At 41.1% G+C, this 144,179-nt stretch overlaps 3 protein-coding genes across 3 annotated transcripts; all 3 read left to right on the top strand.

Moving 5' to 3' along the window:
* Positions 1-8,372: 8,372 nt before the first annotated feature.
* On the top strand, positions 8,373-16,908 carry NDUFB3 (NADH:ubiquinone oxidoreductase subunit B3; the record flags this gene model as incomplete). The annotated part of the gene is made up of 3 exons (XM_084259449.1): positions 8,373-8,405; positions 14,112-14,259; positions 16,752-16,908. Exons 2-3 carry the CDS (start codon positions 14,114-14,116, stop codon positions 16,906-16,908), a joined length of 303 nt encoding a protein of 100 aa, XP_084115575.1. The 5' UTR covers positions 8,373-8,405; positions 14,112-14,113.
* Positions 16,909-40,544: 23,636 nt separating this feature from the next.
* Positions 40,545-73,122, top strand: CFLAR (CASP8 and FADD like apoptosis regulator; the record flags this gene model as incomplete). Its single annotated transcript, XM_084239077.1, has 9 exons — positions 40,545-40,906; positions 43,358-43,463; positions 45,509-45,644; positions 46,467-46,552; positions 55,897-55,948; positions 59,129-59,178; positions 59,839-59,920; positions 70,756-71,266; positions 72,984-73,122. 9 exons carry the CDS (start codon positions 40,545-40,547, stop codon positions 73,120-73,122), a joined length of 1,524 nt encoding a protein of 507 aa, XP_084095203.1.
* A 22,324-nt stretch (positions 73,123-95,446) lies between these two features.
* Positions 95,447-121,188, top strand: CASP10 (caspase 10; the record flags this gene model as incomplete). Its single annotated transcript, XM_084259458.1, has 8 exons — positions 95,447-95,850; positions 97,076-97,169; positions 108,571-108,706; positions 113,664-113,770; positions 118,467-118,575; positions 119,375-119,876; positions 120,606-120,718; positions 121,124-121,188. Exons 1-8 carry the CDS (start codon positions 95,522-95,524, stop codon positions 121,186-121,188), a joined length of 1,455 nt encoding a protein of 484 aa, XP_084115584.1. The 5' UTR covers positions 95,447-95,521.
* Between the last annotated feature and the right edge of the window lie 22,991 nt (positions 121,189-144,179).

Raw genomic sequence — 144,179 nt, forward strand, 5'->3', positions numbered from 1 at the left:
ATGTACCCTTATTTATTGCAATGGAAAAAAAAAATGTGGAGATCACATTCTAGATGCTAAAGAATGGGCATACTGTAATTAACAACTTATTCCAGGAACATATGCTAAATTTTAGAAAAAAAATTTCAAATATTGAATATGGATCTATGGTTTGGCTAGACAGGCTCAGTCCCCAGGACTTACTCAATATGCTCATTAATTTTTGCTCACGACCCTGTCAGCGAGAATGTCCTGGCTCAACACAAATTTCCCCTCACCAATGTTAATCTAATTCCATGATATACCAAGCTGTATTATACCTCCATGGATTTTCTTAAAATACTTTCCTCACTGGAATGTCTTTCAGCTACCCTATTCTTTCAAGATTGAGACCAATGGTCACTAACTCGCTCACAAGTTCTCAACCTAGAGTCCACAGATCCCCAAAGATCAATGAACAGAACTCATAAACTTTGATGCAAAGAAAATTATATCATTCTTTTTACTAATCTCTAACTAAAATTTATAATTGCATTTGATTAAAAACATAGGTAAGGGCCTCCCCGGTGGCACAGCGGGTTGAGCACAGTGCTGTGAAGCTATCCACAGCCTCTGCAGCACAGGTTCAATTCCCGGCCAGCCAGGGAGATACCCACATGGTGCAGCAGACCTCTCCTGTCTCACCCACTGCTCCCCTCAGCAGTGTCTTCAGTCCATTTGCCTGTTCTGCTCCCCATTTGGTCTCTGGTGAATCCTCTCACCGCCCCCATGCCTCTGGCCTGTACCCCAGTTCTTATATAAATAAAAATAAATCTTAAAAAAATTAAAATATAGGTAAAACAACAAAAACCTCACACTATTTTCTGTCACTTAATCACTAATAGAATCACAAGTATTTTCATATCAAACTCCAGTTGCCGCAGACAGCAAAATAGCCTTTATGCTCATCACTGCCTTCATGCCACTTCTCTAGTTAAAGGGCTTCTGTCCCCAAAATGCGGTTACTGCGATCATATCAGTTTTACAAATGCTTACTGGTCTGTTGTGTGTAACTCTATACAATTTTACAACATGTAGATTCACATAATTACAACTACAATCAAGATACAGAACTGTTGTATCACCAAAAGGTTCTTACCACTTTTATTCTGTTATTTCAAGAATGTCATATAAATGAAATCATAACCTCTTGAGAGCTTTTATTCCTTAAGATCTACCCAAATTGTTGCATGCATCGTAGCTCATTCTTTTTTCACTGCTACATAGCAGTGCATGGCATAAATGTGCCATAGTTTGTTTAACCATTTAACTGTTGATGAATATGTAGGATGTTTCCAGTTTGGTGCTATTAGGAATATGTATATACAAGTTTGGTGTGGTTATAAATTTCAACTTCTCTGGAATAAATGTCCAAGAGTGCAACTGTTGGGTTGTACAACTCTATTTTTTTAATATTTTATTTTATACAATTATTACATCAGTTTTCATTTTTGCACAATATATGCATTTTTATTTTGGTTATATTCCCCATACAATTGCAAACCCCCTCCCCTTATTTTGGCCCTAATCCTTCCTCTCCCTGCTCCCTCCCTCCACCCCAGTACAACTCTATTTTTAAAGAGGTTGTAAATCATGGGGTTGGGATTCTGATCTAGATAGTCTACCTCTAGGTCCTAATTCATCATACCATCTCAAGTGGTTGCAGAAATTGAGAGAAGTAAATGGAATTAAATAGTAAGAAAGTAGAGTTAACAGAACTTAGCATTACTCAGATGCAGGGTACATGAATAGAGTGTGATAACAGTTTGACATTAGATAATGATAAAAGATAAAGCAGCTTCAACACCTTAGATAGATGATAAAAGATAAAATACAGTCACTTTTAGACATACTGTATTTGAAGGATCTGCAGATCATCCTCATCTAGCAGGCAACTGGGTTTGCAGAATAGGAACTGTAGATCAAGAAAAAGTTCTGGAGGAGCCTCCCCGGTGGCTCAAGGGGCTAAGTTTCAGCACTATGAAGCTATCTGGAGCCACTACAGGTTGCTCCTGTCCAGGGAGCAACCCACATGGCACAGCAGACCTCTCCTGATTTGCCCGCTGCTCCCCTCAGCAGTATATTTCAGTCAATCCGCCTGTTCTGTTCCCCACTCTGTCTCTGGTGAATCCTTTCATATACTTCCCCTGACACTGCACCTCTGGCCTACATCTCAGCTCTTATATGCATAAATAAATAAAATAAATCTTAAAAAAAAAAAAAAAAGAAAACGCTGCTCCCCTCAGCACTGTATTTCAGTAGAGCTGCCTGTTCTGCTCCCCAACTCTGTCGCTGGTGAATCCTCTCACCTCTTTCACACCTCTGACCTACACCTCAGTTCTTGTATGCATAAATAAATAAATCTTTAAAAAATAGATGTAAATTGACTACACAAGATGAGAGAAACAGGGTATAGAATGAAAACAGATTCAACAACAGAACTCTGAAGAATAGAAACATGGAATTCCCCCACCCCCCACAAACAATAAAGCAGTAGGTACCGTGACAGACTGCAAATACATATTAAGTTTAGGTTTTACAAGTACTTCATGTGTACCGCAAGTTTTACAATCATAGCATGCAGACAGAACAATAGTATACTCTCCCCTCCCCCATTTTCTTTATTTTAAAAAGAACTACAAAAGAAATATATGCTGATTAAAAAGCCTCAATACGACTCTATGATACTATAAAATGGATACATGTGATCATACATTAGCCCAAATCCATATAAGAAACAGCAAGACTCAATACTAATCTCTGATTTAATTTATGGATTGAGTGATGACCTTGTATCAGTGTGGGTTCACTGACTATAATAAACCTATTTGTGATGGATATTGAAAATGGGGGAGGTTATCAATGTGTATGTAGGGGATGAAGGGGTACACGGGAAATCTACCTTCCACTCAATTTTGTTCTCTAAAAAGTAAAGTCTAGTTGAAAAAATTAAGCCTCAATACAAAAGAATATGTAAGGGTCTCTCCCTGGTGGCCTAGGGGTTAAGTCTCATGCTACCACAGGAAAGGCCCAGCATGACCCGAGTTCAGTTCAATCCCTTAGCAGGGAGCCAACCCACATGGCACAGCAAACCTCTCCTGTCTCACCCACTGCTCCCCTCAGCAGTGTGTTTCAGTGGATCCACCTGTTCTGCTCCCCACTCTGTCTCTGGTGAATCCTCTCACCCCCTGCATCTCTGGCCTACACCCCAGTTCTTGCATGCCTAATAAAAAAAAAATCTTAAAAATAAAAATATGTAAAAAGGATGTTTCACTCCCCACTCAGCATCCATCTCCCTACACCCATTTGATTTAATTTTTTTTTTAAATAGAGGCATGTTTTATTTATTTATTTAGTTTGTTTGTTTGTTTTGTTTATACAAGCACTGGGTACAGTCAGAAGCGTGGGAGGGTGAGAGAATTCACCAGAGCCAGAGCAGGGAGCACAGCAGGCAGAAGGACCAAAGTACACTGCTGGGGGGAGCAGCGGGTGGCAGGAGAGGTCTGCACGCCATGTGGGACCCTCCTCCGGTGGCCGGGGAGCAGCCGGGGATCGAACCGGCGCCTCAGAGGCCGTGGGCAGCTTCGCAACCCAGCGCTCAACCGCTGCGCCACCTGGGAGGCCCTCCCTACACCCATTTGAAAAAAATATATGGGGAAAGATACTTAAGGAAGTAAATTGACAAGCCTGTGTACCTAACAAAAGTCCACATTAAGAATTAAGCACTACTGGGCCTCCCGGGGCGCAGTGGTTGAGCGCTGGGTTGCGAAGCAGCCCTCAGCCTCTGCAGTGCTAGTTCAATCCCCGGCTCTCCCCAGACACTGGAGGAGGGTCCCACATGGCGTGCAGACCTCTCCTGCCACCCGCTGCTCCCCTCAGCAGTGTACTTAGGTCCTTCTGCCTGCTCTGCTCCACGCTCTGGCTCTGGTGAATTCTCTCACCCTCCCACACTTCTGACTATACCCAGTGCTTGTATAAATATACAAATAAATAAATATCTTTAAAAAAAAAAGAATTAAGCACTACCATGAGCAGGATCCATGATGACAACAGATAAATTTTATTCTAACATTTTTGGGATTTAGTGTTTACAGAATAAAATATTCTGTAACTTACATTTTGCTATTCAATAAATTGATGCCACTAACCATATGTTATGACTACTTTTTTGGTAGTGTTATTTCAAACCTAAAGAGAACTATACTTCTACAAATAATCAAAGTCATGCTTCTTAATATGTTACATAACTGAGTTTTTGCCCCTTTCTCCAAAATTCAAACCTCCTTATTTACTTTTTCTTTTACTTGGCTTCATAGCAGACAGACACCCAAACAGAAAGTCTAAAATTCACAAAGATGAACCACGAATTTCTAAATTCATGTCAAAATCAAAACATTTACTATTTCCAGGTTTAATACAGTTGCTCTTTGAACTCAGGAATTAGAAGTACCAACGCCATTACCATCTCCCCAAAACTGCTAATAACCTGCTATTGACTGGAAGTCTTACTGATAACATACACATTCAATTAACACATATTTTGTATTTTATATCTACTATTACATTCTTAATATAAACTAGAGAAAAGATAATATATTAAAATTATCATAAGGGAAAGAAATATATTTCTGTAATATTTATTTCCAGTACTGTACTGCATTAATACAGTAAGCTTATTTCATTAACCTACAAGAAAATCTGCATAAAAGCGGACCCAAGCAGCTCAAATCTGTGTTGTTTCAGGTTAACTATATTATTGTGTGAATGTTTACACAATAGATAAATGTATACTTTCATTACATCATAGCAATATAGCAAAAAAAAAAAGCTTTAATCAAGAAAACTTTCAACTTCTATCTTCCAATTTTAATTTACTTCTAAAATTAGACTACTTTCAAACATTAAAAGAACAAGATATGAATATCTGTGCAAATTAGCACAGGTCTGAACTGTGAAGGAAATCAGCCAGAGTTATGGAAAGCAGCTAAGTACCCAGTAAAAACTAATCCAAGCCAAACATTCAACACAATTTTTATTTCTGGCAACTTCAGCTCCTACCTAGAAAATCTATCCCAGCTATGACATTAAATGGGAAAATCTATTGAGCTATAAAAACACTGATAGATTTGACAGCCCTTCCCCTCAAGCTAAAACTACTGTTACTGATTCAACACCCCAAGTGTGTGAGCACCTTGAATTAGAGCAATAATTCTAAAGTGGAAGCCGGTGGTGAGTCATTACCATCTAAGAAATTTGTTTTTTTTTCAAAATATATTTCTCTCTTCATACTTGCCCTACACTAAGATTCTGAAAGGAAGTAAAAATGATATCATGGATATTTATATGTGCCTTTTTAAAACTCCTGTATTACTATGATATCTATGTACATACATATATCTATATATTTAAAAAAAAACTCTCCACTTGGCAGAATTCCTGAATTCCTGAATTAGGTCTGTTTTCTAACACTGTATCAACAGCAAAGGAGCAGAACTACAAAGTAACAAGAGTTCAGTAGAAGGCTCTGCCAGTAGGGTCTATACTGAGTTTTCTGTGCCAGCTCCCTCCAAATCCATTATATTACTTATTAGACAGTGACAAATGTTCAGGTCATCATCCTGGGAAAAGTACATAGTCTACTAGTCAGATAAAAATGTCAAAAGAAGTTATTTTGAATGTTAAAAAACTAAGATTCACAATGAAAAGACAAATAATCCTTTGTTCTAGCATTAAAAGAACAATAACAAAGTAATATTTTGTGTGGATAATAACTTGTTTGGAGACTTTCTGCCTATATATTATCATTTTAGCTGTTCCTTATGTAGCATTGGATTTTCTATTAAAAAGCTCAATCAAGCTGAAAATTTTAATCATTCAAGGACTTAATTAACTAATATTACACGCCAAAACCGTGTATTAAAAACAAATAAACCTAAATCTATATTGCACATAAGACAGTTGAATTGGATTAAAAAACTTTCAAGAGCCATTTTAAGCACAACCACATTTCTCTCTAGCCACTGTTTCAAATTCCCATTAGCACTTCCAGTACTGAAATGTGTCAGAAAAGAGGACTTCTAATGGCATGCATATAATCAGTCAATTATTATAGTCTAATTTAGAATAGTGTTTCTCAAATCACTTGGTAATTTCTTACTCTGTTCAACTTTATTGCATTCTACAATGACACCTACTGGCCATTCAAAATCAGCCATTAGTTTGCTAAGACAGCTTTAGCAGGATGGTTACATAATAATAAGAATACACACACACACACACACACACACACACACGTTACCACATAAAAGCATAGATTTGTTCATAGGTATTCACACCACAGTACTGTGTACCTAAAATAGAAGCATTCTTTGTGACTAAGATAGTAGTATTCTTGAAAAAAGATAAAAAGACAAAAAATGAAGTGCCAAATCAAAATTTGTATATGAAGCAGTGATTAAAATATCCCAGTATTCTAAATATTTCTGAACAACAAACTAACAATACAACTCTCTTTACCAAATGTTATTTAGAGGAGAAAGAAATACAAATTTTTAATTTGGGCTCTGGGACATACTAAACATAAATTGTTAACAGAAAAAAAATCACATCTTAAAGCTTTTCTGACAAGCAGTATTAAAACAAGCACAGGAAAATTATACACTTGCTAATACTACCATTATTATTTATCTTCTAAGCTAAAGGCAACATTTCAAGCAGCCTACATTTTAGTAATTTTATGTTTCTTTTAAAATTGTTTCCAGTGAGCTATAAAATTCAATTTCGTACGTAGTTTGTCCTTCCACAACACATATTAAATGAAATGGCTATTTTATTTCTACATTTCATTATACAAACAAAGGAGTCTAAAAACTTAGAAAAAAACATGATTTAAATTATGGCTGTAAATAAATTTTACCTCAGATGGAGACGCTCAAAGAAATACTTTAATATTTAAGAAATATATAACCAAAACTAGCTTCTCAGACTTACGAGAAAATTACTTTTAAAAAATGACATTTCCCCCAAATCAGACCACCACCTTATTTGTACAGCCCTTAACACTCACAATATCTAGGAGGGGAAATAGCTACCAACTCATTTTCTAGTCACTTTCCAAGGTGAACTTACCTCTTACTACAGATTTCTTAGGCTCTCCACTCACCTGAAGGTTAAAAAAAAATATTTATCAGCTTTGACCTTCAAAACAAATTCATGAAGTACAAAACATGAACCTGGTCACATTCATCTCAAACTAGCACATCCCTCAAGCCCATATTTGGGATAAACTCTTCGTGACTCCTCTATCCTTCTAGCTTCTTCGCCTGCAGAGCCTGCTGGGGTGGAAGCACTCAAGCCAAGGAAAAAACTATTCTGATACATCAATAGGTGACAAGACCTCCTCTTCCAGGAGGGACAACCTAGTTGTTTGGATAAATAACAGCCAAGGATTACATAATGTATATACAGCTATAAAGAGCTTCAAGGATCTGACCGCCAGTAAATCTTCTCCTCGGTTCCCTGCTCCCACCGGGAGAAACGGCCCTAAGAAGCATGCCCTGGGATTTCTTTCAGGTGCCTGCAATGCCGCGTCCTTTTTCTCTCCCCGAGCTCCCGGTGCAAGGAAATCCCTCCAGTCCTCACAACACCGTCTAGTTGCCGCCTCTCTCCTTCCTCTGCCCGCGCCACCGCAGGCCCCCACGCCCTAGGCCCCCACGTCGCCCCGCCGGGCTCACCCTTCACACGCCGCCTCGCTGCCTTCTCAAGACCCTCTCCAGCAGCTACCTGGTCTGAGGGTCTGGAACCACCAACACTCGGGCTACAGCCTTGCCAGACTCCCCTCGCCAGCTCCCCTCTATAGTTCTTGCAGGCGGAGAAGAAAAAAATCCCTCCAGATCTAGCACTCTGCGTTCCCCAAAGACAGCACCGCCGCCTACCTGTCACCCTGCTGCCTCCGGCTTCTTACCGCCACCGCCTCCCGCAGCAGCTGCCAACTGCAGCGCAACAACCGGCCCTCCCATTGGGTGATTCCAAGCTCCCAACAACAGCTCCACTCATTGGCTGCAGGATGTCTGCGACCCGCCCCTCGGTGCAGCGTTTATATATTCCGGTCTCCAGGAAAAGAAACCATCGCCTCTCCCGATCCCCCTAGTCTCCACAATTTCTCTTTCCTCAGACTACCGATGCACAGGTGCGGGGGAGGGAAATGTCGGCTTCCATCCTCTTTCATGTCATTCCCACTTGATCCAAGAATCTGTGACCCACCCCCGGAACGGTAAGTGGCAGCTCTGCCTCCTTGCCGGAAAGTACTCAGGGACAACTTCCGTTTCCTGTTGGCTCCGGCTGGAGGGGTGAATATTGAATGTCCTGAGAGGTCAGATTGCCGTCAGGTAAAAGACAGTTGTTGGGAGACCTCGGCTTTGGGAATAAGAATGAGACTCTATTCTGGGAGTTGTAGACAAGGAGAGGCTAGGTGGAGAAGGGTGGTAAGAGGTGTGCCTCAGGGAGCAAGGAGATCGAAGAGGGAACAGTGGAGAACTATGAAGTCATGGGACAGTCAGGGGTGGTTGTAGAAGGATGTGATGAGAATTACTGTTGTTTTAAGTCCAGAAGCTTCCCCCCCCCGCCTGTTTTTTGTTTGTTTGTTTGTTTACCTTTGACTTGAATAAAAGCAGAAGAGCCCCAAAATCGAAAATTTGCAAAATAAGAATTGTAATGCCTGCTATAGTTTTAAGTAAGATTTTTCGAGTATCACTGTTTATGATATGATTAAAAATAAAATAAGGCAGGATACAAAGTCACGTCTAGCTTTTTAGAGTGCTTATTTTCAAATTGCATATACATAGGTGCAGGGACTGAAAGGAGCACTGAAAGTTCATTTGTCTTTTATTTTCTAATGTTCTTGGAGTATATTAACAGTTTTTAAAATATGGGGAAATTGGAATGTATACTTGAAAGTCCTTGATAAAATTACTTGTAATGTAAATGGCATTTTGTCTTATTTCCTTATTAGGGAAAGTGTGCCAGCCTCCTTTAATCCACCAAACTTATAGGTTCACTCCAGCCATAGGTAGCCTCTTTAAATTTCATAATTACGTATCCTCTCTTTGTTGACTGAATTTCCTTGCAATTCTTGTTTGAACAGCTCTGAAACTGAAATAATCACTGGTTGTTGGGTCCTGACATAATTTAGGTCACATTATCAAATTTCAGTTTTATTATGAAGTACGCATAAAAGGAGGATGTATAAAACATAAGTACACTAGAAGGGATTAAAATTAAGCAAATGCTTGTATAACTATTCCTCAGGTTAGAAAAGAAAGCATTGCCAGTAACTTAGAACTTGCGTTCTCAATAGTTGATCGCTCTTCAAGGAGGTGCAAACTGGTTCTTGGGGGTCCCTGCAGAGAGCCATAGAATGTGAACATATATACAGAATATCTAATATTAAGATCTTATGGGAGGAGAGGTCATGCGAACAGGATAAGGAAAAAAAAAGTCCCCACCCACCCAAAACCTGGTACAATAATTTAAAATCGGTTGAAAAATACTGCCTTAGAAGCTGTATAAATTACTCTGAGCCCATCTCCTTCACCAACAGGTAATCACTGTCCTGACTTGTGATAAGTATTCATTGATTTTACTTTAATTTTCCACCTCTGATACATCCCTAAAAAATGAATTATTAGATTTTGCTGGTTATAGAAATGGGATCAAAGTATATGTATATACTTCTGACTCATCCCTTGCTCAGATGTGTGAGGTTCATTCATGCAGTCACATGTAGTTTTTCATTGTGTCATAGTCTTTTTTTAAAAAAAGATTTATTAAAAATAAATAAATAAATAAAGATTTATTTATGCATGCAAGAACCGGGGTATAGGCCAGAAGTGTGGGGGGGGGGGGCTGAGAAGATTCACCACAGATAGAGTGAGGAACAGAACAGGCAGATAGACTGAAATACACTGCTGAGGGGAGCAGAGGGCGAGTCAGGAGAGGCACATGTAGGCACATGTAGTCAGGCTGTGCCATGTAGGTTGCTCCCTGGCCTGGGATCAAACTCGTGCTGCAGTGGCTGCAGACAGCTTCATAGGTTGCATCTTAACCCCTGCGCCACCAGTGAGGCCCATAGTCTTTTTTTTTTTTTATTAATATTTATTTATTTATGCATACAAGGACTGGGGTGCAGACTGGGCATAGGGGGTAGGGGGTGAGAGGAATCACCAGGAGACAGCATGGGGAGCAGAACAGGCAGATTGACTGAAATACACTGCTTAGAGGAGCAGTGGGTGAGGCAGGAGAGGTCTGCTGCACCATGTGGGTCATCTCCCTGCCAGGGATTAAACCCATGGTGCAGTGGCTGCGGATAGCTTCATGGTCTGAGACTTAACCCCTTGGACCACCAGGGAGGCCCTCATTGTGTCATATTCTATAGTGTGACTGTTAACATAAATAATCCATTCTATTGCTGGATGTTTGTATTGTTTACAGTTTGGGGCTAACATAAACAATGTAGCTAAAGGGGCCTCCTCTGGTGGCTGCGGCCTCTGTGGCACCAGTTTGATCCCCGGCCTCTGGTGGGGGTCCCACATGGCGTGGCAGATTTCTCCTGCCACGCCCGCTGCTCCTCTCAGCAGTGTGTTTCATCGGTGTGCCTGTTCTGTTCCCCACTCTGGCTCTGGTGGGTTCTCTCGCCCTCCCGCGCTTCTGACTGTACCCAATGCTCGTATACATAAATGAATAAATCTTTAAAAAAAAAATGTAGCTAAAAAGATTCGTATAAAGAATAGCTGTTGTTACACTTAGGCAAGAATTTGGCTAGAGCAGTGCTGTAGAGTAGAAATGTAATATACACCACGTATGTAATTAAGTTTTTTCAAGTAGCCATATTAAAAAGTAAAAAGAAATGTAAAATTAAGATATTTTATCTAATCCAGTAATTCAAAAATATTATTTTAAGATATCAGCACTAAATACTATTAATGAAGTTTACATTTTCTCTATAGTCTTCTACATCAATGTTTTGTACTTACAGAATGTATGCTGTTTTCATAAATGAAAATATTTAATGTGTTTATAGTTCCCAAAAGTTACAGTTGAATAACAGTTCTGTATACCCAAATTCACCCAAATACACATGAAAATTTTTAATGAGACTGATTTCAGAATCTATTTGAAATTTAATTCTCATTACGCAATTGTACTACCCACATTTCAAGTGCCCATAGTTACTATAATGGACAGTGCAGATCTAGAATAAATATACCTGGGTGTGCAATTGCTAGGCCATAAGGCATTCAAATGTTCAACTTTTCTAGGTCGTGCCAAACAGTTTTTCAGAATGGTTGTGCTAAGTCACATTCTCACCTGGGTGTAAAAGTGGGAGGCACATCACATTGTGTTTTCCTCAGTTCTCACAATCTTGCAAGGTAGGTTTTATCTTGATGTTATATGAGCAAACTGAGTTTCAGAGAGATTAAGTAATTTGCCCAGGATATTACAGCTGTTAATTGTGTATCCAGGATGTGTATTGAATCTCAAGTCAGTGTGAAACCTGAAATCATATTTTTTTACTTTTTATTATTGAATTCACTAACTAATGAAACAGTGGATTAAATGCTTCATTTGAAGTTCTGAATTTTGTAGTTTTAACTTGCATTTGGTAGGTATTTTTATTCTCTTTTAAATGTAAAAATTATCAAAATAATGCTTTGTAATATCTTCACATCCCTCTAAATATAAATACTGAATTTTGGTTAATTTGTGAGAATTACTATGTACACTACCCTAACCCCCATATTTTAGAAACCATGATTTAATGAAATGAGCATTTCATATAATGTCTTTAGCAGTATACACTAATAATTACCTCTGTCTTCTAAAATGCACTGTAAGAATCCTGTCTTAGGGCCTCCCCGGTGGCGCAGCGGTTGAGCGCTGGGTTGCGAAGCAGCCCGCAGCCTCTGCAGCGCCAGTTCTATCCCCGGCTGCTCCCCTGCCACCGGAGGAGGGTCCCACATGGCGCGCAGACTGCTGCTCCCCTCAGCAGTGTACTTCTGCCTGCTCTGCTCCCTGCTCTGGCTCTGGTGAATTCTCTCACCCTCCCCCGCTTCTGACTATACCCAATGCTTGTATAAAATAAATAAATAAATCTTTAAAAAAAAAATCCTGTCTTATTAGTGGATCTGTTCATAGTTATAAATGAGATATAGTGGTAATAATTATTTGGTTTGATTTTATTCCTGTAGAGCAGTAATTATAGAGTTGCTACTGCTAACATTATACAAATTATAGTATGGCATCATTAATCCATGCCCCCTTAATTTGAAATTCATAGCAATTTAACTTGGGGCTGAACTGAAGTTTATTTTAAAATTATCTATAAAAATTATGCTAGTGAAACTGAAGTCTTTATATCATCATTCAGGACATATTTTATTTAAGGAAGCAAACAAAAAGGGATTCTAAGATCCCTATTAGTCTGGTACAGAAGAAAACAAACTACATCCGGCTGGATAATCCACCATTGCCTGTGTTTGTGGATCACATGAGCTAAAAATGGTGTTTACAAAAGAACATTTGCATTTTGATACTAAGGTATACTAAACTTGGAAAACTACGATAAAGCAAATGTTATCAAAGGGCCTCCTTGGTGGCGCAAGGGTTAAGACACAACTCATGAAGCTATCTGCAGCCACTGCAGCACGAATTCGATCCCCAGCCAGGGAGCTAACCCATATGGCACAGCAGACCTCTTCTGACTCACCCGCTGCTCCCCTCAGCAGTGTATTTCAGTCATTCTGCCTGTTCTGCTCCCCACTCTATCTCTGGTGAATCCTCTCACACCCTGCAACTCTGGCCTATATCCCAGTTCTTATATGCAAAATAAGTAAATCAATCTTTTAAAAAAAAAGTTATCAAAAATGGGGAATTTTCTGTCATTAGACCTGTATTACAAAAAATTATAACCAGCTTTTATTATATTTTTAATTTTATCAGTAAAATGTTTGTGGAGGTTTTAATTTCTGTTATGTAAGTACCTATATAATATCCTTGATTTTACTTTTTGGCCTACAAACCCTAAAATATTTATTACCTGACTCCAGAGAAAAAGTTCATGTGATCGTGTGTATTTAAAAACAATAATACTACATTTAAAAGAATCATTTAAAGAAAACCAGTAACAAAACAGTATTTACAGCATTTGTTGTGTATATTTATATATTATAAAAGGACTAAAAAGAACACAATATGAGAGTTCTGAAACCAGACTTAAACATTCAAAACCCAGTTGTATTATTTACTGTTTTTTGTTACTTTCTGAAAGTTTCCTTCCTTTCTGTGCCCTCGTTGTCATCATCTGTAAAGTGGGGTTAATAATCGCTATTTAAGTTCAGAGTTGTTTCAGAACAACAGTTATTACTGTCATCCCTCAGGGATATTGTGAGTTCAGTTCCAAACCACCACAATAAAGTGAATATTGCATTAAAACTCAAAAAACTTTTTTAATTTCCTAGTACATTTGAAAGTTCTTTTACACCATACTGCACCATATTGCAGTCTATTATGTGTGCAGTAACATAATGTCTAAAAAACAATGTATTTACCTTAATTTTAAAACACTTTATGGCTAAAAAATGCTAACCATTCTCCGAACTTTCAGCATGATAATCTTTTTTGCTGGTGGAGCTTCCTATAAACAACACACTCTACAAAGTGCAATAAAATAAAACATAATAAAGCATGTTATGCTTATATATGTAAACAGCTTAAGTGCAGTGCACCTGGCACATTGGACACAATGTTTACTGTTATAATGAAGAAAAGAACCAAATTGTGAATGGTTATTTCTTTGTGGTGGAATTACTGCTTATGCTTTTTTATATTTTGTGTATGTGTATTTCCTAACCGTGAACATACATTTGTTACATAATAAGATGCTTCTATAAAATCTCTTATCTCAGAATCTTCAAATTTTATATCGGCTTTCTTTTTTAAACATCTTTAAATGTTTTTACCATAAACATGAATAGCAAAGCTTGCTATTTGTTATCTACAACCTATGTTTTCTCCCTTATGTTAATTTTTTCCTGTAGACATGGCCCATGGACATGAACATGGACATGGCCATGGCCATGGTAAAATGGAACTTCCAGACTATAAACAATGGAAGATAGAAGGAACACCTTTAGAAATTGTCCAGGAGAAGCTGGCTGCACAAGGACTAAGGGATCCATGGGGCCGGTAAGTATAAATAATTTAGATAGAATGTATACTAGAGAATTGTATATAGCTTATTGAAGTACCATTTATATATATAGTAAGTATGTAGTATACTTATATAATATTTGTATGTGTATTTTATATGAAGTTATCTAACTATCACCATAGACATGATATAAATATTTCTATCATCCCAAAAAGTTCCCTATGTCCCTTTGTACACAATACTATTTCACTCCAGACTCCTAGCAACCATTGATCTGCTTTCTGTCTCTGTAGTTTTACCCTTCCTAGAATTTTATGTAATTGGAATTATGTACATTGTAAATTTAGATCCCTAGTTCCTTTTTTATTGCTGAGTAATAGTCCATTGTATGAATATACTTCTATATTTACCAGCTGATGGTCATTTGGGTTGTTTCCAGTTTTTGGCTATTTGCATAAAATTGCTATAACCATTCAAGTACAGGTCTGAGTATATGAATGTATTCATTTCTCTTGGGTAAATACTTAAGAGTGGGATTTCTGGATCATATGATAAAATATATGGTTATTTTTATTAAAAATGCTAAATGTTTTTCAAAAGTGAGCGTACCATTTTGCATTCCCACCAGCAATGTATGATAATTTCAGTTGTTTAATGTCCTCATTACGTTTGGTATTATCAGTCTTTTAATTTTTGTCATTCTAGTCAATATCGAGGGATTACTATCCCTCTTTGTGGTTGAATTTGCTTTTGCATGCAGACCGATGAGGCTTTTTTCATATTTTTATTTGTATGTTTTCTTAGGTTCAATGTCTACTTTAATCTTTTGCCCATTTTACTTATCAGAGTGTTTGTCTTCTTGTATTGAATTATAAGAGTTCTCTATTTTTTATAAAAGTTCTTAATCAGATATAAGGTTTTTTCCAGATGTTTTTTCCCAGTGTGGCTTATCTTTTCCTTTTCTTTCAAAAGTTCTACTTTTAATGAAATCCCAATTTAGCTTTTTTTTCCTTTTATGGTTTTTGTTTTTTGGATCTTATTTAATATTTCCTCCTAGATACTTTTATAGTTTTCTTTCTTAAACTTAGGTATAAAATTTGAGATAATTTTTGTATCACGTGACATAAACATGAATGATAATATTTTTGCAGATGAGCATCCAGTTGTTCCAGGGCCATTTATTATAAGACTCTTTTTTTTTTTTTAAGATTTTTTTATTTATTTATGCAAGAGCTGGGGTACAGGCCAGAGGAGTGGGAGGGTGAGAGGATTCACCAGTGATAGAGCAGGGAACAGAACAGGCAGATTAACTGAAATACACTGCTGAGGGAAGCAGCGGGCGAGACAGGAGAGGTCTGCCGAGCCATGTGGGTTTCTCCCTGGCCGGCCGGGAATCTAACCCGCACTGCAGAGGCTGCGGATGGCTTCACAGCGCTGCACTCTACCTGCTGGACCATCTGGGAGGCCCCTAGTATAAGACTTTTCCCCTACCTCACTGATTCACCTTGATACTTTTGTTAGAAATCACTTGACTAATTTGTGTTGTCCGTTTCTGCTTTCTGTTCTGTTACCCTGATCACTAAACATACCCTTACACCAATACCACACTCTCTTCAAATCAGATACTATAAGGTCATCAACATTTTTTTTTTTCATTGTTTTAGGTATTCTAACTTCTTTGCACTTACATTGAAATTTTAGAATGAGCTTTTCAGTTTCTACAAAAGCTGGCTTGGATTTTAATTGGTATCACATTAAATCTATAGCTAAATTGAAAATAATTGATACCTTAAAAATATTGAGTTTTCCAGTATGTAGACAATTTAGATCTTCTAATTTTCTCATCAGTGTTTTATTACTTTACATACACATTTTATACATAGTTTATTGAACTAACCCTGAATTTTTTTGTATTTTTATGTTATTATGAATGATATTTTAAAACTTGAATTTCCAACTGTTTGTTGCTAACTTATAATAAATACACTTGGTTTTAATATATTTTGTATCTTATCACCTTGTTAAGATCACTTTTTAGTTCCGCAGATCTTTTTATGGATTACCAGTTAGTAATCATCATTGACTAGAAGAGGAAGCAGGTCCTGACAAGTTAAGCAGCTTGCCCATCCTAAAATATTATGAATCTAGTATAGCGGCATAACAAAGATTAATACCCAAGTCTCTAACTTTCTCTCTCCATGAGGCTGTAGTGACAAGTAAATACATATATACATACCTGGGATGTATAGATCAAAATGAGTCTTGCTTTTGAGAACACTGTAAAATCCTGAGTACTTTGACTAGGGAATGTAAAATGATCCGTTGTTTTTCTTCTAGTTGTTTCTTTTTTTTATGGAAATGGGCTTGTAGACCTTGTTTCCTGTGCCACAGAAAGATTCCTATTGTAATCCACTTAGATTATTTTATGTAAATTTGCATTTAAGTTTGTTAGATGAGAATTAAGTATATTTTACTCAGTGAATGTAAATAAGTCATATATGATTACAATTTTCTTTTTTTCCTTTAGCAATGAAGCTTGGAGATTCATGGGTGGCTTTGCAAACAATGTTTCCTTTGTTGGTGCATTATTAAAAGGATTCAAATGGGGATTTGCTGCATTTGTGGTAGCTGTGGGAGCTGAATATTACCTGGAGTCCCAGAATAAAGAAAATCACCACAAATAAAACAGAAGTAACTTAGTGGCTTCTTAATGCATAAAAGCAAGATTTCTTAACTGTAGCCTACTGATGTGTGTTAGTCCCTTAAAGAATACTAGTAAGATTTAATAAAGTAAGAAAAGGAGCCAGTTGGTTTTTGTCTTTCTTTTCTTAAAAAAAAAAAAAAGTGTCTCAAACCTTACCAGATTTGGAATGGAATACATCAGGGCCTGGGTATCTAACAGCAGTGCATTCTGCATACCTACATGTGAAAAAGTGGATATATTCTTTTTTTTTTAAATTTATTTATTTATTGATTGATTGATAGATACATACATACATACAAGCACTGGGTACAGTCAGAAGCGCGGGAGGGTGAGAGAATTCACCAGAGCCAGAGCGGGGAGCAGAGCAGGCAGAAGGACCGAAGTACACTGCTGAGGGGAGCAGCAGGCGGCAGGAGAGGTCTGCGCACCTTGTGGGACCCTCCTCTGGTGGCCGGGGAGCAGCCGGGGATCGAACCGGCGCTGCAGAGGCCACGGGCAGCCTCGCAACCCAGCGCTCAACCGCTGCGCCACCGGGGAGGCCCCAAAAGTGGATATATTCTAACAGTTTGTAGAGTTTTTTCAATTTTTTTTTTAAAGATTTATTTATACAAGAGCTGGGGTACAGGCCAGATGCACGGGAGGGTGAGAGGATTCACCAGAGACAGAGCGGAGAACAGAACAGGCAGACTAACGAAATACACTGCTGAGGGGAGCAGCGGGCAAGACAGGAGAGGTCTGACGTACCATGTGGGACCCTCACCAGCCGGCCGGTCTCGAACTGGTGCTGCGGTGGCTGCGGACAGCTTCACAGTGCGGTGCTTTACTGCCTGTGCCACCAGGGGAGGCCCCTTTTTCAATTTTTTTATTGGATAAAGTTTACCATTTTAACATTATTTCAGCGTACAGTTTAGTGGTATCAAGCACATTCATAATGTGCAGTCATCACTTCCATATAACTTGTTTCTATAACTCTTTTCATCTTTTAAAACTGAAAGTCGGGCCTCCCCGGTGGCACAGGCTCAGCTCTGGGCTGCAAAGCTGCCTGCAGCCTCTGCAGCGCTGGTTTGATCCCCAGCCACCAGTGAAGGTCCCACATGGTGCGCAGACCTCTCCTGCTGCGCCCACTGCTCCCCTCAGCAGTGTACTTCGGTCTTTCTGCCTGTTCTGCTCCCTGCTCTGGCTCTGGTGAATTCTCTCACCCTCCTGCGCTTCTGACTGTACCCAGTGCTTGTATAAATAAATAAATAAATCTTTAAAAAAAAAAACTTAAAGTCACTACCCTTAAACAATGGTGCCCTAGTCCCTCTACCTCCAGCCCCTGACAGTCACCTTTTTACATTCTCTATGAATGTGAAAAACTACCTCATATAAATGGAATCCTACATTATTTGACTTTTTCTAACTGCCTTATATGTTCACCCAGTTCATCCATGTTTTAGGTATGTCAGAATTTCTTTTTAAAGCTGATTTATATTCCTGTGTATGTGTATGTATGTAATGGATACTATGTTTATCCATTCTCCATCGAGGCTTTGGCTGTGTTCATGTTTTAGCTGCTCTAAGTAATGCTGCTATGGACATAGGTGTGCTTTAACAAGGTTTTAAATGGGAATTGCGTTGGTACTTTTACCATCCTCTGCAGATAGTTTTTTTTCCCAAAGATTTATTTATGCATAGAAAACTGGGGTACAGGCCAGAGGTGTGGGTGGTGAGAGGATTCACCAGAGACAGAGTGGGGGACAGAACAGGCAGACTGACCGAAATACACTGCTGAGGGGAGCAGTGGGCCAGACAGGAGAGGTCTGCCGCGCCTCGTGGGTTGCTCACTGGCCAGCCAGGGATCGAACAAAGCCGGGGATCGAACTCATGCTGCAGAGGTTGCGGATTGCTTGAAAGTGCTGTGTTTGAAAGCCCTTGCGCCAGCAGGGAGGCCCCTCTGCAGATAGTTTAGAGAGACCTAAACTACACTGTGAAATACTTGCTGCCCAATTGTGGCCCATTGTTGAATGAACATGTATCATATTAATTTTTCTTTACTATGATTATTTTCTACTTTTACCTTAGACTTCACTGTGGCCATTTTGTGGAAAGTGACATTTTTCTCCTGTATTGCTAACAATAAACATTCTCCCTATATCATTGAATTTTCAAATAGTAACTCTAAAATTGAGTCTTAAAACTCGGATTGTGGGAGGGCCTACCTGGTGGCACAAAGGGTTGAGCACAGGACTGTGAAGCTGTCTGCAGCCTCTGCAGCCCGAGTTTGATCCCTGGTGGCCAGGGAGCGGCCCACATGGTGCAGCAGACCCCTCCTGTATTACCTGCTGCTCCCCTCAGCAGTGTATTTCTGTCAGTCTGCCTGTTCTGTTCCCCGCTCTGTCTCTGGTGGATCCTCTTAACCCCACACCTCTGACCTGTACCCCAGTTCTTGTACGCATAAATAAATAAATTTTTTTTTTAAGTTTTTTTAAATGTCAGATATCAGGGGGAAGAGACCCAGTTGACTGTGGTGGAGCCCTGTGGTTGCTTTGGTGGGGTATGGCAGCACGTCTAAAAAGGTGTGAACCTGTACTTGTAAATCAAATACAGCGTTGTAAACCAATGTTACCTCATTAAAGACTAATACAAAAGATAAATAATTGCCATATATTGTATTAGATTGAATTACTATTTGTAGTATAAACAATTTAAAACATGGCTTTAGCAGATCAAAAAAAATCCTTTTCTCTCAGCACTCTGCCTTCCTGTGTCTATGCAGGCATCTCTCTTTCCTTAATAAACTTGCAAAGTGCTGAAGAAAAAAGTCATCCTTTTATCAAGGTTTGCATATTTTTCTGTTCAATCTCTTATGCAAAAAACATGAAGCAACTCTTTAGAAATAGGGCCTCAAATTGCAAAACTCACCGAAAGGAATTTTGGTTGTTGCTAAAGACTTTTGTTTCTGGGAATCCATTACAAAATAAGAGCACTATGTACACTTCTGATATAATTCAGATGACTTTGTACCATTAGGAAAAGTCATATGGTTTCATTTTGTATTTAAAAACTCAAAATAGGGCCTCCCTAATGTCGCAAGGGGTTAAGCACTGCACCGTGAAGCAATCCACAGCCTCTGCAACATGAGTTTGATCCCCAGCCGGCCAGGGAGAAACCAACATGACGAGGCAGACTTCTGTCTAGCCCGCTGCTCCCCTCAGCAGTGTATTTCTGTCAGTTTGCCTGTTCTGGTCCCCGCTCTATCTCTGGTGGATCCTCTCACCCCTCGCGTCTCTGGCCTGTACCCCAGCTCTTGTATGCATAAACAGATAAATCTTAAAAAATAAATAAAAATAAAAACTCAAGAAGATTTTTTAAAGATTTATTTATACATACAAGAACTGGGGTACAGGCCAGAGGTGTGGGGGGAGAGAGGATTCACCAGAGACAGAGTGGGGAACAGAACAGGCAGACTGACAAACACACCACTGAAGGGAGCAGCAGGCGAGACAGGAGAGGTCTGCCGTGCCATGTGGGTAGCTCCCTACCTGGGGATTGAACTCATGCTGCAGAGGCTGAGGATAGCTTCATAAGTTGCATCTTAACCCCTTGCACCACCAGGGAGGCCCTGAAAAAAAAATTCTTAATATCCTAAACAATACTTTTCAAAGGAAATTATGGTTAAAAAGAAACATTGTGCTTTTAGATTTTTACCAACTATATTCTTTGTAAATTACTAATTAAATCTCATTACAAATAAAGCATTTAGTACCTTCTGCAAATGTTTTACCTCCTCTAATCTTAATTATTTAATTCCAGATTGAATTTGGAGACCATAACAACATTTAACTCATACTTTCCTGTTAATTTGGTAATTAATTAAACACCTTTCTAAATTTTCTTAATTTAAATACATTGGTCATATTTTCACCTTATAGAATAGCAAAGATATTATATTTAATGTTTGCATTATAGATTTAAATGAATTACACAATTAAGTGAATGTTTTGTGATTATAGATCTTCTTGAGCTATATGTATAATATATTTGACTTCATTTATTTTCCTGTTACAAAATTCCCATGGAAAATACCATATAGCAACATAGTACAAAAGGCCAACTCTGTGGCTCATAGTAACTACAGCAATAACTGTCCTAAAAATAAAGAATTCCTGTGTCGGCACAGATGGGATCATCTTACTGAGGGAGAATCAGGTTCAGAGGTACTGGTATCACCTAGATCTGGGAACCTCACGTGATAGTAACATAATACAACAGCATGAGAGTTTAGGCCTCCCTGGTGGTGTAGGGGTTGAGTCTTAGTGCTATCATGGCCATGGCCTGAGTTCTATCTCAGTCAGGGAGCTTACCCACACATGGCATAGCAGACCTCTCCTGTCTCGCTTGCTGCTCCCCTTAACAGTGTATTCCAGAAAATCTGCCTGTTGTGCTCCCCACTCTGTCTCTCTGAATCATTTCACACACACCCACACCCTGCACCTCTGGTCTACACCCCAGTTATATGAGATAAATAAATCTTTAAAAAATATTAAATCTTAAATTCATGCTAGACTTGCTTGTGAAGCATAATTTAAAATAAAACTATAGAGCCTCCCTGGTGGCACAAGGGTTAAGTCTCAGCACTATGAAGCTATTGCACCCACTGCAGCATGAGTTTGATCCCCAGGCAGGGGCCTAACCCACATGGCGCAGCAGACCTCTCCTGACTCGCCCGCTGCTCCCCTCAGCAGTGGATTTCAGTGGATCTGCCTGTCCTGCCCCCACTCTGTCTCTGGTGAATCCTCTCAGCACCCCCGACCCCACACCTCTGGTCTATACCCTAGCTCTTGTATGCATAGATAAATAAAATAAACCTTTTTTTAAAAAAAGTAACCCTTGAAAATTGATTATAGAACTGAGGAAACCAGAGGGTCCAAGGAGGGAGGGAAGGGAGCAGACTGGACTAAGGTGGTGAACTGCGGGTGCCCTATGGTAATAACACTTGAAGGGGGAGTTCTATTTTCCCAAGGTAGAAACAACAATGTAAACCAGCTTTACTTCAATAGAAGTCTGTGCCTCCAATCTAAAAAGGCTACATGCTGGATGGTTCCAACTATGTGTCATTCTAAAACAGGCAAAACTATGGAGATGGAAAAAAAAAAAAAGATGAGTGATAGCAGTATTTCCATAGAAGGGGGGAGTAAGCCACATCTCCATACCAACATGGTTAAGAGCAGGCAATGGACTTTGTTATGTATGGGTTCCAGAGTTTGATGGCTGGCTTTTAAACCCAAGTTCTGCAAATTATTAACAGTACGACTTTAAAATCTGGTTACTTAATTCTTCAACTTATCTGAGTCTCCATTTTCCCATTAGTCAAAAGGGGATTATGGTCCCTACCAGAGAATTATTTGAGTTGGTATGTATAAAGAGCATGTTATGCCCAGGATAAAATAATAGCTGCCACTTACTGCTTGTAAGTGGGTCCTCTTGTCAACAACTAGCTGTACAGGCCCCAGTAAGGGATATGTGACAACAGATTCTCCCCTGAAGTCTGTGCCTGAGCCATGAGGAATAGTCTTATTTCTAATTTCAGTATTAGGCACTGACATAGTATTTGCTCTTTGGTGTTTGACCTCTTACACAGTGTTTTCTTTCCCAACATTTTATTATAAAATATTCAATTTAAGAGGGGAAAACCTCGGGCCTCCCTAGAGGTGCAAGGGGTTAAGACAGAACCTATGAAGCAATCCACAGCCACTGTAGCACGAGTTCAATCCCTGGCCAGGGAGCTACCCACATAGCACAGCAGACCTCTCCTGACTAACCCACTGCTCCCCTCAGCAATATATTTCAGTCAGTCCTCCAGTTACCCACTCTGTCTCTAGTGAATCCTCTCACCTCCCCCCCCCCACACCTCTGGCCTGTACCCCAGTTCTTGTATGCATAAATAAATCTTTAAAAAAAATAAAGAGGGGAAAACCAGAGGGCCTGAGCCTTTATTGTGTGTTGGGAAAGAACTCCACAGTGAGGCAAGTCATCACAATAAAGAAGAGCAGCAGTGTGGCACAGAAAAACCACATCTGTGCCTAGGCTGACCTCTGTCTATACTGACATCTCCCTTTCAGACCTGGGATATTGCTGAATTAACTAGTGACCTTTGAGTTCAGATTATTTGTCCATCCCCTGAACTTGACTCTCTCTGTCACTCTATATTCAACATATTCCTTTAGCATCTCAGGGAGGCAAACAAAAGGTAGAACCCCAACAGACTATAGGAGAAATCACATGGACATAGAAACTAGAGAAACATAGCAGAGGAATGGATATATGGGCACCAAAAACAAAAAGTAATTTAATTCTGATTGGCAAGAATAAACGTTATGGGCAGAATCAATAGTTAAGGGGCAAAGAAAAGGAGGTCTATAAAGAAACTAAGAATGAATGGTTGTAGAGGTGGGAAGTAAATCTGGAGTTGTGTCGCAGAACATAAGGAAATAAAGGTTTCAGTAAGGGTGATTGAGAGATCCTATTCAAGGGTCCAATTAATACGAGGTATGCCTATTCGTTTAGGAAACCTCATCAACTTTTCCCACTGAGCTCCTTATATATTGTGGACACAAGTTGCTTATGAGACACAGGTATTGTAATTTTTTTTTCTTGCACTCTCCACATTGTTCTTTCATTTTCTTGCCTGTGTCCTTTGAAGAAGAAAAGGTTTTAATACTGAGGAAGTCAATTAACCTATTTTTTCTTTATTTGCTCATGTTTTGGATGAGTTTCCTGCCAAATCCAAGATCATTAAGTTTCACCCTTTTTTTGCTTCTAAGAATTTTATAGCAGTAACTTTTTTATTCACCTCAAATTGACCTTATATATGCTTTGAGATATGATTCAACTTCATTCATTTGCACATGGAAATCCAGTTGTACCAGTACCATTGGTTATAAAGACTACTTTTCCCCCATTGAATAATCTCACCATTCTTAGTGAAGGGCAGTTGACCATACAGATATTAATTTATTTCTGGACTCTTAATTTTTTAAATTTATTTGTATGTCTTTCCTTGTTCTAGTATCACACCCCTTTATGCTTTTTTTTGGTGAAATTTAAAGTGTTTTATTCTTTTTAATACTATGGTAAATGGAATTGTTCGCTTAAATTAATTTTCAGATTGTTCATTGCAAGTGGATAGAAATAAAATTGAGTTTCGTATATGGATCTTACATCCTGTAACCTTGCTGAACTTGCTTATTAGAGTTCTAATAGATTTTTTAAAAAATATATTCTAGGGCCTCCCCTGGTGGCGCAGCGGTTGAGCGCTGGGCTGCGAGGCTGCCCGCAGCCTCTGCAGCGCCGGTTTATTCCCCAGCCGCCATCAGCGAGGGTCCCACAAAAAAAAAAAGAATATATATATATTCTATATGCAAGATCATGTGATCTGCAAATAAGAGATACTTGTATTTCTTCTTTTCCAACATGGATGCCTTTTGTTTCTTTGCTGTGGCTGGCATCTCCAATATAGTGTGGAATAGCAGTGGGAACAGCAGACATCTTTATCTCATTTCTAACTTTATGGGGAAAGCATTCAATTTTACACTATTTAATTTTTTTAAAAAGGTTTATTTTTATTTATTTATGCATACAAGAACTGGGGTATAGGCCAGAGGTGCAGGGGGTGGTGAGAGGATTCACCAGAGACAAAGTGGGGAGCAGAACAGGCAGATCCACTGAAATACACTGCTGAGGGGAGCAGTGGGCAAGACTGGAGAGGTCTGCTGTGCCATGTGGGTCAGCTTCTGGCGGGGATGGAACTCAAGCTGCAGTGGCTGGCGATAGCTTGATAGCGCTGAGACTTTAACCTCTGTGCCACCAAGGAGGCCCAATTTTACACTATTTAACATGCGGTTAGCTATTGTTTTTTGTGGATGCCTTTTACAAAGTTGAGGAATTCTGTCTATTCCTAGTTTGTTGAGGATTTTTTTTTTTATCATTAAAGAATGCTGGTTTTGGGGCCTCCCTGGTGGCTCAGCAGGTTGAGCCAAGAGCTGTGAAGCTGTCCCCAGCCTCTGCAGCGTAGGCGTGAGTCCTGGCCAGCCAGGGAAATTCCCACATGGCGCCGCAGACCTCTCCTGTCTCGCCTGCTGCTCCCCTTAGCAGTGTATTTCATTCAGTAGATCTGCCTGCTCTGCTCCTCACTCTGTCTCTGGTGAACCCTCTCACCCTCCCGCACCTCTGGTCTTTACCCCAGCTCTTGTATGCATAAATAAATAAATCTTTAAAAAATAATAAAATAATTTTCATCAGTTTTTCTACTGAGTGGGTTAGCCGAGGTCCTCATTTCAATTTCAAGGCCTGACTTGTTGGCTTTCGAAATTCATCTAAGCGACGAGAGTTGTCAGTTTCAGTTTTGTCCTGCAGCTTTCCTGTAAGGTTAAATTTAAGAAAAGTCAGTAGATTAAAAAACATCACAAAAAAGTAGTCATCCGGTATTGACAGAACATAAAACACAAAGAGCTTTCACAATTGCTACTTCTCATTCCCCTGCCTCAATAACAAACACCAGCAAGACTGGCCAAACACGCATAAAACCTTGTTGAAGCACAGCCCCACAGCAACCAATCCTGCAGACTATACACAGGAAGCAGAGGACGGTCTCGGACTAGGCGGTCGGTGAGCGGGTCTCTGGATCTCAACCAGCAAATGTGAGTTCACTAAGCTTAGGAAAGGAGAAGGCCGGGGTGATCGAGGCGACCCCAGGCGGGCGTGACAGGAAAGCAGCACGCCAGTTTTCAGCTTTCGGTTTCTTGGCCTCCATTGTTGCCAGCGTTTTTCAGGTGCGCAGGGCAGTGACGCCTGATCAGGTCGCCGCAGACGGAGCCTCGCGGCGGGCTGGACGGTACGTGCCCCCGCGCCGCCCCGACCCTCCCGGGACGGCGTGTCAGTGACCCCGCGGCCGCGCGCGCGGCCTGCCCGCCCCCAGGCTGCGGTACCCCGTTTCCCAGAACCGGCCGGGGGCGGGGGGTGCCGGGCAGAGGCGGGGAGTGGGCCTTCCGGCGGGTGACTCAGGCGGGTGACACCTCCGTTGGGGTTTGCCCCGCGGGCGGTCCGGGGGCACTTCGCCCCCGCCCTCTCACCTCGCTCGCCCCCTCCTGTCCCGCCTCCGCTCTGTGTTCTCCCGCCCAGGATCGGCGCCCCGCTGCGGGCTGCGGGCGTCCCGGGTACTCGGCGAGGCCCGATCCACCCTCCCTGAGGACCTGGTCCGCCGTGGTATCCCCTGAGACTCAGAGCAGGCCGCGAACTTGGGTTGGCAGGTCCCCAGCGACCTGGAAACTTTGCTTAAAATAAGAATTTCCAGTTTCTGGCAAGAGCCTGGCCAACTAGGTCAGGGTTGTTTCTCAACGCAATGTAATGTATATTTTGGCCAAGTTGCAAGGAATGCTCGCCTTGGGGAAGTTCGCAACTACTGGTTCTTGAATTGGTAGGATTTGTGAAAAGGTTTAAAGTCAGCACGTCCTCCGCCCTTTCCAGTCTGTCAAAAGGTCTGAGGAACTGGAAAAGATTTCAAGATGCCCCTCCTGGGGGTGTCGGATTTGGTTAGAAGGGCATGTTCTTTTAAGCGTTAAGATCGAGGAGTGACTTTCAGCCTGGTTGCGGGGAGCAGGAAGTAAGTGGGGAGTAGGAAGTAAGTTCAAGCCCTGACTTGTTGACTTTTGAAATGCATCTACGCAACGAGTTGGCGGCAGGGAGGTGGTTTTTCGCTCAGTATCTAGACGCGATTAGACCCTGCGGGGGCGTGCTGGCTCTGCTCTACAGAAGAGATGCACATCTCTTCCCCTAATAATAATCTTACAAGAATGTTCCATTGGGAGGAGCAAAAAACTTGGCTCAGCTTCAGAGTCAAAACAACAAAGACTCGGTTGTAGAGGGAGCGTCTGCCATGCAGACTTTTTCGTTTTTTCTGTTAACGTTTGCTTAACTTTTAGTTTCCGACTGGGTGTCCTGCTTTAAACGGCCTTTTCTAACTACATGTCTGCCTCTGTTTGTAACTGACATTTGCTTTTCCTTTAACTCGATTACAATCTTAATCCTGTTTAGAAGGTGGATCCACCCAATGGTCTGGAAGGGCTGGGGCCTCTTGCAATCTCCCTCCCGGGAGTCTTGCGTTTGAGGCGGTTGTTGGGAAGGTGGTCGCAGGCCTCCTCCTGCTGCTGAGAGCTGCGAATTGGAAACGGAAGTAGGTTTGGTGCCTGGGGCTCCCCCGGGTCACCGCCTCCTCTTTCGGTGGCCCTGTATCAGCTTCCCCCGTGCAGCCCCAGCCTAGTATGTGTAATTTCCTGGAGCATCACGAGGACCCTTTGCCCACACAAGGGACAGTTTACCGTCTAGAGAGGCCTACGTGTGCTCTCCTGGAGTTTTGGGGGTCTTTAATCTTAGGGCAAGGGGGGACTTTGAACCAGAAGACTTGATTGTAGTGCATCCACGGCCGACTGCCTGGAGAAGGTGGCCCAAAGCCTGTTTCCTGTTTTCTTCCTCTTCCTAGTTGGGTCAGGAGTATTTCGGACTAAAATTTTCCAGGGCGTGAGTTCAGGTCATGTTCAGCGGGAGTGGGTGCCGATCCGACCGAGATCCTGCGGAGGAACCGACTGCTGGCACCGGCGTGAGTAGACCAAGAACCTTGTACTCGGCGCCTCTGGCCGGACCTTCCTCCTGTGCGGGAGTCGCGCTTTCTCCGGGGGCGTCTGGGCGCCACCTCGCGACCTTAGTGGGAAAGGATTTGAGTCTTTTGCTTTCAGCTCTCCGGCCCGTCGTTGAGCCTCTTGGTTACCCACTGCCTTCCAAGTAGTCCGGCGGGTCGCGTTTTTAATCTCAGGAGTGGACTCAGTTTGGTTGTTTCTTCCTGGTAGAATCCCAGAGACTAATTAAAATTGTATTTATAGACTGACATGCCTCCTTTCCTTTTTAATTCAGGGTAACCTTACCAACATTCAGTGATCCTTTGGGCTAGGCCGAGTTCTGGGTACTGGGGGCACACAGATGGAGCAGATCTCGTTGCCTTTTCCCAGAAGCTCATAGTGTGGTTGGGGGAGAAGGGGTAGAGATTTTCTGCACTGGTTTCTTTGGAGCCCAGACCGTCTAGACAAGGGTCACCGACAGCCTGAAATAGAAGGAAGCAGGTTGGACTAGGGTGGGGAGCTAATGACACGTTTTCTAATGACCACTTCTCTTGTTTTTGAGAATGTGTGTATGCATAATTTACATTTCATTCATCTGCTTATTCAGAGGCCCTAAATGTTTTTTCAAATCCTTCCTCATTTCTGGATTTAGAGAAATAATTTCTTTTTGATGATATGCACCATATATGAATGATATGTGTGTGGGTATGTGTATGTATATATACATATATTATTTTTTTCCTAAATCTTTTCTTTCCAGCTGTCAATAGAATTGCTTCCCTTTTCACTCTTAGTACCTTGCTATGTCCTTGTTCTCTGATGATCTCCCCTTTTAGCTGCTTTTGTCTTTATTTGACCATTTAGTGTTTGTACAAAATAGAAAACAGTTTTGTTATTTTTCTCTTATCCAAGATATTAGGTTGTCAACTTTGATAATTCATTACTTATAAAGGAATTGCCAGCTCCCAGGAAGTCTTAGTCATTCTGTTATAATCGCACTATAAGCCACCCTTTCACCACAGCATTGTTATTTCAAGTAGTTGCAAAGGCTTCATTTCACAAGCTCTGCCTCCTGGAACAACCAGATTCCAAGTATGATCTCTTATTCCACCTCCAGCTCCATCTTGCTTCTTTATAGGTTATGAAGCATGAGCAGGCATCACTCACAGGCCTGCTGAAGTGTCTAATGATGACCATTCAGCACAAAATTTAGTAGGGCTGACCTTGGCAGACCTGGCCAGGCCCCCCCCCCCCCCCACAGCCTAAGGAAGATGAGTAAGGGCCTACCTATCCTCAAAAACCTCCTCATAGTTGACAGGTATCTGCCTAGAAAAAGATAAATGGTAGAAGTGAATAAAAACATTGCTGTGAAACAGGAGGAGATAACTTGATCTGGGCATCAGGACCAGCTTCTGGAAGAGATGCTTTGAAAGATGGGACACAATTTCAATAGGCAGAGACTGAGAAGAGGAAGGGGGTTTCCATCCTGAGGCTAATGTTTGAGCAAAGATGTTGGGACAGAAAAGTATTGTCCAGAGAACACTGAGATACTTCTCTTGAGTTAGATTCTGGCTTGGGCAGAGCTGGAGAGATACTCTAAGGTAATTGGGTATGAGAAGTTTGCCCTCATGAAAATTTACCTTTTTAAGGAGGAACCAGTCTCTATATTAAATGGATTTAGCCCTGTTGTTCCTGGTGATTCTTTTTGTTCTGTATTCAGTTATGTGACTCAACGTCCTTTTGATCTAGATCCTTCCTCATTCTGTGGGGCTTTTTCTACTAAGCAAATATTATCAATATTTTCTACTAAGCAAATATTAAGCCACTAAGCAAATATTATCAACTATAATATGACATAATATGAGTGATAATATTTGTATTTGGAGATAAAATTGAGTTGCAATTTATGGGAGCTTCCCTGAGAGTATTGGGGCTGAGCATTACCACAGAGCGTTATCAAAAAACATGCCTTCTGATTAATTTCATGTTGTTTTATAATTGGGATCATCTATTGTTTGTGGGCAATTTGCTATAATTGAAATTTACTACTTGTGCAGCCAAATAATTTTTAATGCATAATTTTAGCCACTGATACATAACAATGGTCAATAATACCCCAAGCTAGAATGTGTTTATGCTTCAGCTTCAGCATGGTCTGCTAGATTGTGTTGATCATGTATCGCAGCATTCCAGAAATCAGGAACCACATGATGATCTGTTATTACACCTCGTACTTAAAATATTGGGGGATGAGGATGAAAACAAGGTGGGGGACAGAGCACAACAGACAATGGTGGAGGACTATGAGTGCTTTGGTGATGGGAGAGCTATGACTACCTGAGGGAAGAAGTCCTATATTGTCATATTAACAAGGATGTAAAACATCCTTGTTACTTCATTAATAAAAAATAAATACAATATATAATTAAATAAGAGGCTTAAGGGATATGACACTAAAAAAGATATGAAAATATTTATTTTAGAGTTACTTTACATTCCCATTGTGCCTTAATTAAGTAAATTATTCTTCAAACAAAAATATTTGGGGGAGACACAAAATGACAATTCATGCTCTATCTTTTATTAAATATTTTTCCAGTTGTAATGAGAAATAATTGATATATACCACTGTATAAGTTTAAGGTGTACAATGTGATGATTTGATTTACACATATATATGATAGGGTTGGTTAACATCCATCATCTCACATAAATTCCATAAAAAGAGGGCCTCCCTGGTGGTGCAGCAGGTTGAGGGCAGTACTGTGAAGCTGTCCGCAGCCTCTGCAGCGCGGGTTCTATTCCCGGCTGGCCAGGGAGATACCCACATGGCGCGGCAGAACTCTCCTATTTTCGCCCGCTGCTCCCCTCAGCAGTGTTCTTGGTCCATCTGCCTGTTCTGCTCCCCACTCTGTCTCTGGTGAATCCTCTCCCCCTCCACGCCTCTGCCCTGTAACCTAGCTATTGTCCGCTGCAGAGGCTGTGGACAGCTTCCCAGCACTGCGCTCAACCTGCTAAGCCACTGGGGCTGTCCCCCAACTCTTGTATAAATAAATAAATCTTTAAAAAAAAAAATTTACCATGTCCTTGATTAGGTTACCAGATGATGGGAACCAGTCATGCTGGCTGCTAGCTGCTGATTACAGAGAACATTGTGTGCTTTGGATGCCACATGGATTGGAGGTCAAGTTGACATTCTGTGAGAAAGTCTGTCAAAGGTTAACCACATTTTCACTAAATGGGGCTAATGCTGGGTGCCAGGGAGCTATGTACTTAGTACAGTGATGGTACTGAGGAGTTATTGACTAGGTCTGTGTAGACTCTTCCCAGAAAAGCTACTTCAGCTGCCCGGAAAGCTGCAAAGGGATTTGCTGAGCAGGTAAATAGAAGAGGGTAATCTAGGCAAAGGCACAGAGGTGCGGGAAATAACTTGTTGAAGTTTGACTAAAACTGAATGTGCAAGGTGTGTGTTAATGAGAGATGAGCACAGGTGCTGGACCATAAAGAGTCTTGAATGCAAAGGAAATTGAATCTGCAATGGGAGATGAAGAATCACTGGAAGAATTAAATTAAGAAGGTGATGTGGTTCAGGCAGTTCGGTCCATTCTCATCGGTTTGGAGAGAGTGAGTATATAGGCAGGGGGCCAGAGGGCCAGAGAGAGAGTGGGTGAGAGATGGATTCTAGGGGACACTTGCATTTAAGGAGCAGGTACAGAAAGTCAGAGATGGTTAGAAAAGGACTGCACAGAATATGGTGGTGTGAAGTAGATGGGGCAGAGTGTTCTGATAACAGAGGATTTCCAAGTGACTTGGATGTGACCACTAGGGAGTAACTAAGGTCTCTACAAAGCCTCTGCACTGTCAATAGGACGGGGACGCCAGGGTGAGGAGAATGAGGCACTCAACTTGACGTAACATTTAAAGGGGTGCTCAGAAACTCAGTAATCAAGATAAATAATTTTTTTAATAAATTTTATTGTTATATTCCCCATACAATTGCAGCCCCCCCATTCTGACCCCAATCCCTCCCCTCCCGCCCCCGCCCCCCTAAAAGTGTCTCTGGTTCATAGTTTTTTGTTGATTTTGATTTTCACTTTCTTATAGTTATTCATTTTCCTGGTCCCTTATTTAAGTTTTCTAGATATTTTTGAGAGCATAAGCGTCATTTATTAGATAAATAATATTTTAAGGCAGTATTTTGGAAAAAATGACTTTGATGCAAAAAATCCACAATGAGCAAAGTATCCAAAGTTTAGAGACAACATCAGTATTCCTGACTCCTTTGCCTCAGATTTCAGTACGACTTGGCAGGCAGTGTCATTTGCGTAAAAGATGTGGGAGGTTAGGGGGATGCAGGTGGAGGCACGTGAAGAAAACGCCAAATACAGAGTCTACCTTCCTGAAGTCCCAACTTCTTATGAAAGGAAATGAAGTGAAAGGATGGTCCGACTAGAGGATCTCAGGCTTAAGTTTTTTTTTTGTTTTATTTATTGTAAAAGATGGAAGAGACTTGAACTCGCTTACAAGCAGATGGGAGGTATCCCTGTAGGTAGAGAGGTTAATGGAAGAGTAGGTATAGGGCCTCATGATGGTGGGAGGGGAGGGAGGGGATTGGTCCTGCAAGCTGGGGAACACGGCCAGTCCTGGCAGTAGGAGGGTAGAAGGTTGCACGAGCTCACGAGCTCACTCTACATAAAGAGCAAGGTCATCGATGAGAAATGGCACCAGTGGGTGATGTCAGGTGGAAGAAAGCTGAGAAGGTTGGAGCTGAGGGTGTGGGAAAGGAGCTAAAGTTTCTGTAAAAGCAATTGCCAACCAGCAGTAGGTTGAAAACAAGGGTGTGGGTGATCTACCTCCCCATCCCACTTCAGCAGGACTTACTACTCAGGATGTCTGAGTGGGGCATGTTCTCCATTCGAGGACTGGGTGCTGGGGTGACCAACCGTCCTGGTTTGCCTGAGACTGAGGGGGTTTTCTGGGACATAGAACTTTCAGTGCTAAAACTGGAAAATCCTGGCAAATGAGGGCCAGTTGGTTACCCAAAGTGTTGCAGAATGGTTGGCAGGTAGCAAAAGGACAAGAGACTTGAGAATGCTGGCCAGAGATTTGTAGCAGATATTCTAGGTCCAGTATGGAGAGAAGAGAAAGTAAGACCATTACCTTGTAGTAACTTGTGAGACTTCATTCATTCATTTTATCAGTACTAATTGAGTGTCTGTTACAGTCAAGAAACTGAGGTGATGCAGAGAATTTTTTTTTTAAAGATTTATTTATTTATGCATACAAGAACCGGGGTACAAGCCAGAGGTGTGTGGTGGGGGTGTGTGTGTGAGAGGATTTGTAACAGGGTGGTCCCCAGGAAAGGGGGAGGTTCCCTGCCCCACCCAAGGGAGGGTGGAGCTGAGCAGGAAGAGGAGAAGCTGCAGAAGAGACTGAGGAAGGAAGCAGGATGGAGCCAGAAGGAGACCTGGAGGAGGCGCATGGAGCCTAGAGACACGTGAAGAAACTGTGCTTGTCTTTTGGTCGTGGACTGGGTGACACAGATGTGGGTGAGACCCGTGGGGAGGTGACAATGGCAGCTTTTATCTTGATGTTGATTTTGCTCTTTTCCTTCTGGGCTTGTCTGATTGTTTCTGACCCTTTGCTGTGGGTCCCCACTGGAAGGTGCTTTAGACTCATGGCAGGCTTTGGGGCCTTGTTCTGGGCCAATCCCATTTGGATGGACTTTTACCCACGAGGGGACGGGTAACTTTGGGTGCTTCATTTAGAAACTAGACTCTGCCTTACCTGTATTGTTTCCTAGTTTTATTAAAGTTCCTTCCCCTTAAAGTCTCCTATGTTTTGTGTTGATGCGGCGGATGGCAGAACCCATTTAGAATAGGCAGGTTTGCGGGGTTTGGGCTGCCCGTCTCCCTGTCCTATAACAGATTCACCAGAGACAGAGTGGGGAGCAGAACAGGCAGACTGACTGAAATACACTGCTGAGGGGAGCAGCGGGTGAGTCAGGAGAGGTCTGCTGCGCCATTTGGGTAGCTCCCTGGCTGGGGATGGAACTCGTGCTGCAGTGGCTGTGGATAACTTCATAGGTTGGGTCTTGACCCCTTGCACCACCAGGGAGGCCCAATATGCAGAGGATTTAATCACAAAGAAGATACAGTTGCTCTCAGTGTATTTCTGGGGTGGCTATGGTCAGTTGGTGCTCAGGATCCATTCTTAGCTCTGGAAAATTACACTGCATTTCCCAGAGGCCTTTACAACTTGGGGATGAATTTAGTTCTGCAATTAGGTACATAAACAGAAGTGAGATAGAGATTTTCTGCTTTTCTTAGTTTCTGCTGAGAAGCGTGACATGGGAATTGGGCAGAACAGTGCCCTGTGTCACCAGCTTTGGAGGTGTGGGGAGGCAGGTGTGTTGGTGGTCAGGCTGCTTTTTGAATTCTGGCTCCCTGGCATGCAGTTTTTGTTCAGCTCAGTGCCCCCCCCCCCCCCCCCGTGGCGTTTCCTAGCTCCCTACTGTCCTAAGACCAGGTCTCTCTGGGCTCCCTGTGTCCCAAAAGCCCAGTCAAGAGCCTCTTCCTTCAGCCCTTGCAGTGGTTTTGTAAGTGCCCCTGTTAAATGCATCTCCACTGAAAAGACCTGGAGTGGTTTCTGTTGTTTCTGAGAGGTTTCTGTTCCTTTGAGAGTGGAATCCGACACGCCTTCTATCATGGAAATTAATCTGGTGACTGACATTGGCTCTGCTTCGCTTTTTAAATAATTTGCAATTGTCTAAACTTCCTGTCAAGAAGTGAAACTGGAAATGTTTTAGATTCTAGTTGCTCCTGATTATGAAAAGTGGGAACTTTTTGTAGTGATAAGGAAATCTTATGTGGATGTGGAAAGGAGGGGGATATATAATCATTAAATTAAAAAAAATCCTGACGGTAAAGGGGATTTCTTAAAATGCTGGAAAACACACACAGATGCCAGTTTTGTCTGACTAGGGAAGTTGCCTGGCTTTAAACAGTGGAGTAAAATGAAACTAACACATATTGATCAATCTGGAGGACTGGATATTTGAATGCAAGACAAAATACTGTGCTTGGATGGCCCCTTTGTTCTTCGCCTGAGTGAAGTGACACAAGTATCTTCAGAGGAAGTGATTGGAGTGAGGGGGACCTTGGCGGTTCAGGTAGAATGGGGTTGGTAATTGGGGGGCACTGTCCTTTTATGGAGCTCTAAAGACCTGATTCTACCTGCCACTCTCATCCCTACCCTCCCCACCCATCTTTTAAACCATGTTAAATAAAATTTGATCTGTTCCTTTTAGGATAACTTTGGAATGCTACTAAGCTTTCTTGTTCTAAGGTTTTGTCTATATATACACCAAAGAAGCTCTAAAAGTATTATGAATTATGTAAGGTTATTTCTATGTGGCATGCTCTATTTTTTTCCCTTGTACTTGTGCTAGCTGTGTTCTCCAGTATAATGTTGAAGGATTAAAAGGAATAATCATATACATTTTTGTCTTAAGCCTAATTTTTTTTGCATTAGAGTCTTTACTTTTAAATAATTCTCAGTATACCAAGTAATAACATGTAATAAATTCTATCATCTAGTAATTTTTTGATTAAAAGAAACTAAAAGTATCCAAACAATTGTTCTAGTATTCATTGTTCTAACCCTAAGCAGAAAGGACTGTTTTAAAGCTGGTTGCTGTTTTATACGAGTTATAAATAACTATTTACTGCTTTTTCTTTTTTCCCTTCTCTATTCTTTGTCATTTTATTCAGTAGTAGTTTTTCCCTCCTTATTTTCAGTTCCATATGTGGCAAAGAGTGATTATAGCCAATTATTATTAAAACACTTATATCTATCTCCTTTCCCACTTACCCCAAGGGGACTCGTTTTGTGTGCTTTCTTTTTTTAATATACCACCACTAAGACTGGGTCGAGAGAGGGCGGGGTAAGAGAGATGAAGGGGAAGAATCTAGGAGGCCAGAAGAGGAGGACTTGCACAAGCTGTAGTAAGAATGAGCTGTATTTCATTTTTAAAAGGGGGGCTGCTGTACCCCACAAATGAGACAGTAATGAGGATACACAATTAAATCCCATGAGCATTACTGAAGGCTTTCACTGTGTTTGATATCACAAAGAAAGGCATTAAGAATTTAGTAAATCAAAGCTGATACATTTCCATCTAGTCCATAAGGCAAGATGGTGCAAGAAGTCATTTAAATTATAGGCCTCCTCGTTGGCGCAGCCGTTGAGCGCTGGGTTGCGAAGCTGCCTGCAGCCTCTGCAGTGCCAGTTCGATCCCCGGCCACCAGGTGAGAGTCAGGTGAGAGTCCCACATGGCGCAGACCTCTCCTGCTGCCCGCTGCTCCCCTCAGCGGTGTACTTCGTCAGTTGCCTGCTCTGCTCTCCTCTCTGACTCTGGTGAATTCTCTCGCTCTCCTGTGCTTCTGACTGTACCCAGTGCTTGTATAAATAAATAAATCTTAAAAAAAAAAAAAAAAGAAGTCATTTAAATTAAAGGTGCCCTATCCTACTGAAATAGCTAGCAGATATGGAAAACACCACAGTGATGAATCCACAGAGCTTTCTTCATGTAGTTATCAAATATGAGTGGCACATTGTCAAACGTTGGAAGGGGATGCCACATGGGCCACTCTTTTTTTTTTAGGGGCAAATGCTAGGTTCAGCTATCTTAATTAAGTAGGAAGAGTGCTCTTCTGCTGTGAATGCCAACCCTAACTCACTTTGTCTTGAAATATATATGGGTTGTCTGTAGTAGCTACAGTGATGATGATTTTCTCGGGATGTTAGGCGGTATGCCAGACTTCCTTGCAGTTCAGGCTGTCATCACTTATTATTGCATCATTCTTTTGCTTGCCACCTGCTCAGACTTTGGGCAGCTTCAGAATCATGCGAGGTTTATCGTTTTCTGGAGATGCTTCTAGGTTATGTTTCACTTTGGGTATTTTTCAAACATGCTTAATTAATTATTGTATGGGGCCTCCCTGGTGGCACAAGGGGTTGAGCACAGCACTGTGAAGCTATACACAGCTCTGCAGCACGAGTTCGGCCAGGGAGCTACCCACATGGCACAGCAGACTTTTCCTGACTCACCCGCTGCTCCTCTCAGCAGTTTATTTCAGTAGATCCTCCTGTTCTGCTCTCCCTTTGTCTCTGGTGAATCCTCTCACCCCCACACCTCTGGCCTGTACCCTAGTTCTTGCATGCATAAATAAATCTTTAAAAAAAAGAAATTATTGCATGATCCAATCATGACAACACTATCAGGTCTATTCCAACAATGTTTAAATTTGGCAAATATGCAGAACCTCATCCCTGTTCCTCTGGAAGTAGATCTGGAAGGTGGTCTCCTGGGTCCCTCTACTTGGAGGCTGACTTTTTAAGGGAATGCTTCTAACACTCACCGTAAGGGATAATATTTGCTATAGACTTTTTTCCTAGTAATTACTATTTAACTGTTTATATGCTATGCATCTGATATGTGTTTTTGAATTGCTATTTTGCAAGATAAACTCCCTTGCTTTTAATCCAGGGATCAGTTTTTTAGCAGACTCACACCTTTATTACATTGAATCACACTATTCATGAATAAGATAAAGCTTTCCATTTACCAAGGTCATTATTATTTCCAATAATATATTTAGTTTGTTTATTTCTGTTAATGTCTGGCATATCATTTGTTAGAATTATTTCTCTATGTTATCTATTTTGATGTAATTACATATTGCAAGTCTTCTTTCTTTTTTTTTTTTTTGTGGCTGTTTCTTCTCTTAGGCTTGCTACTTTCTCACAGGCTCTGCTATGTATTTGAGCAAATGTTTATGTTTCATTGAGCATCTCAGTGTGTGTTACAGCCAGAGTTTCTTTCGAGATAATCCAGTATAGGGCTTCTCAATTTTGGCACTGTTGGTGTTTTGAGCTGGATAATTCTTTGTTGTGGGGAACATGTATTCTGGGGTGTTTAGAAGCACCCCTTGCTTCTCTCTGCCAGATGCCAATGGCAACACGTTGTTAGACAGACAAAAGTATCTCCACATACTGTCGAATGTCCCATGGGAGGCAAAATCACCCCTGATTATAAACCATTAATTTGACATATCACATTGCAGAGACTTCCCTTATCTTCTAGAATGTTTTAAAATACTTATTTTAAACTTTCAGATGTAGGTTCCTCGGTTGTGAGCTTTATTATTTTGCCTATCACTGTCATGGTTACTTTTATTTTCATGTGTGGTTAATTTTAAACATGAGTCATCTCCTACATAAAAAGCACATCTGTGCCCTGGGTGTGAAATGACCTTATGGGGTAGTTTTGAGTTTCCTTCTAAAGAACCTTATGGGCTTCCTTAGTCTGAGCAATTTTTTTATTTCTTGGTTTGTGCTTAAAAGAAACAAAGTAGTGATTATTTGGTTCCTAACCCTACTACTTCCTTCCATGCTCCCCTTTCTCTCATGCTCTCCCCTTTATAGCACCTCTAGCCACAGTTCACTGCCCCCCAAAACCCCTATCATACACACAATGGTATTTTGGCTGGCCTGGCTCAGCATGGGATCTGTAGTTTTCCTTTTGGTATTTTCTCTGAACATGCCAGATGCTACCACTGAGTAATGTGGATTTTGCTGCCAAACTCTACCTCCATTAGTACAGAGGGAAGAGAGCGAGCCAGTTCTCTTGCTGAGTGCTTGTGACTGGCAGAAAGCAGGCTTGGGTGTAATAGTTGGTAGATGGTTTTTAAAAATCATTACATAATTTTGTTAATTTTTGGTGACATTGTTATATCATTGACGCTTATGAATTATAAAGCTAGATTACTGTTTTTAAAAATAGGGAACTAAACATTTCATGGCGTGACTAGAAAAAGAACTGCGGTGCAGGCACCCCCCTGCTCCCTTGCAGGGTATTTCAATAAATCCTCTTTTTCTGTTCCAAAAAACTCCAAACAAATGAAAAAAGAAAAAGAACCAGACACTATTGGTTAGGTTAAAGTACTGTATGTTTATAAAGGCAACATAGAATTAGGCTTTCCAGAACACATAAAATAAGTATTCAGTTTTCAGATTAAAAAAAAAAAGAAACTCGTCTCTGAGGCAGTTTTTCTACTTTTACTGAGCAATCATTTAGTTAGTTTCATTGAGAAGACTTGATGCGAAAGGTATAGCTTACTAGTCTACTTTAAAATATTTTAAATTGAAAAAATTAAAAGTAAATGTAATTTTGTTACCTTCAGTCACTAAAGTACTCATTAAGATTTTCACTGATGGGATCTAGGAAAAAAATCTTCCTTTAAGAAATAGAGGAACGAGGGGCCTCCCTGGTGGTGCAAGTTTAAGCACTGCACTATGAAGCAGTCTGCAGCTTCTGCAGCACGAGTTCAATCCCTGGCCAGCCAGGGAGCAACCCACATGGCGCAGCAGACCTCTCCTGTCTCGCCCACTGCTCCCTTCAGCAGTGTATTTCAGTCAGTCTGCCTGTTCTGCTCCCCACTCTGTCTCTGGTGAATCCTCTCACCCTCCGCATCTCTGTCCTATACCCCAGCTCTTGTATGCATAAATAAATAAATCTTAAAAAAAAAAAAAAAGAAATAGAGGAACGAATTCTCGTTGACAGCAAGAACTATTTAATATCCCAAATATCCCTTTTTGCTTTTACTGACAGGAAGCTCGGGAGCAAATTCGCAGTTCAGGCCTTTCTGGCCTGCATATTTGTATTGTAGTCTCTAACCCTCTGTCTTGTTTTGATTGTCTAACCTAATTTACCCCCCTTGTTCTCATATAAAATTTTTCTACTGTGTGTTTATCATATGTAAGATGTTTAAAATCTTTTGTGTGCTGAGGTTGTATATTAATAAATGAAATAGATTCAGTGTTCCTTTCACTATGTATAGCTGGATAGATATAAATACACTTGTACACAAATAAATAGGTAGCAACAGTTAGCAACTTACAGGTGGGTCATGTTTCTAATTATTTCTTGCTAAGATTAGCTTTTAACCTGAAATGTTCTCTGACATAAACAGACAAGGTACTCTTCCAGAACACGAGATTTTTAACATAAAGCATAGCTATGAAACTTTCAAGTAGATGGTGACTGTCATTTGCAACTTAAATTTTGAAAGAAAATGTTCGAGTTCCAATGGAAGAAGTTATCCACAGCACCTCCCCACCACTCCTATCTGGGTTCCGTCACAGGGACCCAGATTTCCTGATCTGCCTCTTTCCTTCCACTGACACCATCGGGAACTCCTGTGATGATTGTTGCCCTCAGACTGCCTCCTGAGAGGCAGGGACCTCTGGACTCAGGGTCTGATTTGGAGATCACCACTCAACAAGGCCTTTGTTTCACTCTGGTGGCCAGTCCTATGAGCATGCCTGACAAAGCTGTGAAAAGGTCCCTGGACTTTGGGAGAGGAAGGGACAGAAACCTCCTGTCATTTCTGATACCTCGCACAAGGTCCCTTTGCTAAGATCTGCATTTCTTCAAGGCTACCAGGGGAAAGGCCCTGAGTGGGAGTTAACCCCTCTGACATCTTTCTCTATCTAGTCAGCTGTTTAGTCATTTGGACATTTTCCTCCCCCGAGTTCACTCATTTACCACTTGATCTACCTAGTTATGATTTTCCCCTTACCATACTTTACATTTTGACCAATTCTGATAAAGCATGTGGGATTTTTTGGAGATAATTTGTATTTGGTTTCATTTCCTTTAAAATGTAGGTATTCTTTGTCTTGGTTGGTGAATTAGTTGCTTTGTCTGCTGATTCTCTCTGTCTGTAGATTTAATAGTAGGAACTTAACCTACTAATTTGGATATGAGACGAGTCTATCGTTTGGATTTTAGGCATTAGTTACTCTGATAAGAGGATTTTAAAAAGTACCCTTTTAACCACAGAACTGACACATTCTACTTTGGAAAGAATTCTAAAAGAAATGAAGACAGCCAGCAGCAATGAAATTGGTAGCCTCATCACCTTCTGTTGACTGGACTGGAGTTTTATTCCTGCAATTCCTGGGAATGACACTGCCCAGGATGTCTGCGGAGGTCATCCATCAGGTTGAGGAGGCACTTGATGAAGATGAGAAGGAGATGCTACTTTTTTTGTGCCGTGATGTTGCTACAGACGCAGCGCCACCGAATGTCAGGGACCTTCTGGATATTTTAAGTGAGAGGGGCAAACTATCTGTGGTGGGCTTGGCCGAGCTTCTCTACAGAGTGAGACGTTTTGACTTGCTTAAGCGGATCTTGAAGATGGACAAAAAGGCAGTGGAGGCCCACCTGCTCAGACACCCCCATCTCATTTCGGACTACAGGTAATTCTGGTTTTAGTAATTCACAGGTAATTCCTGAGGCTAGACCAGTGGGAAGGAGTGAGATGGTCCAGACTTCTGAACAATGGAAATGAGCATAGGAAAGAAAAGCAGCACTTTTGCCTTCTCTATCCCCTGATCCACCTCCAATGTGATGTTACTTCCTTCCTTTGAACTCTGGATTCCAACTTCGTGCTTGCTTAAAATAACTGGATAGATCATAATAAAAGTAGAAGGATGGATGGTGTGTGCATGTGCAATGAACAGAAAAAGAGAGGGGTGACTAAGAGCTAGTAATTTTTGCCAGCCTTTGTGAGATCTGCAGTGGTCTTTGCTGTTCTGTGATGTCAAGCCCTGCAAATTTCGGTACTGAGAAAGGAAATAACAAGTCTGATAGTGATCTTCCTGAGGTCTTTGTAGAATTCTGTGATCCCTTCTGCATCCTTGTATGTCTTTCCCCTCTGAGGAAATAAATGGGGTAGACGCCCTCTCTTTGAGTTTTTTGTGCCCCTCACCCTGCTTGCCGGGATCCCAGACTGAACATCTATTAACGACTTTTAGGTTCCCTTTAGTTGAGAGAGAAATGGCTGCTGGAGTCCCCTTTAGTTCAGATAACAGAATAACACAGTCTTCTTCCTCCAGTATTCTCCTGGAGTACAAGCCACCCTGAAGGGCAGTCTTACTGAGGAAAGAAGAGAATTTGGAACCTTAAATTAGAGGTTCTTTTTCTCTACACCACAGCCTTTAGTTATATTGATAATGTCTATTTGGAGATGATGTGTATTGTTAAGAACTATATTAAAGACAGTTAAAAGCAGTGTTGACCTAGGTAAGGGTTTGAAACTTGGGGTCTGTAGGCCTCAGAACCACCAGTTACAGGCCTCATACGTGACTGAACTGATTACTAAACTTTGGTTGGGTCTTCATTATCCTGCTTGTAAAGCTAAGAGTAATAGTAACTGATTTCACAAGTTTGTTTGTTGAGGATCCATTGTGAAAATTTAATATGCAAAATATTTTTGAAAACTGAAGCACTCTACAAATACAAGGGGATATTATTATTCTTGATCATCATCCACCTCTCTAACCAACCATCATATAAAGTCAGTCATCTTAAAACTTCTGGCAAGGCACTGACTGGATTTCAGGACTACGTTAGGGCACTCTGTCCATTTCCAGTCTCCTTGTGATGGTGAGTAGAGGCAGTTCCTCAGGGTCTCAGGGAAGAGGCTGGGCAGTGGGAATGGGGTTCTAGATTCACCTGTTCAGTGGGCTTTGTGGTGGGTTGACATAGGCCGTGTGTTTGATAAACAGTGGAGCAAAATGAATAAAAAATCTTCCATCCTCCAGAATCTGAGAGTCTAATTGGGAAATCAGCCTGCTGAACAGTGATAAAATGTTGAGAGTAATGCGAACCATGACTGGAGTCCCTGGAGTGCCTGATAAAGCATGATGGTAGCTCCAACTGGGACAGAGGTGACTGAATCAGTAGGGGCTTTGTACCCAAAGATATTCACAGTCACAAACCGCAGGATGCCCTTTATCCTTTGAGTTAGAGAGGGGCCAGGATACCCCAGGTGTTACTGTGCTTTAGAATCTTCTGAATCAAAGTAGGGTCCTTGAACCAGCAGCATCAACATCTCCTGGGAACTTGCTAAACAGAGAAGATAAGATTACTTTGCATTCTATTTCTGATCTTTTTAGTCATTTAGGTTCTTCATTTCTTTCATTATAACTTCAGGGGAAGCTAGGGGATTCTTTAGGGATGTTTTCATTGTCTGAGTTGTTTTCGGAGCAGTTAATTGGAAAGAAAGGTAATGTCTCCTGTTGAAAATTGGGGAAAGGATGAGTTTCCTTAAGATCTCTTCCTGGGGCCTCCCCTGGTGGCGCAGTGGTTGAGCACTGGGTTGCGAGGCTGCCCACAGCCTCTGCAGCGCCAGATCCCCGGCCACCGGCGAGGGCCCCACAAAAAGAGAAAGAAAGAAAGAAAGGATTAAATAAAAAAAAAAAAAAAAAGAAAGAAAAAAGATCTCTTCCTGTGGGTCCTCCCTGGTGGCCTAGCGGTTAAGTCTCAGCGCTCTCACCACCACAGCGTACGTTTGATCTGCGGGGGAGCTAGCCCACATAGGGTGCAACATATCTCTCCTGTCTCTCCTGCTGCTCCCCTCAGCAGTGTATTTCAGTAAGTCTGCCCGTTCTGCTTCCCACTCTGTCTCTGGTGGGTCCTCTCACCCCCCTATATCTCTGGCCTACACCCCAGTTCTTCTATGCAATAAATGAATCAATAAATCTCTTTAAAAAATATTTTTGTTCTTTCTGTCTTATGATGGGGGGGACATATTCAAATGGGGCAAGAACTAGTCTTTTCACTAATTATTAGCAGAGAGGAGGGCTCTTGGTGTTCTCACTAGGCCTGCTATCTGAAATTCCTGAAGAAACTTGTCTTGTTTACAGGGTGCTGATGACAGAAATTGGTGATAATTTGGATAAATCTGATGTGTCCTCATTAATTTTCCTCATGAGGGATTATATGGGCCGGGGCAAGACAGCCAAGGATAAGGTGAGTTTTTTTTTTTTTTTTTTCTTTCTTGGTTCATGTTTCCAAAAGTCTATCAGAAGTTGGGGGATGCTTCCTACTATATGGAGGGAGGGGAGCCTTTGAGCAAGGAGGTCCAACCTGGGGATCAAGGCAGGAAGTGAGAAGAGTACAGGTTTTTTCGTGTCATTGATGGGAAAAGAATTGGTTTATGAACTGAGAAGAAATAGGGTGATGTCTTCTGGTGTGGCCTTGGGTGTGTCTTTCCTCCTCATATTTATCCTTCATTTGTGTAAAATTCATAGACGTGGCTTATATTAATATCCCTTCCTGGTTTGACAGATCCTCTGGGCAGGTTAGGAAGTCCCTTCTGCTGGTGCTGAGTGGAAAAAGTGCTAGTCCACTCTCACCTTGCTCTCCTGCTACTACCTCTTTGTCCTTAGCTAATTCAAGGTCATGTGGAGCCATTAGGCTGCCCATGGGAAAGATTCTTATGACCTATCTATCTGAGGGGTGGCAAAAGCAGAGACTTGGGGTTGAAAATTAGGTAGGGGGGAGGATCTGAGGTATGCTATGATTGCTGGAAAAGGACCTAAATTCCAGCTGATTCTATACAACTGCAAAATGAGAAAGAAGGACCTCCCCAGTGGCGCAGCGGTTGAGCCCTGGCTTGCGAAGCTGCCTGCAGCCTCTGCGGTACCGGTTTGATCCCTGGCCACAGGGCAAGGGTCCCACATGGCGCGCAGACCTCTCCTGCTGCCCGCTGCTCCCCTCAGCAGTGTACTTCGTCTCTCTGCCTGTTCTACTTTCCGCTCTGGCTCTGGTGAATTCTATCACCCTCCGGTGCTTCTGACTGTACCCAGTGCTTGTATAAATAAATAAATAAATAAATAAATAAATAAATAAATAAATAAATAAATCTTTAAAAAAAAAGAGAGAGAAGGAAAATGAAATAGCAACTTTTTTTTTGGTATCTTCTAATCAGCTATCTCCTGATTACTTATATAGATTTAATTATGATTCTTATTTAAGAAAATAAAGATAGCACTTCAGTAACCAACTGTTACACAGAGGGGAAAATAAAAGCAAAGCCAAGCCGGCATCTGAACACAGTTCTTTCACATCCCTGGTGTAGGATCAGGAATGACACAGGGCAGGTTTTCTAGGATCCCATGCAGACCAGGTAAAGGAGGAGTCAGAGTCCTCAGTGGCTTTTGCAGGTTTTTTATTGGGATTACCAGGTACTCGGTAATCAGGGGCACTGAGGGGACCAGGAGGCTGGCAGGCCACCCAGCCCCCAGCAAATCCTCACTCTATCTGGGCTCTCCGGTGATCTCGGCTTCTCTTTTGGCTTCTCTTCGGCTTTTGCTGGTGTCCCCATGACGCCGCCCTTAAAAAGCCCAGTCTCAGCCCAGGTGAGTCCCATCTACCTATGCCCACACCCTACTCCAGGTGCCCGCTATCAGGCATGCATTCAGGACCACAAGGATCCATCATTTATCCTGATGGCGGGAGGGCAGAAAAACCTGGCATTTTTCCTTACCCTACACCTGGGCTCCAGGGTGAGTGAGTAGTTGAGTTGCCACCCAACCCCCTCAGTCAGGATGAGTTAGAATGTCCAGCATGAAAACTATTTTAGGAATTTCAAAACCACCATTGGGATTTTTTTTAGTAGAAACTACCCCCCAGCCATTTTCTCTCTTCCTTTTTTTAGGAAAGTCCTGAGAGTTTTTCAGTGTAACACCAATCTGGCTTTTTTGAAAGAGAATGAGTGCAGGATGATTTTATTTTTAGGCCTGCTCTCTCACAGCACCCCTGATGACACAAAAGAGTTCACATGCTCTTCCCAACCTAGGCTCAGCTTGTCCACCAAAACTCATCACTGCCTCTTTTCTGAGTAAAATCCCAGAGTGTAATTTGCTGTTGGCCTTGGAGGAACTGTGACACAGTTTCAGTCACTAACTCCTTGTCATATTTTCTTACTGATATAAATCACATGGTCAGCGGTTCGCACTTGTGGCTTAGTAGTCAGCCTGCTAACATTTGTTTCTTTTTGGTGGGTCTCTTAGAGTTTCTTGGATCTTGTGATTGAATTGGAGAAACTGAACCTACTTGCTCCAGATCAATTGGACTTACTGGAAAAATGTTTAAAGAACATCCACAGAATAGACCTCAAGACAAAGATCCAGAATTACAAACAGTCTGGTAAGAAGAATATTGACCTCTCAGTGGCCTAAGAAAAGTACTCTGTGTATAGTAAGTCTGCTAGGTAAAGATTCATTTGTTGAATGGCTGGATGGAAGCCCCCCACTAGCCTATGCTAAGGGATTGTACCCTTATGCCCCAGATCTACTGACTTTATCATCCCACCCCCATGATGGTCATCTTAGCCCTTTGCAAAATTGCACCAAGGTGATCTTAAAATTCTGTCTTCGAGAAAGAGTCTGCACCCCCACTTTCTGCACAGGGCACACAGTAGACATTCAGGGTTTTTGCATCTATGCCGAACTCTGCTGGCTTGTTCCAGTGTTTGGCCTTCCTGCCACCCAACTCTGAGTTGGAGCTTTTACGGGGGTCCCATTACTGCCATGCATGTGTCCTGAGTGTCACAAAACCTCATGGAAAAGACCTTCTTTCCAGCTGATACCCCTTCCAAAGTGGATAGACTCCATATTGGCCTTTCTCAGGCCACACACCCCTTTGTCTTCTAGACCTGGCTCTATTAGCAGTCCACTGCCACCAGAGAGTCACCGCTGAAGGGCTTGGCTGTGATCCAGTGATCTAAAGACACCTCTCCCTACCCTCTTGAGTGACTAATGAAAGATCAAGAATAGGAGTAGCATTTTTAGCCCATTAATCATGTTGATGGAAGAGTCAGCTGATTTGATAATATTTAATTTAGTAAGCTGGCTGGGAAGTTTTAGGATATTTTGAAAGATAGTGATTGACCTTGAACTGAGACATTGTTGAAGATTCGTTTGATGTTAATTTGTAAATCTTAACTCAGTACCTCGCTTCTGCTTCTAGCTCAAAGAACGGAAAACAGTTATATAAATGCTCTCCAGGCACCTGTCCCAAGCTTGAATCTTAAGGATCCTTCATATAACTTAAGGGTGAGTCTGGAGCAAATATCTGGAATCCCAGCATGAAACAGTCTCAGAACTTTGATAAAAAGATATGTATTATTACAGCAGCATGTACTTTATTATCTGGAAAACAATGTGATAGAAATGTACATTTGTTCAAAAATATGTATAAATTATGATTATAAAGCAAATTATGATTATAAAGCAAATACATCTAAAAAATACTGTAAAATATTTAAAAATAAATATCCTCAGATTTACCTTTCTGTGCACTTGCTTTTTTTTTTTTTTAAAGAGGCATGTATTTTTATTTATTTATTTGTTTGTTTGTTTGTTTTATACATGCACTGGGTACAGTCAGAAGCGTGGGAGGGTGAGAGAATTCACCAGAGCCAGAGTGGGTTGCAGAGCAGGCAGAAGGACCGAAGTACACTGCTGAGGGGAGCAGTGGGCGGCAGGAGAGGTCTGCGCGCCATGTGGGACCCTCCTCCGGGGCCGGGGAGCAGCCGGGGATCAAACCGGCGCCGCAGAGGCCGCGGGCAGCTTCGCAACCCAGCACTCAACCGCTGCGCCACCGGGGAGGCCCTGCACTTGCTTTTTATTGAGTTAATTTTAATGATTTTAGTACAAATGTCTTTGTTACTGATTGATTTGTCTGCATAAATGTAACAGTCACTTTGGTTGTTGTATGGATGGTACAAGGTATCATCAAATTGTTCCTGGGTTAATTTTTATGTTGAGAAATTATACTATCTTTTATCTTCTTGTGATCTCAACCTCTGCCCCATAAAAAGGTATGTGGAATTGGTAGTGAGGACTTAGACCACAATGCAATTTCAGGGTTAAATTATAAATGCTTTCATAAAAGCATGTGATGATAACATTAACTACCCCTGTAACAGAGAATAATTTCATGGAGATTATGAGCCATAAAAGATGCCACTGAGGGGCCTCCCTGGTGGCACAAGGGGTTAAGATGCAGACTCTGCAGCATGAGTTCAATCCCCAGCCAGGGAGCTACCCACATGGCGCAGCAGACCTCTCCTGACTTGCCCGCTGCTCCCCTCAGCAGTGTATTTCAGTCATTCTGCCTGTTCTGTTCCTCACTCTGTCTCTGGTGAATCCTCTCACCCCCCACACCTCTGGCCTGTACCCATATATGTATGCATAAATAAATAAATCTTTAGGAAAAAAAAGATGCCACTGAGAACAGAATTTCAGACCTACAATGAATGGTAATGATTATACTATCTTACCCACGCTGAACAAATGAGGAAACATTAAATATTGTCCACCTCAACTACCCCCAGAACTGGGCCCCGTCCCTGCTCCTTTTTCTAACCAGGGTATATTTAATAAACTGCATTTGAGTCCTGCCATACTTGGATAGTGCTGTCATTTTTCCAAGAATCAAATATGCTTTCTATATTACCAAATTATGAGACAAAATTGATTAGGATTTAGATCCAGATTTTCTGAGCTTTCTGTGATATTATCGTCTAATATAAGCTTTATTGTTCCTTTTAGTAAAAGCCTGTCATAATTTTACTATTTATTGCTTTACATTTTGTTAATGTAAGTAATTGTATTCAATGTCAGTGTAGCCTGTTAGGAAACCCATATGATCTGTACATAAATTTCTCCTTATATTCTCTATATTACTCTGTGACTCTGGTCATTCATTCATTTAGTAAGCAGGCATTGTAGCATATGAATTCAGTGAATTTCTCATAAGATTTAGAAGCCGAACACCTGAATGTTCGCTCATACAAGGCCGCAAAAGCAAAATTACAGTGGCAAATGACAGATGACACCAACATATTATAGAATAAATTGTATGACATTGCAATATAGTACTTTTAAAATATAACTTTGATTTGATGTTCTATCTCTTTAATAGTATGTAAATATCAATGCACATCCCTTTGGGGTTCAAATTTAATATCGGCTGATTCATAGGTGATTAGTGATTAAAGCAACGTACGTGTTTTTTCTTGAATTGAAACACACAGACTTATCTACAGACACAGTTTAATGAATAGTGTACTTCTCTTTTTTGGCTAGGATAGCCTCAGAGGAGAGCTGTCATTTGAGAGCTGAGCATATCAGATGGTTGACAGTATGTGGTGTGTGTAACCTTACACAAGACCTGTCATCTGAGAAGCGAAAGGGTTAGTTCAGTCTTTCATTCTTTGATTAATCCCACTCTAGGCCTCAGAAGCGGTAGCTGATTACTAAGAATCCAACCCACATGTGGCTGTATTAGCCAGGCAATTACAGAAAACAATAACTGACATTTTTTAAGCACTTCTATGTGCTAGGCACTGACCTGAGTACTTTATGTACATTTAATCATGGAAAATTTATAAGATAGTTACAATTATTATCCTTGTTGTAAAAATAAAGCAGCAGACATATCGAGGTTACATAATTTGTTCAAGGTTATATTACTAGTAAGTGGCAGAATCAGGATTCATAGCCCAGGTTATCTGGACTAGAACTTCCATTCTTGACCTTACCATATGTTACCTCTGTGTTAAAGATCAGGTTGAATGTGGATTGCTTATTCCAATAGCTTGTCTTGCTTGGAGTTTTTTTTTTTTTTTTTTTTTTTTTTTTTTTTTTTATAAATTTTATTGTTATATTCCCCATACAATTGCAGCCCCCCATTCTGACCCCAATCCCTCCCCTCCCGCCCCCGCCCCCCTAAAAGTGTCTCTGGTTCATAGTTTTTTGTTGATTTTGATTTTCACTTTCTTATAGTTATTCATTTTCCTGGTCCCTTATTTAAGTTTTCTAGATTCCTGCTATGAGTGAGACCATCCGGTATTTTTCTTTTTCTTTTTGGCTTATTTCACTGAGCATGATCCCTTCCAGCGCCATCCATGTTGCAGCAAATTGCATGTGTTTATCTTTTTTGAATGCTGAGTAATATTCCATGGTATATATGTACCACATCTTCTTGATCCAGTCATCTATTTTTGGGCATTTGGGTTGTTTCCAAAGCTTAGCTATTGTAAACAGTGCTGCTATAAACATAGGGGTGCAGGTGCTCTTTGGAATTGATGTTTCTGTGTCCTTTGGGTAAATACCTAGGAGTGGAATTGCTGGGTCATATGGAAGCTCTATGTTTAGTAGGTCCAGAAATCTCCACACAGCTTTCCACAGTGGTTGGACCAGTTTGCACTCCCACCAACAGTGCAGAAGAGTTCCTTTTTCTCCACACCCTCGCCAACATTTGTTATTGCTAGTTTTTTTAATATGTGCCATTCTCACTGGTGTAAGATGGTATCTCATGGTAGTTTTGATTTGCATTTCCCTGATGACAAGTGATGTTGAACATTTTTTCATATGCCTGTTGGCCATTTGCATTTCCTCTTCAGAGAAGTTTCTTTTAAGCTCTTCTGCCCATTTTTTGACTGGATTATTTTCTTTGTTGTTGTTGAGACTCATCAGCTCTTTGCAGATTTTTGTGATCAGTCCTTTATCATTAGTGTTGGGTGCAAAAATGTTCTCCCAGTTGGTGGGGTTTCTCTTTGTTTTTGTTATTGTCTCTTTTGCTGTGCAAAAGCTCTTTAATTTGATATAGTCCCAGCTGTTTATCTTTGCCTTCACTATCACTGCTTTGGGTGATGTGTCTGTAAAGATGTCTTTGATGTGCAAATCACGTAGTGTTTCGCCTATATTTCCTTCTATATATTTTATGGTTTCAGGTCTTATGTCTAGTTCTTTAATCCATTTTGAGTTGATTTTTGTGTATGGTGTGAGGTGGTGGTCAAGCTTCATTCTTTTGCATGTAGCGACCCAGTTTTCCCAGCACCATTTATTGAACAAACTTTCTTTGCTCCAATGCATAGTCTTTGCTCCTTTGTCAAAGATTAGTTGACCATAAACCTGTGGGTTTATTTCTGGATTTTCTATTCGATTCCATTGGTCTGTATGTCTGTTCTTGTTCCAATACCATGCGGTTTTGATGATTATGGCTTTGTAGTATAGTTTGAAGTCTGGGAGTCTGATGCCTCCATTCCCTTCTTTTTTTTTCAGGAGAGCTTTGGCTATTCGGGGTTTTTTGTGATTCCATATGAATTTCATCAATAATTGTTCTATTTCTTTGAAGAATGACATTGAAATTTTGATTGGAATAGCATTGAATCTGTATATTGCTTTTGGAAGGATGGCCATTTTAATAATGTTTATTCTTCCAATCCATGAGCAGGGGATGTCTCTCCATTTCTTTGTGTCTTCTTCTATTTCTTTTAACAGTGTTTTATAGTTTTCTTTGTATAGGTCCTTTACCTCTTTTGTTAGATTTATTCCCAAATATTTGATTTTTTTTGTTTCAATAACAAAAGGGATGGTCTTTTTGATTTCTTCTTCTTCAGATTTATTGTTTGTGTATAGGAAGGCTACTGACTTTTGCGTGTTGATTTTGTATCCTGCCACTTTACTGAACTGATTGATGAGTTGAATTAGCTTTTCTGTGGAGTTTTTGGGGTTCTCTATGTATAATATCATATCGTCTGCAAATAGTGATAGTTTGACTTCTTCTTTTCCTATTTGGATTCCTTGGATGTCTTTCTCTTGTCTTATTGCCCTGGCTAGGACTTCCAGTATTATATTGAAAAGCAATGGTGAGAGTGGACATCCTTGTCTTGTTCCAGATCTTAATGGAATTGCTTTCAGCTTTTCACCATTGAGAATGATACTGGCTGTTGGCTTGTCATAGATGGCCTTTATGATGTTGAGGTATGTTCCTTGTATCCCAAGAATTTCAAGGGCTTTTATCATGAATGGGTGTTGCACTTTGTCGAAAGCTTTCTCAGCATCTATTGATATTATCATATGGTTTTTATATTTCTTTTTGTTGATGTGTTGGATAACGTTGATTGATTTTCGGATGTTAAACCATCCTTGTGCCCCTGGAATGAATCCAACTTGGTCGTGGTGAATTATCTTATGGATACATTGTTGGATTCTGATAGCTAAAATTTTATTGAGGATTTTTGCATCAGTGTTCATTAGGGAGATTGGCCTGTAGTTTTCCTTTTTTGTGTTGTCCTTGTTTGGTTTTGGTATTAGTGTAATGTTGGCTTCATAGAACGTGTTTGGTATTGTCCCTTCCTTCTCAATTTTTTGGAAGAGTTTGTGAAGGATAGGCACTAATTCGTCTCTGAATGTTTGGTAGAATTCATTTGTAAATCCATCAGGTCCTGGGCTTTTGTTTTTGGGGAGGTTTTTGATTACCATTTCAATTTCGCTAATTGTAATTGGTCTGTTTAGGTGTTCTATTTCTTCTTTATCTAGCTTTGGGTGATGGTAGAGTTGTAGGAATTTGTCCATCTCCTCTAGATTGTTAAACTTGTTTCCATATAACTGTTCATAGTAGTTACTGATTATTCTTTTGATTTCTGCTGTGTCCGTTGTGATTTCTCCTCTTTCATTGATGATCCTGTTTATTTGTGCTTTCTCCCTTTTTTCCTTTGTGAGCCTGGCTAGGGGTTTGTCTATTTTATTGATTTTTTCAAAGAACCAGCTCTTGGTTTCATTGATCTTTTGGATTGTTTTTTTAGTTTCAATTTCATTTATTTCTGCTTTGGTTTTTATTATTTCTTTTCTTCTACTGGTTTTGGGGTTTTTTTGTTGTTCTTTTTCTAGATCTTTGAGCTTCGAGATTAGGTTGTTTCTTTGCGTTCTTTCTTGTTTCTTGATGTGAGCTTCTATTGCTATATATTTTCCTCTTATTACTGCTTTTGCTGCATCCCATACATTTAGGATATTGGTGTCCTCCTTGTCGTTCAATTCAAAAAATTTTTTAATTTCTTCTTTGATCTCCTCATTAGTCCAATGGTCTTCCAGTAGTGTGGTTTTTAATCTCCATGAGGTAGGAAAGTTCCTTGCCTTCTTTTTATGGTTTATTTCTAGTTTGATGCCTTCATGGTCAGAAAAGATGGTTGATATGATTTCAATCTTGGTGTATCTGTTGATGTTTGTCTTGTGCCCCAGTATGTGATCGATCCTGGAGAATGATCCGTGTGCGCTTGAGAAAAATGTGTACTCCATTTTTTTGGGGTTTAGTGTTCTATAGATGTCTGTTAAGCCCAATTGCTCTAGGTCTTTATTTAGAGCTTTGGTTTCTTTACTTATTTTTTGTCTTGTTGATCTATCCATTGTTGATAGTGGTGTGTTGAAGTCTCCCACTACGTATGTGTTTTCTCTGATGTCTGTTTTCAGAGAGGACAACAGTTGTCTGATATATTTTGGTGCTCCTTCGTTTGGTGAGTATATGTTAATGAGTGTTATTTCTTCTTGAAGTATTGTCCCCTTGATCATAATGTAGTGACCATTGGGGTCTCTTTTTATCTTTTTGAGTTTGAAATCTGTTTTATCTGATATAAGTATAGCTGTTCCTGCTTTCTTTTTTGGTCCATTTGCTTGTAGGATTGTTTTCCATCCTTTAACTTTGAGACTATTTTTATCTTTTGTAGCTAAATGTGTTTCCTGGAGACAGCAAAAGGTTGGGTTTTGTTTCTTAATCCAGGCTGCAACTCTGTGTCTTTTTATTGAAGAGTTTAGTCCATTTACATTTAGAGTTAATATTGATATGTTAGCATCTGTATTTGCCATTGTGTTTGTCTTTCCTTTGATTTTATTTATTCTTTTAATAACTTTTTTTTTTTGGCCTTCTTTAATTGTTATTCGTCCCTCTGAGGTTCTGGCTTTAGGACTCCTTGTAGTATTTTTTGGAGTGGGGGTTTAGTTGCAATGAAATTCCGGAGTTTCTGTTTGTCTGGGAAGGTCCATATTCTTTCTTCAAAGAGGAAGGAGAGCTTTGCGGGATAGAGTATTCTTGGTTGGCATCTGTTTTCTTGGAGTCTGTTGACTATGTCCCTCCACTCTCTCCTTGCCCGTAGTGTTTCTTCGGAGAAGTCTGATGTCAGCCTGATTGGTTTTCCTTTGAATGTTATCTGTTTCTTCCCTCTTGCCAGCTTCATTATTTTTTCCTTGTCCTGGATTCTTGGGAGCTTTACTATTATGTGTCTTGCTGTATTTTTCCTTTCGTCGTGGAAGTTTGGTGTTCTTCTTGCTTCTTGTATATCAATTTTCAGCTCCTTCTTCACATTTGGGAAGTTCTCTTCAATTATCTCTTTGAATATTTTCTCTGTTCCTACATCTCTCTCCTCTCCTTCTGGTATTCCTATAACTCTTATATTTCCTTTCCTCATGGAGTCAGATAGTTCCCGAAGTCTTTCTTCGTTCTTTTTCCTTCGTACTTCTCTTTCCTTTTCTGTTTTGGTTCTTTTTATTTCTGTGTCTTCAAGATTACTTATTCGTTCTTCCATTTCATCTATTCTGCTTTCATTGCTTTTCCCAGAATTCTTTAGTTCTTCCATTAATTCTTTGATCTCCTGCATTTCTTTTACTTCCCTCTTTAGGGACTCAATTTCTTTCTTCTGACCATTGTTTTCCCTCTCTAGGGACTCAATTGCATTCTTCTGATCGTTGATTATTTTTCCCTTATCATTGTTTTCCTTTATGACTTCTGTCAGTTTTTTAATCACGGCAATTTTAAATTCTCTTTCTGGAAGGCTCAGAAATTCTTCCAAGTTATTGTCGTTGCAATCTGGGGGCTGGCTTTCTTTTTGTGGTGTGCTTTTTCTCTGGAGAGTTGCTAGGTTGCGTGTGGTTCTTCTCCTCCCTACTGTCTGTTTTCTAATTTGCCGTATGCGTTGGGACACTGTGTTGTTGGGACTTGCCGGCATCTTGGGTGGGCTTCTCTGTTCCCCTCTGGTTCTTCCAGGAGTCATCTGTCAGTTTCAAGCAGCCTTTACTGGAGAAAGGTCCCTGTTCTAAAATGCCGATGTGGGGACACACTCCCCTGTGCGCCTGGTCTGCCCCGGCGGTGGGTTCCTGCTCCCCTCTGGGCTTGGACTGCAGGCCAGATGGGGTCTGGCGTGGGCGAACTTCCCCCGCTCACCTCTGGCTCCTGAGGAAGCCTTCTGCAGGTAGTCTTTACTGAAGAAATGTCCCTGTTCTAAAATGGTGATGTGGGACACACTCCCTGCGCTTCTGGTCTCAGGCACACTCTTCTGCGCGCCTGGTCTGCCCCGGCTGTGGGTGCTCACTCTCCCTGTGGGCTCAGACTACTTGTTCAGAAGGGGCCCGTTGTGGGCTAACTCCCCAGCTGGCCACTAGCTCCTTCAGTAGCCTGTGCTGGGGTCAAGTCGCTAGGTGGCACCAGAGATCTCTCCTAGAGCCCTTGGGGAGCTGATTTTCCACCCCGTGGGACAGGGAGCAGAGCGGGGATGGTAGGGTACACCTCAATGGCTTTGGGGTGCTGTGTCTGCCTTGTGCCCCACCGTTGTGGGGAACCCACGCCCCTAATTTCGTGCCCCGGGTCTCAGTTCCAAAGCCCTCAGTTCCAGGACGCGGGCTGTAGCCCAGATCAGTGGCGCGGGAATGACGCCTTTTGAATCCCGCTCCCCTGCCTGGGCGCCTTGTTCCTGCTCACTCAGGGAGGGCCTCCGCCCGGGTCTCAGTTCCAAAGCCCTCAGTTCCAGGATGCGGGCTGTAGCCCAGATCAGTGGCGCGGGAATGGCGCCTTTTGAATCCCGCTCCCCTGCCTGGGCACCTTTTCCTGCTCACTCAGGGAGGGCCTCTGCCGTCTCCCCGCAAGCCTAGGTCGCAGGCGCAGGGCCCTGGGCAGCTGCAATCCGAGCGCAGCTTTCGCGCAAGCTTACCGGGCGGCCGGGGCTGTGTGCTGGTGCTGGTCTCCTCCTGGTGGGCGGGGCTCTCTTTAATGGCGCCTGGAGCTCACCTCCGCGGCGGATCCTGCAGGGTTCGCCTCAGCTCCCGTTCACGGGGTGTGGTGGCTGAAATAGTTCCTTTCCACTCACAGTCCCGCTTGCTGCATCCGTTTTTCTGGTTGGGCGTTTTGGTTTGTTGTTTCCCTTGTCTCTGCCGGTGGGAGAGTGCCGCCTCTGTGGGCGGGGGAGGGGAGCAGGGTTCTGCGCTTCCCTCCCTTCTCGCCCTCTTTTATGGCAACTTTCTTCTTCCTTGCTTGGAGTTTTTATAGCAACTCTGCTATACCACAACATCTGATTTTACCAAGCTGCTTGAAACATTCAAATATACTAGTTCAACATGTTTATCTGTTCATGTATTTTCACTTTGAAAGAGTCACCTTGTTTTTTGACAATGGAATGTGGGATTTATGGACTTAGTGGCTTCTGCTGTTCTTATTTATATCATTTAACTATGAATGTGATATTTTTATTTTTTCCTCAATCTCATTGAGATATTTACAGAGGTGTAATATAATGTGCCTCTGAAAAAACTAACAGAGAGTGTGGCCCTGTTTTTTATATTTGAAGCTCCAGAATGGGAGAAGTAGAGAACAAAGACTCATTGTGGAACAACTTCAAAGTAAGACTACTTTTCTTTGTGTTCATTCTTTATAAATTCGATAGTTCAGGTACAAAATACTGCAGTTTTAGAGCTGACCATTTCCTTTATCTACACATTCTAATTCAGTTCTCAAAAGAAAAACCAATTAAAAGTGAAAAAACATATTCACTGGCATTTTTAGTTATCTGTGGAATTAGCTTATTTGAATTTAAATGCCTCTTACTCCATCAACTTCATCATCTTGGCTATGTTTTTAAGAGATGTGACATTTATACCTGAAATGAAATTATATTAATCTAGGCATGCCAATGAGCCATGTTAAACTAGCAGGAATAAGTAAGGCTAATAAAATCTTGTTTTATAGCCCATTTAATGAATCTGAATACTCTATAGATGATATCCTCTCATCCCCTAAGATGAAAAAAAGTACAACAAAAAACTAGTCATTTCAACACATATGATCTCTTCACTTAAAAATCAGCATTTGATCCCCTAACAGTTTTTTTCTAAGAGCGTTTCTTTTGCTTCTCTTGAGTCCTTGAAGTGAGGGTTGAGACTTGGTCTCGCACTGCAGCGTAGGTGATTGTGAACTCCAGAAGGCAAGGCTTGGTATGTAAGTAAGGAGGGCTCCTTCTTACCTGATAGGGTTGGAATTTGTCCTGTGTGCAGTGAGGACGGTGAACACTGTAAGCAGGACAGTGGCCTAACGAAGCCTTCTTTGTGCAGCAGACCCCTTGCCAAAATGTCATGACTTGGCCTACGTGCTGTCCATGTCTCAGTCCTGAAAACTGAGAGACATTTTTCCCAAATTAAGCAGATGGTGCAGCTCGCAGCTGCCATCCTCCTTAACATTTAGTTCTCCAGACAAAGCCAGTGATCAGGGAGTTAATTCCTAAAGTGACAGCATGTATCTTAAAACCCTGGTGAGGTGGTCAAGATTAGCATTCTGAAAGTGACTTAAGAGGAACATGGGGGAAGGGGGGAAGAGGAACATAGGAGACCTGGTAGAAATGGGAAGGAGCTAGAAACAATCTGTGTTCTTTCCATTGCTCTCTCTGATGGCAGGTTTATCCTGAATCTTAGTTACACAAGTAAGATAAGTGAGGCTTAGAGGTTAAAAAATCCCCCTGACTTTTGGAAGGAACATGCCTAAGATCACAGAGCTTGTCAGTGATAGTGTTAGGTTTTAACCAACATTTTATGTCTTGGATACTGTTGGTTTTCCTTAGAAAACTGTTGGTGATCCTTAGAGCTACTTACTGGCTTTTGCTTAAAGTTGGTTTACTTACTAATAACAGAAAGATGCATTCTGATAACTTGGCCTAAGTCCAAGAAGTTTTAAACAGTCAAACCAAGTATTCATATAAGTTTGGACTTGCAAATAAATTTCAACTGAATGAGGATGATGACAACCACAACTTACTAAGCCCTTACAAAATACCTTGTAGAAATAGGCATATCACATAGATTACTTTGTGTTTTTCTTATTCTGTTACCCCATGATTGCTAAAATACAAGTAAATAGTCTCTTAATTCCAAATGTCAGAGATAGCCACTATTTTATATACCTCAGCCCTTATTTTTAAGCATATACATGTGTAAGTATATGCTTCTAGCTTCTTTCTATTTTGGGGATGTTACAAGCATTCAGTAGATATCCTTGATGTTTTTGCTCACTTGCTCTATTATCTCCTTAGATAAACTTCTAGAAGCAGAATGTTGATTTAAAGCATAATGCCAGTTTTAAGGCAGTTTCAAGTTATACAACATTAGAATTTGAAAGTTCTCATTTTCTCCAAACCTTACCAATACCAGCATTATTTTTCAGTTGCCCACTGGGTTCTACTGGGCTGGCAAATAGACAAACATCAGACAGAATAAGAGAAAAGCCACCTAGAAGTTAATAAGAACATCTATACCTCCTGTACATGTGGGAGAGACCCAGCATGATTGAGTAACTCACCCATTAGGCTGTAGACACGATTTTACATTGGAAAGATGGGGGGTTGGGAGATGGGGTCATCAGGGTGCTTACTGGGGGAAAAACAAAGGTATTTGCTTCTGATTTCTCCAATGAAAAGAGATACTGAAAAGAGATACCCACAACACTACCAATAGCTTTGCGGCAACTGGATAATGCCTTAGACACAGAGAAGAGAATGTTTACATGAATTTTCCCCTTCAGGAACAGATGGCCATGTTTTCTTAGTCGAGTGATATTGGGAGATCATAAAATAAAATGTCAAGAGCAAGATGGGTAGTACAGTGAGTCTTGCAAATACAGATAAGCCTAAAGACAATTTTGTGAGATAAAAATGAGTTTGCCAACCCAGGGAGGTGGAAAAACCAACAGTTTGTTAGCCATAAAATTGTTGGTTAAAACCTAGCACTAGCACTAATGAGCTCTGTGGTCTTGGGCAAGTTCCTTCCACAAGTATCAAGGGGATTTTTTTAATCTCAAAGATGAATATACCAATATCTACCATAGGGGTGCAAAAATTTGCTACCCCAAAATATGTGTCTTTTTGGCAGAAGTTTGATTTTAGGGAGGATCGCTGAAGGCTGAGTGGAGATTGCTTTTGAAGTCAATATTGAAACATCTCTCTAAGTATCCATTTCAAGAAGCCCTCTTTTGAAAACTACCAAACAAGCACCCTGATGACCCCATCTCCCAACCCCCCATCTTTCCAATGTAAAATCGTGTCTACAGCCTAATGGGTGAGTTACTCAATCATGCTGGGTCTCTCCCACATGTACAGGAGGTATAGATGTTCTTATTAACTTCTAGGTGGCTTTTCTCTTATTCTGTCTGATGTTTGGTAGTGTTGTGGGTGAAGTGGGAGGACTCTCCCTATCAGGCTAAAATCTTACCAGCCACGTGGTCCTCATCTGGAGTTCTGAGGGGCAAAGGAGAGTCTTCTTTCAGTTGCAATAAATTTCAACTGAATGAGGATGATGATAACCACAACTTACTAAGTAGTTTTTCTATATAACCCCATTTAGCATGAGAACTAGTGTTTTATTATCAGTTAGATTCTTTTAGTATGAGATGGGAAACTTGGGAGCTGAGTAAAATAAGAGAAAGTTGAAGGAAACAGCAGAAGTGAACATTGTGATATAAAGAAACTCGGCCAGCATGAGTGAACTTAGTTCTTCAGCTTTGTAAATGATTTATCTGTCCTCTCCTCTCCCCTCCAGGAGAACCAGTGAAGAAATCTATTCAGGAATCAGGAGCATTTCTGTCTCAGGTGCCTCAGGTATAGAATAATTGATCTGATTTGCATTGTATTTTATTTATGTATGGAGAACACTGATGTTTAAAAATGCCTGTCCATTAAGAATCCTCTGTGACAAGAGCGTACTGAGCAGGCTTTTCCCCTGAGAGCTCTTCAACAGCCTTGGACATAGCAGAGAGGATTGCAGTAGTGAACTTTGGAGTGCGTGGGAATTCCAGAGTGGCATTCTTAGTGAGTGATTGCTGACCACACAAATGGGCAGTGACAATGAACCTTGCCTTTTTTTGGATTGCTGCCCCTCTTTTCTGTAAAGAGAGGCAATAGACAGTCTCCTTCTGAACTGGGGTAGAAAGCTATGGCTTGTGCCACCTCAGGTTACTGTGGTAACCATTTTTTTCTCCCTGTTTCAAATTATCATTCTGTAAAACTAAGGCATGTGTAGGAGACTAAAATTTTAATTTAAATGAATAGAAACTGAAAAAGCTTATTTGTCTTAAGCACATCACCATAATGGAGGAAAAATGTTTTACTAAAGGGAAGTCAGCCTTGATGTTATCAGGTTGTGTCTATTGAATGACTCACTTCTCAAAGAGATGTTTCAGAAAATCTAAAAGAACAGATGACATTTGGGTGGGAGCTTGCCGAAATAACAATCCCTGCTTTTCTTTCTAGAATATACCAGAGGAGAGATACAGGATGCAGAGCAATCCCCTAGGCATCTGCCTTATCATCGACTGCATTGGCAATGACACAGGTTGGTGTGAATGACCCCACAGTGAGATCCTGGCACAAGCAAGCTCTTCATGAGTGATCTACATAGCTGCTGTAACAAACCACTGCAGGAATGTGTGGTTTATCACAATCAGGAAATAGTTTCTTGCTCATATCACAGTCTAGTGTGGATTTTTGTCCCATGTCGTCACTCGGTGACTTCATTGTCTGAGGCCTTGGAATATTCTACAGGATCCTCTGTGTCAGACTAGTGGGTGAGAGAAATGCATGGAGAAAAGCACACAAGAGATTTTAGGGACCTGCCCTAAAAGTGCAGTTCTTCTCTACCCATCTTTCAATAGTCAGAACTCACTACTGTAGTCCCACCTGCTGCAGTGGACCAGCAACTTAGTCTGGCTGTGTCTGTCCTGCCTGTGCCGACATTGTTGGGATCTGAATCTGTTTTTCCTGTCTATTGTTGGATGTCTGACTCAAACTGAATTAATCACTGGTGGTGCATCAAAAGAGAATGAGAAGAACCTAAGTCAGTGGAATGACATTATGTTTAATTATTTATCTCTCTATTTTTTTAAAAAAGGATTTTTTAAAAGGTTATTTCCCCAGCTTTCCAACTCAACATTCTCTTAGAATGAGTCAGAAGTATCTTTTAGACTCATTTGAAATGTTACCATGGTGGTTTATGGGAAGAGAATTTAAGAGGAGGTCAAATTAGCAAATATTAGACTGAATTTCCTAGGATTTCAGATATGACCTCACTTTCTCATGTCCTATTTTTGGTTAGATGTGAGAAATGTCTCCTCAGCTATAGATAAGTGTTCCTTCTTTTTTAGTCAGGAGTATACTGTTTTGTGTTGGTCTCAGCCTATTTATATATCAAGACTGGCCCTTAGACTTCTTATTATGATTGCAAAATACCCTTCAGCAAAAAACATCAGGAGAGACACTAGGACCTGTCCCTTCAGTTAGGCACAAGGAGGGAGCAAACAATCAGGGTACTTTGAAAAAATAGAGGTTTATCACTTAGGTTATGGTGACAGGCTGAGGGGCACCCAGGGTCCCTGAGCCTATCTGCTTTAAATGGGTTCTGCTATCCTCAATATAAAGACAGACATACTCTTAATGTGTAAGACTTTCAGTAGAAAAGAAGTTTAATACAATTAGTGTGCAATAGAGACAAGAGAAAGAATATAGTTAAAACAGTTTTCCCATGAGACACCCAAAGTTACCCATTCCCTTGTGGGTAAATGCCCAACCAAACAGGGTTGGCCCAAAGCAGGGCCATTGAGGCCCAAAAGCTTGGCAATAGTCTAAGGCACTTTTTGGTGGGGACCCATAGGAAAGAGGCAGAAAGGGCCAGGCAAGTCTGGAAGAAAAGGAGCAAAATCAAAATACAAGTCAAGATAAAGGCTGCCATTGTCAGTCTCTCTTACGGTCTCTCACCTACATCTCTTCAAGGGTCTCCTTCTGTGTCCCCCAATTTCAAGGCTGAGCAGCAAGCGTGACTTTTTCACATGTTTCTGCTCCACCTCCCTCCTCCAAGTCTAGTCTTCTTGCTGTTCAGTTCCACCCTTCCTTGGGAGGAGCCTCCCCTTTTTAAGGATATCACACTGTTAAAATGACAAGACCTGGAAATTGCACAGCACACATGTGCAATAGTGGGTCATAGTGAGGTTGTAGGGAGAGAGAGAGAAATGAATGGAGACAAGAGGGAGGGAGAAAGAAAAAGGGAGAGGGAGGGGTGCTCTGGGGTTCTATTTTTATTGGGACTGAGGGTGGGGGTGAGTCTTAGGGTTTCATGGGATCATTCTTTATTGGTGAATAAAAAATCATAAGAACTGAAATTTAAAGTGCAAGAAGAGAGACAAAGAAGGAAAAAGAAACAAAACAAGTCAGTCTCAGTTGACCAGTTCCCCAAAACAATCAATATGTATAAAACAAGCCCCACTGGGCAGAGGCAGGCTGATCTTGGTTTTGAGTTGGCTCTGTGAAGCAGATGCCCCTTTGATATGGCAGTCTGGAGCAATCAAAGCTTAAATTAGGCACTTGGCTTTACTTTCAACTCTGTGAACTTACACGTGCCTATATAAAAATGAAAAAAATTTTTTCAATGGGTAACTTCCTGCTTTAAAAGAGGTTGTGTAATTACTCTCTATTTCCGGTTATAATCAATTCTGTTTCATTCATCACTATAAGGTTTCAACTGCAGGTGGTGCAGGATGTAATCTGTTGTAAAACGAGAAGCATGAGCATAATCCCATGACCTGTGAACTTGTGCCTGAAATGCAGTGTCTGCTTGCTTCCCTTGCTGACTTGTGTGCCTCTTACAGGCAGGGATGCAACATATATTGGTATTTTTCTGCCTTGTAGGAGCGTGGTCAGAGTTGGACTCTAGACCATGACTGTATGGGTGTGAATCACGGCTCTGCCACGTCCTCGATTATGGCTTGGGGTAGTTTCCTAGCCTCTCTCTGTGACTCAGCTTCTCTTCTATAAAATGGGTTATTATGAAAATGGGGACCTCTTTCATAGGATAATTGGAAGGAGTGATTCCATACTTGTAAAGGACTTAGAACAGTGCCTGGCACACTGTAAAGCACATACTAAATGCCAACTAGTATTATTATTATTTTTTACATTTTCTTTCATTTCATTTTTGTTTTTCATTTCATTTTATTTGCAACCCCCTAAGCAAGGACTCACCAGGGCTTGATACATGGGGGTCTGATCCCAGACAAGTGAGGGGCCAGAGAACAGGGCACCTGAGACCTATGCTGGGTGCAAGGGTGATGGGCAGCCTGTGTCTAACTGGAATAAAGGGGATAACCTGAGACATGTAACTACTGGGGAGATACCCAGGTGGAAAAATGGGTGGGCCACACCCACCAGCCCTCAGTCTGAATGTGCTTGACAGAGAAGGAAACGCAATACAAAAGTCGGGGTGAGGAAGGACAGGTGAGGCAAAACCTGCTAGGAGAGGATGATGGGGAGGGTAGGACTGGAGGTGAACCGGACCTTCAGCCATGAACAGGTATAGGGCTTGGTGCATTGGTACACCTACCTCCTTGGCTCAGGTGTTTCCTGCTTCTAGAAACAAAACAAATAACTGGGCTTGTGGTCACTTATACATTTCCCTGGCTCAGGTGACTGATTGACAGGTAAGAAATGAGACAGAGCCCTTTTACTCTCATTGTGTGGTGGATTCATGGGCAGAGGGTCCTGAATTCACTCTTACATCAGACTGAGACTGAGCAGCAGAACAATGTTAATCACTTTGAAGTGGAAGACATCATCTGGTCATCTCATACCCTCCCTCCAGGCCTTCTTTATTTTCCAACTCCCCTCTTGGTAGTTTTCAGCAGGAATCCTGCTTTGCTGGATCACAGTCTATTTTTTTTTTTAAGATTTATTTTTTATTTATTTATGTATAATAGAACTGGGGTGTAGGCCAGAGTTGTGGGGGCTGGTGGTGGTGAGAGGATTCACCAGAGACAGAGTGGGGAGCAGAACAGGCAGATCTACTGGAATACACTGCTGAGGGGAGCAGCGGAGACAGGAGAGATCTGCTGTGCCATGTGGGTCAGCTCCCTGGCTGGGGCTCGAACTGCTGCAGCAGCTGCGGATAGCTTCATAGTGCTGAAACTTAACCTCTGCGCCATTAGGGAGGTCCCAGATGATGCCCTTAATTATGTGTACACTTCATTTCTTCATTTCATCTGAGCAGCGTGAGGCATCTTATGAATACTTACGTGGGGTAAGGCATCTTATGCTTACGTGGGGTTTCCTCTAGACAGAGGAAGTTAACTGCCTAGTTAATTTTGTCATTTGGTTATGTTGAACATTTGGGTGGAGTGGGATGATAAATATTATTGCTGACTGAAACAAGGGCTGTGAAAGAAACTAACAGTAATATAAGACTAACTTACGCTTTGTAAAATTTATTAAAAATCCACTGTATATATAGCAGGTTCTTTCATAAATCCTTTACATGAATTCTCACTTAATCTTCATAAATAATTATGTACATAAATAGTTGCACACTACTATCCCCGTTTTTTTTAATTTATCCCCATTTTAAAAAAAGATTTATTTATTTATGCATACAAGAACTGGGGTACAGTCCAGACAGAAGTGTGTGTGTGAGAGGATTCACCAGAGACAGAGTAGGGAACACAAAAAGCAGATCTACTGAAATACACTGCTGAGGGGAGCAGCGGGCGAGTCAGGAGAGGTCTGCTGCGCCATGTGGGTATCTCCCTGGCTGGGGATCGAACTTGTGCTGCAGTGGCTGGGGATAGCTGCATCTTAACCTCTGCGCCACCACAGAGGCCCTACTATCCCCATTTTCAAGGTGAATAAGCAGAACCCAGTGAACTTCCAGTAACGGTTTTCTAGTTCCTGATAGAGCTGGGATTTTTAAGCTTGACTCCAAAGCCTCTGTCTTGAGCTATTTTGCTGTATTGGAAGTTCTGTGAGGGCAGGAAACTTGCCCATCTCTTTTAATATATGCCTGGCATATGGGCCTATCAGAACAGTGCCTGGCATATCAAAGCTCAATAAATATTTGTTGGGTGAATGAATGAAGGACTAAGCTCTGCTGGTCTCAGTGTGTTTCTGAAACTGTTCCTTTGTATCTGTACAATCTGGCAGACTCTCATACCTACCTTCACCTGTCCTTAAAAAAATCAGACTTTTGTCCAAAGAGTGTGCAAGTCCCCCAAACATTTCTAGAGTTCTTTCTTTATCCAGTAAATGTTTTCTGAGCACCTGCTATATAAGTTAGGTGTGCTTGGCCCTGTGTGAAGCACATGTGGTTGCAGCAAGGGGAGTCTGGGCTCAGAGCCCTGCTGTGAACAAGATAAAGGTGGATTTTTGTTTTTGAAAGAATCCTTACAGAGCTCAGTAACCTATTCTGGAACAGGCATAGAGGCTTAAGAATTTGGGGTTAAATAATGTCAGCTCGGTAGAATTAAGAAGTCAGTCATTAGGGTTGTGCTGTTTGTCAGTAACCTAACAATGCCTTTGTCAGCCCATGTTCTCAGGACCTGGCAAAGCACTGGACCTTTGATCTTGTTAGGGATGGAAAAGGAAATGTCTCACATCCCAGACAGATGGACCCGGAGACTTAACCTAAAGCACTGCATAATTTTAGGCTCCTCAATAAAAAATATATTTGCCCATTTCTTGCTTGCTTTTGTGGAAAAGTTTGAAAAAATTTCCATACTTTTTAACCATACTAAGGCTTAAATTTTTCTAGCAGAAACTGCAAATTTTCTGGAACAGAATAGTTAATACAAAAGGAATTACTAGTAATCATTTATGGTTTCAAAAATGGTTTATCATCTCAAGTGTATATTAAACCCTCTTGATGGGTCTGTCTCAACAAATGAAAAGTCAGATTTATAGCAGATTGTCCCCCCAGCCCACGTCCTCACTCATGCATTCTTAATTCTTCACCTCTTTCTCCTATCTGGTGACCTTTCTTTTGTCCTGTTTTGGGGACCCCAGCTTAAATTATACCTTTCCCAAAGTCTCATCTCCAGGTGTCTGGGAACACACCCACCTGCCCTTCTCCTACCACCTGTCTTGCCTCTGGTTCGCTGTACTGGGCGACATGTCTATCACTGTTTTATGCACATTTACAAACTTTGCTTCCCCAACAAGATAATAAGCTCCTTGAAGGACAGGAATATATACTGCATCTGTATTCCCTTGTTACAGTGTTTCTATAACACAGGAAGGGGAACATTGCAAAACATGGATTTTAGGGTCAAATAAATTCTAGAAATGCTGAATAATTTGTTCCTTTTTCAGACAGTTGCACTGCATGTTGGTCTTAAGTCTCTGAGGAAATCTATTTTTGTCTTGTCCACTTTACATTTCCTATTCATGTTTGACCTCAGAAATCCCCTTTCCTAAGAATATCCTGTCAGACTGCTGTTCCACTTGTGTGCGCTCTGGGAACTAGAGCTGGGCTTATCAAAGGCCTTCAGTGGTGACTGTAAATGGGCTGATGAAGCCTCCCTTCTGTCATATGTATTCCACATATTTACTCCCCTTCCCCCTTTCATAGGCAGTGATAAATGTGCACTAGCAACGGGGAGCACTGACTCTAGTTCTTCATGAATTTTCTTGTGCTGACTGCTAGCCCAGAAGAACACCCCTCTCATTTGGGGATGTTGATTTTTAAAAGAACAGCTGATGTTTACAGAGCTCGGTCTGGGATGGGAGTGGGGTTTCCAAGGTAGGTAAAGGAGAAGTACAGTTCATTGCAGGCTTATTTTCTTAACTCAGCACCCAAGTTTTTCTTTCCCAGTTTGCGGGAAAGGACAAGACAATGACTGATACACATGACACGGAAATGTCATGTGTATGCCTTCTTTGAGCCCATTTTAGTTACTGAGATAGAATCCTCCTTCTGGGTTCTAAGGAGATGGATGCCATGAGAGAGGCACACTGCAGGCTCGGTGATGTGAGGCTCAAAGTGGCCGCCATTGTTTTCTTTAAAATTCTCATCTTATATTTGAAGAAGTGCTCATCGTTTGCAAAGCATCTTTACAATCTCACTAGATCCTGTCAGAACTTCAGAAATAGCAGAAGCAAAAATAATGTCATTGAAGTAGTAGTAATAAGTTAAAGCTTGTTGTGCACATACTTAAACAGTTCTTGAACCCAGAGCATTTAAACCAAGTGTTACTGGGCAGAGGTGAGGGTCACCTCAGAACCCCCAAATCTGCATGCTCTAAATAGGTTTTGCCGTCTGCTGCATCAAGACAAAACATCACTCTGGTATGTTAAGACTTTAATGGAAAGGAACTTTAATACAATTAGTGTATTAAATATTATACTAATTGGCTTAATAAATAAAGAGAAGAGAAAGAAGAAAGTTTTTAAATCAGGCACCCAAAGTTACCCATGCCCTCATGAGTAGCTGCCCAGCCAAACAGGGTAGGCCCAAAGCAGGGTCACTGAGGCCCGAAAACTTGCCACAAGCCTAAGGTACCTTCTGATGGGGGCCCACAGGAAAGAGGCAGAAGTGCCCAGGACATCTGGAATGAAAGGAGCAACATCAATATCAAGATAAAGGCTGCCATTGTTAAACTCCCCATAGGTATCTCACTCATGCCTGTTTCAAGTATTTCATTACATGTCCCCCAAGTCCCTGGTACAAGTCCAAGGCCAAGAAGCAAGCACAGCTTCTTCACATGTCTCTCTGCTCCATGTGCCTCCTCCAGGTCTCCTGGCTCTCCATCCTGGTTCCTTCTCCCATTGTCCTGTCCTGTCCAGCTTCTCCTCTTCCCTGCTCAGCTCCACCCTTCCCTGGGTGGAGCAGGGAACCCGGAATCTCCTCTTTGCTTGGGGACCACCCAGATATGCAAGCATGGAATGAGGCTTAGACATGCATTGTTATCAAGCAATTTATAGAGTGAGGAGCCAGAGACTGTCTCTGAAACTCTTATTGAATAAATGATAGGGAATTGGTCAGTGGTTACCACCTGTTAATTATAGGGAACAGTTTCAAGCTTTGCTTATGATTTTCAGAGGCATAAGCAAGAAGCCAGCCAGTCAACTTAGTCTCATTTTTCTTGCAAAATAAGCTAAATTAAGCTTGGCTTGTATGACCAAACTGTGTCCAAGGTATTTTATTTTATTTTATTTTATTCTATTCTATTTTAACATTTTTTTTATTTTTATATTCCCCATACAATTGCAACCCCCTTATTTTGACCCCAGTCATGTCCAAGGTATTTTAAATCTGGCCACCATTTGTGTTTTATTTTAACAATCCTCACAGTCACTTTTGCAACACATGGTGTAGTCATTAGTATTAAACCCATTTTGTAGATGAATAAACCAGGGCTGGTAACTTGTTCAAATTGTACTATCACTATACCTTGATCCTAGAAATTAGACTGAGCTACAACTGTGTTCTTGCTGGCCCAAGAAAGTAAGTTGCAGATGCCAGTCAGTGTCGATACCCATTTCACTGCACTGTCTGACTGAGCAAAGATGGGATGTTAATGGGAAATATCAGCGCAATGATGTGTCTTGAGTGACTGGGTTACCAGAGGGCTATGTATGGGGCTGAGGCCCATCCAGATGTGGTCTTATTTTTGGCACCGCCAAATGGTTTTTGATTTTATCTCCAGCTTCAGTTTTTTTTTCCCCTCCTGTCCTGTTAAGTAAGGACTTGCTGCCCCAGACCTTGGGTTCCCATTCTTAGCCCCTCTGCCGCCATAAATTAGTCCTTCTTCAGTGCTAGGCAAGGTTCCGACCCAGCGAGTAGGCAGAGAAGCCAGGAAGACATGGACAGCATTTGTTCTGTCCCCTGACCCTTGCATGAAGAAGGACACTGTGCCTCTTTCAAGGACTTTGACAGGGAGATATCTATGACTTAGGGAGCCTTTGGAGGAAGTGAACCAGTCTGAGATAACAAGTAAATAAAAGAACTTTGAGACCAGTGTATCCCTGTCCGCTTCTGCCCCCTAGAGGAGAGAATGCTCCATGACTAGAGACTTGTGACACAAAAGGAAGAGTTTGGAATAAAACAGTATTGATGGAACTGGGGTCCTCAGCCAGGTTCTCTCATTGTACTGACCTGTGTTTCAACCCAAGAGTCGACAGGGGCACAGAAACCTTGCCTCCACCCTCAGAGGCCATGCCTGGGGGCATTGCTTTTGGGTCTTTTCTGCCACATTGATCTGAGAAGACAGGTGAGTTACCATGTTTAGTAGGTTAGCGGCAACCTGTGACATGCCCCTCATTTCCCTGATATTACTTACTTATCACTGGATTTTAAGGAGATTGAGACCTTATTCATATTTCTAAATTATTATGTGATTCATAATTAAAAAATTTCTTAACCCTTACCTGTGGGCCAGGATAAAGCAAGGAAGAGTCTCTCAGGAAGTTGTATTAGATGTCAGCGAGGGTCTTCTGACTGGAGGATCTTCTTGGGTAGCCTGGAAGTTGGAGTGAGACCTCACTGCTTCATGTTGGACTACACATCCCATTCATTAGAAACGCTTTTACCAAATGCAGTTAGCAAGTGACGTCCACATTGAAGAGGAGGAGAATCATACTCTTATTTTAAGGGAAGAGGTGTCACAGTCTCTTGGGCTAGTCTTTTGGGCCTCCCTGGTGGAGCAAGGGGTTAAGCACAGCACTGTGAAGCTATCTGTAGTCTCTGCAGCACAAGTTCAGTCCCCCAGGGAGCCACCCATATGGCATAGCAGACCTCTCCTGTCTCGCCTGCTGCTCCCTCCAGCAGTGTATTTCAGTCAGACTGCCTGTTCTGTTCCCCACTCTGTCTCTGGTGAATCCTCTCACCCCCTGCACCTCTGGCCTGTATACCAGTTCTTGTATGCATAAATAAATAAATCTTTAAACAAAGAAATAAGCCCAGTCTCCTGAGGGGACCATTCTGCTAGACCCCAGTGAGGGTGTACAGATAATTGCTCACAGGCTGAATGAATTAACTTCAACCCAGTTTTTGTTTATCTAGTGACTGGTTAGTTCAGTCTTTTGTTGACCCAAGGCAGTGTCTCTTTTCCTAATTCATATTTTTCCTATTTCCTGCTGAGAAGACAGAGAATTTACAAATGCTTACCTTCACTTTCGTAATTTGTAGTTGACAAGTTTGCAGGGTAAGAGGTTGAAACTATTGGTTGAAGCCATGAGTCTTTGAAGTATCTGTGACTAGCTAGACTTTATATTGATCCCACTTAGGGTAGAGAATTGAGAACTCAATTCTCAATTGAGAACTCAATTGAGAACTCAATGATTATGACATAGCCCTAGTTATTTATGTTTCCTCCATCCTTTTCTATGATGCCTCAACTAGTATGACATGGGGCCCCTTATTCCTTGGTGGAAGTTGTTCTAATTAGTATGCGTTGTTTGGTTTGGGGTAAATGAAGTGGTAACTTTCTGGAAGACCCACCAAGGGGAGGAAGACAGGTAACTAATAGTTTGGGTGACAACCTGAATTGGGCGATGCTTGGTTAGCCTCTGGGTTTAGGACAGAACCATTTTTCTGCATGGGGGATGTATTAAGAACTGGGGGTATCCCTCAGACACGGAACAGAAACTTAATGGGTGGCTTAAAAGGCAATGGAATTTTTGAATGAAGAAGAGAAAGAACGTTCTTTGTTCATAACAGGAGGCTGTGTTTATTTCTCCAACAAAGGAAACAGATGAGAAACAAGGGGGCTGGGTATGATATCGAGGGCTCCAAAGTCAAGACACTTCTGAAAATAGACAAAAAGATGTGTAAAAAAGGGCCTAGGAACTAATTGTTTTTGAACACCAGGAGCTTTATTTGTATTATTTATCCTTGTAGCATTCTCATAGGGTGGGTATCATCACTTCCATTTGAAACTGAGAGACCCACTTCCTCAAGGTCATGCAGCCCGTAGGCATGGTAAAGTCAGTGATAGAAGACAGGCTCTTGTGGCATAATGTTTGCTTTTTCCACTACTTCAGACTGTTTCTGGAGGCAAAGTCATCCAGGATTCTTGGAAGCCAGGAGAAAATTTGGGATAGGGAGTACCATAGGGAATCTGTCAAGGACTCTCCCTTCTTGGGGAGAGGTTACAAGGGAAAGTCATGAGAGGAACGAGGGAGTCTTGAAATTGTCACAATTTAGGTTGGTCTAGAAGGGGCTTCAGCCTGTGCCTGTGGCCAGAGGTGGTGACCTCAGGCAGGGAAGAGAGTGTGGCAGGGACAGACCATTACTGCGCCTTAACTATGGCACAAAAGCAGAAACAGACAGAATAGATTAGAGTGGGCTTCATAGCGCTCCCGGCTGTCTCTTGAGCTTTTCTCACTCTGTCGTTTTCTGTGTTTGTTTTTTTCCAGAGGTTCTTCGGGACACCTTCGCTTCCCTGGGCTATCAAGTCCAGTATTTCCTCTATCAAAGTGTGAGAAACATAATCCAAATCCTCCACAAAGTTGCCCGTATGCCCCAACACCAGTACTACGACAGCTTCGTGTGTGTGCTGGTGAGCCGAGGGTGCTCCCAGAGCGTGTTTGGAGTGGATGACGCTCACTCGGGGTTCTCTTTGGAGCAGATCAGGAGGATGTTCATGGGAGACGCATGTCCTTCCCTCTTAGGGAAGCCAAAACTCTTTTTTATTCAGAACTACGTGGTTTCAGAGAGGCAGCAGGAGGACAACAGCCTCCTGGAAGTGGACAGCCCAGCAGTGAATAATGCAGAAGCCACGGACAGGCAGCCCGGGCCGTGCACAGTTCACCGGGAAGCTGACTTCTTCTGGAGCCTGTGCAGAGCGGACGTGTTCCTGCTGGAGCGGGCCTCCACCGCGCCCTCGGTGTACCTGCAGTACCTCTCCCAGAAACTGGGGCAAGAAAGGTGAGCCACTGAGGCCATGGCTGATCCCTGGGTCACAGGTTTCCTGCTTCCCAGATAGCATTTAATCACTGTGCCGTTCTTCAGGGAGGAAAGGGGATCTTCCATTCCTTGTGGGGGTTCCCTTAGGGTGTGATCTAGACTTGCAAGTTTATGAACACTTTTTCCTCAGGAGGTCACATATTAGCTTGTAGTTTAGGTATTTTTCTTTAAAATTATGAAATTTTTGTGTTTTTTTTTTTCCTTATTACAAAAACAATACATAGCCCTTGTTGGGAAAAGCCACGAAATACAGAAGCTGAAAGCAGAACATAACAAGCAGTTAGAATCTTATTCATTAGAATCCACCACTGTTAATCAAATGGTGTTTTGCTTTCCAGAACATTTTTGGATATACCGCTACATACATACATACATTTATAAAATACTTACAGTGCACATAAGTACATAACCATATGTAAATGTATTTTATGTCAAAATGGAATCATCTATTATTATCACCTGTTTTAGCCATTGGACAGTTTATTGCTTTCACAAATAAAAGGCATTCACCATTTTTTTAGCTTAGTATTTGTGTTTGTTTTCTTGAAAACTATTCTCAGAGGTGGAATCACGATATCAAATGACATGCATTTTAAAAATCCTTGATGCATCTTCTCAGATTGTTCTCTAGGACACTTGCAACAGTTTTGTGTGACAGTGCCTGGGTCCCCAGATTCTCACCCACATTGTCTACTTTTTTATCTCCCCAAGTCTTAACAGATTGATAAGTGAAACACGTTATCTGACTGTTCAGGACTATAAATCTTTGTTATGTAGACATTTTGATGTTTATTGGGAAGGATATTTTTCTTTTTTTTTTTTTAATAGAGGCATGTTTTATTTATTTGTTTGTTTGTTTGTTTATACATGCACTGGGTACAGTCAGAAGTGCGGGAGGGTGAGAGAATTCACCAGAGCCAGAGCGGGGAGCAGAACAGGCAGAAGGACCGAAGTACACTGCTGAGGGGAGCAGCAGGTGGCAGGAGAGGTCTGCGCGCCATGTGGGACCCTCCTCTGGTGGCCGGGGAGCAGCCGGGGATCGAACTGGCGCCGCAGAGGCTGCGGGCAGCTTTGCAACCCAGCGCTCAACCGCTGCGCCACCGGGGAGGCCCGGGAAGGATATTTTTCAAAGGACAACATTTGTGACTGGGTCCACTTAAGCAGAATGAAGCCACAATGTACCTCCAATGTAAGGTTAGCAGTCCTTTTTCAGTTGCTCCTTAATTGCAATTGAGAATGAGATTTCTGAGCCACCTGGCAAATGTATTCTATTGTAGCTGTGAGGACCCTGGGAATTAATCTCATGGTCCCAGACCCCCAGTGGTTACTGAGGCAGGAGGGAGGGCTGGAGCAGCAGAGATTCAGCCTTCCTAGGTACATGCTTTGTGGACGAGTGGTATTATCGACCTTTTACATCCATCCTGCATTTGCTTGAGTGATCCAGGTGGGTCAATGACTGGTGTGTTCCCAGAGTAAAACCAATTACCGGTTAGGGGAGGCGACTGTGATGACTGTACCACAGTGATCCAATTCAAATCATTAAGCAGCCTGAAGAGTATTTAGAAAAGAACAATCTTAAAACTCTTTCAAGTCTGTTGATGCATATCACCCTAATGACTATCTATTTTCTCTTTGATATTTGCATGGCATTAATTTATGCCTTCCTTGTTCCCGCCAGCAAACGCCCTCTCCTGGATCTCCATCTTGAACTGAATGACCGCGTGTATGATTGGAACAGCAGAGTGTCTGCTAAGGAGAAGTACTGTGTTTGGCTGCAACACACTCTGAGAAAGAAACTCATTCTTTCTTACAAATGAAACACTGAAAGCTCTCTTAAGCCCTGCTCTGCCCCTCAGTGTCCATCACTTGTCAGAGTAGCCTGCAAGCAAGTGTGCATAAGTGATGAATGTGAGGCGAGGTCCTGGTCCATGCTGAAAGACCCTTGGGGAAGAATGCTTGGCGGGAAAGGTGTCTGAGCTTCGAAGATGAGGTATTGATCTCTATTGTGAAACAATGTTTGCATGAAACAGCTCACTAGGTCAATGAGGGAAAGAAAAAGGCTTGGAAACTTTAAAAACCCAGCACTGGTTGAATTGAGCATCTCAGGAACATGTTGCCTTCCATGGTAAAGGTCAAGCAAACAGCTACAGAAAGGCTCATTCAGAGTGCCTGCAATCTCAAAGTAACCTGTGGGAATCCATACTCCATACAGAAGAGAAAAACCAAAATACAAAGCAATGAAATTAGAATTTAACAAACCCCCATAATATCTATCAGAGGCAGCCACAGTTACCCAAAACTTTGGTGTATTGCTTCCCGAAAGTTTTCTTTCAGTTTTCACATTTGTATTGGGTGCCATAGGAGAGAAACCCTCCTCCCTGTTGGTGGAGGTGCTCACACTGTTTCTTTGGTCATGTCAAGCTTGGGCCCTGGGGCTCGGGGAGTATCTGGCAACATTGTACATGTCCCTGGCATCTCCGTGGGACACGGGGTATGCTTTGCTTGCTTTTGGTGGTGTGCTTTGTGTAGGGATTGAGAGGAGGCAGAATTATAGGCACCTACTCCCTCATTGGTGAGGGACTAAACCAGCCCCAGCTCATTGGTCCAGTCATTCTTGAGGAAGGCAGTGAGTCTGGCTGCCATTTTGGTCTCAGGAGCCTGCAATTTTTTTTTTCCATACACAAGATCTAGATGTAAGACAGCATGACTGTCTTAGTTTAGGCTGCTAATAACAAATTGTCACGGAGTGTATGGCTGAAACATTTATTTCTCACTGTTCTAGAGACTGAATTCCAAGATAAAGATGTTGGCAAATATGGTGTCTGGTGAGACCCTGCTTCTAAGTTTGCAGACAATCACCTTCTGCTTCCGTCCTCGCAGCGAGCAGAGAGAAAAAGGAAGCAAGTTCTTTTCTGTCTCTTTCTCTAAGGCCACTAATCCACGTTCATGAGGGCTGCACTCTCATGACCTAATTACCTCCCAAAGGCCCCACTTCCTTGGTGATTAGGATTTCAACCTTTGCATTTAGAATGGACACAAAGCATTTGATCCAGAATGCTGGCAAAGCCCCTCTGTCAGAATGGGACTCTAGGTAGTGTGCTGTGGATTCTGCCTAAAACTCAGATTTAACTTTTAATTTTTTAAAAGATCTCAAGTTGTTCAGTGTTCTTCAGTGCACAGCAACCTTGAAAGTGCCCTCTGTCATTGCTCTTCACTTTGTATTTCCTTTTACTCTTCAACCCTGTTGCTTGTAGCCTCTTTTCCCCAGCATTTGTTATAGGCTAGCACTATAGAATATTTGATGTAGCTCCTCAAATAGGCATACATTCAACCTTATAAATGAGTTTTGTAAACTTGTGTTTTTCACTTATGTAAATAACATGCTATGAAAACAAAATACCAGTCCTTAACACTGGTAGCTTGTCCATTCATCTTGGGACTTAATGGTATTTTATTGTTAGTCAGGTACACTGCACACATGTTTCTTTCTTGGATGGGATGAACGTCCTAAAAAGAAAATGCTGTTTTAAAAATCTCACTTGAAGGCTTTTTAAAATTTATTTATTTTTATATTTTTAAGTTGGTTGTAAGTGGTATGTGTCTCTGTGTTGTTTGTTTTGACATGGTTACTAAACAAAGGTTGAAAAACTTAGAAAGCAGAGTTTTCAGACTATAAGTAGTTATTTCTACTTTACTGGATGCCTGATGATCTTTGAAGTACATATGCTGAGGGATGCCTGCAGGAATAATGTATGTACTTGGTCTTCTGAGCCAGAACCCCGCGCTCATTATTAGAGAGGGAAACTGTTGGAGAGGGATCTTAATGACCTGGCAGTTTTGGTGTCCTTCTCTGTCCCATCCAGCCAGGGGAGAGCATTTTTCCACTTATTCTATTTTTTTATTATATATCAAAATAGCACATTAATATAACTTTTTGGGTGGGATCATTGCTACTTTTACAAGTATCTTTCCTCAAAATGCTTCTTTGTCTCACAAATGTACAATGAAGAATGCACAAATGAAAAGTATTTATTTATATTACTTAATAATTTTAAATAGTTTTCTATATTACTAAGAAAACAAGGGGGATTGAGAGGGATCACAGCCCCTGTGTTCTTACACAGGGGACTATGGTGATGGTGCATGGGTGAATACCTGAGAAAAGAAAGCAAGCATTGTAGAAAAATGAGCAATGATGTAAAATATATATAAATAAATATTTTTTTTTAAAAAAGAGGGACCTCCCTGGGATTAATTCAGTCTCACAGCTATCAAGTTATCACCAGCCACTGCAGCATGAGTTGGATTCCCCAGCAGGCCAGGGAGCTGACCCAAATGGCGCAGCAGACCTCTCCTTTCTCTCCTGCTGCTCCCCTCAGCAGTTTATTTCAGTAGATCCTCCTGTTCTCCCCAGTCTATCTCTGGTGAATCCTCTCACCCCTTGCACCTCTGGCCTGTACCCCTGTTCTTGTATGTATAAATAACTAAATAAAATAAGTCTTAAAAAATCAGAATATAAAAAAATGAACCTACCATATGTCCCAGCAATTCTATTCCTAGGCATCTACCCAAAGAATACAAAAACACTACTTGAAGGGATATGTATTCCCATGTTCATTGCAGCCATATTTACAGTAACTAAGTTATAGAAACAGCCTAAGTGTCTAAGGAAGTAGATCAGAAAAATGTGGTATACACACACACACAGTGGAATGCTACTCAGCTGTAACAAAGATGAACTGCCATTTGAGGTAACCTGAATGGAACTGTATAGGATAATGTTAAGTAAAATAAGTCAGAAGGAAAAAGAAGCACAGGCTAGGGTCTCACTTATATATGGAATATAGAGAAACATAACAAATGTCAGTAAAAACAAATCAATAATAAGCTTTTAACATCTGGCTGTAAAACTGAGGCAACCAGAGGAGGAGGGTAGTAGATAGGGACTAGGACCCAAAGGAATATGATGGAAGATTGTTAGGACACTGGTGGTAGACAGGGTGTGAAAGAATACATTCATAGAGGTTTGAACCTATAATCCCCAGAGTAGATACAAAGATGTAAAACTAGGGCCTCCCAGGTGGCGCAGCGGTTGAGCGCTGGGTTGCGAAGCTGCCCGCGGCTGCGGCGCCGGTTCAATCCCCGGCTGCTCCCCGGCCACCAGAGGAGGGTCCCACATGGCGCGCAGACCTCTCCTGCCGCCCGCTGCTCCCCTCAGCAGTGTACTTCGGTCCTTCTGCCTGCTCTGCTCCCCGCTCTGGCTCTGGTGAATTCTCTCACCCTCCCGCGCTTCTGACTGTACCCAGTGCATGTATAAACAAAACAAACAAACTAAATAAATAAGAAGAGAAAACATGCCTCTGTTGGAAAAAAAAAAAAAAAAAAAAAAACCTTGTTAAAAAAAAAAACAAAAAACAAAAAACAAAAAAACAAAGATGTAAAACTACCTCAACAAACACAATTCTGGAAAGAAAAAAAAAAAACCACAATAAAAACTCAAAACACAAAAGCTGAACTTCTATTAATAAGGAAAAAGTAGGATATGGAGCTTCACTCTGGGGTAGTGAACATTAGCTATATCAAAAGAATGAGAACAATCATTTTATGATTGAAGAAACTGAGGCACACAGTTTTTAAGTGACTTGGTCACAAATATCAGAGAATAAGACATTGGTAGTGCCAGGTCTGGAATATTATCGACCCATCTTAGGATCTTTAGACATTAGAACAGTAGAAATATGTAACACATTCCTGGGAGGCGTCATCTCTCTGCTCCTTGTGAGTCATTATTCTACCTTCCCAGCTCCTGTCCTCTCCCTGCAGAAATAAAAGCAGGACCATAGATCTCACCTTATCCTATCTGCCTATCATGGTGAAAATATAAAACTTGGGCCTTCCTGGTGGTGCAAGGATACTATGAAGGTATCCTCAGCCACTTCAGCACAAGTTTGATCCCTGGCCAGGGAGCAAACCCACAGGGCACAACAAACCTCTCCTGTCTCGCCCACTGCTCCCCTCAGCAGTGTATTTCAGTCAATCCGCCTGTCTGCTCCCCACTCTTTCTCTGGTGAATCACTCCCCACACCTCTGTCCTATACCCCAGTTCTTGTATGCATAAATAAATAAATCTTAGAAAAGAAAAAAAAATATAAAACTTGGCAAATCAGCATTTATTTTCCTCTTAAAAAACCAATCATTTATATTGTACCTGTGTTTATTTACTTTGGTATGTTTCTTTTTTGTCTTTGAATTGCATTATTTTTATTAAGATCAACTATCAGTCAATCCTCAGGTCCCCAAGAGAGGAATGCTAAGTGTGTATTTTGCTCACTGGCAAGGGTTATGAGGTAAAGAGGAATTGTAAGTCCAGATCAATGCTGACAAAATGGGGGAAAGCCCTTGCCTCCCCATGCCCACTTGACCGAATTGATTTGAGGATGAAATGAAAGTGCCTTTGTGATTACACCAAGAAAAGAATCTTATAATTTTATTTATTTAGTTTTCTTAGATACAAGCCTTTGACTCTGCATTTACTTTTGGGATTGAAGTATGCGCAGGTAGATAAGTTGGGACTCATTCAGTTGAAAATGAGAAAACACTACACAAAACAACCTCCTCAGTGACTATTAGATTGTACATTTTACTCCCTTCACAGTCCCAATCCTCCTGACTTCCTTTTTCCATAATATTTACCACCTCTTAACATGTTATAACATATTATCATCTTTCTTTTTTTTACTTTTTTTAACTTTTAGTACTGAGGTAACATTGGTTTCTAACATTGTATATGATTGAGAGGTACAGGTTATACCTCTTCAGATGCTTGTTATCACACCACACCCACCACCAAGGCACCTGTAGTCCTCTCCCATAGTCCACTGGGCTCTGAGCCCTTCTTCTCTCCTTGGGTGGCCCTGGTGAGAGAGTTCTTGTGACTGCTTTGGTGATGCGATGTGAATGTAGCTGTTACTGTACTATAGTATTGAGGAGTTGTTTTGAAAGCCCAGCCTTGAAAAAGTTGGTAGGATTTTGGCAAGATGAGATGGAGGAGAGAATATGTTGAAAGAGAGGAAGTCAGTGACGTGAAGGGACAGAGAGATGAAAATGCAAGGTATTTTCTAGAAATCTTGAGTGTAACTTTTAGCTGGAATGGAGAGAACGTGAGCAATGGTGGGTGGTATAACAGAGATGGTCACAGTTGGTGTGTGAAGAGACTTAAAGGCCCCATCTTTGTCTGTTAGTCAATTCTCATGTAAGTTATATTTATCACTTTAATTGTGGAATCTATTAAACTATGTAACATATGTAACTATGTAACTCCTTTGGCACCTTTGCATATGAACATTTGAGTTCTAAATGTTTGTCTTATTCTTTTTCATTGGCTAGTTTTTTAAGGAATTGTTTTAGAAATACTAGAGAAAACTATATAACAATACAATGAATACCATGTACCTGCAATCAAGTCTAAATAAAATATTCTGAATATATGTGAAGACTCAAGCTATTACTTTAAATATTAGTGCTAAATAGTCATAAAAGAGATAAATGCACCAAGATATTTCAAACCTTATAATGGCCCCAAGCAGAATTATCCAAGTGTTCAGTAACAGGGGCATATCTATGAGATGTCCACTGATTGGAATTTTGTGTACCCACTGAAGTTACATATGTAAATAATAATCGATAACACTGAGCTATGATTATATGATTAGTTCATTTTACATAAATTATCTCACTTAATCCTCAAAACAGCTCTATAAAGAGCCTTCCTGGTGGTGCAAGGGGTTAAGCACAGCACTATGAAGCAATCCACAGCCTCTGCAGCATGAGTTCGATCCCTGGACAGCCAGGGAGCTACCCACATGGCGCAGCAGACCTCTCCTGTCTCGCCCACTGCACCCTTCAGAAGTGTATTTCAGTCAGTCTGCCTGTTCTGTTCCCCACTCTGTCTCTGGTGAATCCTCTCACCCCTCACACCTCTGGCCTCTACTCCAGCTCTTATATGCATAAATAAATATATATAAAAAAAGAATATAGTCTTAAGTGGCTGTATCATTTTGTAGAGTTCCTATTACTCAGTATCCTTGCCAACGTTTGGTGGTGTTAGTGTTTTTTATATTTTAGCCATTTTAGTAAATGTGTGGTGGTTCACATTATTAATTTGTAATTGCTTAATGACAGCATGATGAACTCTTTCCATATTCATTTGTCATCTGTATATCTTCTTTGCTGAAAGTATGTTCAAATCCTTTGCCTATTTTTTTTAATTGAGTTTCTTATTGTTGAGTTTTAAGAGGTTTTTTTTTTTGAGTTCTTTGTATAGTTTGGGTAAAACTGTTCATCAGCTATATATTTTACAAATAATTTATCCCAGCCAGTGGTTTGTCTTTTCATGAACTTAATATTGTCTTTCACAGAGTAGACGTTTTAAATTTTAATGAAGTCAAACACCATTTTTTTCCATGGATTGTACTTTTTGGTATTGTTTCTAAGAATTCGTTGTCAAGCTCAAGGTAACTTGTTTTTTCTTGTGTTGTCTTCTGGAAGTTATAGAGTTTTGCATTTTACATTTAAGTCTTTAATCCATTTTGAGTTAATTTTTTATTAAAGATGTAAGGTCTGTGTCTATATTCTTGCTTTTTTTCTTTTTTATATTATGGCCCCATTTGTTGAAATGTCTGTCTTTTACCCACACGATTGCCTTTGTTTTTATGTCAAAGATCAGCTTATTTATATATTTCTGGGTCTGTATTATGTTCCATTGATCACTGCATTTTTACACCAATACAGCTATTATAGCTTTATATTGTGTTGATGTAACGAATATTGGTGGCAAGTCGGAGATTTTGAATAAACTTAGGTATTATATATTATTGTAACTGAAATATAAAAGAAGGGTGATTACTACAAAGCAGAAAGTGGGGAGGGAATGAGTACAAGGGGTCAGTTGGTTGGTGGTGGATGTAAATGGACATTTGGTGGTGAGAGTGGTGGATAAATGTAACCTTGGAACCTATACTGTGTTACGCAATCTAAATACATGCATACATACATAGCGCATATTGCAAACACATACAATAAATAAAAATTACTTATTTGCAAAAAATGGTCCAATATATTTGTGTGTGTGTGTGTGTATATACTCAATGTATTTATTTTAAACATGAATGGCATAATATTTTGATACTGTTCTTTCTTTTCACTTATGTGGTCATATCTGTATTTCAAAGTGTGATATTTAAGTCATTCACAATTTGTCATTGTTTAAATGATGATAACGCAAAACATCTTTTCTTTCTTATTTGATAAGAACTTCCTGCCCCAGATGTGGGATTCCCATTCTTTTTTCACTCCCTTGGTTGGCATATGTTGGTCAGTTTTCTTCCAACACTGAATATTATTTCAGCTGTCTGACATCATTCCTCTCTTTCTCTCTTTGATTCTTTAGTCTAAAAACAACCTTTGCCTGCCCTATCAAATAACATCCCTCTCTTTCAAGTCACTCTTTTACATAAATTTTAGGTTATAATCACTTCATTTCACCTTTCCTATTTATTCCATACTACCCTGCCATCTGAATTTCAGCTTAACCATTCTGCTAAATCTATAAGATCCAAGGGTAACATTGACCCTAATACCAAAACAGAAATCGTTGGCTTCTATGGGGCCATAGTCTTCCTACTTGGCCAGGGTATTATAGAAGTTCTATTACAGCAGTTCTTTGGTCAAGTCTTGGGATCTTTCTCCTCATTAAATATGGATATTCTAAGGACCACTCCTTTGTTTTCAATTTTTTATATTTTCTCTTTTGATAACATTGTAGCTTCGATTATAACTTTTTTCTTTTTCTTTTTTTTTTAAAGATTTATTTATTTATTTATTTATTTATTTATTTATTTATTTATTTATTTATTTATACAAGCACTGGGTACAGTCAGAAGCGCGGGAGGGTGAGAGAATTCAGCAGAGCCAGAGCGGGGAACAGAACAGGCAGAAGGACCGAGGTACACTGCTGAGGGGAGCAGCGGGCGGCAGCATGTGGGACCCTCCTCTGGTGGCCGGGAGCAGCCGGGGATCGAACCGGTGCTGCAGAGGCTGCGGGCAGCTTTGCAAGCCAGCGCTCAACCGCTGCACCACCGGGGAGGCACCAATTATAACTTTTATGCCAGCTACAAGATGGCTGTTTCTAGTCCAGCCTCCTTAAGTTCACATCTCAACCTGCAACTTCCTGGTAGAGTTTTCCACTGATTTTTATTTTGGAACATCAAACTCATTATACTCAAAAAAACAAAACACAAAAAACGAAAAACAATCAAAGTCTCCATTCCAAATTTGCTCTCTGCCTGTGTCATCAATTTCAGTTAACACTGTCCAGCATCATTTTCATCCTGGCCCACCTCTCCTCAGTGTCTACATCCAATAGAATGTTCCAAATCAGATTAGTTTGTTTTTTTTTAATAAGAGCAGTTTTCTTTATTTATTTATTTATTAAGTGTTGCTTTTCTTATCTTTTCTTTTTAAAGATTTATTTATTTATTTATACAAGCACTGGGTACAGTCAGAAGCGCGGGAGGGTGAGAGAATTCACCAGAGCCAGAGCAGGGAGCAGAACAGGCAGACAGATGGAGGACACTGCTGAGGGGAACAGCGGGCGTGGTAGGAGAGGTCTGCGCGCCATGTGGGACCCTCACCGGTGGCCGGGGATCAAACTGTCTCTGCAGAAGCTGCGGGCAGCTTCGCAGCCCAGCGCTCAACTGCTGCGCCACTGGGGAGGCCCCAGATTGGTTCTGTATCTACAGTGTCTTTTACATTTATCGCCATCATTACACTTCCTCTGCCTTCATCACCCCTTCACTGAAGTATGATGACAGTTTTCTCATTGATCTTGCCCCCAGTCTCTAAATCTTAAAATTATCTTATACACAGTAACCCAAAGAATCCTCCTAAACATAGCTTTGTCACTTAGAAATCGTCAAGATTCCTCAGTGGATGTACAATATTGTGCTGGAAGTTAAGGTGAAGCTTGAGTAAGAAGGGAGTAGAGGAAGGGCTGCTGATGTATGTGCAGGAGTCCAAAGACCTAGAGAACTGGAAGTTTTGATGTCTGAAGGAAGGAGATGGATGTTCCAGCTCACAGCTCCCCTTTTCTGCCCTTTTCTTTTATTTAGACCCATACTTGATTGGATGGTGTCCCCCAGTTTGGTGAAGCAGATCTTTATTCAGTCTACTGATGCAAGTGCTAATCTCTTTTTTCCTCACAAACATCCCAGAAGCAGTGTTCACTGACTCTGTGGGCATCCCTTCACCCAGTCAAGGAGGCACATAAAAATTAAACTTCACAAGGATTGTTACATATCCTAGATCCTCCTACCCTTTTTTTCTCATTGAGTTATATTTCACATATAAAATGCATTCTTTTAAAGGATAAAATTCAGTGGTTTTTAGTATATTCACAAATGTTCAATCATCACCATGATCTAATTTCAGAACATTTTTATCTACCATAAAGGAAAGCTCATACCTGTTAGCCATCATTCCCTATTCCTCTTCATGCCCCAGTCCCAGCAGGCACTAATCTGTTATTTACCTCTACAGATTTGACTGTTTTGGATAAACAGATAATTAAACATGTGACCTTCTGTATTTGACTTCTTTCAATTAGTACAATGTATTCAAAATTCATCTATAATATAGAATATACCTGTACTTTATTTTTTATCAACTGATGGCAATTTGAGTGGTTTCTACTTTTTCAAATTTATGAATGATGCGCCTAGATTTTTGTGGGGAGGGTGTTTTTAATTCTCTAGTGTATATTTGAAAAAGTGGCATTGCTGGGTCATCGTAACTCTATATTACCTTTTGGGGGACTGCCAAGCTGTTTTTCAAAGTGGCTGTACCATCTTACATTCCCATCAACAGTGTGTGAGAATTCTAATATCTCCACGTACTCACCAACACTTGTTATTGTTTGCATTTTTGTTATAACTCTCCTACTCGGTATGAATTGTATCCCACTGTGGTTTTGGTTATTATTTCCCTGATGAATGATGTTGAACATTTTGTGTGTATGTATTGACCATTTGCATATAGAGTCCCCATTTTTTAGTTGATTGTTTTATTGTTTTGTTGTATCATTATATATGCCTTTCTCTTATCAGATGTAAAATTTGCAAAACTTTTTATGCATCTATGGGTTATCTTTCCACTTTCTGGGTAGTGACTTTCCAGCACAAAATTTTGTATTTGGAGGCCTCCCTGGTGGCACAAGGGGTTAAGATGCAGCATTATGAAGCTACCCACAGGCACTGCAGCATGAATTCCCCCCCCATCCAGGATGATAACGTACATGGTGCAGCAGACTTCTCCTGTTGGCCCGCTGCTCCCCTCAGTAGTGTATTTCAGCAGATCTCCCTGTTCTGTTCCCCGCTCTGTCTCTGGTGAATCCTCTCACCACCGCCCCCACACCTCTGGCCTGTATCCCAGTTCTTGTATGCATAAATAAATAAATCTTTAAAAAAATATATTTTGCTCTTTTAACCACATCCACTTAGTCCTAATCAGTCTAGTGCTAGTGAGAATTCTGTTAGGAACTGTCACCACTTTGTGGAACTTTGAGGTTTCATTTCTCCAGAAATAACTGAATTGCCCCAAACCCACTTAGATGGAAAGTTTTGGGGGGTTTACGGATTGGGAAAAAGTGAATTTAAATATCAGCTTGCTAGTTCTACACTTTGGTTTATCCTAATGAAATAATTGTAAATATGTATATATCCATTTAGTAACTAAGCGTATTTTCTTTTTTTTTTAAATGTAACTCACAAGCTTTATTTTATAAATGTAACAGGTAAAGTCAAGCAAGCACTTAAATTATGAAAATAACTAATAGAAATTTTATTTTAAACATCTTACATTGACCTACTTGCAGTTGCGTTTGACTAAGTTCTATTGCTGTGAAAACTACAGCTCAAGCACAGGTATGGATGAAAATTAATACATTTCTCGTGTCTTCACTGACTGCTGCTTTACATAAGTATACACATTAAATTTGAAAAAGATTTGATTGACTATCCACATATATATACTTCATTTTTGTTGATCTCTTGGGAGAACTTGTCTAAAGAAAAAAAAAAAGTGGTTTTGGCTTCTGAATCATGTAATGAAACCAGCCTATACTGTAAGACACATACTTCCTCAATTTCTCTTCAGACATCAGACAGGTTTTGGGTACTTGTTCGGAAAGTTCTTTAGATAACGTGACATGCTGATACTCATAGTGCTGATGGAAACACTTGTCTGAATGGTAGATACGCTTGAGGGCCATCCTTGTGGCACCAGCAGCAGAGAAATAGCCTCGGCATGAAGAATAGGCCAAGGCAAATACTTGACTGTGACCAACTAATACCATGTTTTAAAAAACTGTTTAGTGACAGAAGGCAAAAAGAAATGGAAAGATATTCCATACTCATTTATTGGTAGAATTAACATGGTTAAAGTGGTTATCTTACCCAAGTCAATATATAGATTCAATGCAATCTTTATCAAAATACCGGTGGAATTTTTCTTTTTCTTTTTTTTTTTAAAGATTTATTTTTTATTTATATAATAGCGGGGGTATAGAACAGAGGCAGGGAGGGTGAGAGGATTCACAGGAGAAGGAGTGGGGAGCAGAACAGGCAGACTGACCAAAAGCACTGCTGAGGGGAGCAGCGGGTGCCACAGGAGAGGGCTGCTGCACCATGAGGGAGTCTCCTTGGCTTGCTAGGAATGGAACCCGCACTGCAGAGGCTGTGGACAGCTTCACAGCACTGTGCTCAACCTGCTGAGCCACCGGGGAGGCCCTCTTTTTTTTTTTTTTTTTTTTTGCATAGAAGAACTGCAGTGCAGGCCAGAGGTGCAGGGGGTGAGAGGATTCACCAGAGACAGAATGGGGAACAGAACAGGTGGATTGACTGAAATACACTCCTGAGGGGAGCAGCAGGTGAGACAGGAGAGAGGTCTGTTGTGCCAGGTGGGTTAGTTCTTGGCCAGGGATCAACTCAGGCCATAATGGTGATAGCACTGACACTTAACCCTTAGGTCATGAGGGAGGCTTGCAGTGAAATTTTTCAAGGAAATCAAACAAATAATACTGAAATTTGTGTGGAACCACATATTTCACATATGATCCTGAATAACCAAATCAACCCTAAGAAGAAATGACAAAAATGGAGGCATCATGCTCCCTGCCTTTAACCTATACTACACAGCAATAATGATCAAAACTATGTTATTGGGATAAAAACAGACATACAGATCAATGGTATAGAATGGAAAGTCCACACTTGTATGGACAGTTAATTTACAACAATGGAGCCGAAGGAGAAAGGAAAGTCTCTTCAACAGATGGTGTTGGGAAAACTTAACAGCCATATGCAAAAGAAAGAAATCAGATTGCTAACACCATACATAAAAATTAATTCAAATGGATTAAAGGCTTTTGGATATAATATCTGAAATAAAAAATATATAAATGAAAATGTAGATGATATGCTTTATGACATCGGCCTTAGAGATGTCTTTAGGGACTCCATTTCAAAGGAGTCAAAGGAAACAAAGCAAACATAAACAAATGAACCATACCAATCTAAAAATCTGCACAGAAAAAGAAACCATTGTTAAAAAGAGATACTACTGAATGGGAGAAATCACATATACAACAAGAGGTTAATAGTCAAGATATAGAAGTCAAGATATTAATAGTCAAGATATAGTCAAGATAAAGAAGTCATACAGTTCAACAACAACAAAAATAGCCCAATTTAAAAATGGGAACAATGGACACATGAAAAAATTCTTGTTGTTGTTTATCATTAGGGAAATGCAAGTGAAAACCATAATGCAATGTCAACTCACACCTCTGAGAATGACCTATGGCAACAACAGGCCAATACCAGCAGGTATTGGTAAGGATGTAGAGAAAGAACCCTCATACACTGTTGATGGAAATGTAAATTGGGAGAGCCTCTATGGAAAAGAATATGAAGATTCTTCCCTATGTTTATTGTAGCATTATTTATAAGAAACAAGGTATAGAAACCACTTAAGTGCTCATTGATACAAGATTGGATACAGATGTGGTATATATACACAACGGAATACTACTCAGCTATAAAAAAGACAAAATCCTGCCATTTACAATAACATGGATGAAATTTGAGGGGGTTATTATAAGTTACACAAATCAGAAGGACAAAGACAAATACCAGATGTTTTCACTCATATGCGGAATATAGAGAAACAAAACAAAAGAACTGAGCCTAGAAACAAGAAACAAACAAGAAACAAACAACTAAGCCTAGAAACAAGACTGCAGAATTGAGGCTACTAGAGGGAGAAAGTGGGGGGGAGATCAACGGGGGAGGGGGTCCAGTGGTACATGGTAAAGGAATGTGGGTGCTCTGGTGCTGAGTGTGTGGTGGTCCCCTGATTCATATACAATGCTGTAAACCAATGTTAACTCAATAATGTTAAAAAAAAAAAAAACAACAAACAAGACTAGTTCTGCAAAGGTTTGGAGCAAGTAGATAAAAGTATGGTGGGAGGAAGGAAGGTGGGGGGGGGTCCTGGAAGTTGTGGGTAGGGGAACTATATATTTGATTAAAGTAGTTTAATCAAAAGCATCTGCTATTTCAAGACCAGGAGGTAGCTGTAAGTTTCAGGACACAGCTTTTTTTCCCAACTACACCCAGCACCCCCACCATTGCTTGTGTTCATTCTTTTTTCTTTTTTGTATCCAGTTTTTAGTCTTCTTTTTTTTTTTTTTTAAAGATTTATTTATCTATGCATACAAGAACTAGAGTGTAGACCAGAGGTGCTGGGAGGGGGTGGTGGTGAGAGGATTCACCAGAGAGAGTGGGGAGCAGAATAGGCCAGCCACAGATCTAACGTGCCACAATGGCTGGCGATAGCTTGATAGTGCTGTGTCTTTAACTCAGCGCCACCAGGGAGGTCCCGAGTTTTTAGTCTTAAATGTCTCTCTCTCTTTTTTTTTTTTTTTTTTTTTAGGTTTCATCCATACAGCATTTTATTTATTTATTTTTTTTAATAAATTTTATTGTTATATTCCCCATACAATTGCAGCCCCCCCATTCTGACCCCAATCCCTCCCCTCCCACCCCCGCCCCCCTAAAAGTGTCTCTGGTTCATAGTTTTTTGTTGATTTTGATTTTCACTTTCTTATAGTTATTCATTTTCCTGGTCCCTTATTTAAGTTTTCTAGATTCCTGCTATGAGTGAGACCATCCGGTATTTTTCTTTTTCTTTTTGGCTTATTTCGCTGAGCATGATCCCTTCCAGCGCCATCCATGTTGCTGCAAATTGCATGTGTTTATCTTTTTTGAATGCTGAGTAATATTCCATGGTATATATGGACCACATCTTCTTGATCCAGTCATCTATTTTTGGGCATTTGGGTTGTTTCCAAAGCTTAGCTATTGTAAACAGTGCTGCTATAAACATAGGGGTGCAGGTGTTCTTTGGAATTGATGTTTCTGTGTCCTTTGGGTAAATACCTAGGAGTGGAATTGCTGGATCATATGGAAGCTCTATGTTTAGTAGGTCCAGAAATCTCCATACAGCTTTCCACAGTGGTTGGACCAGTTTGCACTCCCACCAACAGTGCAGAAGAGTTCCTTTTTCTCCACACCCTCGCCAACATTTGTTGTTGCTAGTTTTTTTAATATGTGCCATTCTCACTGGTGTAAGATGGTATCTCATGGTAGTTTTGATTTGCATTTCCCTGATGACAAGTGATGTTGAACATTTTTTCATATGCCTGTTGGCCATTTGCATTTCCTCTTCAGAGAAGTTTCTTTTAAGCTCTTCTGCCCATTTTTTGACTGGATTATTTTCTTTGTTGTTGAGTCTCATCAGCTCTTTGCAGATTTTTGTGATCAGTCCTTTATCATTAGTGTTGGGTGCAAAAATGTTCTCCCAGTTGGTGGGGTTTCTCTTTGTTTTTGTTATTGTCTCTTTTGCTGTGCAGAAGCTCTTTAATTTGATGTAGTCCCAGCTGTTGATCTTTGCCTTCACTATCACTGCTTTGGGTGATGTGTCTGTAAAGATGTCTTGGATGTGCAAATCACGTAGTGTTTCGCCTATATTTCCTTCTATATATTTTATGGTTTCAGGTCTTATGTCTAGTTCTTTAATCCATTTTGAGTTGATTTTTGTGTATGGTGTGAGGTGGTGGTCAAGCTTCATTCTTTTGCATGTAGCGACCCAGTTTTCCCAGCACCATTTATTGAACAAACTTTCTTTGCTCCAATGCATATTCTTTGCTCCTTTGTCAAAGATTAGTTGACCATAAATCTGTGGGTTTATTTCTGGATTTTCTATTCGATTCCATTGGTCTGTATGTCTGTTCTTGTTCCAATACCATGCAGTTTTGATGATTATGGCTTTGTAGTATAGTTTGAAGTCTGGGAGTCTGATGCCTCCATTCCCTTCTTTTTTTTTCAGGAGAGCTTTGGCTATTCGGGGTTTTTGGTGATTCCATATGAATTTCATCAATAATTGTTCTATTTCTTTGAAGAATGACATTGAAATTTTGATTGGAATAGCATTGAATCTGTATATTGCTTTTGGTAGGATGGCCATTTTAATAATGTTTATTCTTCCAATCCATGAGCAGGGGATGTCTCTCCATTTCTTTGTGTCTTCTTCTATTTCTTTTAACAGTGTTTTATAGTTTTCTTTGTATAGGTCCTTTACCTCTTTTGTTAGATTTATTCCCAAATATTTGATTTTTTTTGTTTCAATAACAAAAGGGATGGTCTTTTTGATTTCTTCTTCTTCAGATTTATTGTTTGTGTATAGGAAGGCTACTGACTTTTGCGTGTTGATTTTGTATCCTGCCACTTTACTGAACTGATTGATGAGTTGAATTAGCTTTTCTGTGGAGTTTTTGGGGTTCTCTATGTATAATATCATATCGTCTGCAAATAGTGATAGTTTGACTTCTTCTTTTCCTATTTGGGTTCCTTGGATGTCTTTCTCTTGTCTTATTGCCCTGGCTAGGACTTCCAGTATTATATTGAAAAGCAATGGTGAGAGTGGACATCCTTGTCTTGTTCCAGATCTTAATGGAATTGCTTTCAGCTTTTCACCATTGAGAATGATACTGGCTGTTGGCTTGTCATAGATGGCCTTTATGATGTTGAGGTATGTTCCTTGTATCCCCAGAATTTACATTTTTCTCAAGCGCACACGGATCATTCTCCAGGATCGATCACATACTGGGGCACAAGACAAACATCAACAGATACACCAAGATTGAAATCATATCAACCATCTTTTCTGACCATGAAGGCATCAAACTAGAAATAAACCATAAAAAGAAGGCAAGGAACTTTCCTACCTCATGGAGATTAAAAACCACACTACTGGAAGACCATTGGACTAATGAGGAGATCAAAGAAGAAATTAAAAAATTTTTTGAATTGAACGACAAGGAGGACACTAATATCCTAAATGTATGGGATGCAGCAAAAGCAGTAATAAGAGGAAAATATATAGCAATAGAAGCTCACATCAAGAAACAAGAAAGAACGCAAAGAAACAAATGTCTCTCTCTCTTTAAAGACTTTGAGGGTGGGAACACTAAAATTCTCTCTCTTTAAAGAATTTGAAGGTGGGGAACACAGACCTGAGGCTATATGCAAAGAAAAGCTAAGCATTGCCACCACCCAAGGTAGAACTAAAGAGAAGTAGTTTATTACTTCCCCTTTGTCACCAGGGCAATAGTGACACCTGCCACTATACAAGATTATAAAGACTCCCCCCGCCCCCTCCAACCGCCGGCGGCCGGGGAATGAATGGAGAACGAACCGGCGCTGCAGAGGCTGCAGGCAGCTTTGCAGTCCAGCGCTCAACCGCTGAGCCACCAGGGGAGGCCCTGGTTATAAAGATCTTGATCAGCTGTTCATATGGACCCAGTTGAGGAGTCACTTGAGGAGTCACTTGAGCTGGTTATTAAGAATAACCAATATGGAAAGAGCCTGTAAGAAATGTTTATTCTTTCCACTACTATCAACTCACCAGCAGCATGCCCTCAGTAATTGTGTTTGAAATGGGTAAAAGTATGAAATATTGAAAAAATCTTGGCACTCAATCTCCCCCCTGTGACTTGGTTCAAGTGTTTCCCTTGCATGTGTTGAAATATTTGTGTCACTTCCTTCATTGTAGATTTTTACAGACTTGTCATATACTTAAGTCATATGACACTTTTTTTGAAAAATTATGAAGTCAAAGGTCAAATAAAGCAACTTCCTATTTTTGTGCCCTAGAAATAAAAAGTTTTATTTTATTTTATTTTTTAAGATTTTATTTATTTATACAAGAACTGGGGTACAGGCCAGATGCGCAGGAGAGTAAGAGGATTCACCAGAGACAGAGTGGGGAGCAGAACAGGCAGACTGACGAAATACACTGCTGAGGGGAGCAGCGGGTGAGACAGGAGAGGTCTGTGCGCCATGTGGGACCCTCGCCGGCCGGCTGGGATCAAACCGGCGCTGCAGAGGCTGCGGACAGCTTCATGGCGCTGTGCTTAACCGCCTGCACCACCAGGGGAGGCCCAGAAATAACGAATTTTAAATGAAAGACTTTTCTGCCTCTATCTTTTAATTCTTTTTCGCAGCTCACAGAATATTTTACTCCAGGCCTCCCTGGTGGCGCAAGGGGATAAGTGCCAGCACTATGAAGCTATTGGCAGCCACTGCAGCACAGGTTTGATCCTCAGCCAGGGAGCTACTCACATGGCACAGCAGACCTCTCCTGACTCGCCCGCTGCTCCCCTCAGCAGTGTATTTCAGTCAATCTGCCTGTTCTGCTCCCTTCTCTGTCTCTGGTGAATCCTCTCACCCCCTGCACATCCGGCCTGTACCCCAGTTCTTGTATACATAAATAAATACATCTTAAAAAAATATTTTACTCCTTTAACCATATCCATTGATTTCCTAGTCAGTCTAGTGCTAGGTTTGTTTTACTTCAGGCATTTCCATTTTACCTCTGCTTTCCAGACTTAGCTCAAGTGACTCCTCCATTAAGGAATCCCCATTTGAATTCATCCCTGCTCTTTGGGGCTCTTGTGGCATTTAGGTGAAACTCCATGGCAGCAGCATCATGCCCTGCCCAGCAGTTCACCTTATCTCATACAGAGTTACAGGCAGGATATCAGAGCATGGTATACAGAATCAGACAGATCTAGGTTTGAGTCCTGAATTCCCATCTTTTCCTGAGGTTGGAGAATGATAACCTACTCCAAACTTTGATTTCCTCATTTATTCAATGTGGATAATAAAGCTGACCTGAGAGAGCTCATCAGAGAATACAGGCTTAAGGAATGGTAATAGTCACATTTATTATGGAAGGAAAACGCTGTTTTATTCACTGTTGCTTTCCAATTGTGCCCAGTTCAGTGCTTTACACGTACAAAGAGTTGCTAAATATTTACAATTATTAAACAAAAGTTGAAGAAGCTAATACGCTTTCTGAACTGGGTGAAAATTGGTAATTCAAACAAATTGCCTCCCCAAATGACCTAGGAAATGAAATATTTATAGTTGAATAGCTGAATAAAGACCAAGACTTAAGGCTCATCTATCTTTATCTTTTTTTAAGTTGTCGTAAAATTTACATAGCATAGAATTTACCATTTTAACCATTTTCAGCTGTATAGCTCAGTTGCATAATACCTTCACACTGTTGTGTACCCATCACCACAAGGACTTCTTTTCTTAAACAGAGAAGTTCCCTGCTTAATACCTAGGATATGGAAATGATGCTTTACTCTATCATATATTTAAAAATATATTTTATATATTTATATATTTAATGAAATGCTATAAATTTTACTTTTTTTCAGAAATAAAAATCTTCCTAAGATTCTGTATTTCCCAGAGCTTTGCACATTTGAATCAGCTAAATTATAGTATAGTGATTTAGAACCAAATTTGGTTGTTTTAATCCTGGCTCACCCACTAGTTTACTGTGTGATCTTGGACAAATTAGCTATCCTTTGTGTGTCTCAGTTTTCACATCTTAAGAGGGGTCATTGTAATAGTATTTATCTTACAGAGTTGTTGATTTGATTAAATGACTAAGTCATGCCTAACATATGGTAGTTGCAACGAAAGTATTAGATAACCTTTTTGTTATGTGGAATAATGTATTCCAAGCTTCTTTCCTGCTGAACTGAGTGTGCTGTGAGGGCAGAGATTTTATCAGTTTTCTGTACTATTAATTGAGTTCCATGCAAATACTTCCAATTTGGCTTATAGACGACTAGAACCCTCAGTGTCTCCCAGGAGGTCATTTGTAGGAGCCCTTGGCTTTACTTGGGTAAATCCCCAACTCTACAATAAAAAAAAAGGTGTAAATCTGCCTTTGGGAGACGCTGTTTGTTAGGATTTCCTAACACCAGCTAAAGAGGAGGGTCAAAAGTCTCCCGCGGAGATGACATCAGCAGGAAATTAGGAAAGAGCTTCCAAGCCGGATCCCTTTTTCACTTACACAGCCAACAGCAAAGTCTTGAGTTCTCTTACTCGGTAAATGGAATTTTCTTTGAAACTCAGAGCTCACCAAGGATTCTAATTTTTTTTTAAACTTTCTTTTCAGGCATTTTTTTCTCAGAACCATTAACTTCCAGAGGATCAGGAGAATTTGATCTGAAGGTATGTAATTAACATCACCCGAGACCTCCTACCCCCACTTTCCAGCCCCTCCTACTGGGATCTCATAATTCAGCTTTTCCCTTTGGTTTATGTATCGAAACTTATAAAAACCTCATTGCCAAGACTGGCAATTTCTGCCTGGATATATTAGCCAGCCCTGGAAAATGAAAGTTTACAACTCAGCAGGAAGTTTTATATTAGTCCGCCAACGAGACAAAGTTTAATAAAGAGATATGGGATTAGAATCTTTAGGAAACTTTGAGGCAAATGACTGACCTTAAAATAGGACGATGTCTTCAGAAATCAATCATTTGTTTTCTCTTATCACAGGGCTACTAGCAGGCACGATCTCAGATGATCACATTAAGGATGACTTTTTTGGTTTTCTTTTTCTAACAAAATGTGCAATATGTTCTTCTGCTTATAATTTGAAAAACCAGGAACCCAGAAAATTATATTATCTATAACTATATCACCTAGATATAAGCACTCTCTGTTATTTATGTTCTGTTTTTTGCTATGTTCTCCTTCCTTTAGAAAGTCATGCACTAAACATGACTTTCTAAAGGAAGGAGAACATAGCAAAAAACAGAACATAGATAACAGAGAGTGCTTATATCTAGGTGATATAGATAATATAACTAAATAGTCTTACATAGTGAATAGATAACTCAGTGAGGAATATTGTATTGAAAATTTTTGCCAATTCATTCCTTCTCTGAATAGAGTGAAATTTAGTGTAGAAAACACCATAAACTGGTAAATTGGGAATATTTAGGTCATTTACGACTTCCTACACTGATTTGGTGGAAATGAATTAAACTCCAAGCAGAAATCATGCCGTTTCACCTTCACTTTGACTAGCTCCCACTGCGGACATTTTGATTTAGAAGAAATCAGGGTAACTTGAGTTCCCATAAAAACTCCATTCAGACTTTCTAAAAGGTTACCTTGAGAGTGTTGGGGTTAAGTTTTCTGGACTTGCTCTTGAATCCTAGAGCAAGTTAGGGTAATTAGGCAGTTTTAGGGACATTGCAGGAGGGAACCTCTGAAGAGTTTAGGAAGCCTTCAGAGATAAGGGCAACAAGAGGAATGTAACTAATTCCACTGGGAATAATAAACATCCCAGGACCAAGGGCAACATTGTTAACACTGGCCTTGGTTTCCCTCAGGTGATAAAGGGATGTGGAGTTTGGGGAAATGGAGAGTGGTTTAATTTATGGACAAATTAGGAGGGCAGCAGACTCATGTCTGTTAGACCACTGTCCTCCCCTTTGTCAGAGCACAGGGAAATTTATGCAAGGGGGAGATGAGAAGGGGTCAGCACCAGTGGGCGCCAGCCTGTTTTTCTTCAATAGCTGATGTTTAACTTTCTCTTCCCTGGAATGCAGGGGTGCTCATCTGGGAGACTGGGCCATAAAGATAAATCTGTCAAACAAGGGGGAAGGTGCAACAAATGGGGAAATGTTATAGAGCAACCCCGATATTAAACGGGTTCCTGGCTGTGGGTCCTCACCCGCGCGCTTTAAAGGGACTTATGAATACTCTACTACAGACACACACAAAAGGGTTAATAAAAGGTTTATTTACAAGAGGAAAGGAAATAAGGAAAATGTACAACTCAGGGAGAAAATAGGGAAATAAAGTCTTTAATGCGTCCTACCCTATCCGACAACCTGGAAACCCCAAAGTCACTCTCAGAGCTGACCGGACGCTGCTGCTGGCCAAGAGCCCAAAATGGAGAGAGCGCCCCCAAAGCCCACGTGTCTGCCTTTTGTATCCACCTGGCTGCTTAACCCCACCCTCAGGTCCCAGCCACCTTCCCTTTGGTGGTGATGGGATTTGGAGTTCCCAGCGTCTTTGGCTTTGACCTGGGGTGGGGGTGGAGTCCACAAAGCCTGTATGGAATTTGCTTTGGGACCGCCTTTTCCCCCTAACAGAAAGACAAACCTGTTCCATAAGGAATGTGAAGATCCCCCCCCCCCAGTAGCACATTAAGTGAGACAGCCTAGAACTAACCAATCACAAAAAGACTGGTGGGGCTTTAGAATAATGAGGGAAAGAAGGTATATATTCCCTGAGACAGAACTCCACTTTGGCTTCTTTGCCCCTCCCAGGCCTGGTTTCATGGGCTGGGAGTCCCACTTTATTTGTTTCCTTTTCTCCTCACTAAACTTTTTCTTTCTCTAAACAAACCTGCCTCTTCTTGCTTGCTTGCCTGAGCGTCTGCGAAGTTCCTGCTGCTGCTTCGTGAGACACCAACCCGTGGGGGTCTCAGCGCTGCGCAGGCAGCCTGGGATCCGTTCCTGGCTGGGAGACTAGGCCTGACAATTCCGGTATCACTCTCAACCCTTGCAAAAAATCTGCCCCCTCCCAGCACTTCTAGAAAAATCTAATGCCTGCAATAGAGGGGGCCTGGATCTGGTGGGCAGACTGGGGATTTGGGGTCTATATCCATACTCTCTAACATACTACGTTGCCATTTTTCTCTTCCAGGCTGGTCATGATGTCTGAAGGTCAGACATCTGTTTTGGATAATAGCTTTCGAATGAAGCTTCTGAAGATCGATTCACAGCTGGAGGAGGAAGAAGTGGAACATCTAAAGTTTCTCTGCCAAGTTTTTGTCTCCCCGAAGAAGCTAGAGAATTGCAAGTCAGCCTTGAACATTTTTGACCATCTCTTGGCTGAGGAGTGCCTGAGTGAGGAAGATCCCTTCTTCCTTGCAGAACTCCTGTATACCATCAAGCAGTTTTTGTTGCTGCGGCACCTTGACTACAGCAAAGAGCAAGTGGAGCATTTGCTGCCCACTCGAAGGAGAATTTCTCTGTTCAGGTAAGTTGGGGTCTGGGATCAAAACAGGAGGGCTTTCCATTTAGGGTTCCTTTAGGCCTTTGGGTTTAGAAAGGAGGCTGGGATTAAAATCTTCTTATCTACCTCCTTGCATGATACAGTAATTCTAAACCAGGACATCTCTCACCTTCAGCTGCTGATGAGATTGGGAGGCCAGCAAAGCTTTTAAAACCCAGATCTGGGCCTGGTAGTGGCTTCCATTTATTTAGCAAAAAAGAAGTCTACGTCAGCGAAGCAGGGCCTGTGGCTTACTTTTTCCTATCCTCCGCATTCTTAGACAATCCTTCCTCCTGTGAGTTAGATATGAGTCCACTGTATCCAGGAATTTGAGAAAAGAATAATGCACACCTGGAGCCAAATAAACAAAATGAAAAAGGGTGATGTGTCTCCAGAATAGAGTCGTTTATGCCATGTCTAATTATAGATTTTTATACATTTTTGGGTGAAACAGAGAGGTAAAATATAGGTATTTTGTTCATTCTCTGACTACCCAGAAGTTGGGGGAGTTTCCTTTTTTCCAGTATTGGACTCTCTATTGACTAGCATCAGGACCACTCAGAGGAGGGTCTGTAAAGTAGGTCTGAATTTCTGAAACACAGCTAGGAGCCATGTGGGCCTACAGAAGCTGTTTTATGTCTTTTTAGTTTGATGGAAAACAGCACAGGACTGGGATCCAGAAGGCCAGCCCCTGCTGCTCCTGTGTTATTGTGATATCATAGGTCACTTTCAAGTTCAGAGTTATAGTTTTTGAATCTAAAAAGTAGGATTAAAAATTGGCTACTCAAAAAAAAAATTGGTTACTCACAGGTTTTGATCATTTAAATAAGAGATACCGGGCCTCCCCGGTGGCGCAGCGGTTGAGCGCTGGGTTGCGAAGCTGCCCGCGGCCTCTGAGGTGCCGGTTCAATCCCCGGCTGCTCCCCGGCCACCAGAGGAGGGTCCCACATGGCGCGCAGACCTCTCCTGCCGCCCGCTGCTCCCCTCAACAATGTACTTCGGTCCTTCTGCCTGCTCTGATCCCCGCTCTGGCTCTGGTGAATTCTCTCACCCTCCCGCGCTTCTGACTGTACCCAGTGCTTGTATAAATAAATAAACAAACAAACAAACAAATAAATAAATAAATAAATAAGAGATACCATTTGTAAAAGCACTTGATTTACTGTCCTCTGCAATTGTGGGGCTTTATTTGCTATTTCGTATGTCTTAGAACCCTGCTATATGAACTGTCAGAAGATATCAACCAGGAGAACTTAGAGGAAATGGTCTTCATTCTGAAGGATATGATTCCAAAAACCCCTAAGGTGAGTGTGTCACATAGAATGGGGTCTTTATGAGCACTGCTTACTTGGCATTTGAGAAGATGCTGGAAAGGCATTTTAGGAAGGCTTATTATTATTTTTGCAGGAGGCAGTGTTAAACAGTGGTTAAAAACATTGACCTTGTTGTCAAATGGGCCTTGATTGTAGTCCTGGTTTTTCAACTAGCCCCTTGATGTGGGGCAAGTGATTGAATCTTTTTGAGTCTCCCTTTTCTCATGTCTTCTTAAGGGACAGTCATCCTACTTCGGAGGGTTACGTGAAATCAGTCACTTCCATGTACATGAACTTGGCGTCTGTATCTGGCACTCAGCAAGCAGGTAGTCAGTGTATAACTGCTGCTGTCATTCACTGTGTTAAGATATTAAAGTGTGCGCTGGACACAAGAAGGAAATGAGGTGTCCAATAAAATAATGGCAGAGTGGGAATTAGTTGTTTGCCATCTACAGGAGACAAGATTTCTGAGGGAGCTTAGTGTCTTTTTCAGTGGACTGTATAGTGTCCTCGAAGTGGGATTTTTGTAAAAATCAAATGAGACCACTGCTTGAAAGGTGTGCTATTTTTAATATTAATATAATTGTAATCTGCTAACAATCTTGTACATGTTGGTGACTTTTAAAGGCAAGAAAGTAGTTGCATATCTCTTTTCCTCAAAATGTTGTTTTTCCTTTTTTTAAAATAAAGCATTCTGTTTTCTTTTTTCTGAATGTTATATTTTTCAAAGGAGAAAAGCGAATGAACAAAGGAAACAAAACCAAAACCAAAACTTTAGGCGTTGGCAACAGTTGTGGTTGCTGGAGAGGAAGGCATGGGTGGGGGTGGGGTAGAATGGGGTGGGAGTGGGGGATGGGGGGGATGATCAGTGGTGGGAAAACGTACTACTTAATCTCGGTGTTATCAGCTGCTGTTATGTCAACCAAAAGAAAATAAAAACTTTATATTTTTCCTTTTGACTATAACAACAACTTATTACAAGGAAGTTATTAATTTGGGAAGAGGTTAATTTTCAGTTTACCATATAAAATTACTGTGTGTTATTCAACTGCTATTTATGTTAAATGTTAAGTTCTATAATGTTTGATACACAAAAATTACATGTGACATATATGGAAGTGGACTACTCAGTGACCAGCCACGAACGACCCCATCCAACTTCTCAGTGAGAAGGTCACCAATGGGCCTACATGTGTAGCCTGCTCTCCATCACATTCTCCCCAGATCAACTGATAATTTAATGACAAATAACTTTTTAAAGCATTTTTTAGTTTTATTTATTTTGCATATAAGAGCCAGGGTACAGGCCAGAGATACGGGGGGTAAGAGGATTCACCAGAGACAGACTGAACAGGAGAGGTCTGCTGTGCCATGTGGGTTGGGCCGCCTGACTGGCCGGGGATAGAACTCGTGCTGCAGAGGCTGCAGATCGCTTCATAGTGATACCGGAATTGTCAGGCCTAGTCTCCCAGCCAGGAAAGATCCCCGGCTGCAGGAGCAGCGCTGAGCCCCAGCCAATAGACCCCCACGGGTTGGTGTCTTACGAAGCCGCAGCAGGAACTTCGCAGACGCTCAGGCAAGCAAGCGAGAAGAGGCAGGTTTGTCTAGAGAAAGAAAAGTTTATTGAGGAGAAAAAGAACAGAAATAAAGTGGGACTGTATAGTGCACCGGGTTCTTCATAGTCAGAGGCAGCTGACAGTCAAGCCTATCCTCCCATCCTGGCCTGTGGTTTGGGCTGGCCCCTCCCTCCCTGGAGAGTGGGACGGTCCCTTTTTTAGTGCCCTGTGTGATGGCACAGAAGGCATGGCCCTAGGGACAGCTTCTTGCAGCTGAGGTGTCCTGGTTGCAGGCAGTGGAAGTAAGCTGGCAGCCCATTAAGAGGTTGAGGTCCCAAATGCCCTAGGGTGCATGGGGCCTTGGGTGAGTCTGAGGTAGCAGGGTACTAACAATGGCAACTGCCATTTACTGGCCCTTCTCTTGCCTTTCTCCCTTTCTTTTTAGTCTAGTTAGTCCCCTCCATATTACTGTAGGCCTTGAAGGCCATGTTTAAAAGTGTTAAAAGGTTTTAGGCCCTTGATTTAGTCTCTGGAGTTTGCACCTGATGTCAGAGCAAGGCTGACTAATGAAGGAGACCGACAGTTAAATTGTTTGTCCTTTTTAGGGTCTAGATTAGTATACCTTTTTATAGCCTCAGTAAATTTAGCCTGAAATGACTGGCTTATTAGGTTTTAAGAAGTCTTATGTGTTTTAGAATAATTTTATTTGTTTAATTTATGTTGAAAAGGTGAAACAATTCTATAAGAATACTTTCTATGAGGTATTAATATACCCAGATTGACTCAGTTTGTTTTCACAACAAGAAACAATTTTATATATCAAAATAACTAAAGCCTGGTGCCACACAGGTGCACAACTGACATTTAAGTTAACCAAAATATTTCATGGCAAGTTACTCGAGAGCAAAAAAATTTTCTGTCAAAAATCCCTCACTCAGACCTTTTACACTCTCCTTTGCCCTTTTTTATTTCCTTTTAAAACACAAACACACCTCACTTTACTTGTATCCAGAATTATCACACCCTAGTTTCCAATCTTTGCATTGTAAGACACCATAATAGCTGTTACATTATCATCTCTTTAGACTACACAACTTACACAGACACATCTTTTAATTTTTTTTATTTGGGATGACATTAAACTTTAGTTTTCTTACAATAAGGAGTAAAATGTAAACCTGAAAGTTCAGTAAATGGTTAATAATTTTTTTTACTAAACTTAGCAAAAACCTTAGTTTGGCTTTAGTTTTTCCTTAGAACTGGAATTTTAAGTCAACTGCAGAGTTGCCACTGTACCAATTTTATATACCAAGTTTTTCTTAGGCAAGCACTAGATAGATTGACAAAAGCAAGAAAAAAATTAGACACTTAATACCATAAACATTTTTCAGTAACTTGTCCATATGGCTTTAGATGTTACCTTGAATTTTGTAAAGAAATATAATCATTTACTAGGAGAATGTATTGTTTTCTCCAAGGGGAAAAGACAAGTAGATCAGTCTTCCTGGAACAAGATCTTATCAAGAGAAGTTTAGATAAAAGCCTAGAAGTAAGTTTGTTAGCATAGGCCAGGTTAATTATTATTTCCTTTGTATACTCATACAAATGAGTAAACACATTTAAACAAAGTACAGTATTAATACCAACATTAAAACCTTAAGGCATGTATGCTTTAAACCATTAAATTTTGAATTAGTTTTTCTTTACCACAATTTTAGATCACGATCTCAAAATTTAGGATTTTTTTTTATAGGCACCATTTATAATTAATCCTCCGGAGGCAAAAAGTAAGAACAAAGAGATCTCTTGATTTTTATTTAAAATTTTTGGCCATGTGCACTAATTTTAAGAAACAGTTATTTTTACCAATATTTGTAAAGACACTGGGAAACTACAAGTCAGTAAACTCCAGTTCTTTAGTATCTATTTGTTTGAGTTTGACACATCCATTTAGCCAAGTTTTTAATATCCTTTTTATATCAAGCAGGTTTTTAATGACATAGAAGTTAGAATCCTTACATAGAACAAGTATCCAATTTTAACCCTTACTTAAAACCTAGGGTCCAACCAAGACAACAACAATTTTTAAAGTCAAGCATTTTGAGTTTGTATTTTTAAGTATTATCATTTGGCTTTACATTGTTTTAGTTTTGTTTCACTGAGACCAAGCACATTTTTAAGACAAAAGACTTTTTTTTTTTTTTTTCAGAACCATGTATGTATGGGAAGGACAGGAGAAGAGGAAGAATAAGTTCTTTACAGTTTGCCTGTTTTTAGACTCTTATCAGAAATTAATTAGTCTTAATAAGAAACCAAACTTTTACAGGTCCAATAAGCAATTTAGAAGTTTTTACTCAACCAAAAATCACCTTTTATAGCTCGTTAGCAAGTCCAAAGTAACTCAGCAGTTTTTACCTTTAACAGTCTAGACTTTAAAATCAGAAAAACACAGGGAAATAGAACTTTTTCCCTAGCATGAACCAAAACAGTTTTTCAAGGTGGACAAAGGGAGAGTCCAGTCCCCCCACAACTGGAAGGCAGCAGAGACATACCTATAATCTTATCACTGGAGAAAAAGTCCAGGCAGCTGCTTGCTGAGATCAAAGGCAGTCTTTTTTTACCAGCCAGTTGTAGTGGGTCCCTTACTTCTTAGTTCCCGCATTTTACCTTTTGCCTTAACTGTGACAAAAGAGGGTTAGCTGGAGAAGATGCCGTTTATGGCCAAATTGGGCTAGTTTATAAAGAATGTGGCTTAAGGGCATGTCCCATGGAATTGAGATAGAGCATTTTATGGTCTCTGTAGCAATAAAAGAAAGGTACCCACAATAGCAGCGCAGAGACAAAGCAGGGACATTCCTGCAGTTAAGTCAGAGGTCGTCCCATCTGACCAGGACCATGTATTATGGCCTCTCGACTGGCTTTCAGCTCTAGGATGCAGGAGGGATGTCGAGACTTGGGTCTAAGTGACTTACTAAGAGAAGTAACAGGTGAGATAGGAGACAATTACTCCTGAAAATTGGTCTCAATCCTAAGATGCAGGAGAGATGCTTGCCTCTTTTGCATGGCCGACGAGGAGGCTCCCATCTGCAAAAAGGAATGAAAGCGGGTGTCCAACACCAGCTTCTTTCCCCAAAGGCAGAGAAAACCTATAGATAGGCCAAATTAAAACCTATAGACAGGTCAAATTATGGATTTAGGGTCAAATTGAACCCAATTCTTAATCCACTTCTCCCTTGCCTTTTACCGGAGGCGTCCCTCCATTTAAACTTGGAGCTCTAACTGTGAGTGATCAACAGTTTCCTCGCATAAAGTCCACTGGATTTAATCACTCCTTTCCAGTGTGACCGATGTATCTCTGCCTGTCTCCCACCAAACAGACAGGTGTGGGGCGCCGGACTTTGTGGGACCCTACCAGCGACCCCTAACCAGTCTCTGTGCAAAGGGCATCTATTCCAAGCTTCTAGCGAGCTTATAGTAAGCCATTCTCCTCATCTGATGAAAGACCCTGAACACACCTGAACAGTAGAGACTTACCACAAGCCACAGACCGAGTCCTGTGACCTAACTTTTAATGATGTCCATTTGCCAGACAACAAAACTGATTCCTTTTTTCTTAAGTCATAGCCCTTGAAGCAGCAGTAGCCCAGAACCTGATATTTGCTTGTCTTAAACTCCCTTTTGGAAAACTGTCATGAGACAAATTTATAATACCAAAGGTATAATTAATTAGCTGGACCTAGGATTTGAGGCAAACCTGTACATACATTCCTGTCATAATATGAAACTCAGCCTCTCCTGCCTGTGCCAACCGGCAGGATTAAAACAGACACCAGGGAAAAGGCTCCCAGGGGTGCCCCAAGATTTTTATAAGATCATTTTGTACCTTAGGTTTATAAGTTGCCTTGATAGAAGCTGAAAGAAGTCCATCCTATAGGGGAGGGATCAAGAAGGTGAAAGTCCCTTTTTTTTTTTTTTACTGTTTGGCCTCCGTGACTCTCGCCTAGGTGCCGAACTAGCAGAATGCCTTGTCTGAGCCATCGGATCTCCTGGGTGTCCAGGGTTCCAAGGGTCACAGTTTGGCCGTTCTGAGCACCCCCGGAGTCCACAGATGATAGAGGAAAGTAGGAATCAGTGACAAGAGAATCTTGACATTCCCACTTGCCTGCTGAGAAACCTGTCACCCGAGACTTTAAGAATGGCGGCCTCACGCTAGTCGCTTTTACTGGGCCAAAGGTGCCCATTAATTTTTTGCAATCAAATAAAGGACAGAGAAAAAGTTTGTGAAATGTCTACTGCCTATGTGAAGCCCACAGGTAACAGACAAGTAAATCAGTTGCATTGCAAGAGAAGGAAGAATGGAAAGGGAGAGAGAGCAAGGAAAGATAAGAAGAGCCATTCAAATAATGCTAACAGGGATCTGAGGCCAGGGTAGGGTTCTGTGTCGGATCCTGTGTGGTGCTTAGTGAGGAATGACTTTCCCAACTGTTACATTGGGACCATTCATCCTCTACTGGGTCTCGGCAACTCCTCCTCTGCTGAAGGCAAGGGAGGATGGCCTGAGCTGCTGGGAGATCAGCCCCTTATGTGCAGCTCCCGGACGGCCTCTACATGATGTATGTGCCTAGCTCTTCGGAGACCGGAGTCTCTCATACGACGACAACCAGACTTTTATTCTTTGACTGGCAGATGGGCTAGTCCCCTTACCTGGTCTGGTCACCAGTTTATCCTTCCACAGAAGGTTTTAAGGCAGTCGCCCTTTGACATCTACTGACTGTCCTGTGCCCTCTTTATGGCCTCTTTGATGGCTCCAAGAAAAAGAAAATGTTTAGCAAAAGAAGCTTAGGACAAGCTGAAGACAGAAAATTTGTGCCTCTTGGCTCACTTACCTTAAATCTTGTGAGATCCCGAACGAGCCCCCAAATTGATACCGGAATTGTCAGGCCTAGTCTCCCAGCCAGGAACAGATCCCAGGCTGCAGGGGCAGCGCTGAGCCCCAGCCACTAGACCCCCACGGGTTGGTGTCTCACGAAGCCGCAGCAGGAACTTCTCAGACGCTCAGGCAAGCAAGCGAGAAGAGGCAGGTTTGTTTAGAGAAAGAAAAGTTTATTGAGGAGAAAAAGAACAGAAATAAAGTGGGACTCCGAGGCCAGGGAACCAGGCCTGGGAGGGGCAAAGAAGCCAAAGTGGAGTCCTGTCTCAGGGAATATATACCTTTTTTCCCTCATTATTCTAAAGCTCCACCAGTCTTTTTGTGATTGGTTAGTTCTTGGCTGTTTCACTTAATTTGCTACTGAGCGGGGGGATCTTCACATTCCTTATTGAACAGGTTTGTCTTTCCCCATTTGTTGCATCTTTATCTTTATGGCCCAGTCCTCTGGACAAACATCCCTGCATTGAAGTTAAACAGCGGCACTTCTAATGTGTCCATAAATTAAACCATTCTCCATTTCTCCAATCTCTGCCTCCCTTTACCACCTGAAGGAAACCAGGACCAGAGTTAACAATGTTGTCCTTGGTCCTGGGATGTTTGTTTTTCCTAGTGGAATTGGTTACATTCCCTTGGTTGTCCTTATCTCTGAAGCCTCCCTAAATTCTTCAGAGGTCCCCCCCTGCACTGTCCCTAAAACTGCCTAATTCCTAGCTTGCCCTGTGTCTCAATAGTGCGGTGCTTAACCTCTTGCACCAACAGGGAGGCACCGCTTTTTTTTTAAATTTTTGCATAGAAAACTGGGCTGTAGGCCAGAGGTGTGGGGGATGAGGATTCACCAGAGATAGAGTGGGAGTAGAACAGGCAGATTTTATTTTATTGAACACCTCATTTCCTTGTTGTGTCCAGCGCACACTTCAATATCTTAACACAGTGAATGACAGCAGCAGTTATACACTGACTACCTGCTTGCTGAGTGCCAGATACAGACGCCAAGTTCATGTACATGGAAGTGACTGATTTCACGCAACCCTCCGAAGTCGGATGACTGTCCCTTAAGAAGACAGGAGAAAAGGGAGACTCAAAAAGATTCAATCACTTGCCCCACATCAAGGGGCTAGTTGAAAAACCAGGACTACAATCAAGGCCCATTTGACATCAAGGTCAATGTTTTAATCACTGAAATATTCTGCTGAGGGGAGCAGCAGGCAAGACAGGAGAGGTCTGCTGTGCCATGTGGGTAGCTCCCTGGCTGGGATAGGGATCCAACTCTGGAGGTAGCAGTGATAGTACTGAGATTTGACCCTTACACCACCAGGGAGGCAAATAATTTTTTTTTTTAAGAAAAATTACTGTGGTGTGGGAAGCTGTTTTACATGTGGTAGATCAAATGAAGACAGTATTAGTGATTTATTAAACATGTTTCCTAATGTTTCCTAGTGTTAGGCTAAGGGATTTTAGCCCTGAGAGATTTTAGTCTTCTTGTGTCCTTCAATTGGTCACTTCTTGTTCCTTTCTCTCAAAGATTGGTTGTGAGCTCCTTCTAGTTGGGACTGAGTCTTCTGCATCATTTTATCCCAGAACTTTAATGAATCAGTTACAAAGTAGTGCTTTGAATGAAGCAAGAATAAATGGGATGATGCAATCTTCCTCCTTTCGTTTTGAGAAAATGGCATGAACCTTTTCTGTTTATATAATTTTACGACTAAGGGGGTTGGTTAGTGAGGAGAACTAAACCACAGTGGGGATGTGCAGAGATACACTTACAACATTCTCACAGTTGTTGCTCCTTAGATTTTTTTTCTTCTGTCTGTAGTATCTGGAAGCTTTTTTTTTTTTTTTTTTTCCACTTTTTTTTTTTTTTTTTTTTAGCTCCCTGGCTGGGATGGGGACCCAGCTCAGGCGGTAGTGGTGAGAGTGCTGAAATTTAACCCTTAAACCACGAGGAAGGCCCTCAATAAATAACTTTTTTTTTTTAAGAAAAATCACTGTAGAGTGGGAAGCTATTTTGCATGTGGTAGATCAAATGAAGACAGCTTTTATTTTTCTTCTTATAAAAATCCTACCTGAGTACAGAAAATTATATAAAACAAGCATATAGCTTAATGAATTATGAAGTGAATATACGTTTGAGAACACTACCCAAGTGAAGAAATTGAAATTTGCCAGCCACTCCAGTAACTCCTCCATCTGTCCCAGTGCAACCAAGGCCTGTTCTGACCCCAGAGAAGTCACCATCAGGTTTTTATAACCACGTTCTTATACTTTTTTATGGTTGTATCACTTACCTATGCATCTCTACATCTCAAGTACAGTCTTGACCCATTTTTCTTTTGAGTGCCTTTTAATCTGTAAAATAAACTCATCTCTCCCAAGTCCTTTTCTTTTTCTTAAAATTGATCTGTGGAAGAATTGCAGGGCAGTGACACCACAGAATCCCCACCTGTCTGGGTTTTGCTGTCCATGTGATTGGTGTATTCCCCTTGCTCCTCTGTCTTCTGCTTTCCCGGCAGATGGATTCGGAGGCTTCATCAGACTCAGATTAGATCCTTTTGGTGAGACCATAGTTTTTTTTTTGTGCTGCACTCTTTCATTAGGAGGTAGACAATGCCTCATTTTCTCTCTTTGATATTAGCAATGGTAGACCTGGAATCTTTCCTTTCCTCATCATGCCCTGGTTTTTTCCCATGAGAACTGAGAATTCCAAGACTATAAACTAAGTGCTACAGATGCTCATAGGGTTGATGCTTCTAGGTTGATGTGCAGGGTTGGGGGGAAATTTCCCCTACACCTCTCAGTAGTTGTATTGATAGAACCAGGACATGGGCTATAGCTGGAATAGACTCACTGCTAGGGTTTCTTCCCTTCTTTGTAGAGATTTGCCCTGAGGTGATTTTGCCTGTTGCCTGGACCCAGGTGCTTTAAACTTGGGTTAATGGGGCCTCCCTGGTGGCACAAGGGGTTAAGATGCAATCTATGAAGTGATCCACAGCCTCTGCAGCACGAGTTCGATCCCTGGCCAGGGAGCTACCCACATAGCATAGCAGACCTCTCCTGATTTGCCTGCTGTTCCCCACAGCAGTGCATTTCAGTCAATCCACCTGTTCTGTTCCCCATTCTGTCTCTGGTGAATCCCCTCACCACCCACACCTCTGGCCTGTACCCCAGAAGAGTGAAGAGGCTGAGTCCTTCACCCATTTACAACCAGATGATACACAAATAAAGACTATGGTCCCTAGGGGGTGAAACCAGATGACCATGTCAAGAGTGCATAAAGAGGCAAAGGGGGTAAGAAAAATATAAATATAATTGTGTTTGGAGCATTACTGGGCAGCACAGTCCAAGAAGGGAAGGCATGGTGATGATAAGGAGCCTCCTATTTGTTCACTGAAGGACTCAGATCCACAATCTCAGTTGGTGTGCAAGACAGAGGGTTCTACCTGTGCAGAACCATGGGCACAGAGGAGCAGATATCTGTGAGAGAATGCTGGAGTAGTGGATTAATACTGACAAAAGTAGATGCTATGCAGCGGGATAGCAACCAGGCAACCAGAGTTGGAGGATGAAATGCTCCACACCCCTTAACAGAAGTGCTGAGGATAGTGGACAGACTTCAGGACTGCTGGTCTCCCCTGGATGAATCTCCCTTCACTACCTCCTCTTTTCTTCTTTATTCCCTGATCACAATGTTGGTGCATTGGACCTGTCGAGGGAGGCTCATACTTCTTTGCCTTTTTGATTCTCTACCTGTCTCTGGAATTTCTTGAAAACTTGTACTTTCTCTTTTTATTAGGCTGGTTACACAATCTTAACTGATTTTGTAATCTTAACTGATTTTAACTGATCAGTTAAGATTTTCTAACTCTGACCTTTCTCTTGCTTGTTGATTTTGGGGGATCTTATTTGAATAAATACACACACACACACTTTCATTAACCTTATCTTCTTCATTCTATTGTTGAACTTCTTGAGAAAACGTTCCACACACATACCCAGAAAAAAAACCCCACAAAAACAACAAAACAAAAAGAAAATTATCTACACGCACTCTTTTTCATTAACTCTAATTTATTTGTTTAAATTTTTTTTCACTAACTATTTTAGCCACATTTCAAAGCATCTAATATGATCTCAGCTTCCATTACTCCAATGAAATTCTTTTTTTTTTTTAAACTTAAGTAACATAGGTTTATTACATTGTATAGGTTTCAGGTGTACAGTGTTATAAATCAACATCTGTATCTACTACATTATGTTCACCCACCAAAAGTCTAATTTGTATAGGTCACAATTGACTCCTTTTACTTGATTCGCCCAACCCCTTACCTCTTTGTTTTTAGTAATGAATGCAATTTTGTTTTTAGAGTCTAAGAAGGTGTTTTTGTTTTGTTTTGCTTTTTCATTCGTTTTTTTTTCTTTATCTCAATAAAACTATCTTGCCGAATCTCCTCATAACCAGATTTTGAGTTTCTTGTCTTTTTCCTCATATGGGTTTTTTGGTGTGGAATGTCCTTTTTTGTGTTGGCAGTGAATTGCCTGCTGGACATGCAGGTGAGGTTATTTTTTTTTTTAAGATTTATTTTTATGTATGCATACAAGAGCTGGGGTACAGGCCAAAGATGCGGGGGTGAGAGGATTCACCGGTAACAAAACGGGGAACAAAACAGGCAGATTGACTGCCCCCCGTACACTGCTGAGGGGAGCAGCAGGCGAGTCAGGAGAGGTCTGCTGCGCCAAGTTGGTTGCTCCCTGGCCTGCCGGGGGTCGAACTTGTGCTGCAGAGGCTGAGGATTGCTTCATAGGTTGCGTCTTACCCCTTGCACCACTAAGGAGGCCCTGCAGGTGAGGTTTACTAAGTGAATGAATAATCAGCAGGCAAGTAAATGTGACTCCACTGATTCTCTTACAGAGCTCTCTAAGTTTCCTGGCATATTTAGAGAAACAAGCTCTAATAGATGAAGACAATCTGAACTTACTGGTGGATCTCTTCAAAAACACTAAGCCTATCCTTATGAGAAAGATAGAAAAATATAAAAAAGAGAAAGGTAACTCACTTATGCTTGTTTCTTGTACCATACCATGGGAATTCTTAAACCAGTATCAATTGTATGATATTTACTCATCATGTATAATATTATTGGTCGTGTATGAAAAGGCAGAAATCTCCATTTGTTCATTCAACACATATTAATTGAATGTATACTTTGTGCTTCTAAGGTATAGCTTAGAACTAGGACATAATTCAAACCTGACTGCTTCACCATGTACCAGTATGATAAATATTTGAATTTTCCTGAATAAGAGCTGAATAAGAGCATATTCATGAATCTTGTTACTCCATGCCCCTATTTTAATTCAGTGAACCAATCTAGTGTGCAAATTTGGTTAAAAATGAAACTAGCTGAAAAAAACCTCTCTAAGGATTCTATGAAACAAATATTTGAGGAACAGAATATATGGTTTTTAAATATGTAACATCTCGAATAACTGAAGCATTGAAAAAGTGCGTTGTGTAAGTAAACATTGTAAAAAATAAACACTTTTTTTCTAACCATCAAGTTATCAAGTGAGAAATAAAAAGCCGGAAGTTTGTAAGACTTGGTTTTCCTCATCCTACTGCTGTTTCCCTGTAACAGCATCCATGCCAGTTAACATCCGGTGGTGGTCAGATTATTTTGGTCATTTGAGCTCTGGAGAGGACACACTAGTTTCTATGTAGTGAATGTTTACATTTGTCTCAGTGTTTCAAGGATTGAGCTTTATACCAGAGGAATTATAGTTTTGATTTTTCTACAACCTACCTGCTGTGTAACCTCTACAGTGTTGAAAAAGAAAACTCTTGCTTTCCTCTGCTGCTTCTCAAACTAACACTTCTAGAACTGTTCTGAATTCAGCTGTTTAGATTTTTCCACACCAAGCAATTCAATTGTCTATAGGCACAAAATTGGGTGTTCTACAATTTAGTTTCATTCTGGAACTAACCAGAATTAGCATAGATTCCACAGGTTAAGGACCCGTACCCCGAGCTGCTTCCACTTCTGGCCAATTTCAAATAGCAGGTCCCTGTATGACCCACAACCTGTCTCACTGCTATAAATCATGGGTTCCCTTGACCTCCTTACTCTCAGGTTTAATGATTTGCTAGAATGGCTCACAGACTCAGGAAAATGGGTTATGTACTAGACCGATAGTTATCATAAAAGGGTAAAATTCAGGAGCAACCAAATGGAAGGGATTCACAGGACGAGGCATGGGGGATGGGGCTTTTTTTCAGGTGGTTCAACCTCCGAGCATCTCCAGATGTTCACCAGCCTGGAAGCTTTTCGAGCCCCTTGATTAGGATTTTTTAAAAAGTTTTATTTATTGTTTTGGCATAGAAGAACTGGGGTTTAAGCCAGAGGTGCAGGTGGGGGTGGGGGTGAGAGGATTCACCAGAGACAGAGTGGGGAGCAGAACAGGCAGACTGACTGAAACACACTGTTAAGGGGAGCAATGGGAGAGATAGGAGAGGTCTGCTGTGCCATGTGGGTTAACCCCCTCACCAGGAACAATAGAGATGATAGCACTGAGTCTTAGCTCCTAGGCCACCAGGGAGACCCAGATTTGTTTATTTATTAATTTAATTTATTTTTAATGGAGGCTTCATTATGTTATAGGACAGGGAGAGGGGCAGCCCAAACCCCGCAAACCTTCCTATTCTATATAGGGTTCTGCCCTCTGCTGCATTAACACAAAACATGAGACTTTAATGGGAAGGAACTTTAATACAATTAGGAAACAATACAGGAAAGGCAAAGAACCTGGTTTCTAAATCAAGCACCCAAAGTTACCCATCCCCTCGTGGGTAAAAGTCCATCCAAATGGGATTGGCCCAGAGCAAGGCCCCAAAGCCTGCCACAAGTCTAAAGCATCTTCCAGTGGGGACCCACAGAAAAGGGTCAGAAACAACCAGACAAACCCGGAAGAAAAGAGCAAAATCAAAATCAAGATAAAAGCTGCCATTGTTACCTCCCCACTGGTCTCACCCACATCTGTGTTACCCCGTCCACAACCAAAAGACAAGCGCAGTTTCTTCACGTGTCTCTAGGCTCCATGTGCCTCCCCCAGGTCTCCTTCTGGCTCCATCCAGCTTCCTTCCTTCCTCAGTGTCCTCTGTAACTTCTCTCCCTGCTCAGCTCCACCTGCCCTTGGTTGGGGCAGGAAACCTGGAACCTCCCCCTTTCCTGGGAACCACCTTGTTACAATTATGGTAGGCATGGTTGATTACGCAAATGGCCCTAATGATTCACTCAGCCCCTCTGTCTTTCCCAGAGTTTTGGGGTGGGGCTGAAAGTTCTAACCCTTTAATCTCAAGGATTGTTTCCTGACAAACAAGCCCCATCCTGAGGCTATCCTGGGCTTCCAGCCATTCCATTAGCATACAAAAAAACACTTGTCGTTAAATATCCAAAGGTTTTAGGAACTGTGTGCTCCTAAAAGGGAGAAGACACCAACTATATCGCCAAATATATCATAGATGTCACTATTTTAATATTGACTTTCAAGGGTCTTAAGAATTTGGGACTAATTCTACCATTTAAGATGGAAAACTAAAGGACCAAAAAGATGGTAGGTATATAGATTTTAGACTTTTCTTTAAGTGTGATCCAAAGACAAAATCCATTCTGATTGGGCTATGAGCTCTATTTAAGGATCACCTGGATAATTTCTGAGTTTTCCCGAACCTTGGTGTTTCCTTTAGTATTTTCAATTATTAAAAATGACATTATAATAATAAAAATAAAATAAAATTTTAAATAATAATCAGTAACATACAGTGTAGAAAGTAAAAAGGCTCTCCTACTGCCAATTCATTTCTTAGAGATAACCACAGTTTTGAGAATATTTTTATAGCTTTTCTCCTATAGAGAGATAGTTTTGTGTATGTAGATTGATAGATATAATATACATTTGACCAAGATGATGTTAATCATATTCTATAACTTGCTTTTTCTCCACCTAATATATCTGACATCTTCCCATGTATATAATATAGATAAAGCTCATTCTTAATAATGGTTTTATCAAGTACAGGGGAAAATTTCCCAGACCTCTGGATTCTCTCAAATTGGCTGATCAATTAACATCAAACATATTAGTAGGAGAAAAGAACAAATTTAATTTACACATGTATGGAGAATCTACATGACTAAATTTTAAAGCAAGTGAGACAGACCTGAGGTTTATATCCTTAGCTAAGAAATTGAATAGGTACCTGGAGCACTGAGGTGAGAGGAGGGTTCCCATGTGGCAAGGAGGTGATGCCTTCATGTGACAAAACCTTGACTCTAGATACTTACCTTTCTTTCTTTTTTTAAAAACATCTGTGTTTTATTTATTTATTTGTTTATTTATTTTAATTTATACAAGTACTGGGTACAGTCAGAAGCGCAGGAGGGTGAGAGAATTCACCAGAGCCAAAGCGGGGAGCAGAGCAGGCAGAAGGACTGAAGTACACTGCTGAGGGGAGCAGCGGGCGGCAGGAGAGGCCTGTGCGCCATGTGGGACCCTCCTCTAGTGGCCGGGGAGCAGCCGGGGATCGAACCGGCGCTGCAGAGGCCGCGGGCAGCTTCGCAACCCAGTGCTCAACTGCTGCGCCACCAGGGAGGCCCTAGATGCTTACCTTTCTTTAAGGGAGGTTTCTCTAATAAAAAGGTTATTTGTGGAGATGGTCCTAAAACTAGGTAGCCTGTAGTTTTTATACGTATATTGTCTCCTGAGGATCAAAGGGTCTGGACAGACCTTAATTCCACATACCAAGATGACTTATTTTGGAAAAAGCCATCTCTGGACATCTTGGAAAAATCAGTCTGAAAAATTTTTTGGAAGACCAATTCTGCAGTTCCATAGAAATACATTTTATGTATGTAAATTTTATTGAGTCACCACTTTTTAATGTTTTTTCCTTCTTTCCTTCCATCCTTCTTTTTGCTATTATACTCTGAATTCTGATTTCATTTTTTGAGGTTTTATAATCTCAATTTGGCAATCATCTACCACATAAGTACTATAGGTGCTAAAATAGTATTTAGCATGTAGTAGCTTTAAGGAACTAATAGAATAATAAAAATGATAAAACATAAACAATACTGAGACAGGGCAAGCTAGGGTTATTAGGCAGTTTTAGGGATAGTGCAGGAGGGGACCTCTGAAGAATTCAGGAAGGCTTCAGAGATAAGGACGAGCAAGGGAATGAAACCAATTCCACTGGGAAAAACAAACATCCTAGCACCACAGATAATCTTGTTAAGGATGGTCCTGGTTTTCTTCAGATGATAAGATAAAGTGTAAAGATGCTCACCGGGAGGGCTAGACCATAAAAATAAAGATGTAACAAATGGGAAAGACAGACCTGTTAGATAGGAATGTGAAGCTCTCCCACACAGTAAGTAGCAAATTAAGTGAGACAGCCAAAAACTGACCAATCACAAAGAGACTGGTAAAGTTTTAGAATAATGAGGGAAAAAAGGTATATATTCCCTGAGACACAATTCCATTTTGGCTTCCTTGCCCCTCCCAGGCCTGGTTCCCTGGCCTGGGAGTCCCACTTTATTTCTGCTCTTTTTCTCCTCAATAAACTTTTTCTTCTAAACAAACTGCCTCTTTTCACTTGCTCGCTTGCCTGAGCGTCTGTGAAGTTCCTGCTGTGGCTTCGTGAGACACCAACCCGTGGGGGGTCTAGCGGCTGGGGCTCAGCGCTGCCCTGCAGCCTGGAATCCGTTCCTGGCTGGGAGACTAGGCCTGACAATTCCGGCATCAATACTAAATAATATGTTATAATAAAAGGAATAAAAATTGATAACTAAAATAATTTATAAATTCACACTTTTTCCCTGTAGATCTCTTTAAGCAAATGGCACTATAAATCTATAGGTTCCTTTAAAATAATTTATTTTGATGATTGGTTATCTTGGATTGCTGCTAGTCACAAGGTGATTTTCCTCTCTGTGATTCTATTTCCAGCCAACCAGGTTGTGATATCACCTATAAAGGAAAGTGAGTCATTGTATCAAGGAAATGAAGAAATCTTTTCTCCTTCAGAAATTAAAAGCTTCTCCGAAGCCTTGCTGGTATGTTCAGTGGTGTGTTGGTTAATGTTTAACCACCAGCTCGCCTCTCTACCCCCAACTCCCAAAATGATAGAAATTGTAAGTGTGTGTGTATGTGAGTGTGTGTGTGTGTGAGATGTGGGGGAAGGAGGGAGGAAAGAAGGGAGTGCTGATTTGGCATAATTTATAGTGTCGGGTGTGAGTATTCCCACCATGGCTCATTTCAATGTACTGATGTGGCATCAAGTGGATTGCAGAATCCTGAAAATCTAATTGGCTCTGTCTAGATGGTTTGAACTGCCTCCAGAATAACACTGGATTGTTTTGAAATGGCCAAGAGGTGTGGTGGGTGAGAGGATTCACCAGAAACAGAGTGGGGAGCAAAACAGGTGAATCTACTGAAATATACTGCTGAGGGGAGCAGTGGGTAAGACAGGAGAGGTCTGCTGTGCTGTGTGGGTAGCTCCCTGGCTGGGGATTGCACTCATGCTTCAGTGACTGGCAATACCTTGATAGTGCTGAGACTTAACCCCTGTGCCACCACGGAGGACCCACAATGCTATTTTTTAAAAATAACATTTTATTGATTTACCATTGATTTACAATGCTGTTAATTTTTGGAGTACAGCTTCATGCTGTTCCGTGTGTGTAAACCTCAGCATCCTCACCAAAGTTCTAGTGCATTCCCACGATCTGCTCTTTCCTCTATTAATACTTCTTTTCCCTTTCTGGTAACCACCACATTATTCACAGAGTCTTTAAGAATTATTTTTGTTATGATTTATTAGTTCATTTGTTTTGATTATTTATATTCCACATATGAGAGAAATTATCCAGTATTTGCCTTTCACTTTCTGATGTATATCACTTAGCATGATCACTTCAAGTTCCTGTGATGCTAATTTTGATTTTAGTGTGCAAATGTTTTCTGTTTTCTTCACTATATTATTTTTATATAATCAATTTTATATAGTTACTATTTCTCCACTTGTAATTAATAAGCAACTGGTGGGGAGACATTTTAAGACCATGCAAATATTCTCCTCTGTGTTGACCAAAATAATTAGGCCAAAAAAGTGTTTATTCAAGAACAGGGCATAGGAGCTGGGTCTATGACCAAGGGATCCCCCAAGGTCTGTGCCTCCAGGGACGTAGGATCAGTCAAGGAAGTGCTCTGAATTTTAGGTCATTTGTTATGAAATATTGCATAGTCTGGCAAGGGTCTCTAGATAGAAGGCACCAGTGTGGGGTCCTTTATAACAATAAACAGATGGTCTCTTGTTTCTTTTCCTGAAGAGAAAGCAGTGTGTTGGTTAGTCAGACAGTACTCAGCAGCTCACCCAGAACAGAACCCAGAACCAGGATGGAGTCTGTTTGATTCCAAGTATTCCTCATCTGTATCAAAATATCCCCCTGGATAGAGCACCCACTGGTGATTCTTGCGTGTTTCAGTATTTACTATGTTGGCTGAAAAATGATTTTCAAATTCCATCATTATCTCCATATTTTTAAGTAAGCAGTCAGCATTCTGTTGTAGGCAGAACACTTCTTTTCTCCCCCAGTCTTTTTTTTTTTTCAGTTAGCCTTGTTTTATTTTTTTTAATTTTTATTTTATATATTTTATATCATTTTTATTTTTATACAATGTATGCATTTTCATCTTGGTTATCATCCCCATAAAATTCCCACCCCCTCCCCCATTTTGACCTTACAGGAAAAGGACTAATTATAATAAAGTAAAAATCAAAATCAACAGGGAGTAGGATCTCCCTCAGTATTTTATTCCACTAAACTTAATTCCTCCTCCACCCACTTACTAAACCAGTTTTGAATTAGATATTGGCATGCATGTAGAAAAGACACACACACACACACACACACACATCAGAATTTACTCTTTGTTGCTTAGAAAATCAAGCCTATTTAAGGGGTGCGACTGTCTCAGCTGTGGTTTCTGAAATGCTGCTGTTTTGTTGCTATTGGATGATTCTGCCTAAAGCCAGATAAAGATGGGGGTAGTTGGGGTGTTGCTGGGCATGCAGGAGGACTTTTGGGATCAGCTCCTGTCTTTACATTCGTTCTCATATGATGGAAGTTGTCTTATAAGTTATCTAGGCAGCCCTCCCCTCTCCATGAAGTAATGGATAAAACAAAAGTTGACAAAACATCTCTTGCTTCATATGCATTTGAGAGGTTTTCTTATATAAATGAGAACTGCCAACGATTGGATTTGAATAAGAAACTCTGTATTTCAAATAATGAAATTTGCCCTAATTTGTGTAAAAAACACATTATGTTTTCCAGTGCCTTAAAAAGAGGCGCGTGTCTTTATTGAGATTGTCTGTTCAAGTCACTAGGGATTCCCTCTTGAGAGCAGTCCAGAAAAGACTCAGTGTGGACAGGCAGTGAGTCATTCATTTACCCACTCCTCTCTGACACAGAGACTTGGGTGGGTCAACTGAGGATGCAACATTCTCAGTGAAAGAGAGCCAAGCAGACCTTAGAGCTGCTTTGTAGTCTCTATCCTGGCTGACTTCATCAACACAAGGTAGGAGACAAAGCTGGGAAACCAGGGCCCTGGGATGCTAAGCAGAGCCCACTGTACTTCTGTGAAGCAGAAAAATTACTCAGTTGCCATCAAAACTAACTGGACTTGCCCTAAACAGCATGACTGGCCCTGGGCTGTTGCTGAGAAGGATTCTAGGTTCTGCAGGTTAGGTAATTTGGCTCTGAAAAGAAAGGAAAGTCTTCTGGAAAGTGAAACTCAATTTCCTCAGAACTGTGGAATTCTGGTTTTGCACAGCCTGGGAGGGGAGTGAGGGCTGCCCAGCTTTGTTCTCACTTGAAGATAAGAAAGGAGCTTGAAGCCAGTAGCCTGGTAGGTTCCACAGTGACGTGGGGGTGACTTGCCAGTCGCCTCTCACTGGTGTCCTCACACTGCCTCCACACAGCAGTTGACAGGTCAGGCCCTCCCCAAAACACCTTGGTAATATCCCTTGTGGTGCTTTCTACTGCAGACTAAGGGCTGGGGCTGGGAAGGGTAACACTGAAGAGATAAAGGCCTTTGGTGATGTTTTCATGCTACATTCAATGATATTAAACACCAGTGAAAGCCCAAAGTAAAAACTACAGATTATACTTAGAGAAGTCTGCAAGGCACCCCTGTCCCTCTTCTGCTCCCCCATAGATTACCATTATTATTTTTTTTAAAGATTTATTTATTTATTTATACAAGAACTGGGGTACAGGTCAGATGTGCAGGAGGGTGGGAAGATTCACCAGAGACAGAGTGGGGAACAGAACAGGCAGACTAATGAAATACACTGCTGAGAGGAGCAGCGGGCATGACAAGAGAGGTCTGTGCACCATGTGGGGCCCTTGCTGGCCAGCCAGCCGGGATTGAACCGACGCTGCAGAGGCTGTGGACAGCTTCACAGCGCTGCGCTCAACTGCCTGCGCCACCAGGGGAGGCCCAATTACCATTATTTTTAAAAGATTTATTTATTATGCATACAAGAGCTGGGATATAGCCCAGAGGTGTGGGGGTTGAGAGGATTCACCAGAGACAGAGTAGGGAGCAAAACAGGCAGATCTACTGAAATCACTGCTGAGGGGAGCAGCAGGCGAGTCAGGAGAGGTCTGCTGCACCATGTGGATAGCTCCCTGGCGGGCCGGGGTTTGAACTCGTGCTGCAGTGGCTGCGGATAGCTTCATAGGTTGTGTCTTAACCAGGGAGACCCTATTAACCCAAGTTTAAAGCACCTGGGTCCAGGCAACAGGCAAAATCACCTCAGGGCAAATCTCTAATCTACAAAGAAGGGAAGAAACCCTGGCAGTGAGTCTATCCTAGCTATAGCCCATGTCCTGGTTCTATCAATACAACTACTGAGAGGTGTAGGGGAAATTTCCCCCAGCCCTACACATCAACCCAGAAGCAATGAGCATCCGTAGCACTTAGTTCATAGTCTTGGAATTCTGAGTTCTCATGGAAAAAAACCAGGGCATTATGAGAAAAGAAAAGATTCCAGGTTTACCAGTGCTAATATCAAAATAGAGAGAAAATGAGGCATTGTCTGACTTCCAACATTAATGAGACTGAGGGCTTAGAGCTGTTTGTTTCTTTCTTGGTTCCTGTTTTTAAACAACTGAAGCCACTTCTTTTCTGCTTGGATCAAAGGCATTCCATGTTTTCATGGCCCCCTGGAACCAGTTCAACTAATTTGTAATCAATGCTGTTTACAATAGTCTTAAAATAATTGTACATATTTAAAAATCGCCATTGTGAAATATTATTTTTATATTCAGAAATAAAGTTACAAAAGAGATTTTTCTGTTTGCAGATTCTTCAGAATCTTACCAATTGAAAAAATAAATTCCCATATGATATTTTTGTTTTGTTAGATCCTTATCTGTGCTTTTCTTACGTGGCTAATCTAAAGGGAAAGATATTTTTGCATAAACCTCAGGTTTGCCAAAGTTGAAATATATTTTCTGATTTTTAGCACTTGAGAATTGATGTTCTACAATCAAACCAGGTGATGTCTGAATTTTAATTAGGGCCTGGCATTCCATTTTGGAATAAATTTATTCCATACCAGGACCGGGACCTTGAGAGCTTTCTGCCCTTGGTATTGATAAATAAGGTAGTTGGTTAGAAATAATAAACCATTAAAATTAGGATTCCCTAGTAAGTGACTCTATCGCTTCTTCTTTCAAGGAGGCAGATGTGTATAGGATGGATGGAATATTCAGAGGTCACTGTGTCATTGTCAACAATGAAACTTTTACTTCCCGGCAACCTAGACGAGGCACCTGTGCAGATGCTGGTAAGAAAGTCTGGAATAGAGTTTCAAAGGCAACTTGGGGCTCTTAAAAACATTTTTCATTTTCACATTTTGTGTAATTTTTAATCTTTCATTTAAATGTAAGAATGATATCATAAATATTTTTTTTTTTTAAAGAGGCATGTTTTATTTATTTATTTATTTGTTTGTTTGTTTTGTTTATACATGCACTGGGTACAGTCAGAAGCGCGGGAGGGTGAGAGAATTCACCAGAGCCAGAGCGGGGAGCAGAGCAGGCAGAAGGACCAAAGTACACTGCTGAGAGGAGCAGCGGGCGGCAGGAGAGCTCTGCGCGCCATGTGGGACCCTCCTCCAGTGGCCGGGGAGCAGCCGGGGATCGAACCGGCGCCGCAGAGGCCGCGGGCAGCTTCGCAACCCAGTGCTCAACCGCTGCGCCACCGGGGAGGCCCCATCATAAATATTTTTATGTCATTGATTTCCCTGGTGTCTCAGTCCATCTGGGCTGATTTAACAAAATACCATAAACCAGGTGAGAAAAACCCAGGTATGAGCTCTGACTTCGCTGCTAACTCAGCTTGTGACCTTGGGAGAGTAGTGGGGCCTCAGCTTCCCCATCTGCAAAACAGGATGAAATTCAGTCCCGTGCTGATTCTTGGCACCCTTGTGACAGCGCTGTGGATATGATAAGACAAATTAATTGTTTCAGGAAAGTTTCAGGAAATTTGCTATGCAATTTTTCTATCTATTAGCAATCTGACACCTTTATTTTATTTCATTCAATTTCATTACATTATCTTTCCTTTCCTTACTCTTTTTACAGAGTTCCTGTCCCATGTATTTGATTGGCTTGGGTTCGCCATAGACAGAAGGGATAATGTGACTAAGGAAGAGCTCGAGGGTATTCTGAAGAAATACCAGCACTTTCCAGACCATGCTAAGGGAGACTGCTTTGTGTTCTGTGTTCTGACCCATGGGGATCGTGGAAAAGTCTGCACTTCAGATGATTTCCTCGTTGGCATTGAGGAGATCATGTCTCATTTCACACTTCAGCAGTGCCCTAATCTGGCTGGCAAACCCAAACTCTTTTTCATCCAGGCCTGTCAGGGTAAAGAGAAACAGCCTTCCTTACCCATTGAGGCAGATGCTATAAATCCTGAGCAGCTAAATCCTGAACCTCTTTCCCATCAGAAATATCTTCCCGATTGGGTGGATATGCTTCTTGGCCTGTCTACTGTCCCTGGCTTTCTTTCTTATCGGCATGCATATACAGGCAGCTGGTATATTCAATCTCTGTGTCATCGTCTACAGGACATGGTCCCAAGGTGAGAGTTTTGAGTTGTTCCATCCACCTACCTGTTCATCCATCTGTCCACCTACAAGTCATGCATCCCAAGTCATCTATCTGTCTATCCGAATGTCTGTCCGTTGCCCACCCATCAAAACATCCGTCCTTGCCTCCCTCCCTCTTTTCCCTCTATCCATCTGTCCATTAACAAACCTGTATTAAGCACCAGCAAGTATTCTTAAACATCTAATATGGAATTGAAAATGTATATATAATTTAACTTTTTCAATAGTAGAAGTATTTCTTTATATTTGGTGGGATTCCAGTTAGAATCTGAGCATATTAGACTTGGAAGAGCCCACAATTTATTTTTTAAATGATGAATTTTTGACTTCAATTTTTCTTTTCTTTTTTTTTTTCAAGATTGATTTATTTATACAAGAACTTGGGTACATCCAGAGGCATGGGAGGGTGAGAGAATTCACCAGAAACAGAGTGGGGAGCAGAACAGGCAGACAGACTGAAAGCACTGCTGAAGGGAGCAGCGGGCGAGACAGGAGAGGTCTGCTGCGCCATGTGGGAATCTCCCTTCTGGTCGGGAATCGAACCCTCACTGCAGAGACTGCAGACAGCTTTACAGTGCTGCGCTCAACCCGCTGCGCCACCAGGGAGGCCCTGTGGCCACATATTTTGGGGGTGTTCTTGCTAAAACCTGATACATGATTTGTTTCCTGATTGAAAATGATTTTTTCTTCTCTGCCTGTAGGCATTATGACATCTTAAACATCCTCACTGCTGTCAACAAAGATGTGAGTGAAAAAGAGGATTCACAATCACGTGGAACAAAGAAACAAATACCCCAGCCTTCTTTCACACTGCGTAAAAGACTAATATTCCCTGCGCCACCCCAAAAGTAGAGAGAACTGAATTTTCATCAACTTTTAGACTTGAAAAGAACAGCTCTTCCAGCCTCCTACCCAGCATAAGAATCAGTGACAGATGTTATCTACCTGTCATTCTAGTAATAGAAAATGCCCAATTTTCAGACACACCATATTTTGTTTTCTTTTCACCAGTGTAAATGTTGCAACACTTTCTTTGTTGAAGCCTTGGGTTGTAGTCATGTTTTTAGTTGTGCACCCAGAGGAAAAAAATAATTTGACCTTTATTTTTACATCTGTGAAGTAAAAAATTATGGCTAGGTACATTTATAGTTTCTTTTAGCTTTAGGAACTATTATCCTTAGCCTAGACTGAACCTCTTTGTATGACCATTCCTTGTTAGAACTTGGTCTCCTCTGCATCCTCTTGTTTTGGACATTGGATGATGACAAGGTCATGGTTCTCTGACCTTCTCTCTGCTCTCCCCTTCCTAAGGGGGTTTCTTTAATGCAATGTAAGGGAGGTATTCCTGCAGGCCATCTCTTTTGGTCTGACAGCTCAATGTGAAGAGAGGCACATGCGGCTACTCTGGGAGCAGAAATGTTACAAACTGATATCAAATTCCACATTAATCAGAAGCTTTTGGATGCCAGTGATGGACTATTCGGTTCCAACCAACTAAAACAAAGAAGGGGACATATTGCCTCTTTCGCCCGTAGGTGCACGGAATGGTGGTGTCAGCTCCAGGTGAGGCTTGGATCAGGACTTTGTAGTGCTGTGTCTCTTTCTCTTGGTCAGCTGTCCTCTGGGTTGGCAGCTGCAGGTACTGATGACAGACAAAGCCCCCACTTTGTCATTAACCTGGTCTGCTCCTCTGGCCCAAAGAACAAAGAGAAAGGTATTTTGAAGTGAATGTCCTCTGTCCTTCACCAGAGGTGTGTCTTGTGCACTATGCCTTGTGAAGGGAGTGCCTTTTTATAGAAGCCTTACTACTTTATAAATTAAGGTTTTGAACAGCTTTATGTTCTTTTTCAATTTCAAGAGGAAGTAGTTTTCTTTTTTAATTCCTAGAAGAAGGTCTATTAAAAGTCCTTTGGTTAGTACTTTCATTGTAGATGAGGAAATGGAGGCTTGAGAAGCAAATCAATTTGCTAGAGTCCACTGACCAGTTACTGTTCACAGGATTGTATTTCCCACTCAAGTGAACTAGACATATAAGAACTTTGTGAACATTTCTTGGGATATGCAGAAGCTCATGGAAGATATCAAAGAATGAGGAAAAATAACTGAGTAGTGCCAGATTTTATTACTATTTCTGTGAAAGTTAATTTATGGTAAATTTACTATGAGAAATATTTATAGCAACCTTGTTATAATATAACTAGTAATTACATGGGTTTGAACAGAGCTTGACCAAGGAGAGTAATCTAATACATATGTCAGGAAATCTTCAACCATTGTTCATATAAAGGCAAAGCTTGTGGTTTGTCCAGTTGGATATACACAACTTTTGGCCAACATCGTCTGCAATTGAAAGATAGTATGGTGCAAAGGAAAGAGCAAAGGATCGGGAAATAGACACCTTGGGTTTCTATTTTGTCCTAGGATTCCTTTGGTTTGAGACTCTAGCTCAAGTTAGCTTTTAGAGCTTTATCTGTAAGATAGAGAGAATATACATTTTTAATGTAATAGCTATTGACAGTGTGTTTTCTTTAAAAAGTATTTTATTATTTTTACTGAGGTAACATTGGTTTACAACATGATTTGCACCTCTTCAGATGCATGTTATGATTACATGCACCTCTTCAGATGCATATTACCTCACCACACCCACCACCAAAGCACCCACAATCCTCCACCATGATCCATTGTATCCCCTTCCCTCTTTGCTGACCTTTCCCTCCCCTCTCCTTCTGGCAGCTGCAGCTCTGCAGTCAGATTTCTAGTGTTTGTTTTGGTGTAGTTTTTCTTTTCCTTTGTTCTGTTGTAAATGGCAAGATTTCATCTTTTAAAAAAACAGCTGAATAGTATTCCATTGTGTAATATAACACCTTTATCCAGTCCTCTATCCTTGGGCCCTTAGGCTGTTTCCATAATTAGGCTGTTGTAACTAGTGTTGCAATGAACACAGGAGTGCACTTAGCCCTTCAAATATGTTCAGGTAGTTCAAATGCCTTCAGATAGTTACGGAGGAATGGAATTTCTACATCCCATGGTGGGTCTATTTTTAATATTTTGAGGAACCTCCATACTGTTTTCCATAAGGACCGGACCAGTCTACCTTCCACCAAAAGTATATGAAGGTTCTTTTTCTCCACGTCCTTCCCAATACTTGATTTTTCTGTTTGTTTGTTTTTTTTTTTTTAATCTGGGCCACAGCACTAAGGTAGTACCTCACTGTGGTTTTACTTTGCATTTTCCTGATGATGATAATGAGCATTTTTTTTTCATGTTTCTGTTGACCATGTCTCTACATCTCTAAAGTAGAGGGAGTATCATCTATGAATCTATGGGGAGGATTAATATCTAATTGTTGTGAGATGTGCGAGAACTTTAGGAGGTAGCATGTTCTGGTTGTAACCTGAATGGAAAGAGCAGAGTTTGAATTCTTTTGCTTTTAATTCCAGCTGACTTTTAGTTGCAAATTAACACTAGCAATACCCAATGACATCCTGTGAGTGAGGACCTGCTTCTTCCCTGACTGGTTCATACACTATCTCCAGCAGCAAGACTCTTGGCTGTAAGTCCATGGACCAAGTACTGCTGGTGAACTAACTCCCCTTCATCAGAAACATTGAGGGCTTGGTGTTTAAGTCCTGGGTCTGTGGTCTGGTTCTTATTTCTGTGTTTCTGGAGACTCCAGGAATTGTGTTTTCAGAAGCCTTCAGCAAGCTCTGTAGGAGTCATTAGATTTCATGCCTGTGATTCACAGGTTAATACAGACGATACAAGGAAGCAGTCATCCTGAGCTCATTTCTCCTAGATTGAGGGTATACACTTGGTATACACTTGTCCCTGGTCTGCAATTGCTCTGTGTGTGTGTGTAAGAGAGAAAGAGAGAGAGAGAGAGAGAGAGAGAGAGAGAGAGAGAGAGAACAAAGGACATGATTTGCTCACAGCAATTTGGCGGTGGCTACAGCCATTTTTCTGTCCAGACATTTACAAAGGAAATGGGCAGATTGAGTGAGGTTTCCATCTATCTGCTTATTTTGCTTACCTTACAAGCACTGCAGTTATTACTATTATTTCAAATAGAAATAGATATAAGGAAAAGTTTATTAAGAAGAAAAGGAACAGAAACAAAGTGGGACTTCCAGGCTGTGGAACCAGGCCAGGGAGAGGTAAGGAAGCCTGAAGTAATTTTTTTTTTTCTTTTCTTTCTCTGAATTTGGCTTCTACCAAACAGAATGAAGGGCATGCAAATATTGATAAAGTATTATGTAATTGTTAATTATTTAATACTGATAATATTGGTGTTTATTATTACGCTGTTAGTCACCATAGCATTCTGCTTCAGGAACTCACCTTAGTGGTGGGCAGGGTTGATGCTATAGGATTTCCCTTAGCAATGCATTATAGTCTGCCAATACTCAGGTAATTTAAATATCTGCGCAACTGGTATAGTGTGGATACTGATCAATCAGAGCAGACACTGACTAGCCTAGCACAAAGGTGGATTCTGCTTCATAGCTGCTCTTTACTAGTGATCAAATCTCTGTTGAATCAGATTAGGAGTTTACCTTATTTTATAAATAACTTTGGTGCTGTATTTGATTCACAAAATCCTCCAGGTCAGATACTTTCTGAATTATCTAGTCAGGTTGTCCTCAAACTGTAATGCTTGGTTTCTTAGGTGTTTGTGAACTTATCCTCAGCATGTGAGACCTCCACCTTCATTGTTAAAAGTTGTAATTCTTTTTGGTGAAGATCTTTAAAGTTAATAGAAGTTCATCCTGGCTTTCTGTGGGAGCACATTGTGACTCACCTGCTGTGCTCCCATCCTGTTACTCATGGAAAGTGATGAACTTTACAATGAACTTAAAAAAAAGATTTATTTTTATTTTATTTATGCATAGAAGAACTGGGGTGTAGGTCAGAGGTACAGAGGGTAAGAGGATTCACCAGAGACAGAGTGGGGAGCAGAACAGGCAGATGTGCTGAAATACTCTCCTAAGGAGAGCAGCAGGAGAGACAGGAGAGGTCTGCTGCGCCATATGTGGGTTAGCAACCTCACCAGGGGTTGAACTCATGCAGCAGTGGCTGTCGATAGCTTGATAGTGCTGAGACTTTAAACCCTGCACCACCAGGGAGTCCCTTTACAATGAACTTTTTTATGTAGCTGCATAAGGGTCTGTGGCTAGAGGACCTCAGATTTCTTGTCAGATTCCAGAGGTTAATGTACTTGAAACCTCTAGTCCACTCTTTCATCCCATGATAGACTCCTATTTCACCATGCCTCACCTCTGTTTAACGCTTCCAGTGGAGGTGGAACAGTCAGTGTTTGGGATTTGGGAGCTTATCAGGATCCCAGAGACCCTGTGCCCGGCTTTCAGAGTGCTAAGTGACTTACAACTTTTAGTGGCGAGTTTTCGATCCTGCTGCTTGGTTTCACTTCTGCAGAACTTTACTTAAAATTTGAACCTATTTAAAACCATTGGTTCTCATCCTAAATTCTGGAGTCATAGCAAACAAATGTCACTATCCTCCCAGTGATGTATATATTGCTTGTGACAAGTTATTTCACTTTGCCTGAAGACTGCAGTTTGCTTTTTAAGGTGTTAAGAATGAATGACACACTTTTATCTGAAAGTGAAACCTTTGTAAAAAAAAAAATTGTAAAAAAGAAGAACTCATTTGACATTACAAGTGACCATTTCTTAATGTAACTTTTGCATATATGAATTTTTATAAGTTTTGTTATTTATTTTTCATTGAGATAGCATCATTGTTTGTGTTTTAAAAGTATAGGATCTCCCCCCTTAGGTGTTGTTACCACACTGCACCCACCACCAAACCCCCCTCAGTCCAAAACACCCATCACCATGGCCCACTGTAAGCCCTTCCCACTTTGTCCTCACCTCACCTTCTCCCACTCCCCAACTGGCAGCCTTAATTCTGAGAGGGTTTTTCTATTAAAAATAAATTATATTGATTTTTTTACTTTTGAAATTAAATTTTGAATAGATAATATATTTACATTGTTCATAGATAAGAAAATAGGCCTAGTTCTCTTACCTCCTCATTTCATAATGATTTCAGGGTTTCACAATGTAAATGTAAATGCAACAAATATAAATATGTATATATTTTAAAATAGGTATTTCTTGAAACAAAATACATACACTGCAAACACATCTCTCACTTGGTCTCATTTTAACTGATTCAATAAGATGCTTGGGAAATACTGATACGATTCTGTGAAGGTAACAACTATGAGTTTTGTGGACTGGGTGCTTGTGAATAATAGTGATTGACTTACAATTCTCTGACTTACAATAAATAAAAAGATTTGTTTTCTTTTTTGCCTTTGAGTAGTATCTTTGATTTTACTTAATAAATTTTACCCTGATTATAGGATAATAAATGCTTATCAGGAATATTTGGGAAATGCAAGAACTCATAAAGAAGAAGCGTTAAATCATTTATAATTGCACCTTGGCAGACATTTTCCCATTATTTCATTCTTGTCCCTGATCTTCCCCACCACCCTCAATCATGAGCCAGTAAAATTCGGCATCACCAATATCTGTGGTTACTCCCAAGTCTCAATATCAAGTGTTGATAACCACCTCCCCTCATTCCATGTCATCGCTTCTAAGACCCTGTCTCAAATCTTCAGTGCCACCCTGACCCCTAGTTAGTCTATTGTCCTATTTGCTATCTTTTTAGTATCAATACCTCACTTACTTCTTCTATACCAGCTAGAGGCCATCATTAAACTGACTCAAAATCACCCATTCTTTCAGGATCCAAACTCTCCTTAATCTCCTGTGCTTGAGTAATTCATGTTTACACTGGGATTCCTGGATGTGACTAGTTAAAAACTTACAATGTTGCAGGCTTGTCTGTTGAAAACCAATGACACAGACTTCTGATAGCTTTCAGTGGTTTCTAGTAATTCTCTGACATTTCCTTAGTTACGTCACTTTTGCTCGCTCAGATTAATTTACACCTTCTTTTGTCTCCTCAGGTTTCACTTCATTCTCTTCACTTTAATTTGATGGTCTCACCCATTTCACTGAGGGAAGTGAGCAAAAGAGATTTCCACCTTCTACCACCAATTCTAATCAAATTGCCTGCATCTTAACCTTTTTTTTCCTGTTTTCTCTTCCGTCAACAATGGGTGCTCTGTCTCTGCTACTCCCCAAAGCTCACACCTCAAGCATGGATCATCCCCTCCTGTATACCCAAGGACATTACTCCATCCCCTACCTCCTCTATGCTGCTCTATCAACTTCCTCCTCCTCCCCAGGACCATTCCCCTCACCACACAAAATATGCTGTAATATATCATTCCTTCAAAACCACAAAGAAAATAAAACAGAACGTCCTCAGGTGCCTATCTTCTGTCTAATGCACAGAAATAGACCCTGAGAGGAAAATTCTTAGCAAATAATTTGTCTAGGAATTGCTCTCAGGAAAAACCTGCAGGAAGTTGAAGGGAGGTGAGGCCAAGCTATGTTATCTCACCCTGACCTGAGCAGTTGGGGAGCTCTGGAACTAAAACAATGCCTGAGAGTTCCACTCAACTGTAGATAAAGATCTGGGGTTCTGTCCTTGGTTAAGAGCTGCCCCAGGTGGGCTAAAGTAAACTTCCAGACACTTTCTGTGGTCTGAGGGCAGTACATGGTCTCCTTTTGCACATGTGAGCCTTCAGAAGCAGAAACTCCTATTGCATGGTGAGCTGGCGTGGAGTAAGGGAGGTTGGAGGGGAAGCAAGAAGATCAGCAGAGACCTACCTGGAGCACTGATAACACTCCCTACATTCTCCCTCTTGACCCACATCATATTTCATTTTCCCACTTTTATCCATCCTCAGCCTTGTTCCAACATTTGTAGGACCTCGGGCAATTAACTGTAAAATCAGAAGCCCATAAACCATATGCATAATTATAAATATTCAATAAAATATCCATTTCACCCTCCTTCTACCTCTTTGGGATGACTTGAAAAGCCAGGTTAGAAATGATCACTTTGTGGTGTGCAGCCTGCTCCTGCTTTCCCAATCCCAGTGCCTCCAAATTCCCTGAAGCCCTAATATTTGCAAAGAACAAGAACAGTGGCACAACCAGTTGGATTAGTGTAATTCAAAGTCAGAACTCTCTAGAATAATTGTCTTCTATCTCAACCTAAGAATTTAGAGGTATTTCTTATAAAGTCCCACCTTTTTTCTTTAGTAATCCACTATAGATCTGTCATTTATGAATTTTTCTTTCTCCTCTTGACTATTTCAGGACATTAAAACAATATTGAAAAATTAATGAATAAGCCACAAACTGGGAAATGATGCCACATATATCACTGATAAAGAACATACAAATATATATTCTACAATCCTATAAAATAATGAAACAACCTAGTTGGAACAGTGAAAAACATGAACCAATAATTAAAAGAAAAGGAATGAGCAATAAACATATGGAAACATAATCTTCTTGATAATTAGAGAACTGCAAAAATAAGGTCACCAGGAGATACCATCTTATTCCCATCAAACTGACACCAGGTAAATATCCTTCAGTACCAAGCATAGGTGAGGATATGCAGCAAAGGAAGTCAGTCTCCCTGCTTGGAGAAATGTAAATCAACACAATCACTGCAGGGAAAAATTTGACAACATCTCTGCATGTTGAAAATGTCTGATCCAGCAATTTCATTTCTGGGTCTATATCCCCAAAGAAACTTCCATGTGAATCAGAAAACATGGAGGAGTATTTTCAGATAAGCATTGTTTGTAAAAGAGAGAAGAAAACAAAACTAAGCCACCTAAACAACCTAATTAGCTATTCATATGTTAGATACAAGGTGGTACAGTCACATAAAGGAATATTTCCCAACAAAGCAAGGTGATGAATGTGTGAGGTTGAACCACATGAAATTGTCTTTCTTCTAAGTTAGGAAGAATCAAATGGGGCAATCTCGTACTGTTCAGTTGCCTGTATCAGAACACAATGCTTTCTCAAACTAGATGGTGATGGGTGTGAACACTGTGAGTGTACTAAATACCACTGAATTATTCACTTTAAAATAGCTAAAATGTAAATAAAGTCTATTTAAAGTAGAAGCAACGCTGAGCAAGTAAAATATATGCACTATGATACAACTTATATAATGTTAAATACACATAGCTATTTTCTACCTTGCTTGTGGATTCGTATGTATGACATACAAATACAAGACTATGCATGGGGTTGATATGCAAGTTGTTGAGAATAGTGGTTACCTGAGGTGGAACTGGAGTTTGGGGTGAGAGGGAGGAGAATGCGCTGAGGAAAGAATTACTCAGGGCTTTCAACCGCATGGGCCATGTTTTGTTTCTTCAGCTGGGTCCTGGATCTGTGGGTATTCTTTTCCTTTAAAGTCTGTTTGCATGTTAATGCTGATTAATATAATCTGTTCATCAGGTGGGGTGATTTCTCAGCATTCTTGAGTGCTTGGCCTGATAAGGGTGGGGTGGTTTTGCCCTTTTGGTTAGGGCAGAGTAAGTTTCTTCAACTTTGTACCTGTCTGTCTTCTTGGGGATGGTTATTTCTGTGATGGTGATAAAAGTAGTGTTGCCATGGCAGGGATGGGTGGCATTGAGTGATTTTTATTGCCCCAAGTAATCCTTATTGCACAGTCACCACTGCGACATCTAATCTGGATGAGGAAGCAAGCCAACAGATGGAACATTTCTTGTGATCTTTCCCTAAATTTGTTCTGATAAACCAGTGTCAGTCAAAAGATTCAAGTGCAGACTCAGCCTTCTTTATCTATCACCCCTGCTCCCATCCCAGTGGCGGTGACATGTCTCTACTCTCTGGGAGCACAACCAGAAACTCTAGAGATCATTCCTACATGATCCTTCTGCTTTGAAAGAATCCTCCACCTCCATCCATGTCTTCCTGAATCCCCAGCTCCGGCCCCCCTGTAATTGATACAGGGCAGCAAGGGGCACTAAAACTGGCCAAGGATACTGCCCAAATAGTTTACCGGACACTGTCTGAGTTCTTTACCTGTGCACATGATTGCAAGACTACTCAGACTCAGGGAACAATAACAATGGGATTTATTCAACAAACCAGGGAAAAACAAAGAGTTACTGAGGCCAAAAATGGATGGCCGTTTACCTCACCCAAAGCCGTGTCCAGTGTTTTTAAGTTCCAGACAAAAGCAGCTAAAATGATGTCTTCCCACAACTGAGGACATGGAGCTCCTCTCCCAAACAATAGGCCACGTGTCCAAGATGGCATTTTCCTGCCACTGTGGACGCACGGCAGCCAGACTATAGGCAGGGTTCCAACTCCTGAATGCACCAGAAGACACAACAGGAGATGCTCCATGAGCTGCTAAGATGCCCCAGTGTAGCACCAAACAAACGACACTCAAAACAGCAGCTACGTCAGCCAAATGAGCCGACAAATGGCCACACTCATGATTTCAGCAAGGCGCCCTGGCTCCGGGTTTTCACCTTCTCTGCCAGGCTATAACTGCACCAAACCAAGGAACAGTTTCAGTTGCTCGGCTACATGCAAAGCCTCTGAACTTTTTTCTCTGAGGTTGGCTGTTGGAGGCCTCCACCTTTTGAGGCCCACAACAGCCTTCTAAATGCGAAACACTAAATCTTCCAAAGCTGAATCCGGAACACTAAATCCTGAAGACTGAATAAACTGCGGCTCCTTCTGCAGTTCCTTATATTTCTTCTCCATCGCTCCACCCCCAAATTTGATAGTTTTTAGCATTTTTCCTGGGGCTATCTATTCTCACCAGCAACCCCCTGCAGAGGGCACCACCTATAACAGTCTTTGGCTTTAGCTACTTGTTACATAATGAGACAGTGAGTCTATTTTGCCATGGGCTTCTTGCTGCTGCCAAAGTAGCAAGTCTAAACTCTGAGTCTGCTCGCTTGCTGAGGCTGAAAATGACTCTGATCATGACAGAGTGTTATGCTTTCATTTTATAGATCAGAAAATCAAGGCTCACAGAAATTAAGTAATAAGCAAGGTCACATGGCTAGAAAGTGGGGAAGGCCAAATTTGAACTCTCTTTGGCTGACCTCCAAGTCTAAAGACCTGATCTTCCTCTCTATGCCATGCTGTTCTTGTAAAAGTATTTCTTCAGGGCCTCTCTGGTGGCACAAGGGGCTAAGAGGCAATCTCTGAAGCTGTCCGCAGCCGCTGCAGCACGAGTTCGATCCCCGGCCGGCCAGGGAGATATCCACATGGTGCAGCAGACCTCTGCTGACTCACCTGCTGCTCCCCTCAGCAGAGTATTTCAGTCAATCTGCCTGTTCTGTTCCCCACTCTGTCTCTGGTGAATCCTCTCACTCCCCACACCTCTGGCCTGTACCCCAGCTCTTGTATGCATAAATAAATAAATCTTTAAAAAAATATATTTCTTCAGAAACAGAGTGTGTGTCTATAGATAATTTGCACCACATTCCCACACCTGAAATGTGGAGACTGGCCTCCCTGCTTGAGTAATCAAGCTGTGATGTCAGATAAACAAATTTTTTTTTTAAGATTTATTTATTTATTCACACAAGAACTGGGGTACAGGCCAGATGCGCAGGAGGGTAAGAGGATTCACCAGAGACAGGGCAGGGAACAGAACAGGCAGATGGACCGAAATACACTGCTGAGGGGAGCAGTGGGTGAGACAGGAGAGGTCTGCTGCGCCATGTGGGACCCTCTCCCGGCTGGCTGGGATCGAACTGGCGCTGCAGAGGCTGCCAACAGCTTCACAGTGCGGCGCTCAACTGCTTGCGCCACCAGGGGAAGCCCACAAACCAATTTTATCAACAGTTTCAGGGCTGAGAATTTTTTTTTTTGAGATAGAAGATAGTAATAAATTTTATTATTTACAAGAAAGGTGACTCATCCTGCCAGTAATTGGAAGAACAGCTGTGTAAAAGAGTTAGATGGGATAACCCGCTCGGGCCCTTGGCTTTGACTCTGTGGTTCTGGAATTCTGTGTGTGATAAACCCAAGCAGCCTGGCTTACCTTTTTGCTCTTTGTGGTCAATAGGAAGTTACAGTTTCTGGAAAGGAAATGAAACAAACTCAGTGGCAGTACAAAAACAGGTCTGGGGGCACAAAACACACTCAGATCAGCCACTCCCTTCCCAGGTCACCTTTACTCAGAGGCCTCAACTCTCCCCACCCCAATGCAAGGCAGAGCAGTGTTTAACAGTCCTTCCCAGAGCCTCATACCTGTCAGCCTCTCACCTGAGAATTACAGTGCCCTGAAGCAAGAAACAAGCCGCACCCCTGCCCAGTACCACCTTTCTCTCTAGGAGCCATGCAGTTGGGAATTTTTAATCCATCTCTCTCTACTCTTTTACAGTTTACACATTTGTTTCAATGTATGTCTATTTCCCTGATTCCATTGTAAACATCTTTTTAAATTTTCTGTTTTCTTTCTTTGGAAATAGAATACTAGCAGGTGGTAAAAAATTAAAACAGTACAAAAGGATACCCGGGAAAAGTAATTTTCACACAGTCTTGACTCCAAGCACCCAGTTACTTCCATAGAGATATTTATTAGTCCTCATTCTTGAATATCCCTTCAGATAGATATATTTTATTCTTACATAAGATTGTATTTATTTGTGTCCTTCCCTCACTTCCCTTTTCTGTACCTAGGTTTTCTCATGTAACACCAAGCAAATCCCAACATACAGGTCTGCCTCGCCCTTTCTCGTTTTACTTTTTTTGCATAGAAGTGGGGTGTAGGCCAGAAGTGCAGGGGGTGAAAGGATTCACCAGAGACAAAGTGGAAAGCAGAAAGGAGGATTTTGCTGAAATACACTGCTGAGGGGAGCAGCAGGGAAGACAGGAGAGGCCTGCTGCTCCATGTAGGTAGCTCCCTGGCCAGAGATCGAACTCTGGCCCTAGAGGTGACAGTGCTGAGACTTTAGCTCCTGTGCCACCAGGGAGGCCCATCCACTTCTTTACTGTATTGAAATTGTGCTAGTTTCAGTCACTGTTCCTATCTCCCACATACCACCCACAGTTACCAAGCTCTGCCCTGTGTCTAGTAATTAGAAAACTTATGTCCTTACCCTCTAGGAAATTATAGACTGGCTAGGAGAGAAGAAAGGCACTTTTTGGCAAAAGTGATATAACAAAATAATCAAATATCTTTAATAATGGTGTTAAGACACCTGACTCTTTACCTGCAAGAAAATATGCCTACCTTGACCACACATATATACATAGATTCTAAATCATTTAAAGATATGTTGGGTTGTTGGAAAAGTCATGATGCATTTTTACTTGAAAAACAGAAAAAATACATCATGACTATTCCAACAACCCAATACATGTTAAAATAAAAGTACAAGCGTTTTATAAAAATAATAGGAAACAAAAGACCAGATGAAGTTTTGCTTAGCAAGACACAAAAATGAGAGTTATAAAGGAAAAGATTAGTAAATTTGATTTCCTAAAAACATAAAGCTTCTGTATAAGCAAAGATACAAGGACTGCATTCAAAGACTGATGATGAAGTTTTGGAAATGTAAAACTCCTGGAGATTGGTAGTGTTGACAATTGCGTGATGATGTTACTATATTTAATGGCATTGAGTTGAATACTTAAAAATGTTTTATTTATGTGTCATTATAATAAAAAAATGAGGAGAAAATATTTCCTACATGAACAACTAAGGATGAAGTTCTCCAATGAAATATATAAAACTAAACATTTTTTTAGGAATGAAGGAAGAAGACATGTCCATAAATCACAAAATGACCCAGTTCAACTTCAAAATAGGAAATAGCAAATGTTTCACAAAATAAAAAATCGAATAAATAATGAAGTTATTTCAATATATTTTATTTTCTTAGCAATTTTACTAAACAAACTAAAATAACGAGATAGTACCCTTCAGATTAAGGAAAGTTAAAGTAAAAGAGATTTGGGTGAGAGGAAATGGAAACTTTAAAAAATTTTTTTTAATTTTATATATATTTTACATCATTCTTTTTTTTTTTTTTTAAAGATTTATTTATTCATACACGCACTGGGTACAGTCAGAAGCGCGGGAGGGTGAGAGAATTCACCAGAGCCAGAGCAGGGAGCAGAACAGGCAGAAGGACCGAAGTACACTGCTGAGGGGAGCAGCGGGCGGCAGGAGAGGTCTGCACGCCATGTGGGACCCTCCTCCAGTGGCAGGGGAGCAGCCGGGGATCGAACCGGCGCTGCAGAGGCTGCGGGCAGCTTCGCAACCCAGCGCTCAACTACTGCGCCACCGGGGAGGCCCTCATTCTTCATTTTTGTACAATATGTGCTTTCTCCTCTCAGGTGTAGTTCCCATGAAATTCCCACCACCAATTCACCCGTGCACTGTCATCATAATCCCTCATGCTCCATTTTTAGTAGTTTGAGGAACCTCCATACAATTTGCCATAGTGGTTGAACCAGTTTGTACTCCCACCAGCAATGAAAGAGAGTTCTTTTTCTATACATCCTCGCTAACATTTCTGTTGCTAGTTTTTTTAATATGTGCCATTCTCACTGGTATAAGGTGGTGTCTCATTGTGGTTTTGATTTGCCTTTCCCTGATTACAAGGGATGTTGAATATTTTTTCATATGCCTGTTGGCCATTTGCATTTCCTCTTTGGAAGATTGTCTTTTTATCTCTTGTGCCCATTTTTTGACTGGATTGTTTACTTTGTTTTTGTTGAGTCAGCTCTTTATAGGTCTTTGTGATCAGTCCTTTATCAGTATTATTGTGTGCAAAAATTTTCTCCCAATCAGTGGGGTGTCTCTTTGTTATGGTTATTGTCTCTTTTGCTGTACAGAAGCTCTCTAATTTGATGTAATCCTAGTTTCATCATTTCCTTCACTTTCTTTGCTTTAGGTGATGTGTCTTTTTTTTTTTTTTAAACATTTATTTTTTTATGCATACAAGAACGGGGGTACAGGCCAGAGGTGTGTGTGTGGGGTGGGGTGTGAGAGGATTCAACAGAGACAGAGTGGGGAGCAGATGAGGCAGATTGACTGAAATACACTGCTGAGGGGAGCAGCGGGCAAGACAGAAGAGGTCTGCTGCGCCATGTGGGTTGCTCCCTGGCTGGGGATTGAACTGTGCAGCAGTGGCTGCAGATTGCTTCATAGATTGTGTCTTAACCCCTTGAGCCACCAGGGAGGCCCTAGGTAATGTGTCTTTAAAGATGTTATTGAGATGTATGTCACGTAGTGTTTTGCCTATATTTTCTTCTCTGTATTTTATGGTTTCAGGTCTTATAGCCAATCTTTAATCCATTTTTTTTGTATTTTTTTTGTTGTTAAGTAGGGAATTCTATTTTTTTTTTTAAGATTTACTTATTTATTTATACAAGCACTGGGTACAGTCAGAAGCGTGGGAGGGTGAAAGATTCACCAGAGCCAGAGCAGGGAGCAGAGCAGGCAGAATGACCAAAGTACACTGCTGAGGGGAGCAGCGGGCGGCAGGAGAGGTCTGCGCGCCATGTGGGACCCTCCTCCAGTGGCCGGGGAGCAGCCGGGGATCGAACCAGCACTGCAGACGCTGCAGGCAGCTTCGCAACCCAGCGCTCAACCGCTGCGCCACCGGGGAGGCCCTCTTTAATCCATTTTGAGTTGTTTTTGTGCATGGTGTGAGGTAGTGGTCTAGCTTCATTTTTTTGCATGTAGAAGCCCAATTTTCCCAGCACCCGGAAAGGGAAACTTTATTATAAACTATTGCTGGAAATATAAATTGGTGCAGCTTTCCAGGGAGAATGATTTCACAATGTCTCAAAAAATGTGATGGCGTAAACCTATGACAGTTATTCATTCCTTTTCTAGGAAATTTTCCTTCAGAAATGTTATGCTCACAGGAAACACACATTTGCTACTGCACAGGGTATAATAGCCTGAAAATGGAAACTACACACATTCCTTTAAATAGGGAATGACTAAGTAAATTTTATGACTATACATAATAAACTAGGCATGAATGAAAAGGATGAATTAGGACTCTACATAGAGACCTGGAAAGATGCCCTTATATCCTGATAAGTGAAAAGAAAGCAAGTTTCGAACCATTTGTTTCAATTTGTTTTCTTTATATATGTAACTTAAAAAAGCATGTATTTGGCCAGGAAGGGTATGCAGGGTGGTTTCGCATTGAAGAAGCCATGGGAGAGGTTTTTACCTTTTTTCCCCCTTTTATCAATGCTTTAAATAAACAAGCAGTAATACAACCACTGCTCTTTGAAAATGAGGGTGGGCTTTATTTTGGGGAGGAGGTTAAGATCCAGTTAAGGTTGAGTGAAAGATGGAAACCGCACATGAAAGGGAAAATTTAATAGGAAGAATTATTAGCTAGTAAAAGGAGGTTAACTACTAAAGGTAAAATACATTTAGAGTTGAGGGAGTATTCCTAAGGAAAGAATTTAAGAGTCCTTCTTTTAAGAATTTAAAAGAATATGGGGGCCTCCCCGGTGGCTCAGCGGTTGAGCGCTGGGTTGCGAAGCTGCCGGCGGCCTCTGCGGCGCCGGTTCGATCCCCGGCTGCTCCCCGGCCACCGGAGGAGGGTCCCACATGGCCCGCAGACCTCTCCTGCCGCCCGCTGCTCCCCTCAGCAGTGTACTTCGGTCCTTCTGCCTGCTCTGCTCCCCGCTCTGGCTCTGGTGAATTCTCTCACCCTCCCGCGCTTCTGACTGTACCCAGTGCTTGTATAAACAAACAAACAAACAAATAAATCTTTAAAAAAAAAAACAAAATAAAGAATTTAAAAGAATCACTGCTGATAGAAAAAGATGTGGCTGTGTCCGTTGTGGTGTCATAGGCCAGAGCTTGTATGCAGGGGGCAAGAGAGGGCTGGGGAGCAGGAGGCTGACAAAGTTCTCTGGACAGGGAGCGCCACTGGGTCTTCACAAGCTACTGGCAATGGTACCTAAGGATCAGGAGAAGCCCCTTTATTGACCATGACTTCCATTTACCTCCAGCATCCTCTATGTATTGACTGATGTATAGAGCAATATATTGACTGATATACTCACAGGATGCTGATTGCATTTTTTAAAGATTTATTTATTTATGCATACAAGAACTGGGGTGCAGGCCAGAGGTGTGGGGGATGAGAGGATTCACCAGAGACAGAGTGTGGTGCAGAACAAGCAGACTGACTGAAATACACTGCTGAGGGGAGCAGCGGGCAAGGCAGGAGAGGTCTTCTGTGCCATGTGGGTATCTCCCTGGCCTGGGATCGAATTCATGCTGCAGAGGCCATGGATTGCTTCTCAGTGCTGTGCTTAATCCCTTGTGGCACCAGGGACGTCCACTGACTACATTTGTAAACAATGATATATGTATAGATAAATGTAATGAAATTTGCTCATACTTATTATATGTTTATTCTGCATGCCAGGGACTGTTCTAACCATTTTGCCTGTCTTGACTCATTTGATTTTCATAACAATCCTCAAGTGCAGGAATTATTACTATCTCTATGAGTGAGAAAACTAAAGCACCCAGCTGTTAAATAACTTGCTCCAGTTAGTACAGCTAGTGAGTGACAGAGCAAGAACCACTATAGCTTTATATGCATAGAAAAAAGATGGAAAAAATCAAAATGTTAATAGTAGCGAAGAGGTTTTGGTAGGCTCTCACTCTTTACTTTTTTAATCAATAAATACAGTGATAAAACCACCACTGCTTTTTTGGTATAGTGGCCAGGTTTGGGGACAATTTTTCAAAGAGGAAGCTAAGATAATTAATAAATGATGATTCCCCCATGCCAGGGAGAGAGAAAACTGAATGCTCTTAGCACATGGTCAGAGAGGGTGACATGACCTGAGCAAATGTTTAGATGAGGGTGAGTCTCTTTGGGTCTGGTCTGTTCATGCCACACTGAGCTTCTGTTTCATGAAGGAAGGACGTGGCCAGTGGCCACCCGAGGGACACTGGTGGGCAAAGGAATTAGCATCTGCTTCTGTACTGCTTTATCCACTCTCCACAGCAACTTATCAAGTACCTTATTATTCCTGTTTTGCACAATAGAAGACCGAGGCTAAGAGAAGCCAAGGAAGATTCTCAGATCCCCATTGAGAGGCAGAGACATGATTTGAATCCAGATCTGTCTGATGCCAAAAAACATGCGTTCATGAGACAGTATGTTGTGTTCAGACAGTATGCTGGGGCAGCAGAGAGGCAGGACTGTCAGTCGGGCCAGACTGTGTCATGTCGGTTGGACATGGCAGTGCCCTTGACTATAGTTGCTGGGTGGGTAGTGCTGTGGGACTGAACTTGGCAGGTGGTTGCCATGAGGTGAATATGTGGGGCTGGTGACCAGACCCAGCAGTGTTGTGAGGTGCTGTGCTGCAGGAGCTGCTCATCCCTGCCTCCTTGTCCCAGTCTGTGCATGCTCTTTTGTAAGTGGGTGGGACAGCTGGCCAGAAGCTCTGAACCAGTTTGCTTGTTCTAGGGTGTGAAATGCTAGCTCGCCAGCTGTCATCTGTGGGGTGTGGTCCACTTTCTAGCAAGAATAGAAGCCCAGTCTTTTTAGGGAAAGTTATGAAATGAATGTTACTTAGAAGTCAGTTATTTTAGGATATTAAGTAGTTCTTTCCTACCCGAAAGCACATGTGCTTTTTTCAATCTGGAAAAACTGGGAAGTGTGGGAACAAAATAGACCAGGGATAATCAGCAGGAAGTGGGTGGTTTTTCCTGTTGGACACAAGGAGCATGTTTTACCAGGAGATAGCTACCTCTGTTACCAGAAGACCCCAAAATTTTAAAAAAGGCTTTTAAGATTTAATTATCTGTTGTGTATGAGAGAAATGCAGGAATACGCAATCATAAGGAATAGTGACTGTGTCTGATTTGACTGGAACATCCCCTATGTGGGTTAGGCAGATGGATGAGTAGTTGAAGTGCAGGGGAAATGAGGAAGATCCTCTTCAAATAATTCAGAGCCAGAGAAGAAGAGTACACAGTAGCCAAAAATCCTCAGACCTAAATGGCAGATTTTTTTTTTCTGAATTAACTAATGTGATTTTGAAATAGATATTGAGCTAGTACCTTTAGTTAATAAATGCAAGCATTTTGGAGCAGAATAAAAAAGACAAACTCTGAGTTTTAATTGCTTGGCAACATAAAGGAATTTATTTAGTGAGTCTCACGTGGGAGGGGGAAAAATGTCTTTTCATAACTAACTTAAATGACGTTGTAGGGCTTTGGCTTTTTCAAAAACCATCAAGGTTTATTTCACAGAGTAAAACTGCAAAATCAACAGCTGAAATTCTGTTCATAAGGAATGTCTATTAAGAAGTCAATGGTGATGCAAGCAAGACTTACCGTGGTGATCATTTTGCAATATATATATAAATATAAAAGCATTATATTTTAGCACATCTTAAATGATATGAAGAAATATGTCAATTATGCCTCAATAAAGAAAAAGTGAATGGTCAAATGGGGAGTGAGGATAGTAAGAGAATAAATTAATTCTGAATGCTTACCCAGATCCCTTTCAGGCACACTCTTCCCTCTGAATTAAAATATAAAAACAAGACAAAAGAAACAAATAAGGAGATTAGTGTGACACAATTTTTCAAAGAATCAATTAGCTCAAAATAAGGTCAGTTATCTCTGCCTCTCACTTATATTGTCATAGTCTAACTTTCTTCATCAGATACTTAACCAAAAGAGTCTTTTTTGTTGTTGTTGTTTTTTAATTGAACAAATTTATTGAGCACCGAAAGTATACCAGCATCTTTCACAATAATCATCAAGATTCAGGATCCACCCAGTGGGTGTCACGATCACCCCTCCCCTCCTCCCCACCCCCAGGGTGAGGAAAATGCAGTGTATGATAGCGAGAAACGGAAGCTAGTAAGCCAGGGTTTTTGTCAATAGTGTCGCTCTGACACAACTCACAGAGCACATGGCATGACGTATGGGGTGGGGGGCACCTGAATGTGGTCTGGGGAACTTCCTTTTCCTTCTCCCCTGTGTTTTGGGGGCATCTTGCATTTTCTGTTAACATCCTTTGGGGACATTCTGCAACCAAAAGAGTCTTAACTGCAAACAATCTTTTCAATGTGTCTAGGTTTCTTTTCTCTAATAAGATCATCTTCTCTTTATGAAAACATCTCCCACAATAGAGGAGGAAAAACAGAAAATGTTTCTCTATGTGGAAGACATTGTAGAGAATTTGCATAATTGGTATAGAAAATCAGACTGAAAAAAGATAGACGAACAGGAGAAATACAGCTATGAACATGTGCAGAGCACACTGAATTTTTGCTTCTATGTTTATCAGGTGTATTGATTTGTAGTTTTCTTCTTTTCTGACATTTTTGTCTGCTTTTGGTGTCAGAGTAATGATGGGCATATACAATGTGTTTGGAAGCGTCCTTTTTTCCCCTCAATTTTTGGAACAGTTTGAGAATGATAGGTATTAGTTCATCTGTGAAGACTTGGTAGAGCTCACTAGTGAAACTGCCTGGTCTTGGGCTTATGTTTTATGGGAGACTTGACTACTATTTCAATTTCATTTCCTTTATTCGGGGTTTATTCGGTCTACTCAGGGTTTCTTTTCTATTTCTTCCTGATTCAGTCTCAGATAGTTATAACTTTCTAAGAATTTTTCCATTTCTTTTAGGTTATTGTGCTTACTTGCATGTAAATATTCATAATAGTTTCTTATGATTCCCTGTATTCTGAGAGGTCTGCTGTAATTTCTCTGTTTCTTTTTTTAGTTATTAGAACTTTGTTTTTTTTCCTCTTAGTGGGTCTAACTGGATATTTGTCTATTTAGTTTATTTTTTTCAAGGTACCAAATTTTGACTTCATTGATCTTTTGGACTATCTTTTTTATTTCTATTTCATTTATTTCTGCTCTAATATTTATTATTTCTTTCATTCTGTTGCCTTTATTTGTTCTTGTTCATCTTTTTTCTACTTCTTTTTTTAAAGATTTATTTATTTATGCATACAAGAACTGGGGTACAGGCCAGAGGTGTGGGGTGTGAGAGGATTCACCAGAGACAGAGTGGGCAACAGAACAGGCAGACTGACTGAAATACACTGCTGAGGGAAGCAGTGGGCAAAACAGGAGAGGTCTGCTGCACCATGTGGGTTGCTCCCTGGTTGGGGATCAAACTAGTGCTGCAGTGGCTGTGGATAGCTTTATAGGTTGTGTCTTAACCCCTTACGCCGCTAGGGAGTCTCTTTTTTCTACTTCTTTAAGGTGAGAGGTGAGATTACATATCTTTACTCTTTCTTCTTTATTGATGTGAGCCTGTGTTGCTATATACTTCCCTGTTAGTACTGCTTTTGTTGTGTCCCATGGATTTTGGTAGGTTGTGTTCTCATTTAGTTTGCCTTGAGATATTTTTAAATTTCTTCTTTACTTTCCTCATTAACCTAATAGTTATGCAGTAGTGATAGTTCTGTCTCTACATATTAGAAGGGTTTCCTACTTTCTTTTTGTGATTGATTTCTAGTTTAATACCATTGTGATCAGAGAAGATACTTCATATGATTTCAATTGTCATGAATTTATTGACAATTGCTTCGTGATGTGATCTATTCTAAAGACTATCCCTTGGGCACTTGTTAAGAATGTGTATTCAGCTTTTGGGGGGGATACAGTGCCCTACAAATATCTATTAAGTCCATGTGATCTAATTCTCTGTTTAAGGTGATCGTTTCCTTGTTTATTTTCTGCCTGGTTGAACTGTTCCTTGGTGAAAACAATATCTGTTTTCAGATTTCATAACAGTTTCCTTATCTATTTTTAGTGCATATATACAGATGAGTGTTTTGTCTTCCTTATGTATTATTTCCTTAGTCATTATATAGTGTCCACTCCTGTTTCTTGTTACCTTTTTTTTGCTAGAAATGTATTTTATCATATGTATTTATATCTTTTAGTTTTTCAGTGTTTTCTTCCATGTCTTTAAAATTTATCATGTCAATTTTGAACTCTATGTGACAGAAAGAAAATATCATCCATTTCTTTGTAGTTGGGTTACAAAAGTTATTCTCGTGTGGAGATATATTTCCCTGAAAAATCAAGGTGCCATATGCTGTATTTTTTTTCTATCTGTCCCTTTTGCTGCTAAAAAGTTTGCAATTTTTTTTTTTTCAGTGTCATTTGCAGCAACTTAGAGGGTGCAGAACTTTTACTTCTCCAGCAGATGGTGCTATGTTTTATTATTATTATTTTTTATCTTTTCCTGATTTTATATGACTTGAGATGTTTGGCATTTCTGGGCTTCCGTAACCTGTTTGTCTGGAAGAGCTGCTGAGTCAAGGGTTTGGAGAAGGGCCTGAACACATCCAGTTGTTGGGCAAAGTTGGTTATATTTGTGCCATCCCTGGTAGCCCTCCTTGCTGACATTATAGACCCGCATTTCTACAGTCTGGACTCTATCAGCATACTTCTCAAGGTCAGTGCTGGTCCAAGGGGTGTGGGGGAGGAGGGATAAAGTCCAGTGCACTGTCCTTTTCACCTGGGATCCATCCCGCTGGGCACATATCTCCCGTCAGTTAAGGGTGTGCTTCCACTCCACTCAGCTCTTCCCAGGGTCACCAGTTAAACATGGGAGCACAGCTCTGAGGTTTGTAGACTCCAGGCGTCTCTCTCTAGCCACCTTTTGTTGTACGGAGTTGAATCTCTTCACTTTTCCTTCTGGGATGGTCTGTGCTGGTTTCCAGTGTCTAAGAGGTGTTCCAGTTTGGCACCAAGGCGTGAGACCCTCTGGGTTTAATGCTCTTATAGATAGCACTTAGATTATCCTCCTGAGAGTGAAGCAGTGAACTTCCTCAGACGCCATCTTGGTCTAAAGAGCTATCCAAGGCTTTTATTTTTTAATAAAGCATATAAATATTTTGCCAAAAAAAAGGAAACTTTCATCCAGGTTCACAATATCCAGTGAATTTAAAAAAAAACCTCACAGCTGACATTAAGCTTTGGGCATTGGAAGAGTTAGGGTACTTTGAAGTCTACCTGGATCTCTCTGTAGCCTTTGTTCTGATACATGGTGTCCTAAGTATCAAAGTCGGATTTGTGTGACTTCTCTTTGGTGATCTTGTATCCCTTGAAGGCTAAGAGCTTTGGCAAGTGGATGCTATCTTCTTGAGAAGAGGCTTCTGGGGACAAGCAAAGAAGCAGATCATGTAACATGTTGCAAAAAGACCAACCTTTACAAAACTGTCATTTAAATTAGTCTTCATATAAATTGTGAATAGTAACTAGGACTTTCAGTGAAACCCTGAAATGTAATTGTCTTCCCATGTGAAAGCAAATGTGTATTGACTACCTTCACCAACTGGAATGCTAAAATAAGCATGACTCAAATTAATTACCAGGAAAAATTTACTTCTAGTTGTGATGGGTACTAGTAAAATATAAGGACCAGTGCCCATTAATAGAAGGTTTAATCAAGTAGATGTGATATATCCACACTATGGAATGCTATTCAATCTTAAGGAAAGGCTAAATGTTTGCATTTACAGCAAAATGGAAGGAATTCAAAGGATTGATGTGTAGTAAAGCGAGTCAGAATGACAAAGACAAATATTAGACACTTACATAGCAGATATTCAACAGTAAAAAAAACTAGTAAACTAGTAAAAAAAAACTAGTTAAGAAACTAGCAGGCATTAATAAATGAAGTGAGGTTTCTGATGTGAAGAGGGAGAAAATTTAAGGGGATATGGGCCTCCCTGGTGGCACAAGGATTAAAAATCTTAGCACTAACAAGCTATTGCCGGCCACTGTGGCCTGAGTTTGATCCCCGGCCAGGGAACTGACCCACATGGTGCAGCAGACCTCTCCAGTCTTGCCCGCTGCTCCCCTCACCTCTCTCACCCCCAAACCTCTGGCCTACACCCCAGTTCTTGTATGCATAACTAAATAAAAATAAATCTTAAAAAAAAGGGCCTGTATTTATCTTTAAAAAAAAATTTTAAGGGGATATAAAGGATGGTAGTGGTGTGGAAACAAAATAAAAGTGCACCAATAGTGGATATGGGTGCTCATGACTTGATATAGCCACCTATCTATCTATCAATCTGTCATCTATCTATCCATCCATCCATCTATCCACACATGCTTACACACATACACACACAGATTAGATACCACTGAATACTAAAATGTGATAATGTTATTTATTGCTTGAAAATCCTGGAAAATCTCCACCCTCAGCATTTGGGTTTCCTCAGGAGTAAAACTGGAGTACTGCAAGGGCTAGAGGGATAATGAGGCTTATCAGATCAGATAAAGAGCTCTTTGA

The sequence above is a fragment of the Talpa europaea genome, assembly GCF_964194135.1.
Source record: "Talpa europaea genome assembly, chromosome: 1".
In the NCBI taxonomy this organism is placed as follows: Eukaryota; Metazoa; Chordata; class Mammalia; order Eulipotyphla; family Talpidae; genus Talpa; species Talpa europaea.